The following is a 142,694-nucleotide window of genomic DNA, read 5'->3' as shown; positions in this document are numbered from 1 at the left end:
GCCGCGGTGCATTATTACTCACGGTACGAGTTGAGAGTGGCATAGCGCGTACCAAAAGTAATAATGCGCCGCGGGGCTGGCTGTGTGTTTGTCCCGCGGCGCTCCTCCAGAGACTCTGCTGCTGGCGAGAACACACACACACACAAAAAACACACCGCATGCGTCGAGCGCATGCGCACTCGCTCCTCGTTTACCTGCTTCGGTGTGACCGCCCGCTGCTGCTGCCGGGCTGGTCCGGGAGGGAGGTGGAGGAGGAGGAGGAGGAGGAAGAGGAAGGCTTTGACAGGAACGACCGTCTCCGGCGAGCCTGAAGCCGTCCCTGCACGCGCACCTGTAGCTGCCCGCCGCGTTCAGGCACACATGAGCACAGCGCGGCTCTACACACTCATCCACATCTGAGTAACACAAAACAACAGGGTTACACGGGTGTGTGTGTGTGTGTGTGTGTGTGTGTGTGTGTGTGTGTGTGTGTGTGTGTGTGTCACAGAGACTGATGTGATTGTGCAGGTAAATAAGTGAATGTATCATCCAAACTTTTACAGTAAAATACAGATTTGTGTGTGTGTATGTGTGTGTGTGTGTGTGTGTGTGTTTACCTATTTGGCATTGGGGGCCCTTCCAGCCCAGAGGACATGCACATTGGTCGGGTCTTGAGCAGGTTCCTCCGTTCACACAGGGATGTAAACACACAGCTGTAGGAGGACATTTAGAGGAAGGATTCACAAAGCAGCGCCACTAATACACACACCATACATCTCATTTGTTTAAGCGGAACAAAAAGTCAACAATCCACAAGTTGTGGGTTCTTTGGGGAGTGATGTGCTGCACCACTTCTTATACTTTATAAACTTTTCTTTTTCAGAGGTTTAAATATACTTTGTTTTTACCTTTAGAAAGAGCTCGGCTAGCCGTTTCCCACTGCTTCCAGTATTTATGCTAAGCTAGGCTAACTAGCTCCACATCAAAATAGCTTATTTAAGAAAAAAAAAACCTTGGTTGCAGCTGTAAGAGTGCAGTCTCCTCCAGCCCGGACAGCACTGGGAGTAGAGGTGTGAAGGGGGAGGAGCCTCTCTGCTCACCTGCCGGTACGCCACCGCGTACACGGTCCTGAGGAGACAAAACACAGACGGCCGCATGTTCAAAGTCAAAGTCATTTTTATTATCAATTTTGTGCAATGTGCAAACTTACAGAAGATCGAAAGTACGTTTAGTATGTTTAGGCGCTGACCAGTCATTCAGAACGCCGTCATCGCGCGGTGGAGCGCGGCGTCAGACTGAAGGAACGCCGATGAGGGAATGGAACACTAAAACCACTGACCGCTGACTCACGAGAGTCTCTCAGAGAAGAGGATGAGGAGGGAGGGAGCGATGGGCAGGCGAAGAGATGCAAAGTCTCAGCTCTGAGACTCTGGTATGTTTGGTTTGCATGAGAAACACGAGGTGATGGACGGCGGAGGATCAGACGACGTAATCACAGTAAACACGACGGGTTTAGAAGGCCTGTGATTCTCTGAAGCCTGCGTGCCACAGAATGAGCACAGAAACACTGACATGTAGTGGCGAGGAAAGAGTTAAAAAAAAAAGAGAGTGGCTCAAGAGCATCGGCGCGAGAGAGAGAGATTGAGAACGCACAAGTATGGAGGGAGATGCAGTCCAAGATAAACACGGCCTCACGGTCTCTGCGGGCCGGCGGTTCATTTCCCGTAGTTACACAAAAGCTCTCGATATTTAGATTCCACCCAGAACATGCGGCACCGCGTCTTTGTCTCCCTGTGTGTGTGAGAAAGTCTCCGTCTCCTTCTGACCCCTTCCCCTTCCTAAACATGTCGAGCATTGTTTACCTCCCCCCCCCTCCTCACATCCCTCTGAAATGACATAGAAGTAAATGTTGCGTTGCATGCTGGGAGAGAAAAAAGAAAGAAAGAAAGAGGCAGATTCAAGTTGTTATCTCTGCTGTCGGGGGAGTGAGTCTCACTTGTAGGTGCTGCAGAGGCGATGGCCCTGACACAGGGTGATGTAGGGCTTGTGCACCGGCTGGACGTACGACTCTGTTGCCATGGCAACGCTGTGACGGAGGTCCCGGCCGCACACCCTCCTCCTGCGGAAAGAGATCGGAAAAAAGATCGGACATTAGGACTTAAAATAGAGGCTCTGCTGGGGGGTTTTTTTTAGACGTGAGCCTTCAGTGCTCAGGAGTGATTTCCACGGAGGTATTTGGGCTCCAAGAAGCTCCACGTCTGATTTAAAAAGCATGAAAAACTTCCCCATAGGGAGTCTGGAGGTTGTGATTGGTCACCAGAAGTTGCCGTGAGGCTTCGTTGCTCCTGACTGACTCTGTGAAATCACTCTGGAACGCATCAGTCCGAGTTAAGAGTTGACCTTTCACCTCTTTAAGATTCAACGTTCAAGATTCAGGATGTTCAGGACCGTCACACGCACAGATAACGGACAGTTATTCTGTACAATGAAAAGCTCATTTTGCTCGGCCCTCCTATCACAGAATTACAATAAACTTAAATAAGGCATAAAATATAAAAGATAACAGTATTGCACAAATATATGATAATATATGATGAATATAATAGTATTGCTCATTGGCTCTTTATACACTGTGCGTTGCTACAACATTGCAATTTGTCGAAAGTTCACGTGTTGATGGTATTTTGGGAAAAGGTCGGCTCCACTTGACCTTTTCGTTTTTTGGGGGCTTTTGGTTTTATTTTGGTCTGTGTGCAAGTCAACTGAAAAATACGAGATGAGCCGGGAGGAGACCCACAATGCCGTGCGGTCCGACAGTCTGGGATCTAAGCGACGTATAGGTTCCCGAGAGAGAGAGAGAGAGAGAGAGAGAGAGAGAGAGAGAGAGAGAGAGAGAGAGAGAGAGAGGGCACTTTTAAACGTAGGTTTAAATGGCATTCGAGCGATTTGGAGACATTCATAGGCCTAAAACAAACAGCCTGAAGGACGGCTGGAGGGGATCTGACCCGACAGGAGGAGCATGAGGGGAGCTGTTACCCGGGGTGACTGAAGAACTGCTGAGTGCCCATCACGTGAAGGACGAAGGAGGAAAGGAGCAGCGTTTGGTACATCGTCTTCCTCGTTCCCACGTTCCCTCGCTCGCTCTCTCAGACGCTTCTCTCTGCCAGGAGAGGAGGATGAAGGGCAGGATGAAGAGGGGAGGAGGAGGATGGTGGGTAGAGGGGGCGGGGGGTCGTGGATCGTAGCCAAAGTCTCCTCACGCAGAGTGTGTACCTTTTCCTCCAGGACCACTCCAGCTACCTTACAGAGAGGAAAGATAAGCATGGACTATTAAAAAGGAAGCTCTTTTAGGTACTTCCTCAAGTCTAAAACACTTTCATGGTGATTTTTTCATACATGGTATGCTCCCTGCGGCACAGAAAGCCTCAAGAGAGACATGGATAACTTGTTGCCGGGCAGATGTCGAGATGCATCCTTGGGCAACTGGCACCAACACACACAGGTACCTCATACAAACACACTCTGAAACTCCAAAATAAAAAACAAAGAACACTCCCTTTACACAAATGTTCACTCATCCCATCACACCATTTTTGGATTATTACATACTGCACAGGATTAGAAGAAAGGTGAAGCAGGTCCAGAGCGAGTGCCGGTCAGCCAGGCACCTTTTTTATGATCAGACCAGACACTAAACCCATGGGAAAGTTCACTAAAGTCGTCCCCAGGGATGGGCACGTACAGCCTGCAGCAGATAGCGGTGCTCTGGGGTAAAAACACTGGTTTTATTAGCTGTGGGTATAGCAGATTGTATTATAGCGTTTTTATTATGAGGGGATTATTATTTTTTTTAAACACACCTTTCTGTTGGGATGCATGACATTGCCAATGTTTCTGCAGAAGAGAAGTACAAACAACTCTGCAAAGTATGAGATCGACTGAGATCACATTCAAATGACTGTGATCTCATTTTGGGTTTCTGAGCAGAAATCCATTTGTATAAAAGTGATGCTTTTGCCAGTTGCACGTCTGTGATCACGTGGTTGCATCTGCATCCTGTTATTGTCTTAATGTAATAAGTTTGAGTAACTCGAGCAGATGCGCTTCTGGCCTCCGCCAGCAGAGGGCGCTGTTTCTCACAGCGCTGCACACAGACCCCGAGATCCCTGTTGGAGGAGCCCAGAGCTCCATCCCCGTAATGCACGCACGCACACACACACACACACACACACACACACACACACACACACACACACACACACACGTAGAGTTACACGCTCACGCACGAAAACGATCGGCTGCACATTTTAAGAAATGAACTAAAAACCTTCCACTGAGAACAACAACAACACAAGCGGCGCGCTTCGGACGCACGCGCAACATAAACGAGGCAACACGTCAAGGTGTGCATGCATGGATACAAAATAAACCATCACAAACCGTGCAATAAATAATCAGCTTTTCCTAAAAAAAAAATTTAAAAAAATGAAGCAAACACAACTACGCGGTCCTCCGCGGCCGGAAGTGAAGACGAGTCCAGTTATATTCCGCTCGTGAAAACCAAAATCCCCGCGACTGAAACTCTGCTGCTGGTCGTGTTTCTCCTGCAGAGACTGTCAGGCAGCGCGGGGGGTAATGCTGAAGGACCTCCTCCCGCTCCTCCAGCCGGGTGTCCCGCACTGCCTGCACTGCGGGGGGACCCGTGCGTGACGTCACCGTGTACGGACTCATTCATAAAAATAAAAAAAAGCTGTTGACGGGTTCACGAGGAAGAGGGACCCGAGCTGCTGCCACTAAGAAGCTTCACCAGCTTTTAAAGTCTGTCTTAAACAATAGTCAGGTGTGAGCATGGGAACTGGTGTCTGTGGGTAAACCAGTAAGACCATTTAAACCATTAAGACCAGTAAGACCATTTAAACCATTAAGACCAGTAAGACCATTTAAACCATTAAGACCCGTAAGACCATTAAAACCATTAGGACCAGTAAGACCATTAAAACCATTAAGACCATTAAAACCAGTAAGACCATCAAGACCAGTAAGACCATCAAGACCAGTAAGAGATTTTATTCTAACATGTTTAAGAGTTTCAACAACTTTGTAAGATTTCCTTTTGATTCGACTAACTCTGAGTACATTTACAGTTCAAGGACTGGGTGTGAGTGTGTGTGTGTGTGTGTGTGTGTGTGTGTGTGTGTGTGCGTGTGCGTGTGCGTGTGCGTGTGTGTGTGCGTGTGTGTGTGTGTGTGTGCGTGTGCGTGTGTGTTTGTGTGCCCTCTCAATAGGTTTTCTCCTATTAATAAATAATAGTGATATTAAAACAACCCTAAATGATTTAAGGCATTACAAATTATTTGATTTTAATATCACATGTCTGTTAAATTGTAATTAGTGTTGATAGCAAAGCTTCTATTTCTGCACTAGAGCGTCAATCATTCAGGTAAATTACTCCAATATTTGAGCAGCCTATGATCATGACTAAAGACACAAAACTTAATATTATCCTGTTTATTCATGTCATGCTTTAACCACATGGCCATTAGTCCCTTTAATAAAGCATTAAGGGCCAAAGACCCAATAATCTGTTCTCAACTCACACTTTTTACAGGCATTAAAGTCCAGTTGCAGTGTCACACACACACACACACACACACACACACACACACACACACACACACACACGGTGCAATAGCATATTTAATCGCCACATATCGCTCCATGACTGTACTGTGCATCCACACTCATTACATGCACGTTAAACCAACGGTGTGCGCTGCAGTGCTGCCACAGCTACGTTTAGTCGCAATAATATAGAATATTACCAAATACGAGACACTTTGAAGCAAAACAAATCAATCATGAGTGATTAAGACAACTAGTCACCATGAACATGAACACATGAACTCATAAATCCGTCTCACCGTCGCAGTAGCGGGTCGTCGGGTGCGTGTGCGCGTGCAGGCTGCGCCGCGGCCGCGGCCGCGAGCCGCCGGACCGGTGGAGCAGCGGAGGCCTCTTCCATGCTGCCGGGCTTCTGTCCTCGCGGCCGGGCTCGGTGGCGTTCAGGTGATTAGAACAACAACAAACAAAAAAGGCCCTTTTCTTTCTCTTGCGCTTTCCTTTCGAGCTGCTCCCGGACAGTCGAGCTGCTGGCCCCAGAGTGAAATGCCTCCGGGCGTTTTTCACTTGCTTTTTATGCACGGCTTCCTGTGGAACGCAGGAATTGGACGGACAATCCCAAACCGGACTTCCTGAGAGTGTTTGCCGCTGATAAAAAACCTCCTCTCCTGCACAAACACGCTCCATCCTGCTCAAACCGCTTGGCGAATCTGATTTTGAGGCATTTTTCTGGCCCCTCCACGCCTCCACACCACCGCTCCACACCACCCCTCCATTGTCAGGCAGACATCTTGAAGTGGGCCTTTCGGCCTTTTCTCACCTCGTGGCCCCTCCGCTGCCTTTTCGCAGTCCAGAGACACACAGTCCAGAGAACTGGAGGGCCTGGTTGCAGTTCCTGAACCGCACACACACGCAGCTAATTATAACAGCACTTAAAACCGGTCTCCAAATATTTAAACCTCTGGCACACGGAGAGCTCATGCGAGCTCATGTGAGCTCATGTGGGCTCGTGTTTACAGCGGCCGAGGGCACCGTGAGATCAAATCTGTCAAATTGCAGCTCGTTGAAGTCTAAATCGTCGCACGATAAGAGACAAGTTTCTCTTTCCCTCCTCCTCCCCCTCCTGCTGCTGGGGAGCACTGGTTGGAGACCAGTGGGAGGACTGGTGCATCTGTAGCGGCTCTGCGTCGCCTCCATGCACACCGTGGTGACGTCAAAGTTTGCATGAAATGAGGTTTGTGTTGAGCCTGACGTGAGACAGATTTCATCTATTTCGTCCTTCAAACACATTTAAAACACTGAAGATCGTTCTATGAGATTCACAGGAGTATTTTCCTCTCATAGAAATATCTGGGCCCTATCCAGACTTTGCAGAGTTAAACATTTTCAAGCGCTCCTGTAGTAAAATAACCACATCAAAACCCAGGAGTTCATGATCTGACGCGCTCGTCCGTTCTGCTTTCCTTGAGTGTAAAGAACCGTCACATGACCTCCTGAGCGGACCTGTTTTTCTCTCGTGTGTTTGTCCCCCCCCCCCTTCCTCCGGTCCTGTCAGGGTTCTGGAGAGTATTCAGACGTGTGTGTGTGTGTGTGTGTGTGTGTGTGTGTGTGTGTGTGTGTGTGGGTCGTGCCCGGGTTGAGGTGTGGGTATCGAATGTGAGCCTTCAACAGAAAAAAGGCAGCTTTTCCGTGGCGACACCTTCGCTGACGTCTCGGCCTTGAAGCCTCAGAGCTCGATCAGTCTGACTAGCAGGACCCATTAGTCATTCTAAGCGTGTGCAGAGCACACACACACAGACAAACACACTCTTAACCGTGTGTGTGCGTGTGTGTGTGTGTGGTTTTGTGGATGGGTGCACACTTAATTCATGTGTGTTTTAGCCTGTTGAAGAGGATTCAGCGATGGGTTCCACTCTGATTTCTAAAAGTGTGATCTGACCCTCCCTGCGCACAAAGACGCCGTTTCTTTTTTCTTCTCGTCTCCACTATAACAATGAGGCTACGTGCTCTGGCGCCATGGGAACACTTTGGGGTCGCAGGTGAACACACACCAACACACACACACACACACACGCAGAGGCTGATGGCTCCGAGGGGGCGCGTTAGAATGTAAGGATGCAAAGTCAGTGGGAGGGTGTTTCTCCTTCTTTAAGGAACTCTTTTCATTCTTTGAAATCAGGACGTGGCCGACGCGAGCAAACGTTTCACGGTTCTGTGTTCCAGATTTGTCCCAGAGAAGAAGATGCAGGAGGTGGAGGGGGGTGGAGGGAGAGGAGGGAGAGGAGGGAGTGAAGCAAAGCAGCACTTCCTGTTTGAGAGGAAACAGGAAAAGGCTGGGGGAGCCAGATTCTGGAGGCTGCACCCTTGGAACAATAAAAATCTCACTTTGACAGGAAGCGGATCTGCGTCAGAGAGGGCCTGACAGGTTTTGCGAAAGGGCAGCGGCGGTGACCCCCGAAGGGGCACGGACACGAGGGCAGCTGTGCCCAACGCTGAGTCCTAAAGGAGAAGTCAAACAAAATGCATTTTTAAACCCACAGGTTTCCAGCAAATGAGGAGTAGATGTGTGTGTGGTGGCAATGCGTCTGAGTCAATGTAGCGTCCAAACTTTTACAGTAAAATACAGGTGTGTGTGTGTGTGTGTGTGTGTGTGTGTGTGTGTGTGTGTGTGTGTGTGTGTGTGTGTAAGCTGCCATCATACAGTTTTTGTGTGTTTTTGTATATATTGTAATGTGGCTATAAATTGAAAACCGTAATTATTAAAGAAAAGAAAGGAATTTACATAATAATTCCTCACTTTTTCCGAGTGGAATACACATCTAACAGCCTAAACTTTAAGTGTTGTTGTTTAAAAAAAAGGAAAATCGACTTTGTGTCACTTTGTGGGACGAACGTAGAAGTTCTTCAGTCACCGGCTTTCAAGTTTTAGCTTGAATTTGTATCTTATTTTGAAAAATGGAGGGAAAATATGCACAGTAGCCGTTCATCTTTCCTCCCAGGAGAAGCGAAGCTTTCAGTTCAGAGTTAAACATGTTGTTCTTTCCCTCCGTCTCCTCTTCAGTTGTTCATTCTGAGCTGCGTTGCCGGCGGCCAGATTGCGTCATCGGCGCTAACGGAGCAGACGAGTGAGCTTCTCAGAGACTCGATACTTTAATACGGTCACAGCGCCGCCGCCGCCTGGAGAAGTAGCTTAAACGTTGTGTGATTGTGGGTTTTTTACGGTGACGACATGGAAAACATTCCCCTCTGGATTTCCTCTCATTTCTTTAGAGGGGGGGGGGACATTCATCAATGGCACGAAAACTGCAGCGGCATCGTGTCCGATGTTCTCGAGTCTGCCGCATCGCGATCGAGAGGGGAAAAGGGATGACTGGAGGTGGAGGCGTGTGTGTCTCGGCCTCTGTGGGATTTTATGCCGAGTGGCCCGAAACGGGACGTCCTGTCGTCCAAGGCCGGCCGCCAAAAACCCTCCCTTCACCCTCACAATCGGCACCGGGCACACTCTCATTAAAAGAAGGAAAGAAATGGCGTCCTGGAACTTCCTGTGCCACAGGTATCGTTGCAGAAATACATAACTCCAAACCGATACTGTAGAAGTCCCCCAAACCCTGAACAGAAATATCCTTGACTAATTTAGTTCTTTTGTACTTTGTGTTTAATCTGCCGGTACATGGTGTAACGTCCCTTTTTCAAAATGGCCTCTCCTCCACGCGGTATTTCCGGTCCTGCTGCTCCCAAACATTTAGGAAGTTTATACATTCCACCAAAGTCTGAACCTGAAAAACAAAAAAGACCCACGGGCGAGTCCGATTGGTTTATTCGCCGTAATCAAATTCAGTGGCCGTCTCACAAGACTTGTTCTTAAAACGTGGACGCTAGTCCTGAAATATGTGTTCCTCCATGATTTAATGTTCCGATCCCCCCACGCAGATATGTTCGGCCTGGACGCTGAGGTGACGCAGCAGAGGAGCGTAACGTGATATCGATACGGCGATTCAACTCCTCGAGCTATTTCCTTTAACGACGACTTGTCAGCGCCGATGTTGTGTTGGCATTCCGGCTCTGAATGTGTGTCGTCTCCTCGGCGCTGCTCTGGATCAGCAGCCGGCTTTTTCGCGGGAGTAGAAGCGGGAAGCGATACCGGCGCGAGAACATCGCTCCCTCTCGAGAACGGTTAAGAAGACGAGCGCCAGACGCACGTTTCATAAACGTTGAATCTGTTCACGTTGAATCAAATGTGTTTGATATGAAAGTTCTGTGTTTTAGATTTTGTGTGTTGATGTGGAGGAATTTTTCTGGATAAGAAAACGCCTCGGGGTTCGTGAATGACGCGAAATGCGCAACGTTTATCACGTTAGCCATCTTAGATTATCTCGTCAACTATGAAGGTAGATTTCTGTCTATTTTACCCGAGCAAATTTTGTTGTTTGTAAGTAAATTATCTCCAAATCTTTCAATTCCAAAAATTTCTCCAAAAAAAAGGCTCTCAAAAAAAAATTGCTCTAAAAAAAAGGTCTTTAAAAAAAAAAGAATTATATATAAAAAAAAAAAGTTGCTCTCAAAAAAAAAAAGAAAAAACTCAACTTGTAACTTTTTAGATTTAGAGCGCAGGTTTTTTAAAGAGTGTTTTTTTTTTAGAGCGTTTTTTTTCAGAGCGTTTTTTTTTAGAGCGTTTTTTTTTTAGAGCGTTTTTTTTTAAGCGCTATTTTCTTTTGGAGAGCATTTATTTTTTCCAATTTTTTTTTTGAGAGCAATTTTCTTTTGGAGAATTATTATTTTTTTCTTCATCACCGGGTGTATCTGTCCGTGTTACTGCACAGTCTGCTTTGAATAACAGCCTCCGCATCGGTTCCTCCTCCTCCTGCAGCTGCAGCAGCTGAAGGAAAAGCCCGACCGGTCAATGTTATAGATCGTTGATGCATCCCGATATCCAGTGACATGCCGTCCACCGAGCAGAGTACAGAGAAGTGTAGTGCATCAAAAAAAAGGGGGGATGAGGGACATCGGGGGTGGAGAGGAGAGACCGCAAGGTTTCTTTTCATCCGGGGTCGGCCATCTGTTCCTGGAGACGTCCTCTGGGAGAGGACCGGTCCATTAGGACCGATAAGAAGACCACCGACACACTCACTGCACCCTCAAGAACCCGTCAATAAAACTGCTGTTAACATAAACATCATCAGTCTTCATTCACATGTATTAGCGCTTGAATAAGGGATACAGATAACGCTTGCTTTCCCCTGTAACATGTCCACAATTAGCTGGTTTTGTGTCCATCAAAAGGCACAACAAGAGAAAGCAAGCACATCCTCATTGACGGGATCGATGAATCATGCAAAAACAATTGCAAAGAAATACATAATCGAGGCGGCGACGTCTCATATGACAACGTGGTTGCATTTATATGGAAGTCATTTTGAAATGAGGGCATTTTTTCCCCACCCGACTCAGCTTTCACACTTTCCCCTGCCGTCTGTGGAGGAGAGAGAGCGGGAGAACGTTTGATGGAACGTTTAAAGGAACGTTTAAAGGAACGTTCAGGAGCGTATAAGTCAGGAGAGGAGGAGCAGCGGGCCTCCTGCTGATGAAGAGAGCTCATAGGAGACTTCTCGTTGACGCGGGGAATAGATTCCTCGTTTATTCTGTTGCTTTATCCTGGACTGGGCTTGTGTGGAAAGTGCATCTTGCAGTGCAGCTCAATAATGAAGTGTTTATTGTGATCGGAGGGCTCATCAGTGGACCAGAGAGAGAGAGAGAGAGAGAGAGAGAGAGAGAGAGAGAGAGAGGGAACACCGGCCCGTTGCTGCTGCGTTCCCCTCGTCTTGATGACGCCTTCATTAAAACAGTATCTAGCTCGCTAACTGAGCCCAGATGGCAGAGCAGCAGTTACACGCTCTATCAGACGGAGACTCTGGACGAGATTTACGCCAAACCGCAGCTGAACCCCGCGGGAACCTCGTGCGAGCAGGCTCGGCTTCACAGCTATTTGATCTCCCCTCTCTCTCTCTCTCTCTCTCTCTCTCTCTCTCTCTCTCTCCCTCCATCCGTTTAGTGTAAATGTAATTATTACAGCAAATCGAAGGCGGATCCAAAGTGACAGTTTGTTCAGTCCCGAGGGAGGGGCAACGCGAGGAGGGCATCGGATGCCGCGTCTCCCCGGACGGTCACGTCTCCTCAGCGGCTCTCTGAGAGAGCGTGAAAGTAGAAATGATGACCTCTCGACCTTTCCATGGGCGCGAACGGAGGCAGAGCAATTTAATAAACAAGGCGGACCAACGGGCCTCTCGGCCTCTATGTGATGCGGTTTACAGCGACTGCACGCCGCTGCTGCTGCTGCTGCACGCCGCACGCAGTCTAAAGTATTCCTGCAACACTTTAAGTCTGCAGAATAACTGTGTTGACAGACCAACACTTGTTGGCGTCAGCGACGTTGTTGTGGTTGTAGTTGTTGACTTAATCTCTAAGAATATCTACGTTTTTTGCCCTTAAATTAACAACTTTTTTTCTCTGAGATTTAAAGTTTCTTTGTGTGTGTCTCTCGCTGTGCGTGTGTGTGTGTTTCTATGTATGTGTGCCTCTGTGTTTGTGTGTGTGGGTAAAACACGTAGTTTTACATGCTGTAAAATTATTCTAAATTGTTCGATCTCTAACGTCTGAATCCATGAACACTTGGTCGTCTTCATAGAAACCGCGATGAGGCACCGCGAGCCTCCGTCTCCTCGTGTTACCGCGGTAACGGTAACGGGCCTTACGAGGGCGGCGAGGTGCGCACACGCGTCTGAGAGGCCGTCAGACTGGATTTGGAGCACGTTTACTTAATCCCACTTTCAAATCCCCTCCGCTGCTGGCTGCAGTTTCCTAGAGAGTCTTTGCTGGATTTCCGGACGTCTGAGCGAGGCGAACACGGGACGTCCCGGGAGAGACGAGCACGCTTACCGGCGAAGGTCCGAGGACACGATGCCGACGAGTGACCGGTATCGTGTCGGTGGACGTGAACGTCGGCAGTCCGGGAGGCCGTGGACGCACACTTGTAGACCCCATTTGTGAACTTTGTTAAGATAATTTCCATCACCGAAAAAACCCTTCGTCCGCATGAGTAAAGTCCTGTTTTCACTCAGCCTTAGGGCCATATTATCACTTTACACTTGTGTCTTATGACAACGGTTCCAGATTATCCAGAGAGCTCAGATTGTTCTGCAATTTTTCATGTAACACATAAGTGTGTATCTGATGTGCAAGTGGCTTAAAAAAGTGAATTTAAGAAATTATGTAAAATCGAGAAAATGACTTTAGTCCCCAGAGGGTTAACAAAGAGATCAATTACACATGGCTTTACACACACACACACACACACACACACACACACACACACACACACACACACACACACACGCACACAGTGTGCTGGGACTGCGGGGCCGAGACGCACCAGGACGGGCCCGCCACAGGATGTGAGCAGGGTGTGGTGCTCGGGGTTTTTTCCTCATTCTCCCACAGACCCTGGGCCATTTTTAGGACATGTACACAGTTGTTTGGAAGAACCAGCCAGCACACACGGGTTTCTACGCAGAGATCGCGCCGCGCATTCTGGCGCCGCGCCCGCCGCTGCAACGCGTTCATTCACAAACAACCCAGGGTTCCCTTTTTCCCACCTGGGACGAAGGTTTTTAACGAACTTGTTTTTGAATTCCTTCCACCTCTCGAACAGGAACGACATTCCAAGCCTTGAAAATAGCGACTGGAAACAAAGAGGGGAAGTGATGTGAGAGCACTTCCTCCCCCGACTCCCCTCTGGATTTATCTCACTCTCGCAGACCCGCTCATCCCCCCCCCGCCCCCCCAACCCTTAACCCTTTGCCTCCCCGCTCGGACCCGCCCTGACCGAGCGGGAAAATCAGGGGCAAGATTTGCCGCTTTCCAAGCAACATCTTCCAATCGTCGCCCCTTTTGATCCTCGTGGTTGCGAGCCTTTTCGCTCGGGCCTGGTTGCGATTACCTGCACCCGTTTGGCTCCAAACTTAAATCTCTCCCTCCGTCCCCCCTCGACGTAAATGTAGACGTATCGCTCGGTGAGAAGTGGAGGATACATCTGAAACATGTGTCGGGGTGTGTTTCTGCGCTTGATTCAATGCAAACCTTCTGTGACCTGCGACCCCTGCCGCGGGGACCCGTCGTGGGCAGCGGCAGCGAGGCAGGACGTCTCCTGGTGGAGCCGAAAGACGTTCTGTCTCACCTCCTCGAGTCTGTACATTCAGCGGAGGCTGCAGGCTGAAGACTTGCAGCGTTGACGTAATGGTTCTTTAGGCAACGTTTAGGGGGATAAGAGTCGGGAGACAGGAAGCGCCGTGTAGCTACTCGCTCAATCTCCAGAAGCAGAACGTCCGGTCGACGGGTGCTTCCCTTCGTTAACGCTGCAATAATACACCAGTGCGGGCCGATGGATGGCGGGGAGATGGACGGGAGGGAAGGGTGGACCGAGACGAGGGATAAAAAGCGGCGCAAACCCGACCCTGTGCAGCGGAGAGGGCGCTCTGTTTGCCTTTGCTGCTCTGCTAACACTGAAAAGGTGTCAAGTAGATACCTTGTGTTGTGATTTCTGCAAGCGGGAGAACTTTTTCCACGTTGGATTGTGTGTGAGAAGTGAAGGAAGAGGTGAAGTAACCTGTTCGCTACGTCTATATCTCACCACATGAGGCACATGGACACACGCTGGACGCTGTTTATTTTTGAGGATCACTCAAGAAAAACGAGTTAAATTCAAAACAAGACACGCCCCTAAGAGGTTAATTGGTCTGTCTCAAAGACATATCAAAAAGCTTTCAATGCAGTCTTAAAGATACAGCTCCATTCATGATAGACGGCTAGTTTGGTGTGAATCAGACCGAGTGTTTTAAGGGAAACCTGCAATAATGTGTTTTCTACTAAATCCAAAATGGCGGAAGGTTTTGGGAGGCGGACTTTATGGGTCTGAGAGGCTTTTTTGTAGAGCAGGTGGAGATGGACACGTGTGAATTTTTTCAAGTCAATGGGCGAGGGGCGTCGCCGGTCCAACTTCTCAGGGGAGAAACATTTTTTGGTATTTCTTTGTACGTCTATATCAGATGGCTATTTTTAGCGGGTCTGACAAGCATTCCAAATTCGGTGAGTTTTGGAGTATGACGAGTCCCCCAAAAAGCAGTCCAAAGTAGAAAAATCAAAATCAGAATAATAAGAATAAATGCATCAGTTTAAATTATTCCGGGTTGCATTCAAGGACACGAAACAAGTCGGACGACTGGGGTTTCCTGCTGCGCGGACGCAGATATTCCGTGTTTCTCGTCTCGCCTCTCACCTCCAAAATCATCCTCTTGGGGTCTCTGTCGCTGGCACCAGTTTGCACCATTTCCCAGAATGTAATGTATACACACGGAAAAAAACTCCAAGCAGCAGCAAAAAAAAAGAAAAAGAAAAGCGTAATGAAGTGCTGACATGAAAAAAAAAAAACCTCAGTTCAATCATGTGTGCACACGCGTTAATACGACTTCAGGTTTCTGCTCTCGGAAAAACGACTTGAAGGCCGCTAACGTGCGGGGCGATGACCTCCAGAGCGACCGCGCCCCCACCAGGTCCCCCACTTTAACAAGCCCACGCAGGCCCATCCGTCTTCCTGCAGAGCCTGTCAGTCCGCGCTCAGGGCTCCGGCAGCCTGACAAATGAACCGGCTCACATGGAAAGGCGCCATCGGAGGCGACCGGGCACAAAGCTGCTGCTCGCAGCGCGGGACTCAAGCGCTTCTTACTCCAGTGCTGCACTAATTACTTTAGTAATCAAGATTATGTTATTGCATCGCCTGTTCATGTCGTTTTTTTTGGGGGGGTGGTGGTGGAGTCTTGCATGAGGAGAAGCAGAAGAAAGAGTTTTTAATCGGTTTCATGTCAGAATATTGTGGGCAAATATGACAAAAAGTTATTCCAATTAAAAAACACCGACTGCAGCCTTCAATAAAGTACTTTTACTTTACTTGAGTATTCCCATTATCTTCTGCATTGTTTAATTCACTGGATTTAAGAGGGAAATCATTGAAGACATTTATTTGATGATTTTAGTTACTAGATGTTTAATAATAATAATAATATTAATAATGTATTTATATAGATTCTGACCCTGCAGCATATGAAGTAAGTAAAATAAACACCGCCCTAACCGGCTGCAACATAAAGTAATGCACACAATAATGTATTACTATATATTATCCAATAATACATTAAATATGGCTCTAAAATTGGCCAAATTCTGCATCATGATAACTTTATACTCAATATAGTATCATACTTTATACTCTAATACTCAATAAATACAACAAAACAGCAGAGCGTATTCATCTAGGAAATAAAAAAAGTGCAAAAAATGCAAAGTATATGCAGCGTAGTGTGTACAAGTGTGACGTAAGGTGACTAACTGAACATCAAAAGCAATGCAAGGGTTGTTGAACGTTGAATAAATTGAGCAGAGGTGATTAATTATAAAGTCTAACAGCGTGATGTCTTTATAGGGAACACGTCGTGCTTATTGTCTGAAGCCAACTTGTCTTTTGTGTTCCCACGTTTCATCCACGTTCCATTTGAGGAGGTTCAGTCTTAAATCCTCCGTTTTAGCTGCTCTGTCTTTGAGCTCGTCTCCTGGAAAGAGAAAGAATAAAAAGTCCATCCTGCTCTGATTGGTTCGCCGTGAAAAAAAATAAAAATACCGCGCACGTTTCGCAGAGATGGTTCTGGAGCCGTGGGAGGAGACGCTGGGATCCAGGGCGGATGTGTTTCCAATGAGACATCTGAATCACATGTTCTCGGGCTCGTCTTACTTCACAGGTCGAGGGGTCGGGGAGACGCTCCGGATGCACAAATGTACGAGCGAAAGCTGTGGAAAGAGCCGGTGCTTCACAAGCCCCCTTTAGATACACTGATGCTCACGCTTTGTACTTTTTATTAAGAAAACATGTCGAATTCTGCACTCTAGTGTTGAGTACTTCTTTCACAACGGCACACTATAGTGCATGAAAAGGTGTTTCTGTTGCATTCCATCCAAACTAATTTAGCATCTTAGCATGCTCGCAAGTCAAATAACACACGTGGGATTTGCATCAGACAAAAGTTTGAATGCAGAAGTTTGTGTTGGTGTGGACATGGTGTGTGTGTGTGTGTGTGTGTGTGTGTGTGTGTGTGTGTGTGTGTGTGTGTGTGTGTGTGTGTGTGAGAGAGAGAGAGAGAACATGGGGTCAAAGAGTGAGAGGGAGTGAGAAATGAAAAGGTTGCGAGGTACACAGGTTGCCCTCGCTCTCTCTCTCCATCTTTGTCAGGAAAAATGAAGGCAATTAACTTTTTATCTCACAGCGGAGTCATGTCTGTGTGTGTGTGTGTGTGTGTGTGTGTGTGTGTGTGTGTGCTGAAGATTACGACTAATCTGCCTGAGACAGTCCGTCCACCTAAGCAGACAGTATCGTACTGTAACACCTGCGTTCAGATGGAGCTGTTGGATTTTTTTCACCCGAGTTCATTAGTTTAAAAGCTTTGAACATAAATCCGATTATCAGAAATGATCCACATATTGGAATAATACCATACCTAACAGTACTCATAGTATGCATCAGCACCAACATTAACATGATGCTACCTGTTGCATTTTAAAGCACAAAACTCTGAGATGACACTTATGTACACGAGTCGTTCCAATACTGTTGTCCTCTTGCACGTGCACACGCATGTGTGTGTGTGTGTGTGTGTGTGTGAATCACATCTTGTGTCAATGCATCCAACCGTTGCTGAGATTTCTCTCACAGTGGAGTCAGAGGAAGGAATCCGTGGATCCGTCGACGTCCGTCTCCACGTCGCCTTTTCCCGAGACTTCCCCCTCGGCCTTTTTTTCGGATGAAGGATAAGCCGGCGGAGCAGGTGGCTGTAAACCAAGCCCTGTGTTTGTTTGTTTTCTCCCCTCCCCCACCTGCTGTTGCTTCCTCCTCTCATTCATGTCTTCCCCCCCCCTCACGTCGGCCCTCACATCTCGGTCTGCGGCAGGTTGTTCCCGAGCTGCGTCTCACCGCGGGGGGTCTCCACATGGCAGACAGTTCACTATCGTCCCGTCTTCATTCCATCGAAGCTGTTTATATTAGCCACACGCACACACACACACACTCACACACATACACACACACACACACACACACACACACACACACACACACACCGTTCACCTGGCTTCTTGAATTGTAACTTTATTCACGCTCATTTTGAAGTCTTTGTCTGCGCTCGAGTCCCGTTCAGTGCACCTGTTTCAAGAATCCGTGACCTGCAGGTCAGTGTGTGTTTGTTTAGCTTCTAGACCAGAAGGACACTCTCACACACACATGCGCACACACACACACGCACGCATGCACGCACACACACACACACACACACGCACACACAAGAAAACAAGACTGAAAAGGGCCTGTTACCTTCAAGGTCTCCACAGGTGTGTGTGTGTGTGTGTGTGTGTGTGTGTGTGGCCGTCCCTGTCCTTTCACTGCTCCCTTTGTTGATAATAACACAGAATAAATTAAATAAAACAGTTTTTCGTCCCAGCTGTCACTTTGAAACACACTTTTCAGTTTGTGTTTAGTTTGTGACTCACAGACTCGAGTCATTTAAAGAAATTAAACACATTAATAACCTCGTATACGTTCCTTTGTCACGTCGTCACGAAGCGCAGTTATCAATCAAGTCCTGCGTGTGTGTATTTTAAGTCACAGTTGTCATGTGTTCAGGCCTTTTTTAAAACAATAAATAACCGCTACTCAGCTTCAGCGCTGACATTGTGCCCCGAAAAGTCTGAGAAAGTACTGAGAAAAAGGGGACATTTAGCTTTTTGAGTATGTTCTAATAAAGCAGGATTCTTGTGTTCTGGCTCTCTACGGGCCGAGCACGTCGGTCCTCGTCCTCGCCTCCTCGTCCTCGCCTCCTCGTCCTCGCCTCCTCGTCGTCGCCTCCTCGTCCTCGCCTCCTCGTCCTCGCCTCCTCGTCCTCGCCTCCTCGTCGTCGCCTCCTCGTCGTCGCCTCCTCGCCTTCCTTTGGGTCCATCAGCTCAGCCTCACGCCTCCTCTTGTAATCAGTGCGGTCCACGGTGGATAACACCATGCTGCGTTCAAGGTTGACGTCGTAAAATGACTGTTAACGCCGAGAGACGTTTAGATTAATCATAATGTTGCATAAGACTGCAGATCGAGGCCATAACTCTCCGCTGGACCCTTTTCCCGTTCGCCTCATTGTTTTTTGATAAGAACATAATGAGTACAGCTGCTTTATATGAAGTAAAAGTGGAAAATTATGCACAGTCAGAAAGTGAAATCTAATATCGCTGCAATAACACGTGTTAGCACACATTTTCAGATTATAGGACAAAAAGAATAATCTGAAGGGAAGGAATTGTGGATAACAATATGACGATGAGGTGCCATTCAAACTCCTCTTTGCACCACCAGAGAGAGGAAGGCTGCGGCGGACCTTGGATATGACATCACTTCCTGCTGGGTCTGAATATAGTTATGATGAGGGGATGTTTACATGGCGGCTCCTCACACAATAGGGACAGCGTGTCTGTTGGATGACGGCAGGCACTGTATTGTGGCACAAAATGGATCCTCTCTCTCTCTCTGTTTCTGTCTTCAAGTCAAGCTCCACTCAACCCCCTTTGTTCCTCTGTATTGTCCTGTTGCATGCTGGGATATCTGCGATCCAAATTGTGTTGGATCTGAGAGCAGGTGTTCCAGGTTATCTGTGTCCAATGGACTCTTCCTTCCTCGCCGAGCCGCATCGGGCCGGTTTGAGGGACTCCTACGCTCTCCGGGGGGCCGCCGTCCATCGAGGGCAGAACACACACACACACACACACACACACACACACACACACACACACACACACACACACACACACACACTCACACACTTTGGGTTGACCTACGACATATTTCAGATGAGCTCATGGATCCAGGATCCGTCGACAACCGCCGTCCACTTCAGACGACAGATAAGAAGAATGTAACGGGACTTTTGTGACAATAATAACCTTTAAACTTTATTTATATGGCACCTTTCCTTTCAAAACACTGTTACAGAGGGCTTTACATTAAATACACGAGACATTTACACCGCATTACAATAATATAACAGGCTCATAGTGTATTCAGACAGCACACGTTGCAAACCTGCATGAACAGATGTTTTAATGTAATAACCACAGTGACTGTTCATACTTTTTATTGCATACAAATAATACATTCAATATCTTAGCATCCCTACATTTAACCGTTTAGAAGGTAAAAAAATATGTTTTAAAGATACATCGCCATCTCGTGGCTACATTGTAGCATAACATACCACAGGAAGCTTAACCGGGTTTAGATCAATTCAACACGTTTTTTTTAATTAGATACAGTGACTCAAAATGTCATTTTTCAATCTTGACTTGTGATTGAATGTTGTTGTTCATGTGACGTTCAAACAATAAAGCTGTACAATGTGATCCATTTGGAGATCTAACAGGTCAAACAGTTATGAATTGGGTGAAGCGAATGAGGAGTGCAAACACATGTTCGAACACTTTTGCAACAGTGTTGAAACAGAATGTTTTCTTTGGACTTTCACTACAAATGAAGTCACTGAACCAGTCCGAGGTGAATAGTTACAGCTCATGCAGCAACGATAAGAGAGATAAGCTGGTTTTTATTTTCCTTTTCTTGCATCCGCGAAAAGATGTTTTACTGAATGAGGGCGAACCGGAGCAGCTGGAGTCAACGCGCACGTATACCACAGGAGAGACAACACACAAAGGCCTCCTCGCCTCCTCGCCTCCTCGCCTCCTTGCCTTGTCACCTCCTCGCCTTGTCGCCTGCTTGCCTCTTTGCCTCCTCACCTTCTCACCTCCTCACCTCCTTGCCTCCTTGCCTCCCGCCTCGCCTCCTCACCTCCTTGCCTTCTGGGGATAACTTGTTATACCAATAACATGTTATAACAATAATATGTTATGAGAATAACATGTTATTGTTATCCCAATAACATGTTATAACATGCTATTCTTAGAAACAAACATGTTATTGTTATACCAATTACATGTGTTATTGTTATAACAATGTCATGTTATAACAATCACATGTGTGTCATGATGTTGCTCACGAGCAGCTTGAGTTTATTTCCTGTGTCTTTGGTCCTGACTTAAATATATTTCAACAACGACACGGCTGGATGCATCGCCAGGAATGATTTGTTTTGGTCAATGAGAACCACGAGAAGCTCAGCAGTGATCTGCTGCACCTCAAAGCCTCACACGCCACCGGGTTTGAGCAGAAAAGTAACCGAGGTGCTCTCAAAAAAATGTGTTTTCAGACCGCAGTCTCCTTTCTTTTAGAGGATGAAGTAAACAAGCAACCGCTGCACATGATGTAATAAGTCAATCTAACATTTTTTATCTTGTAATTTGCATACCCTCGGCGGTTATTCAGTTATTTGTGTGTTCTGCACTTTCCAAAAGACATGTTGCAATTCTCATGTGCAGGAGTCAGAAAAAAAACATAAAAAACACAAAGTGACTATAACAGGGGCCAAAACTTTACAAACAGTTTAAGAAAACACAATAAAATACAACAAAAAAAACAATATTAAATTGACAGTTCTCATCAAAATCTAAAATACATATTTTCCCTCTTACCTTCCAGTGCTGTTAATCTAAATTCTTGTGGGTTAATAGTTTGGGAGATTTCCGCCGTAGAGATGTTTGTTTTCTCTTAACTTGCTCAACAGGGAAAAAACACATTGAAAAAAAAAATGTCTTTTTTACATTAGTAAAATTATTGATAAATGGTACTACAGATTAGAGAACAAACACACATTTTCTTGATTTTGAGGTGAACTGTCCCTTTGTAAATGTTTCCCACAACATGGCCGCCCTCTTCTTCTTTAAAGATGTGCTATTTTGTCAATGCAAATTTTTTTTAAATTTATTGCACGATTAACTTCGACCCTGTTCCTGGTTACGCGGTGTCACCGTCCACATGCTATCCTCAAAGTGTGCCAAAGAAACCCAGCAGAGCCGGAGGCCGCGGAGAGGGTGAACCACTGGAGGAAACATTTGGTACCGATAAACCATCACGCTCTCTTCCAGACGAGCCCGATCCGGGGAGTGAAAACACAATTACTGAATGAAAAAAGGTTCCCAGGGAGGACGACCTCATGACTCAAAATCAAAAAAGAGTTCACCGCCTCCTATTGTCAAAATAATGTCTGCCATTTCAAATATATCAAGATTGCGATATTTATAACCTGATATTGCGGTTTTTAAAAGGAGTTCCTGACCTGGCTCCGGGTTTCTGAGAGGACAGACTCCCCCAAATACATGAACTGGGTCAAGAGTCACTGCTGGCCAGTAAGAACTACATCAGACGAGTCAAAGCTCAACACGTTCTTCTCTTTTGCTCCAGAGCGGATTTAAAAGCTTTTGTTCAGTGACAGTGACACGTTTACTTTCTCGTGAGCTCTTTTATCTTCAAATTGAACATGCCCCGTGCTCCACTGTGATGTCATGAGAAGGGCCTTCACCACCACCACCAACATCATCATCATCATCATCATCATCATCATCATCATCATCACAGACTCAAACTCAATGTAACTCAACCCGCTCAGTGTCAAGTGGCTTCATGCATTCTTCCTCCAAAGCTTTGCATCGCTTTCAGGTTGTGGTTCAGTCTCCTTGAGGCTCAAGAGAGGGAAGGGCTTTTATTCTTGCAGTTTTTTTTCTTCCTTCTGGGAACAGCTTCCTGTCGGTATGATCAAGCGTAACGTTGTCCCTCGTCAATGCTTGTTGACCGTATCCTGGTTGCGATTTAGATATTACTACGACGCACCGTGACATACTCGTGCAAAATGATCTGCGGCTTTAAATGACAGCGTCATCACAAAAGCAAGAGGAGACAAACTTGCCGTTACGCCACACAGCTTTCAATCCAAGTGAAAAGATATCTTGTTATTCATTTAGTTTATTTCAGTAAGGGACATTCCAAATATTATGGTTTGGAAAGGCCTCTGTTCTACTCTAATCCTTTCTATATCAACAATCTCACAGGAACAGGGAAACGTCAGAAACCTGGGTGGTCGTTCACCCCCCAAAAAATAAATAAATAATGAAACAAACCAAATATTTATACAACCAAACATGTTTAAAACATGTCATTTACATCAGTCTCAGATTCACTTATATGTGACTGATAAGAATTATTTTCAACCAAAAAAAGACAATCTAATCAGAGAAAAGCTCATTTTGCTCTTGTCTCAGTTATTTCAGTATTCCATTTTCAAGACGTTTTAATTTTGTCAAATGTGTAATATACTATATATATATATATATATATATATATATATATATATATATATATATATATATATATATATATAAATATATATATTATATTAGAATATGCAGCCAGCAGTGCTGGAATAACAAGTAGGCCTACATTTAATTGACAAGTATTATTATTGGTTGAGCTATGGGGTAAGTAATAATGGGCTATTCGGCCTTGTGAATATGTTTACTTTTGATACTTTAAGTATAATTTGAGCATGCATTTGGTTTCACATACAAAACCCTCTTTGTGGCGTGCAACTGCCCTCTGCTGGCAGGTGGGATTTTGATGTAGCACTTTTTAAAAAAACCTTTTAAAGATGCCGTTAATTAGTAATGTTACATATTCTCCATGTGATTTGTGCAGTACATTTTAATTAACAGGCACTGGGTAGATAGGGTGACTTAAACCTGCTGCAAGCCTGGCTGAGATTGTTGAATTGACCTGCTAGAAGCTCATGGGCAAAAATAGGTTGGTGGGTTTCTATTAACATATATATATATATATATATATATATATATATATATATATATATATATATATATACATATATATATACATATATATATATATATATATATATATATATATATATATATATATATATATATATATATATATATATATATATATATAATGAATACATCAATCTAGCAGATAAAGACTTTTAAGAACATGAAATCCACTGAAAGTATTTAATTAATCATATTCCACCTCACCGGCTTCTGCACTTTCTTTCTCCGATCAAGCTTATGTCTGGACTATTTCAATTCCTAATAATATTATAAATAACATTACTAATATGTGTCTGCACTATTTAAATTCCTATTATGACCGTACACACACATCTTGTTACTGTTATTTCACATATTGCTTTGTATGTGGCAGGGAAAAAAGTGTTTCAGTAAAATCTTTGACATTTCTTGATTTAAACAAACAAAAAAAGAAGGCAAAAATAATAAATAAAAAAAACAAGTGGGCCTCAATTTATTCTCAGGTGAACCTCACCTTTGGACTCTGACGTCACGTCGGCGCCGTGTGTGCATGGCAACCACAGCGCCTCCACTGCCAGCAGTATGTAACTGTGTTGTCTCAGTCCGATTTTTAGCAAACAATTTGACCCGCTGACTGGCACACTGCCTCTCTTTTCTTTTTTTTCTTCTTTTTGCCTCTGATGAACCGGTGAAATGAACCGGAGGAAGAGCAGCCTCCTGCTGCTGTGGATGCTCGTCTGCTCCGGCGGCGTAACGGAGGCGATCGAGCCCATTAGCACCAGCATCGCGGTGGGCATGGCCGCGGCGCTCACCGGCTTTTTGGCCAGCTACCAGAACATCTTCTACTATTTCCACGAGTGCTGTCGACCCGAGTGGATTTATTTGAACAAGACAGGTAACACGTCACCTCTTGCGATACCCTCACAGCTAGCTAACAGACGTTATAGATAGCTAGGTTAGCTAACTAGTTAGTTAACGGTTTAATGTCAGCGAATTGTTCGTCAGTGACACGTACGGTAGCGAGACAAGTACCTGCGTTGTGTAAATGTATATATGGACAGTTGTAATGCTTTTGTTGTGTCTATTTAACGCTAGTCCATTTAAACTTGCCCAACATTTCGTATGTTGAGCACAGCTCGTTCGTCGCGTGTGTGTGACGTAGGCGGAAGTCCAACGTTTGTAGAGAAGCTAGCTAGTTCAGCACAGATCGTCGCCCCTCCGCGACGGTATTATGGTCGTTTTTAACAAAAACGACAAACTACTCGGGGACTTTTAGCCGATTTCTACGATGAAGGCGACGCGCGTGTATTTGCTGCTGCATGTTCTCTTGTCGGTCGGCGTGCTCGTGCACACGTTTGAGCCGTTCACGACGACGCTGGTGCTCGGTGTCGGAGCGGCTCTGGGCCGGACGATCTACAATTACCTGCATGAGAGTTGCGATAAGAAATGGATCGCCTTCAACGCAACAGGTGACGACGTGCAGCACGTAGATTACTGCGTTTGTTTTAACGCGACACACACCTACCTTTAAGCTTAATAATGTACATTTAACGTGCGTTTCTCACATTTTTAAAAATCATCCTACACGGTTGATTACCATGTTTTGACATCAACCAAGTCGTTTCAGTTCAGGCTTTCGATCCGATTCGGGGTTGTAATTGCTCAGGTGTGCCGCCTCACCTGTCAAACTATCTCGTAGTCGCGTTAAGTTTCATGCCTTTGGATGAGTTGATTGTTTAGTTATAAATGTCAGGACATATGTGCAAATACCCACCATCTGATGCATTTTTCTCCTACCAGTAACGCACGTTGATACATGTGATAGACCACTTGAACTGTGTCCAGGCGGAGGTGCATAGAAAGGTGGTTCAGTCAGGTGTGTGTTTGCAGCCACTGATCCCGGGTGACCGTGTCTCTGTGCACCCCCTTCTCTCCATGCACCCTCTAGGTCTCCAGGTGGACCTGGAAGCCAAACTGTTCGGGCAGCACATCGCGTCGCGCATCATCCTGAAAGCCGTGACCGGGTTCATGAGCAACGACAACCCGAAGAAGCCCCTGGTGCTCTCTCTGCACGGCTGGACCGGCACCGGGAAGAACTTCGTCAGCCAGTTGATCGCCGACAACATTTACAAAGAGGGAATGGACAGCAGCTTCGTCCACATCTTCACATCTGAACTTCACTTCCCACATTTGAGTCAAATTGACACCTACAAGGTGTGATGAGCCCAGATCAGATAGAATCGACTGAAACGCGGTAACATTCTGGTGTTTGGTGGTTTTTTATGACCATGCGACTGTTTCTCCTCAGTCTCAGCTACAGCAGTGGATCAAAGGCAACGTCTCCAACTGTGCACACTCCATGTTCATCTTTGATGAGATGGACAAGATGCACCCGGGCTTGATTGACAGCATAAAGCCGTACCTGGAATACTACGAGAAGGTGGATGGAGTTTCTTATCGGAAAGCCATCTTCATCTTCCTCAGGTGAGAAGCTGGTCAAACGTTTTAACTTGAAACAAAGAAAGATATCGATCCAGGGAACACAAGCGTATCACTGTCTGTCTTATAGATGCATATTCATAGCAAGTACTTAAGAATCATGTTGCCTTAAAATGTACTAACTTCTGTAACACTGGGGGTCAATTTAAACCTGCAGCAACTTAAACCTGAAAACGATTAGAATTAAAATAGTTTTCCAAGTATGTGTCAGGTATTTTGTTTGTCATCATGTTCATTTATGTTTAGCCAATTTTCCCATTAAATTTGGAAAAGTCATGCAAACAAATAAAAACAATTGATATCAATCACATATTTAGAGACGTTGAACATTGAATGGGAAGGTTAAAGAAAAAACATAGGAAGTGTAGGTTTTTCTGTTGAAGATATGCGTCAACATCCTTAAAATGTGCAATATTTAATGTCATTTTAGCAGAATCTTGACTGTTTATTGCACAGATGTTTTGTTGACGTCTTCCAAATAATTTTTCAATGATGAAAACACCTGTGATACGTTCAATGTAGAAACATTTTGCACCTGAATGCAGCCTTTGAGATGTGTTCAGTCACAGTTTGGTGTGATGGAACTCAAAGCTAGTTTTCTCTCTCGAGAACAAAGACATGCAAACATTTCTTCTTGCAATCCGAGGCAAATTTCAACATGTTCCCTGTTTCTGATCTTTCCTCCCAGCAATGCCGGAGGGGAGAGCATCATACAGACGACTCTCGACTTCTGGAAAGCGGGACGAGATCGAGAAGAGCTTGAGCTGAAACATCTGGAAACGGAGCTCTCTGTATCGGTGTTCAACAACAAGAGAAGTGAGTCAAAAAATAAACGTCGGCCTCCTCGATTCACCGGGCGCTTTCTTCTGCTAACGTATCCGTTCATCTCTTCCCCCCCGTAGGCGGCTTGTGGCACACAAGTCTGATCGACAAGAACTTGGTGGACTTCTTCGTCCCGTTCCTGCCGCTGGAGTACCGGCACGTGACCCAGTGCGTCATGGCCGAGATGGAAGCCAAAGGGCTGCAGCCGGACCAGAACGTGGCGGTCCAGTTAGCCAGAGACGTCCTCTACTTCCCGAAGACGGAGCGAGTGTTCTCCGTCAAGGGCTGCAAGACGATAGCGAGCAAGCTGGACTTCTACACATAATGTCGACATCCGATGGACGCTGCGTTTCGATCACTATGTGCACTTTTTAACAAAAAAAAGAAGAAGAAAAACGCTCTCGGACAAATTATTAAATGGAGGAAGTCGCGCTGACTAAACTCTGAGGTTTCCTCTGCGTGGCCGCGTGGAGGATTTCATCGAGCCGGCTCCCGTTTTGCACATCGTTTACACTGAAATGTGGAGGCGGGTGGATGAGAACGGCGGCGGATGACAAATGAAGAAGACTGGAGCGCTTTCCTTCGCAGGGGGTCGAGGGGTCTGATCGCTACTTCACGTCTCAAAGTCTCTGTTCGGTTTCCTGAGCTTCTTACAGACTAACAGGGGGCCGTCAGTAGAACCACGGCATGCCGCTGTTGTGCTTTTTTCTTCCTTTTTTTATTGCCTACTCTATCTAGGGATTACTGGAAAAGCCTGCCTTAATTCTTTTTTTTTATTATTTCACAACTTTTTAGATCTCCCGAGTTATTTTACAAACATTCGACAACAGTCCTCGTTGCCCTTGATGTCACTCGTCAAGTGTTTATTTGTATCGTACTGAAGTTTTCTGAACAGTGCAGCCACACGCTTTTAATGTCCTTTGACTTATATGAGACATTACGAATATATTCTGTTGTATATGAGTAATGAACACTATAATTGATATTTATGTGTCCAGAGTGAAGTATTTCCGGATATGATTTTATTCACACACTGACTGGACTGTCGCTGCAGTTTGTATGAACTTTGGATGAAGACTTGATTTTTATCCTTCAAAAAAGAAAATGGCGGTAGTTAATACAACTTTCCAATTACTTTGATTGAAAATTCAGCTTAAAGTTTTTTTTTTCTTACAAAACACGATGGCCTGTTAGATTTACTTTTTAAAGAGGAAGTTGTGCGCGTGAAAGGAAAAGTTCTGTCTTGACAGTTTATTGTCCGGTTTTGGAACCACCAGCACAAAAAAGAAAGTGATGTTTTCTGTACAAAATGCTCATAGTTGACTGCAGGTGAAGGAGCTTTAGGGAGACTGTGAAAGGACTTTGTTCGTGTGGATAGAAAGCTAACTGCTGAGCATCTCCGCTGTAAACAAAATAAAAAACATGAACTCTTCTTGGTGTCTTTGTTTCTGAAAAAAATGAGGTTGCATCTTTGAAACCTTCTGAGCCACAGAACGGGAACAAAAAGTATTGCAAAAGAAAAACACAGCTGGAGGTCTTAAACAGTTCATCGCAGGCAAACGGCTCTATGTGCAAGAGCTTTATCCCAAATGAAGTGATATGTCATTCCAGCAGTCTTACATGCTCATTAAGGAGACCTCCTGCTTTCCACAAATTAAGATACTTTTGCTTATCCGTGACTGATGTTCTTCATTGTGAGTCCATCTCTAGGTAAAGACGTGAATTCATAAAAAAGTTTTAAAAAGAAAGAGCAGGGAACACCAGACGTCATTTTACTGTCTATAACAGTTCAGTTCATTCCACATGCTTCTCTCTCCTCTCTTGAACTCCAGTCATTGCTGATGTAATCAAAAGAGTTGTGTAATAATCGAGTCGCTTGCGAAACACTTCAGCTCAAAGGGCGACTCGGGGTCAAAATAAAGAGTTGTGACATCTTAAAGGGAGACGCCGTATGCAGGTCATGCAGCTGGAATGAGTCTAAGTTTGTAGTAAAATGAACTATGAGGTTAGTGAGGGTGAAGCGTCACAATATGCCCTCTGTATGTTTGAATTGAATTGAGTTGTGGGTGAGAGGGAAGCCTGGGTCGGTCTGCTGGGTGTGCTGCCACCGCAATGACCCCGGATAAGCGGCGGAAAATGGATGGATGTTTGAATTGTGGTTATTTTCATACAAGCCGTACTTTTACAATAGATATGTTTGCATAAGGATGGGTTGGCAATGCTGCTTGTTTTTTGCTGCTTTCCTTTACATATGAAGTTCAAGTGCAACGTACGACTGTCCAGGTATCACCTTAGGTAACGTCCACACTATCTTCACACACTGCTGTCTGAACTTTGAAGATTGTTAAACCTGCGATCTTCACAATAAGCCCTGTCTTCTTTAACACGTTGCTAAACCATCAGGATATCAACAAGGCTGTGGCAAATAAATCGCGCGACTCTTTTCTTTTTGCACTATGTTAACCTTCCAAGACAAATTTCTTGTCGGTGAAAACACAAGTGGCAATAAATGTTTCAGATTGTGTTATGGAGCATATCACGAGTAAAGAAAATGGACAAAAATAATGGGGTGTCATATCAAATTTATTTATTTCCATATTTAACACACAAAACAACACATTTTCTTCTTCCGTTACAAAAACTGTTGCGTTGCCAAGAGTGCAGCGTCGGCGATCTCGCGGCCGGCCGTGCGATGTAAAGCCACCGCTCGCCATCAACACTTAAGAGTTACCAGGCACGGTCTGTATGAAAGGTCAAGAGTCTTATACCAGCAGGACTGCGTTAATGCAGCCGTCGTTCTCTGGGTTATTTGTCACCTGGGCATATTTACCTGCAAAGTAAAAAATTAATATTTCAGTAACGGCATCATCACGTCACTGTAGTTGAACGTAAAACCCACCGAGCAACGTGTTCATGAGCTAACACAGACGGGTACTCACCCCAGACCACCTTTCCTCCTTGTGTCACCAAGCCCAACTCGCTGACGTTGACCTCTATGACCGTTCCTTTTGTGATGACTCCTAGAGAGGTGTAGAGGGGCGAGGATGGGTTCTTCTTCACTCCGAGGATGGGAAGGCAGAACGTGGCCTTTAGCTCTGGATGTGTGACGTGAGCTTTCTTAAAACGCAAACCCTGGGGTGGAGTAAAGAGTTAGGTACTTCATTTTAAAGTGAATTTCAACATTAGGCCTTAAACGCATGTGAATGATCAGTAATGCATAGAGCTGTTTAGTGTTTTTAACGTGACAAACGATACATTTCAAGTACAATTGTACGGAAATCTTACCATGGGTCTGATGAAACGCTCATATTTGGGAGGTTTACGGGTGAAGCCGTCGCCGACAAAGGTAACTTTGGTGACCATTCTCTTCCAGGCTTTCTTTTGTCTCTTCCCAGTTTTGATGACTTTAAGCACTTCTGTCTCTCCCTGCGCGCGCACCTTTGGCAGGGGAACCTCCCATTTGCCCTTCGGAAAACACGACAAAGTTGCGATTAGAAACCCGTTGTGATATTTCCACACATCTTTATTGTTAAAATATTGTTTTAAAAAAAGCATGATATCTTCACTGTGGCATGTGACAAACATCATAAAAGGGCCTGCTGAGAAGTCTTTATCATCAGGTACTTACAGCCTTCTCTTTCCTCTTCTGTTTGATCATGTTGGAAAGGACCTTAGCGCGGGACTGTCCCTCTCTGTCCAAAAGGTAGGCTGGCACTGCTCCCTCTGGGGTCTTGTCATCGTTCTTCTGCTTGGTCTTCCTCTGTTCGTGCATTTTGAGGCTGCAAAGATACAATTGAAAATTGTTTAGCTGTTTGTTTGGAGAGGTTTTAAAAAAGGCGTGCATGGATTTTCTGTATATATACACTCACGTCTTCTTCATCTGGATCTTCTCTGAATGCCTCTGCTTATGGTACAGTTTGGCCTTCAACCCAATGAGCTTCCTGGCTTTATGGGACCGCGCATGGGCCTCACGGCTCTCCTTCTTCCTCTTCCTCTCTTCGTGGTCCAGGCGGCAGCCATGGCGCTTGCGATGCAACTCAATGTGCTCGTTCTGGGGCTAAAAAAGGAAAAACGAAACAAAATATATTTAGTTTTCTTATGAACTGTATTAAATGCAAAGATGTGGAGCAGAAATCATGAGGAGTGTGAACTACTTCACTCAAAATTGATAATTGTAACATCTGGCATTGATTTTATGTAACAAACAGTACTTCTATAGTGGGCCTAAATGCTTCATGTATTTTAAGAAATGGTCCCTGAATCTATCCAGTACTCGTTTGAGGGTTTGGAACACACATGCAGACAACGTAAACAAAAGCAATTCAGCTACAAAAGCAAAAAAATTTAGATTTCATACGTAAATGCAAATCTCACGACCTATCATTCACCATCAATGAGATACACACTGGATAACACATCACATCATGCATATTCACACAAGTTTACATAATAACGTAACTTCAAGACATCAATGTACGAAACTCGGTTCAGACACACAGAAACTGAGAAGCAAAACATGTGATACGTAGCTAAACAAGTAAGCTGACTTTCACGTCCATACAACTATTATGTATACGGCATTTTTTGTCAGAGGAGGTAAACAGGTTTTAATATAAACACCGGAGATGAGCAGCACGTCAGCCTGCCACATGTGAACCAAAGCTATTGCTAGCACGACATGCTAACCTGTTACAATGCCTGATTTAAAGTTCTACGACGCAATTAAAAACTATTTTCTTCTTACCATTTTGAGTTTAAGTAGTTACGTGTTGCAGTGAATGCGTCGCAGGTGGTTATAGTCGGCAAAGACGCCGAGTATTTGGTGGTTTTCGCTTCGGGCTGGGGTCGTTTCGATGTTGTTATCCCCGTAGCCGAGATTTAGAGGAAGTACGTCACCCGGAAGCAACGGATTGTCCGTCAGGTTAATATGTTCGGCCTCGGTTTAACACACTTTTTTTTTTATCGTGACACCGAAACGTGTTAAAGACAAACTAGGTATTTTGTAAATTTACATTTAATTAATAATTGCTGTATAACTTCATACACGTATGTTAAGCCTTTTTTTTTACAACAATATTTTATATTGACGGAATCAACTAGCCAGCCGTGGTTGTTTCTCGGGATGTATTTTGGAGACGTACATTATGAAAGCGTGACATTTAATAGCAGAGATCATGTTGTTTTGTAGGACTCTTTAATTAACTCCTTAGTGTGATTTATTGTGATACATGAATGTATCTTCTGGTTGTAGCTATACGTGTATGTCATTATCTGACATTATCATGACTTTGACTGCAGTGTTGCTCCACAGTCGTTCGTCCAAAGCTCAGGCTGATTCCGAATAAAACGCTTGGAAGATACATTATTAGATATTTCATTAAAGATGCGTGTCAGAGCAGGTCGGGCATTAAGCAGGATGATTTGGGTAAGAAACTCTCTGCAAAGCTCAGTGCTGACTGTGATATATTCTCTTCATATCACGTTGACTTCATAACAAGGTCGTTTTCATTTACAGGGAAGGTCTTTATTAACCGCTGGACTGCAGTGCTGCAGATGTAGAGTGAGCTGTCATGTAAATAGACACTACGGCTTTCTTCCAGGTACGTTGTTTCCATCAGTAGATCCGTCATAATCAGAGGTGGGAAATAAGATATACTCAAGAAATACTCCACTATAAGTAGATTTGATTCTACTGATGCTAATAAAGACTATACATGTTGTATGATATAAAAGCTGTCAATTGCTGTTTGCAAAATGTGAATTTTGAAACGCAACATACTTTTCTGGGGGTGTAATTTTCAGACTTCACGTTGTTCTGTTGTCTCTGATGTGCATTAGTTTGTGTTCTTGAGATTGCATTGACTACACTATGAATCAGTTAGATAAGAGACAACATAGTGGGTAGTTTAAATGTATACATAGCATCAGGTCATCATTGTTGTACTTCCTGTTTACTGTCATAGATGATGTCAAATCGCTGAAGGCTGTGGTCAATCCTGATATATCCAAGTACGTAATTGAAATATACAGTCAGTTCTCTGAAATGCTGTTTTGATTCAGCTCTGGTCTCCGTGTTAACTCGGTTACTGTTCCTGCAGAATCCGAAACATTGGCATTATGGCGCACATCGATGCAGGGAAGACGACAACCACCGAAAGGATGCTGTATTACTCTGGCTACACAAGAGCACTGGGAGGTGAGTAGGATGGTAAAAAAGACACAGTGATTTCTTAATTACCCGTGGAAGATACATGTATAAATAAATAAATGTATTCCCTGTTTGTTTTGTCTCTTGTGCTACTTTGTTGCATCCAGATGTGGACGATGGGGATACAGTCACAGATTTCATGGCTCAAGAGAGGGAGCGTGGCATCACCATACAGTCGGCAGCAGTCACGTTTGATTGGAAAACTCATAGAATAAACCTCATAGACACCCCAGGTTTAAACCCCGTCCTTGTGATAATGTCCCATTCTAATAAAGGAGCAGCCCTTCAAGTGTGTGTGTGTGTGTGTGTGTGTGTCTGTGTGTGCGCTTCCAGGACATGTGGACTTCACTCTGGAGGTAGAGCGGGCCCTTCGTGTGCTCGATGGGGCTGTTGCAGTGTTTGACGCTTCTGCCGGGGTTGAGGTGAGCTCACTGCTTTCAAACGGCTTCTTCTGTTGTCGGACGCACTTTGAACAGAGCCGCTTGTGTTGCTTTAAAAACCCCAACAGGCTCAGACTCTGACTGTGTGGAGACAAGCGCAGAAGCACCTCGTCCCCTGTGTTTGTTTCCTGAATAAGATGGATAAGCCCGCGGCAAAGTGAGTGACCAAACTGTTCGGGCCAAACACAACCTTTTTTTTCTTTTTATCTCTCAAAATGAAACTTTATTTAACTAGAAACTGTCTTTTTTTTCCCAGCCTAAGTTTTTCCATCGAGAGCATAAGACACAAGTTAAAAGCCAATCCAGTCGTCCTTCAGGTAGGCAACATGGCGTTAAAGAGGGTGATTCATAACGACTGTGAATCATTTCATGAATTTTCAAGTAAAACTGTGATTACAAGCCGTGGTGGCAGAAGTACTTGGGTCTTTTACTTTAGTCTAATACCACAGTGTAGAAGTTCTCTCTAACAAGCAAAAAGTCATGCATTTAAAATGTTTCTTCAGTTAAAGTTAAAAAGTATTCATATTTTATATATTTTAACAATCTAAATCTGCAAAGTAACAAAAGTATGAGCATGTATTTGAAAGAAAAGTGCCTCAAAATTGTATTAAGTACAAGTAAATATACTTAAATACACTGCCCGGCTCATTATTAGTTCACTGTAAAGTGGTTTTCCACATGCAACAACTACATTAACAATAAGCCAAATAAGTCATCATTTATATTTCTTTATATAAAGAAAGAATACTTTGGGTTATGTCACCGTGTAACGTCCACGTCTCACGGAGAGCCGTTCTGTTTCACAGATTCCCGTCGGCAGTGGCAAAAACTTCTCCGGCGTGGTCGACTTGTTGACCGGCCGGAAGCTGACGTGGACGCTCCGATCCACGAGAGACGACGGACAAGTGTTCGAGAGCAAACCCCTCGACCAATCGGACGAGCCGGAGCTCCTGCACGAGGTCGCCGAGGCCCGGGCCGCTCTGATAGAGCAGGTACACGCGTCAAACAACGCTGTTGTCTAAATGTCATAAACGTTCCCGACTTCTTCCTCCGGTTCACTTTCCCGTTCTGGCCCCACAGGTTGCTGACCTGGACGATGAGTTTGCTGAACTGCTGCTGACCGATTTCGGTGACAATTTTGATGCCGTTTCCTCCGTCAAAGTAAGTGTCGCGTTGCGCGGCGACACGACGCAGGTCCCGGTGAGTCCAGCGTGAATAACGGTGCTCGTGTTTTTGTGTTTTTTGTCCCCCGCAGCTGCAGGCGGCCGTGCGGCGGGTGACTCTGGCCCGTAAAGGCGTCCCGGTGCTCTGCGGGAGCTCCTTGAGGAACAAAGGCGTTCAGCCTCTTTTAGACGCCGTCATCGCCTACCTGCCCGCCCCGAATGAACGGCACCACGACCTGGTGTGAGTGAACCGACCCCGACCTGAGCCGTCGTGACACTTAGTGACAGTAAAGGACGCTTTCAGCAGGATCGGGGTCCAGGCTCTGCATGTCAATACTGTCTTTTTTTTTTACAATTTGTTAACATATTTTGTATTGCCTTTGCAATGCTTTTTGCATTTTCAGTTTTCAAAACAAGTATGAAGACTTCCACAGCTAAGAAGATATTTTTTTTGTCACTTCAATTTGTATTCATTTATATATATATATATATATATATATATTTATATATATTTATATATATATATATATATATATATATATATATATATATATACAAAAATGAGGTTTGTCAGAAAAACTAAAGTGTACATTTGCAGACGCAGCCCTGCATTTATTTCTGCTTTTCCTGAACACACAAATCCCGCCCACGAGTACTTGACCCCTCCTCTCGTGTGTAATAAAAGCCATTAGATTTTCCCATGTCAGTTTGGCTTGAACTGTTCTTCAACCTGACAATCATCTTTTCAAACGCAGTCGTCATGAGTTTGATCAGTCTGTGATGTTTTTTTGGTTTTTAATCTCGATGAACACAAGTGAGCAAAGACTCAAATCATGCTGGAATTGTCCCTCAGTAAATATGCCCTGCTTTAGTGAATATTCCTTTCCGATGCAAACCGTAAGCTCTGTTCTTCCTCCTGCAGCCGCTGGTACCAGGATGACTTGTGCGCGTTGGCCTTCAAGGTTCTCCACGACAAGCAGCGAGGTCCTCTGGTGTTCCTCAGGATTTACTCTGGCACTCTGAAACCACAAACGGCGGTCCACAACATCAACAGAAACAGCGTGTACGTTGCTTCTATCGCAACACATCGTACGCTTTGACCAAAGTCGCTAACGATACGTCTGAACCTTTCTTTGCCTCGTGTCGTGTGCAGAGAGAGGGTGAGCCGGCTGCTGGTGCCGTTTGCTGATCAGCATGTAGAAATCCCGTCCATGACGGCAGGAAACATCGCTCTGACGGTTGGACTGAAGCAGGTAGAGCATCACACACACACACGCACACACACACACACACACACACACACACACACACATACATTTAAATAATGTCCGATCCAAAAGTGTTATGTATCAGGGTTCTTACGGTCATGAAAAACCTGGTTTGGACCTGTTTGCTCATGGAAATTTGCTTATAAGTCATGGAAATCTGGTTAAAAGACATTGAAATGTGGGTTAATGTCATGGAAACCCATTGGTCAGAATATGTATGAACCCTGGTTTATGTTTTACCACAACCAGACAGTCACGGGCGACACTATCGTCTCCTCGAAAGCTTCAGCGGCGGCTGCGGCGCGCCGAGCCCAAGAGGACGGCGTTGCTGGGGAGATGCGGGCGAAACGCGCCACCGTCATCCTCTCGGGGGTGGAGGTCCCGGAGCCCGTCTTCTTCTGCACAATAGAACCGCCCACCATGGCCAAGCAGGCCGGTCAGTGACTTCCTGCTAAGCTATTTTTGTTGTGAAAGTCAGCTTACTTGTTTACCAATCGTATTGTTTTGCTCCTCAGTTCTTTCTGTCTGAAGTTACGTGGATAAAACTAAGCATGGCTCGTGTTTAGAGATGTTGGATTACACGCTTGTGGTATCTCGTAAGCAGTAGTCATGCTACAAGTCCCCATGAGTGAACCTGTACTCATCAACGCACTGTGTTTTATTTCCTGTAAGACCTTGAGAATGCACTGAATTGCCTCCAGAGAGAAGACCCCAGTCTTAAAGTCCGAGTGGACCCAGACTCCGGCCAGGTGAGAGCATCATCGGATTAGCCAATTAGGGAGTGTGTTCAGCTTCCACGAGTCAACTTATTGTCTCCGCCCCCTCTCAGACTATTCTGTGCGGGATGGGAGAGCTGCACATTGAGATCATCCACGATCGAATCAGACGAGAGTACGGCATCGAGACTTACCTCGGGCCGCTCCAGGTGGCCTACAGGGAGTCCATCCTGCACAACGCCTCAACGACAGGTACAGGACGGTCTTTTATTCGGTCACGGGCGAATTTGTTTCTGCAGCATACTGTCAGGTCATGGAAAACCTGGTAAAGTCTTTTTAAAATGGTTAAAAAAAAAAGTTTGTCTAAGTTTGAAATAATGAATAAGCTTTGAAAAGAAAGAGGCCCAAATTATAAGCAGGCATACATACAGGCATCTATATAAATGTTTATTCTTTTAATCAAACTATTGTTAGTTTAAATACTACATTTTATCACTTTTTACTGTTCAGACACAGATTTCACTATATGTTTGCTTGTGGACATTTGGTGAAAAGTCATGAAATGAAGAATTTATAAAAATAAAGCTTCAATTTTCAGCTTTAAAGCCATATTATTCCTTTACACTCATTATATAGTGAGCTGAGATTGTTCTGCAATTGTTGATGTACTACATGGGGATGTAACTCTTATGCCTCAAGTCCCTTTAAAAGGTGAATTTCAGAAATTAGGTAAAATCAAGAAAAAGTCCTGAGACCCCAAAGGGTTAAAGTCAGAATGTGTATGAACCCTGACTGTTCTAGATACGCTGGACCGTGCTGTTGGGGAGAGGCGACACGTCGCGACGGTCGAGTTGGCCGTCACACCGCTCGACATCTCCGCTACGGGCGGCGCATGTGAAGTAGCCTTCGCGGAGACATTGGGGGCGCACCTATCACCAGAGATGAAGCAGGCCGTGGAGAACGGAGTACACAGCTCATATCATCACGGTATCATCGAAAGTTGCTTTTTGCCCTTTTTGTATTGCCAGATTGTGTTGTGTAAGAATGTATAGGGTCCACTGCAAATCATTGTAATGCTTGTTTGTACCCCTCAGGTCCGCTGCTAGGTTATCCTCTACTGGGTATCGCCACGCTGATCCAAAGTGTCCACATGGAGCCGGGAACCTCTTCTGCCATGGTGTCCGCTTGTGTGTCCCGCTGCATGCTGAAGGTAAAGCTTCATTCTGTCCCTTTTATCACATTGGTTCTCAAACTGTGGGGCGCGGCCCTCTAGTGGGGCGCAAAGGTATTGCCTACCTTTTTATATATATTCAAAAAAATATATTCCTTTAGTTATTATCCTAAAAGAGATTTTCGGTGCAAAACAGGTTAATTGAAGCCACAATAAACTTTTTTGGGGCCAAATATTAGTTTTCACACTGTTTTTAGCACATTTTATGTCTGATAGAGCAGTCCGGTTTACTTGAAAGTGATTGCAATTTTCTTCATTTCTATTATTTGAACAAAAAAAATGGATAGGAGTCGTCACAAGCATGAACCATTTTGTTAAAATTTACCGTAAAAGTCGGATTACAAGCCGCTTATACCTTCGGTGGGTGTCCCCACTAGCTCCCCGCTGTAGCCAGCTAGCGCTGCTGCTAGTTCTCCGCTAGCTCACCCCGACAGCCACCGAAGGTAGCGGGACCAGCCCCTGGATCAACGCCTGACTTGGGCAGTAGGGAGCTAGCTAGCAGCGGGAGATAGCAGCAGCGCTAGCTTGCTACAGCGGGGACACCCACCGAAGGTAGGAGCGGCTTGTAAACCAACTTTTACTGTAGTTAGGGCTGTGGTGGGGCGTGAACATTTTTCACAAGATCATCAATAGATCAGGCGACGTTGTGTCTCTCTGGACGCAGGCCCTGAGGCTGGCGGGCGGGCGTGTCCTGGAGCCGGTGATGTCCCTGGAGGTGACGGTCGGGGAGGAACGCCTCGGCTCCGTGTTGGGCGACTTGGCCCAGAGACGAGGGACCGTCCGAGACATCCAGAGTCGCCACGACAACAAGGTGCTGCTCGCAACGGTGCCCCTGGCTGAAATGATGGTGAGGTGACAGACAGTTCAGACATTTTGTGTGTCGCTTTTGGTTTAACCCGAGAACACCGACGTCGGGTGATTTTCACCCGAGCGAATGTGGTTTTGTCATTTTCATTGTGTTGCTTTTGTCTGAGTTGTGTGGGTCCTTGTGTAGCTTTCAGGCTGCTCACTGATGTTGTTGAAGGTAGGCGTGTCTTACTAAAGGTGGGCATGTCTTATTGAATGTGGGCGTGTCCTATTGAAGGTAAGTGTGTCTTATTAAAGATAGGAGTGTCTTATTGAAGGTAGACGTGTCTTATTGAAGTTAAGTGTCTTACTAAGCTAGGCGTGTCTTATTAAAGGTAGGCGTGTCTTATTGAATCTAGGCGTGTCTTAAGGTAGGCGTGTCTTATTGAATCTAGGCGTGTCTTAAGGTAGGCGTGTCTTATTAAGGTAGGCGTGTCTTAAGGTAGACGTCTCTTATGGAAGGTAGATGTGTCTTATTGAAGGTAGGCGTGTCTTAGTAAGGTAGTCGTCTTATTGAAGGTAGTCGTGTCTTATTGAAGGTAGGCGTGTCTTATTGAAGGCAAGGCGTGTCTTATTAAGGTAGGCGTGTCTTATGGACGGTAGATGTGTCTTATTGAAGGTAGGCGTGTCTTATTGAAGGTAGGCATGTCTTATTAAGGTGGGCGTGTCTTATGGAAGGTAGGTGTGTCTTATTGAAGGTAGGCGTTTCTTATTAAGGTAGGCATGTCTTATTAAGGTAGTCGTGTCTTATTGAAGGTAGTCTTTTTGAGCCTTTTCACAGTCTCTCCATAATACCCGTTTATTGTTTTATGAGAAGTTCTATAGTGTAAAATAACAGAAGAGTTATTCAACTTGCCTTGTATTGTTGTATTTTAATATATTTCAAAGTATATATTATCAGGTACATTATATCTGGTGAAATATACGTTAGTGATGGCGTTACTATTTTAACGTTAGTGTTCTAGGGTTAATCGGCTAGACCTCACAACGGTTTACTATTCGTACCGGTTTCTTTCAACAGGGCTACTCCACCATCCTGCGAACACTAACATCCGGCAATGCCACCTTCTCTCTGGAGCTGGACACCTACGAGGCCATGAACCAGCAGGACCAGAACATGCTCCTGAAAAGAGTCGCTGGTCTGCTGTGACCCCCCCGGTTCTGATCCATCAGTACTAGCTAAACAGAGTTTTACAGGACATGCAGACATAAAGTAATATAAACGCTGTTAAAAATATGAATACTACAGGAAAGAGCACAAAGCAAATTCTGTACAATGTTCTTAGCTTGATGCAAAATAAATTGATGCAAAAATATTTCAAGACCTTTTTTCCTTAAATATGAAATATATATTTAACTTGTTTACCATGCTACAGTGTGGCTTTAATTTTAAATGTTTCTAATACACTGTATGCTATGATGTAGTTTTTCTAAACATACTGTATTATTATTTTTAATGATCCTTTATACTATTTACATACATATTATTGTAATGCCATGAAAATGCTATTTATTAATTAGTTAGGATTGTATTAAACAGTTTTTAGACTATTGTCTGACAGTTTTCAACATATGTTATGACATTTTTATTTTAGATGATATAGGTTAGAATTAGACCATATGGGACATATGTACACATTTTAATATTACTTTTTATCTATAAATGATGGGTTAAAATCGTAATAAAACCTCATTCCCATACCGGGAGTCGAACCCGGGCCACCTGGGTGAAAACCAGGAATCCTAACCGCTAGACCTTTGTATGAATTTTGGAACATATATTTTGGAGACATTTAGGTAATTCACATCACATTTGTTTTCTTTAAAAGAGATTGATGAGGCTCATTTCCATACCTGTACCTGTACTCTCCTGTACCTGTACTCTCCTGTAACCTGTATCCTGTACCTGTACATTGTACCTGTACTCTCCTGTACCCTGTACTCTCCTGGAACTTTGATTAATTTCCTAAATATGAACTTCAACCAACAATGACCACATCAACAGCTAATGAAGTGAAGAAGAGTTCCAGACTAGTAGTTGTATAAGTATCTGTAACTGCTGATGAGACTCTGACAGCGTTAATCTACTGGAACATCCTGCTGGATGTCATGGAAACAGTCCGGAAATCAGACAACAAATTATTGTGAAATTCTTGTGACAGCTTCCAGTAAAGCTCCACCTCGTCCTGCTCAACTTAAAGAAATGCAGTTGACAAAAGTTTATTAGGAAGTGAAACACTCAAGAGAGACAGAGACGGGCAGAAAGTCTGAGAGAGACTGAGAGAGACTGATGGGCAGAGAGACAGTCTACCTGGAAGTCATGGATCACCTATTGATGCTGCTGCTGCTGTGGAGCTCAGGTAGGACTGATTCATCATCACAGAATTGTAATTTAATATCCCCCTTTATTTCTTTATGATTTTCCAAAAAAAACATGATTATAGTTTACTTCATGTTAAGAGATAATGTATTAACATCAACCCCAGATTTGATCATTTCTAGCTCTTTTTCAATAGCAAACAAAAGTTCCTTTAAACGTTTTCCTTTGAAAAATAGGTTTGTCTTGTCAGCAGAAATGACAAATGACAAATACACAACGTTTGATGGCTACAACTATTTTGTGCTCTTGGCAGATTACTATTTATAATGTTGCAGGTAACCGTATTATGAAAGAAATAAGGGACTCGAGGCAGTACAGTATATACAATAATATTGTTATTATTGACGATACAGTACTGCCCTTCATCCCTTATTGCTTGAATAAACATTACAAAAATGGTCATAGAAATTATAAAAAGTATAGACCAATGAGTGGTCCCTGTGGTACTCCACAGGTGACCTTCCTAAGTCCTGACTCCATGTAATTAACACACTGCATCTAGTTTGCAAGTAGTTTTTCAGCCAAGAGTGAACCGTCTTATCCATATACTCTCCAAACTTCTCCATACTTCTCAGCTCTCAGTTCTTCTTGCTCTTTGCAGACTTTTAGTCATATATGGCTTTAATATATATATATATATATATATATATATATATATATATATATATATATATATATATATATATATATAAATATATATAGCCTCAATTCTCTCAGGGGTTCTTATTCTTACCAATTTACAGGAATCACTTACATGAACTGAACAGTTAATCTTTAAATTACAGAGGATCACAAAAATAGGACAATTATCAAAATTACACATTTTCCTATATTGTGTCGTATCGTCAGAACAAATAGACGTCTGTAATCTTTTCTTCTGTGATTGGCTGAAACAGAACGATATACATAGTACATGTATGAACAAATATATGTGGATTTCCATTACATTTACTTAAAACAACCAATATTGCCTATGTCTATCACATTTACATAAAACAACTATTATTGTCTATCTCTTTTCTATTTACTTAAAACAACTAATATTGTCAATCTCTATTACATCTACTTAAAACTATTCATTGTCTATCTCTCCAGGACTCCAGGCTGAAGAAAACCACACATCAGGTAAATAGAGAAAGAAAAGATAATTAAAGATTCAATGAAGCAGAATCAGAAGTCAAGTTTTAGTTTGATGTTTTCTTCATGAAATTAATTTCTTCACTGACGACTCTCTGCTGTCTGTTCAGAACTTGTCAGGTTGGTGGGAGGAGCCAGTCGCTGTGCAGGAACAGTGGAGCTGTTACATCAAGGAGAGTGGAGACCAGTAGAGGACTCTGCCAGGATACTAGGAGGTTTCCATTTCTGGGACCTGAAGCGAGCGACTGATTTCTGTACAGATCTGGACTGTGGCTCTGCTGTTTCTGTGAGAGAGAGACAAGAGTCCTCAGATATATCTGTGTGGAGGATCGACTCTCACTGTGTTTTCTTTGGATCTGCTCCTAGAGATTGTTTATTACCACATTCCACTTCATTCATCATGGAACTCACCTGCTCAGGTGAGCTTATCAGTTCCCTCCTCTATGACAGCAATGTGTCCAGGTTACACATCACCAACTAGAACGGCAGCAGACTTGTCTGATGAGCTGCTACCTCAGTAAATCAGGTGCTGAGTGCACCAAGATATATTTATATGAGACCTCCATGTCTGCTGCTCCAGGAGTCCTCTGGTCCAACCAGCAACCAGCCAGAAAGAACTCCTCCTTCAGCTGAACAGCTTTCTCATTCACTGGTTTCCACCAGCATGTTCTTTGTTCCCAACCATAACAGGCACCAGTGACCTATACTGGCCACAATCAGAATCAAAACTGTTTATTTGCCAAGTATGTTATGTTTACACATACAAGGAATTTGTCCTGGCGGGAGGTGCATCACACAAAAAGAACATTTAACAATAAGAACATTTAACAACTTAGAGCAGCTCACCTATGAGCTGACCGAAAGAACGAGGTCGCGGATACAAGCGGCCGAAATGAGCTTCCTCGGTAGGGTGGCCGGGATCAGCCTGAGAGATAGGGAAAGGAGCTCGGACATTAGGAGGGAGCTTGGAGTTGAGCCGCTACTCCTCCATATCGAAAGGAGTCAGCTGAGGTGGTTCGGGCATCTAATCCGGATGCCTCCTGGACGCCTCCAATTAGAGGTTTTCCAGGCACGTCCAACTGGGAAGAGGCCCCGGGGAAGACCCAGGACACGCTGGAGGGATTAGATCTCCCGGCTGGCCTAGGAACGCCTCTGGGTCCCCCAGAATGAGTTGGAAAATGTTGCGGGTGAGAGGGAGGCCTGAGTCGGTCTGTGGGGTGTGCTGCTACCGCGACCCGACCCGGATAAGTGGTGGAAAATAGATGGATGGATGGAGCAGCTCAGCTCAGCCGGGGGCTCGTCAGTATCTCTGTAACCTGACACCCTCCTTAGAGAGTCCAGCTCTATCTCTCTAGACTTCAGAGGTCATTTCATAAACAGATTCATATTCTGTGTCACAGATCTTCTAAGAAACATAAGACAGAATGTTATTTATTGCCTGGTGTCTTTTATCTCTCTCTCCTATTCTATCCTCTCTCCAGACTCTGTCCGCCTGGTGGATGGGAACAGTCTGTGTTCAGGTCGACTGGAGGTGAGGTCTAACCAGTCTACCCAGTCTACCAAGTGGTGGTCCTCAGTATGTGAAGAGGACTTTGACCAGCAGGATGCAGAGGTGGTCTGTAGGGAGCTTGGCTGTGGCGCTCCTTTAGTCCTCCAGGCTCTATGGAGATGTGGAGGCTCCAATGTGGACCAAAGAGTTCCAGTGTGGAGGCCATGAGTCTGCTCTCCTGGACTGTAGAAGCTCAGGCTCAGAGAGAAACACCTGCTCACCTGGAAAAGCTGTTGGCCTCACCTGCTCAGGTAGAAGAGGAGCTGCAGCTTTGATCTGCTTCATCTCTGTTCTCCTGGAACTCACTTTGTTCTTTACTGAGGACTCTCTGCTTTCTGTTCAGAACCTGTCAGGTTGGTGGGAGGAGCCAGTCGCTGCGCAGGAACACTGGAGGCGAAACCTTACGGAGACTGGAGACCAGTAGATTACTTTTCCTGGACCCTGAAGAAAGCAGCTGATGTCTGTAGAGATCTGGACTGCGGTTCTGCTCTTTCTATGAGACATAGACAAGAGTCCTCAACGAGATCTAAGTGGTTGATCGCCATTGACTGTCTTGTCTCTGGATCTGCTCTGAGAGATTGTTCAACATCCCAGTTCTCTTCCTTTATTGTGGATCTCACCTGCTCACGTAAGCCTCTCAGTGCCCTCCTCTGTGTGCCAATGTAATCCCTTTGCTTTGGTCCAATCCTTCTCTTAGCTCCTGTCTCCTGGACATTACCCGGCATGCACAAGCCAGCCAGATCTCCTGGACCTTACCCAGCATGCACCAACAAACCAGACCTTTCCTGTGATGTATTATTAGTGGTTGTTGAAGTTGTTAAGGTGTTTGTAGGAGCCAACGTGTCAACGTGTTTCTGTGTCCAGGGATGAGTTTGATGATCTTCCTCCTCTTAGTGTTCGATGTGTTGTCACCTCGTGTTGAGTTGTATCAGGACACCTGTGTGGTTCCACTGTTGTAGAGCAGAGCATGCACAAAAGAACAAGAGATCCTTCACTTCATGATTCTATTCTTGGGACTAAGTGTCTCACAATCAGCTGGGAACCAGTCAGACGGACTGGTTGGGCACCACTGGTCTAGATCTGGTGTCTGACCCAGTTATGTTTGTGGGGGTCGACCCTTTAGTGGGGCACCAAGGTATTACAGGTGGGGCGTGGGGGGGATGCAGATTCATTAATTTAAAAAAAAAAATAAAAAATAAAAAAAAAAAAATATATATATATATATATATATATATATATATATATATATATATATATATATATATATATATATATATATATATATATATATATATATATAAAATCATTTATTAATCCCTCAGTGGGGAAATTATTCTGTGCATTTTCATTTTCCCATCCTTAGTAATTAAGGAGCAGTGTCTTGCTCAAGGACACTTCAACATGCAAACTATGAGGAGACCAGGGATGGAACCGGCTACCTTGTTGTTTTAGGGTGAACACTCTCCCCGTGAGTTTACATGCGAATTGTACGTTGTACAAAAAGTACAGAGTACACGGACATAAAACATTAATAATAAATACATGGCGAGTGCCTGTACTTACTGTTGCCATGGTGACCCATTCTGCCGATGTCATATGTTTTGAATCAGTATTTTGGTATGTGATGTCTTGTTATTCTGATTATTAAGATAATTATTATTGACTATCTGTATTTTTTATTTTGTCTTTGAATTGTTGTTTCTCTCCAGACTCTGTCAGGCTGCTGAATGGGACCAGTCTGTGTTCAGGTAGACTGGAGGTGAGGTCTCCCCAGACTAACCAGTCCACCCAGTCCACCCAGTTTGACCACTCTAACCAGTCTACACAGTGGTGGTCCTCAGTGTGTGAAGAGGACTTTGGCCAGCAGGATGCAGAGGTGGTCTGTCGGGAGCTTGGCTGCGGTGCTCCTTCAGTCCTCCAGGGGGCGCTCTATGGAGAAGGGGAGGCTCCAATGTGGACCAAAGAGTTCCAGTGTGGAGGCCATGAGTCTGCTCTCCTGGACTGTAGAAGCTCAGGCTCAGAGAGAAACACCTGCTCTCCTGGAAAAGCTGTTGGCCTCACCTGCTCAGGTAGAAGAGGAGCTGCAGCTTTGATCTGCTTCATCTCTGTTCTCCTGGAACTCACTTTGTTCTTTACTGACGACTCTCTGCTTTCTGTTCAGAACCTGTCAGGTTGGTGGGAGGAGCCAGTCGCTGTGCAGGAACAGTGGAGGTAAAACATCACGGAGAGTGGAGACCAGTATATTACTCTAACGGGAGCCCAAAAGCTTACTCTTATTGGACCCTAAAGGACGCAGCGGTTGTCTGTAGAGATCTGGACTGTGGCTCTGCTGTTTCTATAAGAGAGAGAACAGAGTCCTCAAAAAGATTTGTGTGGATGGTCGACTATTACTGTGTGCTCTCTGCTTTGAGAGATTGTGTAACATCAGAGTCCTCTTCCTCCATCCTGGATCTCACCTGCTCAGGTAAGCCCATCTCTGACATCATCTATGACAGCAGTGTTTCCAGCATGCTGCTTCCTCTCAGTGACAGTCAAGTTTCCATTGGACTGAACTGTAATCCAGGAGAAGACATCCTGAAGAGAGGTGAGCTGGTGTCTCAAAGTTTCAACCTCCATAGTCCTGAGACGCACCTGTCAGGACACACCTGTCTGTCTTCAGCCCTGTGGCCTCAGCTCCTTTTTCAGGCTCCATCTTGATCAATGGAGGGTAAATGAACTTCCATCATCTCTGTGTTTACAGACTTGCTGCTTCAGCCAATCATCTCTGTGTCTTCCTCCACGGACGGGGTCTCCGAGGCCAGGCAGCAGGGGCTTCAGGTGCCCAGGGGCTCCACCTTCACCATCTGTTGCTCCATCCAGCCACAGTACCCAGGAGGTTCCTTCCAGCTCACCTTCAACTCCTTTAACACGGCTCACGACTCCACCCAGCCAGCTGTCAATCACTCTGCCTACTTCCTGTTTCCTGCTGCAGAGCCCGCACACCAAGGAAGCTACAGCTGTGTTTATCACGTCTCTGTTTTCTCTCATAGCTTCTCCTCTGAGAGCCGTCTGCTCTCCCTCACTGTCCAAGGTAAGCTACCTGTCTACGTGATGATTGGTCCAAAGGGACTGAAGTCACGTTTTGAAGTCACATTTTGTTTTGTTTCCAATATCATGGTGTTCTCTGGTTGTATAGAAGTCTATACTTCAGGTATTGAAGCTGCATTCTCTCTCAAGACCACCAGGGGGCGACTCATCTGGTTGTATAGAAGTCTGTGATTCATGTGTTAAAGCTGCATTCTCTCTTCTGACCACCAGGAGCAATTCTTCTGGTTGTATAGAAGTCTATGTTTCATTTGAATCAAAGCTGCATTCTCTCTCCTGACCACCAGGGTGACTCCTCTGGTTGTAGAGAAGTCTGTGCTTTATGTGTTGAAGCTGCATGTCCGACCCAGTTATGTTAGGTTGTTACCATGCAGACACATTCTCCTGATGTCACATATACAGTATGTATTGAATCAGTATTATGGTATGTTATGTTACGATAATAAAGATTACTATTATTGACCATCTGTGTTTTTTATTTTATCTCTGATTTGTTGTTTTGTGACATCTTTTATTTACTGTCTTGTGTCTTTTATCTCTCTCTCATATTTTATCGTCTCTCCAGACTCTGTCCGCCTGGTGGATGGGAACAATCTGTGTTCAGGTAGACTGGAAGTGAGGTCTAACCAGTCCACCCAGTCCACCCTGTGGTGGTCCTCAGTGTGTGAAGAGGACTTTGACCAACAGGATGCAGAGGTGGTCTGTAGGGAGCTTGGCTGTGGCGCTCCTTCAGTTCTCCAGGGGGCGCTCTATGGAGATGTGGAGGCTCCAATGTGGACCAAAGAGTTCCAGTGTGGAGGCCATGAGTCTGCTCTCCTGGACTGTAGAAGCTCAGGCTCAGAGAGAAACACCTGCTCACCTGGAAAAGCTGTTGGCCTCACCTGCTCAGGTAGAAGAGGAGCTGCAGCTTTGATCTGTTTCATCTCTGTTCTCCTGGAACTCACTTTGTTCTTTACTGAGGACTCTCTGCTTTCTGTTCAGAACCTGTCAGGTTGGTGGGAGGAGCCAGTCGCTGTGCAGGAACACTGGAGGCAAAACCTCTCGGAGACTGGAGACCAAGAGATGACTTTTACTGGAGACCAGTAGGTGGTTCTGGCTGGACCCTGGAGGAAGCAGCTGTTGCTTGCAGAGATCTGGACTGTGGCTCGGCTGTTTATATGAGACGGAGAGTGGAGTCCTCAGAGAGATCTAAGTGGAGGATCGACCCTCTCTGTGTTCAGTCTGGATCTGCTTTGAGAGATTGTTTATCATCATGTTCCTCTTCCTCCATCCTGGATCTCACCTGCTCAGGTAATCCCATCAGTGACATCATCTATGACAGGGTGAGAGTTTCAGTGGCATTTCAGTGGTGTTTTCTTTGTAAATAAGATGTTGGGGTTGTAAATAATAGTACTAGTATACTTTCTGAGAGTTCTGCCACTGGCTGGCCCACCTAAACCCCCCACTTAAGGCCACTTGCCTGTCCCCACAAACACAAAGAAAGACAGTGGGAGAAGAACAGACAAAAGGCCATTCTGGGGAGGAATCAGTAGCTGCCTGTAAAAGCTGCCTGGATGTGTGATGGACACATGTAACAGTCTGGGACACACCTGTCAGTCTTCAGTCTGTCTGTCTTCAGCCCTTTGGCATCAGCTCCTTTTTCAGGCTCCATCCTGATCAATGGAGGGTAAATGAACTTCCATCATCTCTGTGTTTACAGACCTGCTGCTTCAGCCAAACATATCTGTGTCTTCCTCCACGGACGGGGTCTGCGAGGCCCAGCAGCAGGGGCTTCAGGTGCCTAGGGGCTCCACCTTCACCATCTGTTGCTCCATAAAGCCACAGTACCCAGGAGGCTCCTTTCAGCTCACCTTCAGCTCCTCCAACACGGCTCACAACTCCACCCAGCCAGCTGTCAATCACTCTGCCTACTTCCTGTTTCCTGCTGCAGAGCCCGCACACCAAGGAAGCTACAGCTGTGTTTATCACGTCTCTGTTTTCTCTCATAACTTCTTCTCTGAGAGCCATTTGCTATCCCTCACTGTCCAAGGTAAGCTACCTGTCTACGTGCTGATTGGTACAAAGGGACTGAACATGATCAGCTGACCACACAGTCCATGCTGATTGGTCCAAAGAGACAGAACATGACGAGCTGACCACAGATTAATAATAGATTGTCATTTTTAAACGAGTGTTTTGAATTTTCTGGTTCACACAGTGAACATGAAGTAGACATGGAGAGTAACACGTGACGTCGGCTTCAGGTTCAGTGGGAGCTGTTAAACTCATGTCATGTGATGTGATGATGTTATGTGCTCCATTAGATCCAACACCTCTCATCATCAGAGCTGTCGTTATGCCGCTGACTCTGCTGCTGGTGAACACTGCCCTCTACTACTACTGCAAGGTATAACACACTGTTTGCACCAGCAGCTGGAATGATGCTATCAGTCTGTGTTTGGTGAACTGAAGACAGCTGTCGTGTCTCTCCAGGCCACCAGGGGGCAGAAGCCGGACAGACGGGAGGACATCGCGCTGGATTATTATAACCTGGGTGTTCCTGCTGCAGAAGGAGCTCAGGGAGCAGAGGAGCGCCTCGGTCCGTGTACGTTTTGTTCGTTTGTTTTTCCGTTCATTCGAGAATACGGAAATACGGAAAAACGGCCGTTTCTTCGTTTTCCGTTTCAAACCAAAAACGGGAAAACGGAAAACTACTTCCGTTTTCTCGTTTTTGGCGTCTGAAACCAAAAACGAGAAAAGAGAGACGATTATTTTCATGTCAAAATAAAAGCCAGTAATATGTATTATTATTTACGGTCTTTTAATTCTCATTTACAGTCTTATATGATGCAAACACATCGCAGAGTAACGTTAGAAGAAGATTAATTATTAAATATGAATAAATACACCCGGTTAAGTTCGCAACAGTAGAGACTACAGGCAGTTTAATATGCATGTATATAAATATGTACACAGCAAGAATCAACTGTTCAATTAATCGCTGCATTTTTTTTTAATGCAACACAGTTCGTAATATAGTTTAATCAAGTAATTTGTGTGTGTAAAGTTGATCATATTATTTTTTTTATCGTATTGTGCTGTTTCTTGAGTGAACACAGAGCAGAGTCTGTATGAGACCTGAGTAAAGGTCTATCGTTCTACCAGTAGGTGGCGCTATTTCATGTATTTACTTGTTATATGCGATTTTCTCTGTCGCTACTTGATGAGAAAACTCAACTGAAAGTTGTTCTCTGAATACTACTGTTGTTGAGTCACACAATGTCATTTTAGGACTTTTTCAGGCGGAAAGTTAATTGTTTAAGCAGCAAATCTGTGGTCGGTTTGTCAAGAATCAGCCGATTTAACCTTTTTAATACGGAGCTTGTCGCCAGCGACATAAAGTCAAACGCAAACTGGACGCAAAGCTAATTTGACCGTAACTCCTTATTTACTTACGCCATCGACGTAAAGCCAACTGATTCTGAACGCTAAGAATGTCCATTACGGTAATGGTGAAAAAAAACAGCAGCAAACATGTCTGTGGGGGAGGGGTGGAAGTGAGCAGCTGTAGAGAATCAGAGGAGACACTTTGACTGGCGTTTCACTTCTTTGGAAATAATATGTTGGCATTGTAAATAATAGTATTATAGTTTATGAGAGTTCTACCACTTGCTGGCCCACCTAAACCCCTTAATAAAGGCCACTTTCATGTCCCCACAAACACACAGAAAGACAGTTGAAATGGACAGAAAGAAAGTCATTCTGGGAGGAAACAGTGCCTTTCTGGATGTGTGAGGAGTACAATAATGGGTCCTGTCTTCAGCTGGATGAAAACTGCTTCACGGAGATAAACAAATCTCAAAACGTTTGGACATGAACACATATGAAAGCCTATATAACATGGACACTCAATGCTTTGGGGAAACAAAACTGTTTGAGAAGATGTAAAATAGGTTAAATTTCATTCTGGTAATCTCAAAAGCTTCGCTCATGTTCATTTTCAATTGTTTAGAGGAGAAATATTTTGGAAAGTCAACTACGTTTATTCTTATTAAACACGCATATAATTTACCTACCTGGTTGATTAATTTATTACAAATAAAAATCCTGCATTGAATGGTACAGAAGAGGTCAAAGGGCCAAGGTGAGAAGATATATAGTGTTGGTCAAAGGCTGTGGTCCAAATGCCATTGAGATACAACAAGTTTGACAAAATCTTACAAGAGCACAAACCAAATGAATTGTCTCTCTGTACTTCTACCATGTTACCTGTCTTGTGACCCCTCAGAGTGACCTCTGGAGCTGTAGGGATGCAGACCATCATGCTGTTACTGTTACTGTCATCACCAACATATAACCTGATCTGTTTTGACTCTGCTGTCAGTGTCTCAGCACCTCTGACTAAATCACATCATCTTAACGTAGCACTTTGGTCTCCAGAAGGATTCAGCTCTGTGTTGTGTGTGAACACTGTTTGAAGAGTTGACTGTATGACTTATGTTCTCAAACTGAAACATGGAGAGCACAGCTACTCTCACATTTCTAAGATGTCTCACATAGTTTATAGTAGTCAAATGATTCTTAGACGTTGTTGCCTGTTTACAGCCGTATGTCTATATTTCTGCATGTACATTTAGATAAGTCATATTCATTGAATGTGTACACACCTACAGCTGATTCTGATTATAAAAATAATATAATATTAATTAAGGTAGTTTGTTGTTCCTGTGAAACTGAGCAACAAGGCCGTTGGGTTCCCCAGGTTACATGTCGGTTACTAAAACATTTACATCAGCCGGTCATATGACCTTGTTTAGCTCAGAGCAGCAGGTCATGACCGCAGAGCCACAGGTCATGACTTTGTTAAGCTGAGAACAGCAGGTCACAACCTCAGAGCAGGTCCTCACATTTTTATCTGAACCAATGACATCTGCACACTTCTAGATCAGCAAAGAAAGACAATCTTTGATATTTTTCTAATTCTGTATGTCAAACACAAGTTAAATACAGTACTCCCCTAAAAGCTCAGAAACCTTCAGAATTAGTGGTGGCTTTACGATTACATTCCTGTATTTGACTTGTATTGCTGTATCTCAATTCTTCTGATTCTTCTGTCCAGTGTTATTGGATGGGAAATTCATTTTTATGAGACAGTGCCATGCTGATTGGTCCAAAATGCAAAAGAGGAATGTTGCATTGGTTCCCAACCCAAGTCCAGTCTGACAGTCAGCATCCCTACAGCTGTCAGTTCCAACTGTCCTGTATATTTGTGGGGACATGAAAGTGGCCTTTATTAAGGGGTTTAGGTGGGCCAGCAAGTGGCAGAACTCTCATAAACTATAACACTATTATTTACAATGCCATCATATTATTTCCAAAGAAGTGAAATGCCAGTCAAAGTGTCTCCTCTGATTCTCTACAGCTGCTCACTTCCACCCCCACAGACAAGTTTGCTGCTGTTTTTTTTTCACCATTACCGTAATGGACATTCTTAGCGTTCAGAATCAGTTGGATTTACGTGGATGGCGTAAGTAAATAAGGAGTTACGGTCAAATTAGCTTTGCGTCCAGTTTGCGTTTGACTTTATGTCGCTGGCGACAAGCTCCGTATTAAAAAGGTTAAATCGGCTGATTCTTGACAAACCGAACACAGATTTGCTGCTTAAACAACTAACTTTCCGCCTGAAAAAGTCCTAAAATGACATTGTGTGACTCAACAACAGTAGTATTCAGAGAACAACTTTCAGTTGAGTTTTCTCATCAAGTAGCGACAGAGAAGATCGCATATAACAAGTAAATACATGAAATAGCGCCACCTACTGGTAGAACGATAGACCTTTACTCAGGTCTCATACAGGCTCTGCTCTGTGTTCACTCAAGAAACGGCACAATACGATAAAAAAAATAATATGATCAACTTTACACACAGAAATTACTTGATTAAACTATATTACGAACTGTGTTGCATTAAAAAAAATGCAGCGATTAATTGAACAGTTGATTCTTGCTGTGTACATATTTATACATGCATATTAAACTGCCTGTAGTCTCTACTGTTGCTAACTTAACCGGGTGTATTTATTCATATTTAATAATTAATCTTCTTCTAACGTTACTCTGCGATGTGTTTGCATCATATAAGACTGTAAATGAGAATTAAAAGACCGTAAATAATAATACATATTACTGGCTTTTATTTTGACATGAAAATAATCGTCTCTCTTTTCTCGTTTTTGGTTTCAGACGCCAAAAACGAGAAAACGGAAGTAGTTTTCCGTTTTCCCGTTTTTGGTTTGAAACGGAAAACGAAGAAACGGCCGTTTTTCCGTATTTCCGTATTCTCGAATGAACGGAAAAACAAACGAACAAAACGTACACGGACCCGCCTCCAATCAGATGGATTCACACCACTTGTAGATGTTTGAATATTTCGCTGTAAATCAGGATTTTACTTATCTTTTATAATCAAGAAGTTTACCTATTTCACAAGAATTGTTCTTATTTTTGTACTTAAATTTATATTTTGTAATTATTTTTGTCATATATATTGTGTCATGTATATGTTGTTAAGGATTTTTCTTATTTCATAAAAAAATGGACATTTATTTTACTTAATGATTTTGCATATTCCGCATTAAATAATTTTACATTTCATAAGCATTTTGCGTAATTTTTGTAATTCTACATTTTATTCGAACTGTGTACTTGTGCTTATTTCATAAGAATGTTAAAGATTTTGCTTGTTTTTTATAATTAAAGATTTCATTTATTTCTTAAGTGTTCAGGATTTTTGCCTGAATCATATGCATTTTGCCTCATTCTGTAATTAAGGAAATTACTTGTTTTATGATAATTTGTTATTATTGTACTTCACGAATGTATTTAAACGTATAATCAAGGAATGACAAAATATATAATAAAGGATTTTTCTTAAATAGCATTTCGCTTCTTTTTGTAATTTATTAACAAATATGCCCAAACTACCGGCATGTCCCCCTAAATCTCAAACTCATCCAGTCACTATAAAGTGACTGTTTAAGATACTTTTTTGACATGGGATGGACAAATGATGGTTTGATATAAAACAAGAGAGCCGCAACTAAAACGTCAATTTTATTTACAATCAAACACTCATTGAAAAAGAGAAAATGCATTCATAAAGTGGAGAGGTTCTATGACATTAGAAGCTATTCAGAGTTCTGTAGAGCAGATCTTAATTGCATGACGTGTCCAAGAGCATTCGTACAGCGACGTCGCCACAAAAAGGTAGTCTGCCGTTTGATTTCTTTGACATGCCGTTGATTATTTATGGGTTCTCTTCCCTTTTCCCTCCATCTTCTGTTCACATGGCCAGCTTTACAGTGGTTTTCAGATGCCTTTGTACTCATGGGGACAGTAGCTGGAAAACAGCGGCTGAGCTGGGATCCCACGCCTTAGGAAAGGGAAAACGTGTAGTAAATATCAGTTATGTGGCTGAACCAGTTAGAGCTCAAAGAGGCAACAAGGTCTTTTTAATGTATGGAAAGTGTAATTCATTCAACATCAGAACTCCTTCATGCACCTTGTTATCGTGCCTAGTATTTATTATTCCCCATCCTGCGTCAACATTGAGACCTACAGGTACCGATGTAGAGCGCACAAACGAAAAACTCTACTTACTCCACCATGCGACAGCGGTGCACAGACAGCCGGTTGTAGGCGTCGTTGACATCCGTCACGTCCTTGGCGCTCCACAGACGCTCTGCCACGGCGCTGGCACGAGGCCTGGGAATAACCAGAAGAACCCCCCCAGGAAAAGGAAAAATAATCAGTATGCAGTAAATAATTATTTTCACAAAAACAAAATCATTAGGAAACCACATACCAGAGTCTGGGCGTCAGGTTAGTGGCGTCCACATACTCCCCCCATAGACAGGCTTCGCCACCAATCACAAGCTTCTTTTGTGCTTCAGTTCCTGTTTTTGAAATATAATATTTAAATGAGACCAGGCAGCCTGCGCAACATCCAGGGAATCAAGCGCTCCACTGGACTGGAGAGTATAACTATAATTAAATTAGGTATTTTATTATAATCAGTAATTTTCTGAAAGCTAAATATTTGTAATCATTTCCCCTCATTCAACAGGCTTACACATATTAAAGCACAGGAGTGACAGACAACTTCAGGAAATTTCAGATATGTGTCAAGAGTGTCAAGAGTCAAACAATACGGGTGATAAAAAAATAAAAATAAAAAAAACAAATTAAAAAAAACAATCGGGGCCAGGAGCAATAAAACAACCATGTAAGGGAGGTAAAGTCCAAACACCCCGTAGTTAAGACGCTGGAGAAGTCGCATAAACAGCAAATTACCAGTCATAAAGGGCGGAAAAAAGGTCTGGGCAATTTAAAAATCAAATCATGCAGACACGAACCCTTGAAGTCCTGAGGGTCGGCCCTGTAATGGCCCTGCCAGTCCTGGCCGTAGGAGATACGGTTCAGGTACCAGGGAGTGGACAGCAGGGTCTGGAACCCCGACGCTGTAACGTTTGCCATCTCACTCTGGTATTGCTGCTCGTTTCCTTTCCAAACGTGGATAAGTGTGTTTGGCTTCAGCTACACAGCACACACACACACACAAGTGTCAGTATCAGCAAGACGAAGAAGAAGAACAAGTGAGTGGAGGGACGAAGAGAAAGACGGCTGAGCATTTGTATCATTTCAAGACATTTGCGTCCTTGGGATTTTACTTCGGCTGAAACTATTTGCAGATGATTATGTTGCGTCAGCAAGCGTCAGGAAATCAAACAATAAAAGGTTCAGGCCGCTCTCATCTTGTAACCTGATCCGTCTGTTGGATTTGAACCCCAGGAGACGAGCTGGGTGCCGTTTTTCTTTTTGACCGTTTATTTTACTGGGTCATTGTTGCTCCACCATGAAAAGAAACCATGTGTAAAACTACAGAAACCAGCAGCCCCATTAAGCCGCCATGTCGTCTCTGACTCTCTCTCCTCGTCACAACTGTGCAGTTTGAAAGCATAAACCTGTTGAACTTTTTTTATCGTGCCGCCACCAAATTAAAAAAAAAATCCCCAAAAAAAAATCCCCCCCAAAAAAAAATCACCTTTTCTAAAAAAACACACAAAAAAACAACTGACCGTTGAAGCTGAGCGGCTCAACCTTGTAGTACCTCTGCCAGTCCTGTCCGTAGCTAATGTAATCTAGGTACCACGGGGCGGAGAGGATGGTGGGGAACCCCGCTGCCGTGACCTTGCCCAGCTCATTGTTCGCCGCGTTGTTGATCCACACATTCACTACAGTGTCTGCCTTCAGCTGCAAATAGTTACAGACCAAGCTGCTGCATTTAAGATGGATGATACACGAGTTGTCATTTTGGGAAATGCATTTATTCGCGTTTCAGATTGACGTCTGAATGCTTAATCTGAAGCTGCCTTAAGAAGCTGGTTAGCTTCGCTTTAGGCAATACAACAAATGAAATTCAACTTTGTGTTCATAAATATTACCAAAGAACCAGATAATGATTCTATACAGCATATGAAGGCCTATTATAGAGTCAACAAGCCTATTTGGGATCTTATACGATGCATTTATACAAAACTGTTCATATATCAGTATTAAAATCGATTGATTTGTGTGCGACGTTATTAAATAACTCTTTAGTTACCTTGACGCCGTTGTCAAAGACCTCCTGCCAGATCATGTAGCCCTTCTGGGTCGTGGCGACGATATCCAAGAGTCTATGAGATAAAAAAGGAACAAATTAAATCATGAATCTTTACCTTTATAATGACAAACAGAACTTAGAGAATGTGACAGAATGTTACTGTTAAACAAGCAAAACTACTTCAGTGTAAAATGAGCAAAATACTTTTGGATGTAGAAGGATTCCAGTTTGCTGTAGTCTTGTCCGAAGCCTTGCTCAGCCATGAACTTCTGAATGTCCGGGTTGGACTTCCTGCAGGGCGATTAAGAAAAGAAAGAAAGAAAAAATAAAAACCGGCAGCAAAATATGAACTGCTGCCCAACTAGGAAATAAAAGGTTTTGTCTCACCAGCAGCTGAAGTCGACCTCGTCGCCTCCCAGGTGGACGTAGGCGTCGGGGAACACGGTGCTGATCTCTTTGAAGAACCAGGTCATGAACTCATACGTGGTGTTCAAGATGGGGTTCACGGGCCCGAATGAGCCAGAGGGTTTAGAGCCAGAGTAGCAGGGCGTGAGCAGATCTGGCTGGCCTGAGATGGGGAATAAATAAATAAATAAATAAATAAAATAAATAAAAAGTAGGGTAATTTTTTTTTTTACATTTTAAGAAAAAAAATCCCCAAAGTTCTATGCTCTGACCATAAGGTTTCTATTCTCCAAAATCAAGGGTTCTATGCGCCAACCGCAAGGGTTCCGTGTTCCGAAATCAAGGGTTCCGTGCTCCGAAATAAAGGGATCTATGCACCGACCGCAAGGGTTCTATGTTCCGCAATAAAGGGTTCTGTGCTCCGACCTCAACTACTTCCAAAAAGAAAACTGGCCCCAGAACCAGCATGTCAGCAAGTGAAGAAATATGGATCGAAAACATAATTGTGAAATAGTTTTCTGGAATTGAAATCTGGCTGCCTGTGATGCCACTTCCTCATATTACATCTACACAGGGAAGCCTGATGGAAGACACGGAAAAACAGTCTGAGCTCCACCGCAAATGGTGACTACACAGAACAGGTTTGTTACCCGACGTGACAAAGAAATGCCAGCACGTGGTACTCATGAGAACCCGACACACAGTAGGAAGGATATGTGGCCCCAGGAGCATCACACATCTTCATTAAAATTGATTTTCTTTTTCTATTAATGCTCACCTTTTCCCCAAGACTGTGTGTGTCCCGGAGTGTCAAACTCCGGGACGACGCGAATGCCTCGCAGACGACCGAACTCAATCACCATCTTCACGTCAGCGGGTGTGTACACGTGTGTGTATGGGTGGTAAGCTCCCTGTGAACATGTTTAATGGAGTGTTTAAACAAAATAGTTTAAATGGCGCTACTCTATACAACAACACGCCGCCTCCCAGACCTGCTGGCTCAGCTGCGGGAACGTCCGGCTCATGTACGGGAACGACTGATCGTCCACGATGTGCCAGTGGAACACGTTGAATTTGTTCATTGCCATCGTTTCCTGTATGGAAAAAAACAAGTAAAGAAAAGAGGTATTCAAGCAGTGAACACAAAATTAAAATAGGAAGAGGAAGCAAAATAAAACTATCTTTATTGTCGTACCAGATTAGCCAAGATGACTTTAATGGGCAGGAAATGGCGAGAGCTGTCCAGCAGGATGCCTCTGTGTGCAAACCTGGGGAAGTCACTGATTGTTGTGGAATTGATGCTTTTCTGAAAACATACAAAGTGTCTTTGTCATCTCAGCTCGAGTCTAAACCGGACTTGATGCAAAAAGAAATAATTTTAAAAAAGTAAAGCATTCACTTACAGCTCCATATTCATCTTCATACACCAACTGGCTGAATGTTTCCAGACCTAAAAGCAATGCCAAAAAGAAACAATATTGTTTGTAATAATGTCAAATTGTTGTAAGATTTTATGACGCTTTAATTGTAGTTCATGTCATCTGATGCCACACCTTTTTTTTAAAAATATATCCAGAGTGCCACAGTTACAAAAACAGTCATTTTATGCTGTAGGGAGCGACGGCATATTTTATTGCACTATTTGTTTTTATTATACGTTTTATTGTAAGTTTATGGTTTTATTCTACGTCTTATGCACCTTTCACCAAGTTAAATTCCTCGTATGTTTAACTTACTTTGCAATGAAATACAAATAAATGGCGAGATGCAATTTAAACAAACAGGTTTTATCTATAAATCAACTTAAAGCTATTTTTTTAAACACACATCCCAAAAAAATATGCAATAATGCAATAATAAGCAAAATAATCTAAATCCTACCATGTAAGGCTCCCCAGACCGTCGGCGCCTTCAAGACGGCGTACGGCTGATCCACCTTCAGCTCGTCTGTGTACACAAACAGTTGTGTATTTATTTTGCACATCAGTGTCAAAGCTTTGCAGGCAGTTCAACCAGGACATCTACAACTTCACTGATCAAGGCGTAAACTCAAATTGTTAAAGAATAGATGTGGCGTTATTATAGTATTCAAAGTATTGACTTTTAAGTAAAAAACCCAATACAACATGTAAAGAAAAACTTGTTTGGCAGACTTTTCATGTGAAATTAAAACGGCAATGATAAATGTAATAATTCATGAGGCCTGCAGGTAACAGTATGCAACTGTCCTTTCTGCAAAAAGCTGTGGTGCAGGAAATATTCAGATCAATTACGCAAAATAAAAATATTATAATAAAAATGACTCCATTACTCAAAGTAAAAAACTACTGCTTTGACAATATCAGTCATGTAAAAATATGTTAAATATCACAAGTGAAAGCACTCAAGATGGTCGCATACGACATGAATGAGGAAGAGAAGGGACTCACATGACTCGTCGGACTTGACACTGGGGTAACCGTCACATCCAGAGTCAGGTGACGTGATCAACACCTGCAGCTCCGACAGCCCCGCGGGGCCGCCCAGCCTCTGCCGGCCTTTGCCCGGCTCCTGCCTCTTAGCGCCGGCGAACAGGTAGTCATAATACCTGGTTGGAGGGAGAGACGTAGGCCGGGAAGGAAGCACGTAAGAAGAGCGTTTTAACCGTGCGGGTACGGGGTCCCTGAACGCAACGCGGCGCTTTACATTTACCCACAATAAAAACATAGAAAGATACGTTGAAGCGTAGCCGCTCACCTCCTGTACGCGTCCTGCAGGAGGCTGCAGCTCTGCCCGGCGGAGGACTGCTTGGCGTCGGTTATTTTGAAGCTGACACCGGCTAATTTAAACGAGACGCCTGAGATTTCCACTTTCTGCGGCAGAGGCCACAGAGACCCGAACTTTGAAGGTCCAGCCGAGAGCTCAATCTCGGCCTCTGCGTCCAGTTGGTCGACTTGGTCGAGGTAGTTGTGCTGCTTCCCCTGAGAGAAGCCCATGGCCAGCAGCACGAGCGCGAGCTGCAGCGTGGCGGTCATGTTGATGGCCAGACAGCAGAGTCACGGGACTGCCGTTCACAACACAGCTTTATGTGGAGGGAAGTGGGCGGGGCTTCAGGTGCGGAAGTACAAGTCCTGCACAGATTTAAAGGAGAACCACCACATGAAAACTTTAACACTTAATTCCTCACTCACTTTTAAACATGAGCCTTTACTGCTGTCCTAAACAGAATCACAAAGCTATAGCTATTTTATAATTTAATTTTTTTTCTCACAAATACACTACATGTATTGTATTTTTTTCTCTCCCTACTAGCTTATTTTCTCATTGCACAGCTGCTGTCTTCCTCTGTTGCTTTGCCTTCAGCTTCAGTGCAGCTGGTTTTAAGGATACTTTCATCCAATCACATTTTCACCTCCTGTCAGAAAAGCAGTTTAAGCAGGTCCTTGCAGATTAAAGTACACAGGGAGTGGACATTCTCCTTGATTGTCATGGATTTCAACAAATCAGATCTTTAGTTTAACAAGCTGAGGTGTATTCTTTGACGTGCAAGCGCCTGTGAAATGGCGTGAATGTATATGATTGGCCAGCGTGATCATTATCATGCGCTGTGATTGGTCAGTGGCGCAGCATACAAAAGAAGAAAGAAGAAGCAAGCTCAGGCTGAAGCCTGAGAAACAGACTTGCTGGTGGATTTACTGATGACGCCTTTTGCACAGAGGGTTACGGGCATCTGGTGAGTTAACTGCTGGTTGTGTTACTATTTTTACATCTGCAGTCGTATTTAATCATAAACAAGCCATGGCGCTGTTTGTTTTGTCATATAGTTTCGCAGGTCGATATTTTAATAACAGTTTAATTTTGATAAGAAACAAGAGTCGCTACTAAAATGTAACATTTTTATTCACAATCAAACATTCATTAATAAAAGACAAGTGGATTCATGAAGTCGAGCGGTTTTAAGACATTTGAAGCGATAAAGCGTTCGGTAGAGCAGATTTTAAATGAATGACGTGTCCAAGATCATTTGTACAGTGACGTCGCCACAAAAGGTAGTCAGGCGTTTGATTTCTTTGACATGCCGTTGATTATTTATGTTTTTTTTTTCCTTTTTCCTCCATCTTCTGTTCATATGGCCAGCTTTACAGTTGTTTTCAGATGCCTTTGTACTCATGGGGACAGTAGCTGTAAAACAGTGGCTGAGCTGGGATCCCACGCCTTAGGAGAGGAAAAGATGGTTCAGATTATCAATCCATTCATATTACACTAGAAGCCTCCAAATCTCTGTTGGATGAATAGGCACAGACCCTTTTGCTGTGGCTACAGGTTTTTTAATAAAAGCAATTTTCACATGGAATAATTTCTTCTTTATTTCAGGGACAAGGCATTAACAGTACGAGAACACCGCACGACAATGTTCTTGCATGAGGCCAAATGTGTATCTTTGTGGAGTCGGAATTCACTAACAAATACATCTCCGTAACCAGACGGGCTTGTGGGAGTCTAAATATAAAATATACGCATTCATCTCCTCCTATTAGTACCTGAAAAATCTCGAAACGACCGGAGTAAATTTTTTTCCCCCTCCGTCTCACGTTTCCTCATTCTCAAGGCTTCTTGTTGTGCTCACGTTCCTAAAACCTCGTCATATAGCAAGTGCGGAAGTAGACGAAAAATTCAAGTCCCATCATGCACCATTTATAAAGGCATAAAATAAGTAATTTTTCCATTTTTTTAAACGAACAACACAATTTTTTGACTGAAACTCTTGCGTAATAGGCCAAGGCTTTGTTTCATTTTGATTGTTGTTGCATATTCTGATTTATTAGGTCATAATTTTTCCAAAAATATCTTATTAGTTTGCGGGTTGTTGTTAAGGCCCTGAACCATACAGTTTGAAGAAGTCGGGGACCGCTCAAGGAGGCAATTTTGGTAAATCTGGCTCATATCATGGATGTTTATAGTTATAATCAAAGCATGCTATAAAGGTGATATTTTTTTTACTCTACTTACTCCACCATGCGACAGCGGTGCACAGACAGCCGGTTGTAGGCGTCGTTGACATCCGTCACGTCCTTGGCGCTCCACAGACGCTCTGCCACGGCGCTGGCACGAGGCCTGGGAATAACCAGAAGAACCCCCCCAAGAAAAGGAAAAATAATCAGTATGCAGTAAATATTTATTTTCACAAAAATATATTTAATTCGGAAACCACATACCAGAGTCTGGGCGTCAGGTTGGTGGCATCCACATACTCCCCCCATAGACAGGCTTCGCCACCAATCACGAGCTTCTTTTGTGCGTCAGTTCCTGTTAAATAAAATATAATATTTAATGGAGACCAGAACCTGACTTACATTCCCCGTCTGTTGGATTTGAACCCCAGGAGATGATCTGGGTGCCGTCTTTCCATGTCACATTGTTCACTTATTATTCACCACTACTCCCATTTGACCGTTTAGTTTATTGGGTCATTGTTGCTCCGTGGCAGCGAACTAGATCTCCCAATGAACGAAACAACAAAATTCACAATTCTTTTATTATTTGCCTCCACCAAATTGAATCACCCTTACGCCCCCCAAACAAATTAAAATAAACTGACCGTTGAAGCTGAGCGGCTCAACCTTGTAGTACTTTGTCCAGTCCTGTCGGTAGCTAATGTAATCTAGGTACCACGGGGCGGAGAGGATGGTGGTGAACCCCGCTGCCGTGACCTTGCTCATCTCTTTGTCCGCCCCGCTGCCGATCCACACATGCACGACCGTGTCTGCCTTCAGCTGCAAATAGTTACAGACCAAGCTGCTGTATTTAAGATGGATGATACACAAATTGTCGTTTATGGTCAAAAAAAAGTTATCTATGAATCAGTATAACAGTCACCGGGCGATTGATTTGTGTGTCTCTACTAGTCTAGAAAAGGCCGACATTATTATTATTATCTTATTATTAAATAACTCTTCAGTTACCTTGACGCCGTTGTCAAAGACCTCCTGCCAGATCATGTAGCCCTTCTTGGTCTTGGCAACAATATCCAAGAGTCTATGAGATAAAAAAAAGTACAATAAATAATAAATTATAAAGTCTTTGCCTTTTAATAAGCAACAAAACTTGGCAAATGTGACAGAATGTTACCATTAAACAATACTTCAGTGTAAAATGAGCAAAATACTTTTGGATGTAGAAGGATTCCAGTTTGCTGTAGTCTTGTCCGAAGCCTTGCTTAGCCATGAACTTCTGAATGTCCGGGTTGGACTTCCTGCACAGCGATTAATAAAAAAATTAAAAAAACGGCAGCAAAATATGAACTGCCTTTTATGGCGGGGAAAAAAAAGTTTTTTCTCACCAGCAGTTGAAGTTGACCTCGTCGCCTCCCAGGTGGACGTAGGCGTCGGGGAACACGGTGCTGATCTCTTTGAAGAACCGGCTCATGAACTCGTACGTGGTGTTCAAGATGGGGTTCACGGGCCCGAAGGAGCCAGAGGGTTTGGAGCCAGAGTAGCAGGGCGTGAGCAGATCTGGCTGGCCTGAGAGGGGGAAAAATTAAATTAATAAAAGTAGAGTTAATTGTTAATTGTAGCCGGTCCAAGAGACCCATGAACACTGGCTGAACAAAAATAATATGAACACAACACAAATGTTAAACATGTCTTTCCACCAACATTAACGAAACTCGCCTTTTCCCCAAGATTGCGTGTGTCCCGGAGTGTCAAACTCCGGGACGACGCGAATGCCTCGCAGGCGGCCGAACTCAATCACCATCTTCACGTCAGCGGGGGTGTACACGTGTGTGTATGGGTGGTAAGCTCCCTGTGAACATGTTTAATGGAGTGTGAAAACAATGTAGTTTAGATAACGCTACTTGATACAACAACACGCCGTCTCCCCGACCTGCTGGCTCAGCTGCGGGAACGTCCGGCTCATGTACGGGAAAGACGGATCGTCTACGATGTGCCAGTGGAACACGTTGAATTTGTTCATTGCCATCGTTTCCTGTATGAAAAAAAACAAGTAAAGGAAAGAGGTATTCAAGCAGTGAACACAAAATGAAAAAAAAGGAAGAGGAAGAGAAAGCAAAATAAAACGATCCTTATTGTCGTACCAGATTAGCCAAAATGACTTTAATGGGCAGGAAATGGCGAGAGCTGTCCAGCAGGATGCCTCTGTGTGCAAACCTGGGGAAGTCACTGATTGTTGTGGAATTGATGCTTTTCTGAAAAGATATAAAGGGTCTTTGTAATCTCAGCCCGAGTCTAAACCAAACTTTTATACAGTTGACCCTTGATAAAGAAAAAAAAATACTTACAGCTCCATATTCATCCTCATACACCAACTGGCTGAACGTTTCCAGACCTAAAAGCAATGTAGTTAAAATGTAGTTAATGTCATCTGATGCCACACCTTGTATATGTCAGAAAAGTTCCACAGTTAGAAAAACACATCGTAATTTGTAAAACCTACCATGTAAGGCTCCCCAGACCGTCGGCGCCTTCAAGACGGCATACGGCTGATCCACCGTCAGCTCGTCTGTGGACACAAATAGTCGTGTTATTAATTTGCCGAGTCATTACATTCGACCAAGAGGGCTAACAGTTGAAGCAGGGTAGATGTCCGGACAGACGGCAGTGAGACAACCAGGCGAGTTTCCTCGACACAAACTTAAAAAGGATCTTTTTAAAAAGGATCTTCAACTGTCGTTGAAGATCCGGACCCTTTAAACGAAAAGCTGATATATTAGATAGCCCTGTATGAAGGACTTATCTACCGGATCTAACATATGGCGCCCAACGTGGGGCTTGATAAGGATTTTCGAGCCAAAAAATAATCTCGGCGGCCGACTGAAGTCACCGTTCGTGTGGATCAACCCGGGTAGAGAGGTGGGTAGAGAGTGACTCTGACTATGACTCAGTGCAGTGATCGGCTAAGATTCAACATGACGGGAGCCTCAACCAGCTTCGGGCCGACCTTGCGACGAGGCCCACAAAGTCTGACGCCATTCCTACTCAACGTACGCAGAAAGGCATTGAGGTGTGTGTGTGTGGGGGGGTGGGGGGGGGAAGGGGGCAACTTGACGACAATGCTATCGGGAGCTGCAGAGGAGGAAAAAGAGGGGGGCAGCCAGAGAAGCTGGAGCTTGGCGTAAAGATTGGCACAAATCCAATACTGCATCAACTACTTCTTGCAAGAAGCAGGTTACTGTTGTCCAACTACTGACAGTGTTGGCAGGACTAACCCTAACCCTAGGACTATGGAAGTGGACCATGGGCCCAAACTCACTAATGGGTGTCCTTCACTACCACTAAGAACTTCAACCAGACTTGCCAAAGGAAGGAATGTTCTGGAGGGGACTACAATCTCACAACACAAATTTGGAAAATCAGCCACGGTAGAAGGACGCCAAGGGGCAGCTTGACAGATAGTAGTCCCGGCGCAGATATAGTTCTGACAACACCTACTGAGGAAACAGTGCTGAGTCCAATAGCCTAGTTACGGGCAGCTTGTGGACCAAGATTCAAAGCCACAAAGTCACGGTCATCGTCGGAATATGAGCAGAAAGTCAGCAAAAGACGGTATGGACTACAAACTCGCTCACCTAGCCGAGTGTTTTTGGAACGTATTTTTCACTTGTGAAGCCCAGAAGTACTTTGTCTTAACTCCAGCCACTAAAGTGGAGTATCCGGGCCGAATGCCCTCGACGAGGAATGGCTTAACAGAACTTTGTCCTGGATGTGGGTCACCCCATTAAAGCATTTTGTGGGAGACTTTTGTGAAGGGTGCAACAGAAATGTACGTTTCAGGCTGCCAAACCGGAAGAATTGATGGCAGTACCGGCAGCGGATTACCAGAAAATTGTTGAGTGTGTGACCAGCAAAATGTTTGATCCACTAAATGACTCAGATGTGCACTGTGGCAGGCGTGGCATGAGGCCTGGTGGGACATGGACAACCGATTGTACTGGCCTGAAGAGGAATTAAACAGTCAAGGGAAACCTACAAGTGTGGAAAGAAAGATACACAAGGGAGAGTAGCTCCACATGGTGGGGGCTCCAAAAGATTAAGGTCCTTGAATGGGTGGTACCATGCCTTACCCAAACAAGCAGTTACTGGGTGAAGTATCAATGTCTAGCCACAGATTGTATGTGATATGAATAAGGAAGAGAAGTGACTCACATGACTCATCAGATTTGACACTGGGGTAGCCGTCACATCCAGAGTCAGGTGATGTGATCCACACCTGCAGCTCCGATAACCCCGCGGGACCGGTCCGGCTGCCTTTGGCTGGCTCCTGCCTCTTAGCGCCGGTGAACAGGTAGTCATAATACCTGTGGAGGGAGACGTGGAACGGGAAGAGAGTGCGTTTTAACCATGCAGGTACGGGTTCAGGGACCCCATACCTGCACAGGGCTTTCTATTTACCCACAATAAAAACAGAGAAGGAGATACTTTGAAGCGTAGCCGCTCACCTCCTGTACGCGTCCTGCAGGAGGCTGCAGCTCTGCCCGGCGGAGGACTGCTTGGCATCGGTTATTTTGAAGCTGACGCCGGGCAACTTGAACGAGACGGCTGAGATTTCCACTTTCTGCGGCAGAGGCCACAGAGACCCGAACTTTGAAGGTCCAGCGACAAAGTCAATCTCGGCCTCTCCGTCCAGTTGGTCGTCTTGGTCGAGGTAGTTGTGCTGCTTCCCCTGAGAGAAGCCCATGGCCAGCAGCACGAGCGCGAGCTGCAGCGTGGCGGTCATGTTGATGGCCAGACGGCAGAGTCACGGGACTGCCTTTCACAACACAGCTTTATGTGGAGGGAAGTGGGCGGGGCTTCAGGTGCGGAATTACAGGTAGTGCATAGATCTAATCTCAGAGCCACCACCTGAAAACTTAAAAAAAAAAATCCTCACTCACTATTAAACACAAGGTTAATTCAAAGTGCATAGAAAGCAAGGTAACCGTGGAGTATACATCCTGAGTTTATATATATATATATATATATATATATATATATATATATATATATATATATATATATATATATATATATAATTAGTATATCTATGTGCGGGCAATTTAAAGTATTCAATCACAATGTCATTTAGAAATGTGTTCATCTTTATGTTACATGTTGGATGTATGTAAGTAAAGAAATACATGCTCCATTGCACCATTCACGAATGCAATGCAACACAAAGGTGTAAAAGCCCAATCACGTACAACTACAGGTCCATTTCTGCATCTGTGAGGAAAAAATCAATACCCAATAAGTAGTTATGAGAAACTTTCTCAAAATGATGAGATAGTATTTCATAACTATGACTTCCTACCTCATATCTATTTCTTACTTCCACACAAAGGGCTTTACATAAAAGCAAATTTAAAAATGGATACATATGTGGCAAAAAAAAACATTTAAGTACACAAAGAGGAAGCGATGTTGAACGTTTCATTTCTTTTTTCTTCGGTAGAATTATTTTGCTTGACCCGTTCCTCAGGTGAAAGGTATGTGGTTTCCAGTAAAAGCTCACGACAGGTTGAACCAGATAGAGAGAGATATAGTGTGGGAGATTTACTTGTTGCTTTGTGAGTAATAAAACCTACATTCAATAAAAAGTCATTATGATAAAAGGTTTGTGTGTTGTTTGGCCATTTTTGTATTGTCAATCTAACGAATACACCTTGTCAGGAAGATGCCCTTCAGGATCTGTTCACACCTTGACCGTCAACCTCACTCCCAGGAATATTTGTGTCCACTAGGTGTCGCTTGTGTCAAATCAATTGAGCATTTAATGTCAGGAAGATGTTTTTCTGCACACCACTAATATTAATCATTCATTATTCTGTCAAATTAATGTAAAATAAAAACTATTTACCATCCCAAAACCGAAATTAGTTCATTTGAATTTCTCGTATTATAAGTCTAAGTGTTTCTATTTCGAGGTCTAATTGACCCCATAACATACATGTCATCATATGTTCATGAACATTTTTTCATATTTATGAATATGAATGTTATTTTTATTTGTGTATATATCTTTCACCCTTGTTGTTTATATATGTTGTTTTTATATTTTATAATTTCCCCTTGGGTGTTAATAAAGTGCATATTCATTCATTATGTTCATTCATTATATTCATTCATTCAGTTCCAGCTTTCATCTTTGCCCCTCTTGGCCTCAGGAACATTTTGTCCACTAGATGTCGCTCTTGTCATCTAAACATATGCTGAAACGTTTGCTGCCATAATGAGTTTCCTCATCATAATTAAAATACACTTCTCTGCGGAACACTGTGCTGTAATATACTGAATATGAAGCCACAGTAATATCGTAAAATCTGTCTTCATAAAAACACATTTTATGGGAAGATAAATCAGACGTGTGTGTGTGTGTGTGTGTGTGTGTGTGTGTAAAGCTCAAACACATAAAAACAAACAAAACAGAAATGTCGTAGCGCCTCAAGGGGCCACTGAAAAGTTTAGTCACAGCCAGAAGTCTCGTCAACAAGGAGAAGTGACTCACACAAGATGTCCCGGGTTATAATTGGACTTCCTGTTCCCAGCCTCACAACCAGAACCCACAATGTCTTTATAATCCCGGGAGTGATATTGTGCGTGAGTGTGTGAGTGTGTGTGTGTGTGTGTGTGTGTGTGTGTGTGTGTGTAGCATTCAGTGGTGAGTTGGCTGTGACTTTCTTTTCTACATGCTATTGGTTTTAAATGTGTCCCTGTAGTTTAACAAATGTAAATCACAACGCAAACAACTCACTCAATTCACTTCACCGTAACAGTGAGATGTATTTATTTACTTTAAGGCAACAGGTCCCTCTCATGTTTGTCTCTCAAATCTACAAGATCATTTTAAAATGCATTTAAAAATATACAAATGCAGCTTGAATCTAAACTTTTAATCCAAAAAATATTTGTATAAAGCTTCACAAACACAAAAAAAAATAGTATTACTGTTAAAACATGATATTATGAACTGTTTTAACTTACACGTTACTATTTGTTACTAATTTGTATCCGATGAATGTTATGAACATCTTTTAGTACGACAAACAATTTTTTTGTGACAGTTATGTCAAAATGTGTTTTGGTTAAAATGTTAATATTTTAATTGGGATAAATTACCCGACAGTAACATATAACTCACGCAAACACTGGATCAGACCAGCTGGGTCATCTGCGACTGCAGATGTAAAAACACTGACAGTAACACAACCAGCAGTTAACTTACCACATGCCCGCCCCCCTCCATACCATCAGTTATTTCTGTGACATCATATATATATATATATATATATATATATATATATATATATATATATATATATATATATATATATATATATATATAAATATATATATATATATATATATATATAGGAATAGGAATATCAATACAGACTATACTACCTCCCTCTGAACTGTAGTGTAAGTATGGAGTAATCTAAGATGGAAATACAAACAAAAAATACCTCAGACTCTAAATCAGACAGTGATGTCTCTCTCTCTCTCTCTCTCTCTCTCTCTCTCTCTCTCTCTCTCTCTCTCTCTCTCTCTCTCTCTCTCTCTCTCGACCCTCCCTTCCCAGTGTAAACACACCCCTCGGTGTAAGTGGGTGAACTGGGAGCGCAGGAGGAGGCGCGCCTTCACACAGCCGGAGAGCCGAGCGGAGGAGCGCGCGCGAGACATCTCCTCCTTTAATCCCCGGAGCCCGTTCATTTCACGCGCGACTTTCTTTTTTTTTTCACACGTGCAACGTGTATGCTTTTCCTCAGATCGCCGGCCAACACAGTTGTAGTGTTTTAATCCTTCACCGACACCACCGGCATTTTCTTTCCGGAAATAAACCCCCCGAGGAGAGTTGTTCGGCTCCCCCGGGCTCCAGGCTGCATCGTGGCTCTCCCAGAAGCGGCATGTTGGAGGGACACCGCGGACACCGATGAACTCCTGCTTTCCCCCAAAGAGGTAAGCACACGTCTGATTATGACATCACATCTTCACACCGCCACACTGTAGCAGCGTCCACGTTCTGGTGGAAACGCGCACCAGAGGAGCAGGCTGGCGGACAAAAGCGTGTTGTTGACATCCCCTGGATTATGTCCATGCATGATGTGTGCTACAATGTGGCCAGCGCTGCTGATGGAGCTGCTCTAGCTCCTCATCCTCTCGGTCCTTTGTGCTCTCCTCCGCATACTCATGCATGAAGGTGATGGGCTCTCTTTCCTCAACACAGGTAGACTCTCTAAAAGGTCTTTGTACCTGTGAGGTGTAGATTGATGCAGATCAGTAGCTGCTGCTGTTGCATCCTTTTTTGTTTGTTTCGCAGATGTGCAGCACTGGCCTCATAATTATGTGATTGCTGTTTACTTCTTAAGTCTCTCTCCCTTCCTGAGGACACTCGGCAATGGTTCTTAAGCCCCGCTGCAGCCAGCCAGGCCTCAGACATGCTGTCTGTGTTGTTTGCTGCTGTGGGCTTTGTGCCTGTGGATGAGGAGGACACCTCTCAGACATCCATCCATCCGCTCGCTCTCACGCGCGGCCATGTGTGCTTCCTCTCAGGGCTCTTTGGTGTCGAAAGCACTGACTCTGTTGCTGCCTGCGAGACACAGTGCAGGGCTTAATAGCTTAGAGGTTATTAAAGATAGCAGTTAATGAATGCTATAGTTGGTTTTCAGGGTAGATGCTCGGTTTTATTAACCACAAATGCAGCGATTGCTTTTGATTGTTAAGAGGATCATTGTTTAAAGTCTACATTCCCATCTTCTTTGTTCTGTCTCACCAACAGCCTAAAACCTCAGTGCAGTCTTTCTGCTTGGGAAGCTGAGAGAATGTGGAGCTTTTTTTCTCAGACTGAACGAGCTGTTGAACTCCTCATTTTCTGTCGATTTAATGTTGCTTTATGTTGAAATAAGAGGCTTCAACTTTTGTTTTCCTATTTCTATTCCGTGGTGCCTGTAAGTTACACACTGGCCTTCACGGTGTGATAAACAGTCATGTGATAAACTATCAAGTGAATGTGTGACATTCCTCTGGCACGGTGACACACTTGTAGTGGTTTTCATGAAAAAGAAGACGAACAAAAAGCATTTTGTTTCCTCTTATTTGGAGCAGACATACCAACCTTTTCAAAGGTTTTCCTTGATGGTCTTCAAATATGATCCACATAATTATCAGCACACGGGCAACAACTAGCAATTATTCATTTTTCTGACTAATATAATTGTGTTTAATCACATTGTTTGGTCTACAAAATGGCAGAAAATATGTAAAAATATGTTTTTTTTAAGCAGCAAAGAGGCGAACAACAATCAATTATAGTTGCATGGAGCATGTTTTTAATGTTTCCCTCCGAATGGTTTCACAGTCGCTGGGACAATGTTGACTGTGAGCAACCAGATTAAGGTTAACTGGGAGCCAGTAATCTGCTTCCCAGTAAGCCGTGTTTACACGTGTTGTTCGTGTCCGTACAGGAATGTTGTGTAGTCTGCAGAAAGCATGTTTACATTAGCAGCCAACAGAGGAAATCAATGCTGGTGATCAAGGAGAAGTCATTGGAACTCTGAAACGTCCACGTTTCCTATTATGGTCTGTAGGTTACTTCGTACAGGAATAAAACATCCATATTTCCCATTTCCATTACACATAGACGGGACCTGCAGGTTTGATTACAAATGGCATAGGTGCTTAATGAATATTAGTGTGTTTGTTTATTCAATGACAACTTTATTTACACCTTTTAGACATTTACACATGCAGAATTTTGTTTTAAATAGTTTTGAACATTTTTATTTGCAAGATTCCTCGTGTTGTTCTGCCTTTCAGCAACTAAGTATTTACAAGCAACTTATTAGTACCTGCAAAATCTCTCACATGTAGTGTGTGTGTGTGTGCGTGTGCGTGCATGCGTGTGTGTGTGTGTGTGTGTGTGTGTGTGTGTGTGCATGTGTGCGTGTGTGCGCAGGTGAGAGAACTAGGATAGGCAAGAATATTCTTATTATAGCTGAGCCAGAGGCCACGAGGTGACGGGTTGCCAGTCGTGTCAGTCCTGGAATGCAATAAATCCTGTTGAACCGAGGCTGCGGTTTGTTTTGTGATTATTGAAGTTGTGATAAATGTTCTTCCTGTTAACAATTATAAGATTATAATTATTAAATATAAACGATTCATATGTATAATCTGCTTTATGAGACAGCTTATTCTTTTTGCTTCAATCAAGTCTGTCACACGTTTATATTATAGCTTCAGCATTAAGCCACAACCTTTGTCTTTTGTGAGACTTTGAGAACAGTTTATTGTTATTATTAATAATAATAATTATGATTATTATTATTATAATAGTGTCCAGTTATGTGAAGCAGCAGCTACATCGCTGCTAAAGCTAACATCAGCGTGCTAATGTGTTCAAAAATGACAACGCCGACAGTATTTGGTTACTAGGTGTTAAGTTTATGATCTTTAAAAAAAATGTAATTAGCACTAAAGCTAAAGTACAATAGAGGCTGACGGGAATATTGGTAATTGGTCATAAAACCAATTTACTGCACAAATTGATCAAAAAGATTGACAGTCCATCAAAAGGGGGAAACCGACAGTTGTTCAGAAAGGGCAGAGGGGACACCAAAAGCTATGAGGCGTCGTCCTCTATACACGCACCACATGCCATAATAATTCATCCAACAAGTGTTGCACATGGACACAGTTCCAGTCACACACACGCACCTCCACGTCAATGCAGCTCACATAGGTTTGCAGGAGGTCGTCTCATCTCCCGCCTCTGTCAGTTTGGGCTCCTGGTTTGAGGGCTTTGGTTAGGAATGCGTTGCATGTAGTTTAAATTCCTCATCGCTAACTACGGTTGTGTTTTCCTCTCCTGACAGCTGCACGTAAACACTGACCTGCGTGTCTGGACGGCAGCTGCTTTTTGGAGGTATTTTAACTGGAATGCAGTCATATCCCTTGAATAGTATATACACTGTTGAACAATACAGTTGTGTTGAAGCCAAAAAAGGTGTCCTTTTCTATATCCTTTTCATGCGGTGGGGTTCACACCAGATCGCCTGTTCACAAAACCTTCTGAAGGCTTTTTTGGAGCGTGTGATGCAACCTGAGGTAAACGGAAACTTTCCCCCTCCTGGTATCCGCAGGCGGGCTGCAGAGGAGCCGTTTATGACACCTGGGAACGTTCCAGCGCTTGAAGTGGTAGTTCACTTAAAATATCTTTTCCGCAGGATTGTAAAACACGTTCCCACTGACAGAGGAACAGCGGCCGTTGCGGTCAGCTGGACTTCAGCCGGTGGATTTCAAGTGTGACAAGACTTCTCGGTCCGTCTGCTCATTGTCGCTCCTCAAAAGTTTAAAGTCGGCTACTTCAACTTCAGTTTGATGGAAGTTTTCATGCTTTTTTTGTTGGTCTTGGCAACGTCATCGCCGTAATCCAGTTTAACTGAAGTCAGGCTGATCACAGCTGTCGCGGTTCGCTGTCAATCAAGACAACTGCAAACACGCTGCAACCGCCTCCGGCCTGTCGGGCTGTAATAAGGATAATTGTGTATAATTGGTCTTGAGGTTTTTGCTCTTAAGATAAAGCGATCCTCGCCATTCCTCAAATCATTGCGGAGAGAACTAGAAGAAGACTTCAAATGTCCGGAAGTCTGACAGCTGTTAGGATTTACTGGGTCAGGCAGGGACCCTGGAAACAGGGAGCGGGAGGCACTTGACATGTCTGGAAATTGGGTGGAATGAGTGTGAGCTCTGAGCGAGGACAAGGACGCTGATTATAGGAGCTGTGACTTCCTAGAGGGGAGCAAACTCTGCACGTTAAGCTGATACTCCGAGGTTTAAAAGAGTCCTGCTGCCTGCTTTCTTCCTCTTTTTTCTTCTATAAATGCTCTGCATAGGGACTCTTACATGTAAATCACAGTCTCTCTAAAACAAGGGGGATTAGAGATGCTTTGGTTTGAAATCAGAACATCCTTGTGTTCTCTGCGAGGAGGCGTGTGTTATCTACTTGACCTTCAGGATTCCCAGACGTGTGCTGTTTCACAACAATGTAATCAGCGCATCTCTTGCTTAATGTCTTTTTATCTCTTGGGAATGTTTTGCAATACTCACCACAAATGCACACCATTCATCTTATTATGAACAGTAGGGCTGAAACTATCACACTTTTATCTTCAATGAATTTAGATCCATTGAATAATAGTAGTAGATAGATGTAAGGATTGTCTTGGCAACAACAGACTTCCAAAAAATTACTGAAACTTATTATATTGATGCTAAACTCTCGAGTCTTCTGTCATATTGTGTGAGGACTTTTCTCTTGTTGTCTTATTTCTATCTGGATATTCAATTGTCAATCCACAACCTGTGATGTCCATTGTCTTTGCTAACCTTGTGTGATGCACCTCAAGTATGAAATGCATTAAGGAGAGATTTTCCTTGTCTTTTTCTTTTCCAGGATTCAATGAAAATGTCCGTGTGCGTCCATGAGAACAGAAAGTCCCGAGCCAGCACTGGCTCGATGAACATCTACCTGTTCCACAAGTCGTCCTACGCGGACAGCGTGCTCATGCACCTCAACTCCTTGCGGCAGCAGCGGCTCTTCACGGACGTCCTGCTGCACGCCGGCAGCCGCTCCTTCCCGTGCCACCGCGCCGTACTGGCGGCCTGCAGCCGCTACTTTGAGGCCATGTTCAGCGGCGGGCTGAGGGAGAGCCAGGCCAGCGAGGTCGACTTCCGCGACTCCATCCACCCGGAGGTGCTGGAGCTGCTGCTGGACTACGCGTACTCGTCTCGCGTGGTCATCAACGAGGAGAACGCCGAGTCGCTGCTGGAAGCCGGGGACATGCTGGAGTTTCAGGACATCCGGGACGCCTGCGCCGAATTCCTGGAGAGAAACCTTCACCCGTCCAATTGCCTTGGCATGCTCCTGCTGTCCGATGCCCACCAGTGCACCAAGCTGTCGGAGCTCTCCTGGGGTATGTGCCTCAGCAATTTCCCCGCTATTTGCAAGACAGAAGACTTCCTGCAACTGCCCAAAGACATGGTGGTGCAGCTTTTGTCACACGAGGAGCTAGAGACAGAAGACGAGAGACTGGTTTATGAAGCTGCCCTGAACTGGATCAACTACGACCTGGAGAGGAGGCACTGCCAGCTCCCAGAGCTCCTCAGAACTGTCCGCCTGGCCCTGTTGCCGGCCATCTTTCTCATGGAGAACGTTTCCACGGAAGAGCTCATCAATTCCCAGCCCAAGAGCAAGGAGCTGGTGGACGAAGCGATCCGTTGTAAGCTGAAGATCCTGCAGAATGATGGCGTGGTCAACAGCCCATGTGCTCGACCTAGAAAGACCAGCCATGCCCTCTTTCTTCTGGGAGGGCAGACCTTTATGTGCGACAAGTTGTACCTCGTAGACCAGAAAGCCAAAGAGATCATCCCCAAGGCGGACATCCCCAGTCCCAGGAAGGAGTTCAGTGCCTGTGCCATCGGCTGTAAGGTGTACATCACGGGCGGCAGAGGCTCAGAGAACGGCGTGTCCAAAGACGTGTGGGTCTACGACACCGTCCACGAGGAATGGTCGAAGGCGGCGCCCATGCTCATCGCCAGGTTCGGCCACGGCTCCGCGGAGCTGAAGCACTGCCTCTACGTGGTGGGGGGTCACACGGCAGCCACCGGCTGCCTCCCAGCTTCTCCGTCCGTGTCGCTCAAACAGGTGGAGCAGTTCGACCCGGTGGCCAACAAGTGGACCATGGTGGCTCCCCTGAGGGAGGGCGTGAGCAACGCGGCGGTGGTCAGCGTCAAGCTCAAGCTCTTCGCCTTCGGGGGGACCAGCGTTACCCACGACAAGCTGCCCAAGGTGCAGTGCTACGACCCGCAGGAGAACCGGTGGTCCGTGCCCGCGTCCTGCCCGCAGCCGTGGCGCTACACGGCCGCCGCCGTGCTGGGCAACCAGATCTTCGTTATGGGCGGGGACACGGAGTTCTCGGCGTGCTCGGCGTACAAGTTCAGCAGCGACAGCTACCAGTGGACTAAAGTGGGCGATGTGACGGCCAAGCGGATGAGCTGCCAGGCCGTGGCCTCGGGTAACAAACTGTACGTGGTGGGCGGGTACTTTGGCACGCAGCGGTGTAAAACCCTGGACTGTTACGACCCCACGCTGGACGCCTGGAACAGCATCACCACCGTGCCGTACTCGCTCATTCCCACTGCGTTCGTCAGCACCTGGAAACATCTGCCGGCATGAGCCCCGAACCCCTCTACCCTGCACTCTCTCCATGAGGTGAGTCTGACCCTGCAGGTGATACTGTTACATAATGAGTATTAAGTCCTATTCAGACGGGTCTGAAGACAACAAGTTTGACAATTTCAAAACTACAAAGTTAGCTTTCCAGCCCCCTGTAGCCCACTTATGATCTGTGCATGATGCTAGCAACTCACGGCTACCTGCCACTAGCATAAAAGTCAAAATGCCACACACCAACAGTTGGCGGTTGAGTTGCATTGTGGTTAATGTAGGCACATTAGGGTTTTGACATTGAAGGAGAATGGTCTCAAAACTCAAAATCTGCTGGATCAATGTTATGGGATGGTGAGGCTTAATCAATGGAGTTCTCTTTGTAGAGTTTATAAGTTGCATCGTCTTCTTTTCTTTTAACAATCTGTAAAACTTCTTAATTTTTTAGATAATTACTCATTTACTTTGTTTTGTTTCTGTCCAATAAATGTGGTGTTTTTGAGGCAGAAACCAATGTCAGTATTTCAGATACATATAAATATATATGAAATTGGCAGATATTCCATTTTCCACTTCATCGTTTTGGCAGTGATGCTTCCAGTCTGGCAAAGATACTGGGATAAATAGGTCAAGAACATACCTAAAAATGGACCTTAGACATGTACCGCGATTTGCATTAGCAAATCTGTTAAATGCTCATTCTGACAATCTGTCATTCCCGGTATTGATCGGGTTCTGATGTGCATTTCTTCCCCCGGTCTTTCCAAGCGTGAGACATTTTCCTGAACTGCTGCCAGGAATAAGTGGAGTCTCTTCTTGAAGGCGAGAGGACAGAGCGCTGCAGGAGGGAGGCCGAGGGGGCTTGTGTGCGTTAGTTAAGTGAGTTACGAGGCTGTGGGGATGGGCCGAAGGACAGAGAGGGTAATTGAAAGAGAATAGGATACTTTTATTGCTCCTGTGGGGGAAATCCCTCTAATAGGAAAAAAAGGGGGTTCTGCCAATTAGACAAGACACCCACCGGCAGAGGCTGCAAGCGCCCTGGCGAGGCTAATCCACTCTGGGCTGCCTTCCTTTGACAAGGTTATATGGTTCGTACGCCGGGCGAGAGGGGAGGCGGGTGGCGGCGGCGGCGGCCGGAAGCCATTCATTATCGGAGCTAGAAGCGGAGGCGACGGAGGGAAGTGGCTGGAGAGCAGTCAGACACACATCATCCTTAACCTGAGAACACTAACGTTACAACATGTCACACTATCACTAACGTTGGGTATATTTCACCCGATATAATGTTCTTGATCAAATATATTCATCGAAATATTTTAAAATACAACAATACAAGGCAAATTAAAGTACTCTTCTTTTATTTTACCCTCTAGAACTTCTCATAAAACAATAAACAGATGCTCAAAATAGGGTAAAAAATTAGGGAATCGTCAATAAAACATGATTAAAAATATAAATAATAATCTTGTTCCACATGTCCCCAGGATATTTGAGTCTTGTCCTGTGAAGGAAAAGTTTCTCTTCAATGTTAAACCCATCCAAAATGTCGGGTGAAAATCACCCGAACACTTGAAGGTTGAAGAAAAATTGGGTTGGAACAGTAAGACACGCCCACCTCCAATAAGACACGCCTGCCTTCAACAAGACACACCTACCTTCAATAAGACACAACTACCTTCAACAAGACACAACTACCTTCAATGAGACACGCCTACCTTCAATAAGACACACCTACCCTCAATGAGACACACCTACCTTTAATAAGACACACCTACTCTCAATAAGACACACCTACCTTTTAATAAGACATGCCTACCTTCAATAAGACACACCTACCTTCAATGAGGCACACCTACCTTCAATGAGGCACACCTACCTTCAATGAGACACGCCTACCTTCAATAAGACACACCTACCCTTAACAAGACACACCTACCTTCAATAAGACACCTTTAATAACATCAGTGAGCAGCATTAAGTTACACAAAGTCCCACGCAACTTAGACAAAAGCTACACAATGAAAATATCAAAACCACAATCGATCAGGTGAAAATCACCTGGCGTTAAAGGGTCTGGTTGACCTTCTCAGCTTCTCGTGACCCCCACCGGTGTCTTCTTCATATGCACGGCTCGCCATCACAATCACCACACACTGATGTGCCCGTGCACACCCATGCAGGCGGTCTTCTTCATTTCACTGTGTCTATTGAAGGGGGCCCTCATCTCCTGAGATGCAGAGGGACTCCCCAGCTGTCCGGCACTGCACAGTTTCCCTACTTGATGATGCCAGGAAGCGGCTCCATCGCTACGATGACGCGATGTTCTTCCTCGCCGCAGGATGAAATATTTGTTAAGACTTATTATTCCCTTTCTTTCTTTCCCTGGTGACTCATCTCTGAGGAGCAGACTGAAGGTTTTGACTATCTCTGAGCCGATGCAACACAGCGCTCAGTGAAGGGTATAATCCCGCCACTAATTTGATACAGGATTTGTTATTTATTTATATATTTCGGTGCGCCTGCCTGTCATGGCAACTGACAGTCGACTCGCTTCTGAACGCAGCAAAAAGACAGAAAAAAGAAGAAAAAAAAGTGCAGGAATGGAAAAGAAGGCTGAGTGTTTAGGAATGAAAGGGGAAGGAAGCATGTGAGACCTCACAGGAGGAGATCTAGCTGAGGGAGGAAGGAAGCAAGGAGTTCTCTCTCAGCTCTTCTTCTCAGGGGAGCGATACAAAGTTTAACGTTGAGATATTCTTTCGTCTGGAAAGAGTTCAGGAGGTGCTGAGAAATTCAAATAATGAGGATTTTTTTTTGTGTTGATACTGTAGCCATTTCAGAGTGACTGTTCAACAGTTACTTACACACACAAAGTTACTGGAACCGAAAGAATGCATTCATATTAAAATAACAGAACTGCAGAATAAATGACTGAAATGTCTAACGTAGCGTCGCTAACAAACGAGTCGGTCCAAAGAAACCTGATCGGCTTCATTGGCTTTACGACTCCCGCGGCAGTGCGCTGGTTTTAATGGCGCCCAGTTCAAAGACAGAAGCATATGGCGTGTGCTGCACAGCGCTACGAGAATCATTTAGGGAAATACAAATATTCACTTTTTTTTTTGCTGGGAAGATTCGATACGGCCGCTTTTTCTATCAATGCTAAATATGAAACTACAGCTCCATGAGAGGGGTATTAATTTATCGTCTCATCTTGTCAAAAGGGGCAGTTTTAATTTTTCGCTAGCTTTCCGCTAATTCCAGCCCCGGCTCAACACCGGACGCGAGCAACGGGGACGCGGGTAGCTAGCAGCAGCGGGTAGCTAGCAATTAGGGCCGGAGTCTAACGCTCACAAGGACAGGAAGTGAAGTCAAACGAGGAAACAACAGACAGGGAAACTCCAAATAAAACCGCAAACAAAAAAAAATACCAGATCTCTTTGCAAGAGGGAACAATGAGCACCTGCCCCCTAAATGTTTGACTATTCCTTGAAAAAAAAGACATCTTTCATTTTTATGAATGCATTTCGCCAAACGCTTACGTGAAACTGTAAACGAGTGCACGACGTTGCTCTCCTCCCCAACACTGCTGCTGGGTAGAAGGTTTACTCATTCAGTCCTCACATGCTCGTCCTCTGGCAGGCAGCGACAGGCTCAGGGAAAAGACCCCACATCCCAAAAGCGGAGATATCCGGTGTTATTACGTTCCCATTAGACGCGTATAGAGAGAGGCTGCCAAGTCTGGGGCCGTCTGCACCACGCAGATAAGTAGGACTACAAATCAAGTGGAAGCTTTAGAAAACGGAAAGGTCAAAGCGAAGAGGGAGGAAAAAGACACACACACACACACACACTCGGATGTGAAAAGCGTCGTCGGATGATGTGTGTAATTATCTGTTTTCACGCTCCCTTTAACCTTCTTAGGCCCAAGCTCTGTTTTTTTGCAAAAAAATAAAGAAATGTGTTTTTAAAAACGGGAACTTGATTATCTCCACAACCGCACGGTTGATTAACTTCATTTAAATTGCTGCAATACTGTAACCCATGTGAGGAGAGACATGTGGTTTAAAAAAATCACTAAACCCTTAATAAGTACCCCTTACGACGTTGGATGACACGAACAGATACATCCCCGTAACCGTACGGGCGTGAGGGAGTCTAACAAAGCAATAAAAACACCTTTCTAACATACCAATGCTTTGTTTTATTGTGATTTTCCACCATTCAGACATTCCGGCATAAAATTAGTGATATTTCCATTTTTTTTAACCAAGGACACTGTTTTGGATTGAAACTCTTTCCTAACATGCCAACACTTTGTTTTGTTGTGATTATTCTTGCAGATTTGGATTCTTTAGATCCTAATCTTTCCAAAAAAGTACATTATTAGGATGTGGGTTGTTGTTATAGCCCTAAACCATACAGTTTTAAATCACTTTGGAATCACTTTCTGGTTTCTTATTTGCTTATTTAACGAGCTCTTATTCTTTTGTCCCTCTCCTTCAGATTCCCCCCTCCACCTTTTTTTTTTGCTTTATCTACTGGACTCCAACTGTGAAGAAGCAGACGTCATCTTCCTCTCCAAAGAGACAGCGAGCAGCGATGTACAGAACTCCCCCCGACCCCCTCCAACCCCGCTAACATCTCCACGTTGCAAAGATGCCCGAAAACCGGACAAAAAAAAGCTCAAGGACACTTTACCGGAACGACATCGTCTCTCTCGTTTTTTCCTGAGACGGAAGCGGAGGCAGATCACGCAAAAAGAAAAAGAAAAGAAGAACCAAACTGCTGCTTTCGTACATAAGGCACAAACTCCAAACCTTGTGTACATCAGCGTGCTTTTCATGCTGCAATCATATCACACAACCTGCACCCTCCCCCCCCACCCCCCACCCCCCAATCCCCAATTAGTCATGGCAGGCTTGTGAGGATCTGTGTTGATGTTTTTCTCTAACATTAACGCAGATCCGATCGAGGCTGCAATGTATAGCATGATGGATGTTCTATTTAGATGGAGGAAGGGGAGAATGCAACGCACAGGACTGATTTATATATTTAAAAAAAGAAAAAAAGAGACCATGAAGGAGCGAATCTCCACCTTCACTTCTCTCAAGAAGCTTCTTTGTTTGAACCCCTCTGTCAGATATTTTTCTTCTTTTTAAGACGTGCTTTCACAGAAACAAACGGGCGAGCTCACGAAGGCGTTCGACAGTTTTTCTGTCGCGGCGAGGTGTTTGACGACCGGCACCAGCTGAGGTTGGAGGAGGACGGAGGGGATCTGTGTGCTGGCCTCGAGGAGGCTTGGGGGGGGGGGGTCACGACCTTTCTACGCGTTTATGCCGTCTCTCAGCTGTACGCGTTAAGCAACCCGCTGCACCCGTTCAGGGTCTGGATTATAAGCGCTTTAGAGAGAACTCTGTCTCATTCAGCTGTACACTCAACGCCCGGCTGCGCTTCAGTTGCTCTGACGAAAGCTCTGAGTCATCGTCGGACTCTTCCTCCAGCGGAGCATGGCATGAACGCTTTCTTCTCTGTGGTCGCAGAACTTCTTGTCATCTTAATCTGAACAAATCAGTTTCTTTCTCTTTTTTTTTTATTTTAAACTCGCTGCAATGTAGTCTTAATTTATATGACGACGCTTTTACTCCTGTGTTCAAATCCTATTTATTTCCTCTCTGCCTGCGTTCTCGCGTGAGTGTTTGTTCGTTTCGGGTTGTGTCGTGCATGGCCAAGATTGTTGTGCTTTATTGGATCTTAGTCGGGCTGCGTTTTGCACAATTCTGTCTTTCCCAGGAGGAACTTTAACTTCTTTTACAAGAGTATGCATGGGAGAGGGATCAACAGAGGGCCACGGGGTCGCTGCCCGATAAGAAGACCGCACGGGGGGGAAAGAATGTTTCATTTCTTCTTCTTAAATATACTCTATAAGCTCTAGCCTGCGTCCAAACCGGTCTTAAGTCCTCCCGGCGGGGCTCTAACTGTACCAACAAAACAAGAAGATTATGACCCACAACCCAGACCAGGCTGCTGCTGGTGGCCCAGTAACTCCCCCAGTAACTCACCCTGACACGGGGAAGAATGTGACAGTGTTTGCAGCTGTCCTCGGGCAGCTGGAGGACCGTCACATGTGCAAAGCGCCGGAGTCCTCACCGCCATTTCGGTTGAGAAAGAGTTGAATCCAGGAAAGCCGTGCGTCGATAAGGGCTTTTCACCCCAGTGTCCATGATGCACACACAAAACACACAAAAACAACAACACTGCAACATCCTCAAAACCAAAACGAGATATTGTCTTAAACAACTTGCATCATGAAATATTCGGAGAGTCAAATCAGTGTTTTTTTCTGTCTGCGCGACCTGAACGTTGAGAGTTTTACTATTGAATATGAAAGAAAACCATCAAAATTTCAATGTAATGTTTTGGTGCAATACGTGTTATGTATTTCTTTCCAATGTCTTTTTGTTGTGGGTGCATTAAAACCAATACAATATGTCGGGATGGATTGGCTCCTTAAGCTGACCCCAAAAAGTTCATCAGCTTTCTATTGGCAATTTCCAGGAGCTCTTGGAGGCCCTCGAGCTCCACAATGTTGACCGGTGACCTCAGAGCCTCCGGCCCCACCAATCAGATGGGAGCGTTACCCAAGTCTCCCCGGCAACAGCGAGTAATGAATGCCCCCTTCAACGTTGCACCTAATAGCCTGAGTGGAGTCCTTGCCCTTCGCTTATCCTCCGTTTCCTCCGGTGGATCCAGCTCGGCTCTCGACCTCTCACACGATGTCCACGTGCATCAGTTTTTCTTTTCTTCTTCTTTTGTCATGTAAGAGTCTAATTTCTATTTTTTATGGCATTATTTTGTACATGTGATTTTTTTCACAATGTGAAATTCATGGCTAAATAAACATAAGAGTTTTTTCCTCTTGACTGTAAACCGATCGCGTCTTTTTGTCTTCGAGATGACTTCCTGTTCCACTTGTTTAAGGTTTTTTTAGAGCTTTATTTTGGGGGGAGTGAACCCAGTAGCCATGGCGCGTCCTGAGGTATTAAAGGCGGTGTATCATGCATACAGCTTTTGTTCTGTGGAGGAGGGACTGAAATCATCTCATCTGTTGCCTCCGGCTTCTACGCTTTGCTGCAAAAAAAAAAGAAAAGAAGAAGAACAGGCGCAACGCAGCCAGATACTTTCCTTTTCTCTGTCAAGTCACCTTGGCAACGGCAACCTTTATCTGCAAACTGTGGGGGCTGGAGGAGAAAACCAAATCTTAAAAAACTCTCTCTCTCTGGTTCCAGCGTCTCGTTAGCGAGCGGCAGCAGAAAGCTCTCCGGCTGCATTCCTGCAGCTCGAGGAGTCTGTTCAGTGTTTACATTCCTCGTCCTTCACCGTTGGCTTGAGGTTGAGGAACACCAGTTCCTCTGGATCCAGACCCTCCATGCGTCCAGCAACCGAATGCAGCCGTCGCACCGGAGGAGAGATACACAACACATCCTCCTCCTTTCAGAGATGCACAACACATCATCCTCCTTTCAGAGATGCACAACACATCATCCTTTCAGAGATGCACAACACATCCTTTCACTGGCACAACATACGCTGACATGTTATGTGATGAATCTTATTGATATATATATCTATATCTATATAGATATGTACATACATAATATCCGGATAGATGGATGGAAATATGGAAAATTGAATGAATATAAATAAATAAATAGATGTATGGAAAGATATTTATATATAGCTATATATGTATGACGGAAAGATAGGTGGATAGATGATGGATGGAAAGATAGATAAGATAGATAAATATTTAGATGGATAGAAAAATAGATCGATAGAGAGATAGATGGACGGATAGATACTTTATTAATGCTCCAGCATTATCGATACAAATAAGCAATATAATATAAAAAATGTCCAAAAAATAGAATTGAATAATAAGAAAAGGCCACAATATATACAAAAATAATAGTAGTATTGAATTAAATCTGCATTATTTTAAGGTAATCTAGTCACAGGATGCGTGTTCTCACGCGTTCTCAAGGCTGAGAACCGACACAGCTGCATGTGCGGGAGTCCCCTCGGCGCCCCCTCGGTGCCCCTGTGTTTTCCGACAGGCCCCCCATTAATCAAGACAGGAAGTTGAATTTCCTGTCCGTCAGGAAGTCGGTCTTATCCGACCGCCCCCTCCTCCCAGGACTACGCGCTGGTGGCTCAACCCTTCAACGCCGAGTCTCCTCTGGGTGCTGTTAGCTTATGCAGAGCTTGGCTGAGCAGAGCGGCGTCTCGTACTCTGTGTGGGCCGTTTGCATGAGAGAGTGTGAGGAAAAACTATGTACCTACATGTCCCGTCGCCTGGCAACACCGGCATTAGACACACACACACACACACACACACACACACACACACACACACACACACGAACACATGCATACAGAGACGATGCATTTTAAATGAGTTGCAGATGTCGTTACGTTACATCGTCATTCAGAGATTCAGAAGAAATAATAATTATTCAATGAAATGTATGATATTGATAAAGGCAGTGTGAGCTTTATTCATTTATATTCAGCATATTTTTTTAATCTCTAAACATGGAGATTGACCCTTTCCAGAAGAACTCCCATGAAAAGACCAAACCTAGTGCCGTTATAACTTAATGACATCATTTATCAGCGCAGAGCTCATTGGCTCCTATTGAGGATGCAAAACAACATAAAGACCTTTTTTAATCCAAATATTTGACTTTATTCTTTTTTTTTGTCACCATAATACTCTATGATTGCACAATTTATACTAGTATACTCGATTGATACATATTAGACTCTATATATTATACTCTATACTTGCACGATTCACATTTGTTGACAATAAGAAAAATGTCAAATGTGACCACGAGTGTTTTTCAAGTCGGCACTACTCGGTGTCGAATGCGCAAAGTGAAAATATTGCAAAGTTTTTTTTAAATATTTTGTCATTCAATTTCATTTTAAATAAGATTTACATAGATCCGGGGGGGGGAAAGCCACATCCTGAAGGATTTCGTAGGGTTTCATCAGCCGGGTGGAGGTGCAGCTGAAGAAACCTGGTGAACTCCATATATGCAGGGTGGAGCTCCCTGAAGTCAACTGTTCCAGATCATGTCAGGGGCGCTTCAGAAACCCTAGTCCACCGAGCCGTGATCCTCTGAGTTGCATCATCAGCATTCAGGCGAGGAGGCCGAGGACCGATCCGCCTCCGGCGAGGAGGAGACTGTGTCAGGGGCGCCGTGAGCCACTGTCAGATGTCCTGAAATGTATTTTAAAGCAAAGATCTTTAGATTTCATCCCATTTGAAAAGTCCCGTCCAGTTTATTTTTTAATGCTGTACTGTCGTCTATCTGTTTCCTGCTTTGGAAATGCCTTCTTTTTTAAAGAAAGTTTACAGTGTCCTTTTTTAAAAGCCCTGGAGGCTGCTTATCTGGACCACAAGGCAGACAGGAGATAACACACAGTGAGGTAAAGATCGCATCTTTGCTAGACGGCTGAAGAAAAGAGCCACGCAAGGTCTTCAAAAGCTTCCTGTATCGGAGCTCCCAGAAATGTTTCCGAGGTTTGGAAGCTGTTGTTTGTTTCCAAAAGTGCAATATTCTGTTGCATCTCTTAGTTTTTAAATGTTTTTTTTTCTGCGTCGGCGACTTCATTAGCCCTCTGTTTATCCTCCCCAGCATGCACCCTTCCCCCTGCGTTATCCTGGAAATGGATGAGAGGTAATTAAGTCTAAGGAGGTCTGCTCCACCGCACAATGGCTCCTCTGTTCTTTTTCTTTTCAGTCTTTGCCCCCCCCCCCCCCCTCCCGCCCCCGCCTTTGTCTCTCACTCGTGTCATTACTCTCGCCTCCTCCCTGGATAAGCCCGCTGACCCCGTCCTCAAACTGTGTGGCCAACCCGGCGAAGATACACCCTGCGGATTGGGTCGCTTTGCAGCCACGAGCTAATTTACTGCTTGAACATCACCTGAAGTGATTTCCCATCAGAGGAGAACGTTTAGAAAAGCGCTGTAATTAATTGAACACAGGGGAGTGACAAATACGTGACCGACCTTGACCGTTTCGCTCTCCACTGCTTTGGGAAGAACTCCACAGACTTTTGAAGCCAACAAACTTAAACGTATGTGTCAGATATGTGCTGGTCGGCGTCTTTTTCTGCAGTTGGACATAAAAAAAGGCAAGGCTAACTGTTTCCCCTTATTTTTAGTCGTTGTGCTAAACTAAGGCGCTGATGCTTAGTTTGATCTTAGTTTAGCGTGGTAGCATGCCAGCGTTAGCTGACTACTTTTTTCCAGTGTTTGTGCCAAGCTAAACTAACTAAGCTGATGCTTAGCAGGTACATTGTTCACCATCTTTAGTTTAGCGTGGTAGCATGCTAGTGTTTACTAACTACTACTAAAGACAAAGTCCCGGCGATCAGAAGGTTGTTGTGTTTTTTTTTTTTGCTCAATAAGCACGTTGTAACCGCCTCATGGAAACATACTTTCAGTTTTTATTCTTCTGACAGCTGCAAATTTATGAGTCTGTGAATTAAAACAGCAGCTCACCCGTTGGATATCCTGCAGCTTTATCAGGCTTTAATGTTGATAAGACCTGTTTGGGCGTCATTAGTACATACTTATTAACCGCTTACGGGTGCTTTTAAGGCCACTTAGCTTACCTCAGCGATCGCGGGCTTATCTCATTGCAGAAAACCGCAGGAAGATGAAAGGCCGCGCGGCCTCACGAGGTAGATGTAATAACAGTTTGGGGGTGAGTCACTGCAGGCGGTGTGCTCATAACATTGTTTACGTTCTCTTTGAAAGGAGGTTGTCGGGTCTTTTAATCAGCGAAGCTCAAAGGCATTTTGCCCTGCAATTTCTGCCGTTATATGGATTTCCACTCGGGTGTGGTTTGAGGTCGGTGGATGGAAAGAGGGAGGGGGTTTCGGCAGTTTAGGTGGGACGACGGGGCTGAAGCGCAGCTCGGGAGCGAAGACACAGCGAACATTATTCACTCCCGACGGGATCGGGAAGCCAAAACAATCCATTAACTCCCCGCCTTGTAATTATCGAAGGGAGATTCACCGACGAGGAGGTGGACGCGAAGCGTCTTCAATTCATCGTCTGCCGGCCTCTTTTTCTTCTGTGCTTTTAGAAATCCTTCAAAAATGAACAGCGGTAATATTCAGGGATGATTCCGCTGCACACAGTTTCTTTTTCTGCGCCCGTTCAGTTGGTATTCTTTGTTTCTTTCTTTTGTTATTATCATTTCCGCTCGTCATTTGGAGGAACTGCGAATACCTCAAAGTCCTCTGAAACGTGACACTGCACAGGTCACAAGCACAAAATTGTTGGGAAACAATATGTTGTATTTATATTTTATTCACAAGGTTAAAATTGATCTGAAAAGCAACTGGTCACACGAAGCGGTAATACTCAAGAACAAGTACTTAGAAACAGTACTTGAACAAATGTAGTAAATTTTGTCCACCCTCAAACTTCCCTAATGAGCATAAAGACTGGAATGCATCAATCTCTCTGAGAGCCTGCAGATAAAGACAATGTTTCATGAGAGAGATGATCCCGACTCTTAATTACCCATCATCCCCTGAAACCACCCGTCAGATGAAGGTCTACCCGGCATTCCCCCTACGACAGGCATGTCTGTGCAAACAACTCCGGGCTCAGACCTTCATCTGCAACCAAAATATCATATATATATATATATATATATATATATATATATATATATATATATATATATATATATATATATATATATATATATATATATATATATATATATATATATATATATATATATATATTTAAACACAGCTGAAGGTGTGAAAAAAGCCCGTGCTCACAGCGAGGCTGAGGTGTGCAATCTTCTCAGGCATTTCTACGAGCACTTGAGGTCAGACTGTGCGGTTTGAAGTTGCATTTTCTCGCTCCCTTTCATCAATTAGGAGATCCTCCTTAAGTCAACGCCTGGCCTAAAGATGTGGCAGAGGTGAGGCTGGGACAAGGGGGGGGTGGGGGGGGTCAGGAAGCCCAGTGAGTTTGTAATTAGCAAAATAATGCAGGACGCCTGACAGCTGGTTAGGATTTTGACTGTTTTATCCTCTGCCTGGCTTCCCCCGTGGCAGGTTGTCATCTGCGCCATACACACAGATTTCATTGGGCTTTCCACACTGCCTTCCTCCCCTCCCCCCCTGCTGGGGGCCCCGGAGCTACATCTCAGACCCTCCGACAGCGGGGGACCCCTAAACTTTTTACTATCCTTCACACAAAGAGATTCCTTTGCCCCCGACTGCAGCATGTGGTCCTCGTCGGGGTCTCGGTGAAGCCTGAGCGCAGATGAAAGGCCGGCCTTCTCTTCCCCCGCCAGCGATGTGTTCGTCCACACGCCGACGAGCATTCGTCCTGCACCGGACCACACACACACACACTCAAACACTCTCACACACACACACACACAAACACAAACAAACACGCTCACACACACGCACTTACACACACACACACAAGCACACACACGCACGCCAACACAAACACACGGCGACCCACACGCACGCTCTCGCACATACTTCCAGTCAGGGAGCGGTCTCTCACACAGCCGAGTCCTCGGTGAACAGCAGCCGGAGCTCTGCGTCACACGATGAAGAGGCTCACACTTCAGAGGAGCTTCATCACGAGGGCTTTACCGATGGCTCGGCTGACCGCATCACGCTGCGGTTCTCCTCGCAGATGTTATTCCTGCTTCGTGAGGACGGAGTAGAGGCGATGGAGCCGCTCGTCTCAGAAAAGGATTCACATGAAAAAAAAATCCTCTTTCAGATGCACACTAACACATTGCAGGAATTTAAACTTTTCAAGTGATCCTGAGGAGATTGAATTCTGCGTTTTCAGACCTTTTTCAACCAGAGAATCTCCAAAAGATCCTGAAAAATAAAAAAAAATACACTACCGGTACTCCTGATGGATCACACTGGGAAAGCGGATGTGATCCACACACGGGATATGTTTGGGAGAAAACGACTGGCTGAGCTCTGTAAACTACTCTGTTGCAAACAACCTGCATCTGGAGGGACGACCGCAAGCCTGCAAACAGACCCACACGTGGGAAACAATGGGGAATGTGCAACTTCATCAGTTAAAGCTGTCCTTAAACATTTTTACTGAGGAAATAAAAAAAAAACAAAGACGAATCTCAGGATGGTTAATCCTCATCTGCAGAGGCAGAACAAACGCAGCGCTGCACCACGAGGCGTTAGCTAAATAACAGTTGGGAAGCAGAGCAGATCCAAACACAAGCCCTCCAGGTTTAGTCACAGTCCACTTTTTTTTATTAGGGCAGTAATTATAATTGGCCTATGCAGCTACTTCTCAATCCTCAGACCTTGTCGTCCTAATCTCGGCTAATCCCCCTTTGTGTTTGCAGAAATTAGTTTGTGAAGTGGGCTCAAAAATCTAGGTCAAGCCTTCGGGCACTTTGGAGTCTGATGGGTTGTGTGCATGTGTGTGTGTGTGTGTTTTTGAGTCCCCTGTGACAGATTTGATGGGAGGTTGCAGGGAGGGAGGACGGGGGCACTGAGTTGGGCAAACACCTATATTATCGCCGTTTTAATTGGAGATTAGCGGCAGGATTTAGCTGCAGAGCCCGCAGGGACGAGCTGCGCTCTGCGGCCGCAAACCTCTCTGCGCTCAACGTGGAGAAACAAAAACTAAGTCTATAATGTGGAGGGAAATGCTAAGAAAGGCCTTTTCCCTCAACGTGTTAGAAATGAAAATGACACACGATTCGGTGAGTTTGCCCTTCAACAAAAGTCTCGTAGTGAATTTCCCGAGGCGGCAACAGGAAACGGGTCTGGTCATGAGCAGGAAAAAAAATACGACAACTGCATGAAAAAATAACCATGCAGAAAGACGTGAGAAGCATTTGTGACAATGAAGCCGGAGCATCGAGCTATTGATCGATGACAGAGATAAAAGGAACCGTCCGATACACGTCCACCCGTAATCGCACAACCTGCCACTTTAACTCTTCTGTATGTATAAACATAAGTGATGCAACATGTTAACGAGTGAATTATAGTGCTGACAGTAGGTGGAATTTGCCGTTGGAGCCACACGAGCGGTTTACCCGTTTCCGAGAATTTGTTCGAAGCTAACCCGCTGCTAGCAAGATGTTATTTACAGTGAAAACAAGAGGTATTTCTAGTATTCATACAAGAATCCATCTCAAGAATTCTGCATGCGAAGTCAAAGGCTTGTAATTGATAAAACTGCACCGACATGCATTTCTCCGGTTTATATTCCAGCCAATAAACCAGAGATTAATATTAAAGAGTTGATAGTGCCGTCTATCTGCAGCTGACGCTGAGTAAGCGGTTCCCAGAGCAGCCGCTAATTGATAAGAGTTTTTTTTTTTCTCTTATCTCATAAACACAGCACCTCCGGGTGGTACCTTGCGACCACGCTGTCACATGGCTCCAAGGTGGACACTTGTTTAATGTTGCGTGTTTAAACTGCTGTAAAGTGCGCGGCCATGAATCCTGCGGCAGGGGGGTGAGGGTGGTTAGCATGATATATTTAGTAGCTTAGCAAGTTAATTAGCTTGAAAGAATGTCTTGTTATCTCGCTTATTTCGCTCTTTTCCCACAACTGTCTCCTCCCTCCTCCTCATGCGGCTCATTGCTTACTGTCCTCTTCAATGCTTTGTGTCTTCAACTCGGTTGCTTTCCTGATGTGAAGATTTTGTTGGAAGGTAATACAAATGAATGCTCCCTTCTGTTGCACATGTTTTAAACACTCCTCTGAATGTGTGTACAGAAAACATCTTAAAATAGAAAGAAAATATGTATTTTATATGTATTTTTTGGGGGGGGAGGAGGGTGAACTGTCCCTTTAAGTTACATGTATTCCCTCTGGCAATGAAGAGCATTGTCTTCACAGCCTCATGTGTAAATTGCAAAGGGAATTATGGGTAATGTAAGTATTCTATCGGCAGTGTGAATAATCCGCCGGTATAACACCTTCCCCTGCAGCTCTCTTCTTACCCCTCAAGCGTCACACACATTAGTCCAATGGTTAGAAACCAGAGCTTCCAGTACAGTAGACATCAACTGGTGAGCAGTTGGTTTAAAGGCACAAGACATCTCCTCAGAAGTTACTAAATGCGGTCGCTCAATTGTTAATATTCATATTATTTACATATAATTCTGCTGCACACATTCAGCATAACACGGGTAGAAAATAATAATAATAAGCAACATCCATTTTGACCTCTGACATCTCTCTTTCTTTCTGGATTCTTTCTTTCTTTCCGGATTCACCCTCTCTTTCTTTCTGGATTCACTCTCTCTTTCTTTCTGGATTCACTCTCTCTTTCTTTCTAGATTCATTCTTTCTTTCTTTCCGGATTCACTCTCTCTTTCTTTCTGGATTCACTCTCGTTTTCTCTCTGGATTCACTCTCTCTTTCTTTCCGGATTCACTCTCTCTTTCTTTCTAGATTCATTCTTTCTTTCTTTCCGGATTCACTCTCTTTCTTTCTGGATTCATTCTCTCTTTCTTTCTGGATTCACTCTCGTTTTCTCTCTGGATTCACTCTCTCTTTCTTTCTATATTCATTCTTTCTTTCTTTCTATATTCATTCTTTCTTCCTTTCTAGATTCATTCTCTCTTTCCTTCTAGATTCACTCTCTCTTTCTTTCTGGATTCACTCTCTTTTTCTCTCTGGATTCACTCTCTCTTTCCTTTTTGGATTTGTACATCCAGAGGAACTCTGACCCACTTCTCAACTTTCAACTCTCCTCGACTTCAGCGTGCGAGCAGCAAACATCCATCAGATTGCACACACTCCTCCCTCATGACTAATCGACTGGAACAGTCTTTCCTCCCAAAACGCTAGACATCCTCTCCCACGGACTCACAACAAGCCCATCGTCTGGAATCGACCCGTTGGACTGTCATCATCTCTTTTCTCTTTCCCACTCAGACAACACAGGCACAATAAAGAGACTATAGCAGCTCTGCTGCATCCATTACTTTGGATTTGCGTTCTTTTACAATCCTGGCGCCTGCATTACCCACAATGCAACTCGACCGAGAAGAGTTCAGTCTGAAATTTTAACATTTTAAGGCGGGATATCTTTGGGGTGAAAGTTGTTTCCATGTCAACCGAACGCGATGAAGGCCGTGAGATGCGACTGAAAGCTCCAGAAACCTTGAGACCTTGAGTTGTGGTTTTTGGATTGTGTGTGTCCGTGTGTGTGTGCGTGCGTGTGTGTGTGTGTGTGTGTGTGTGTTATTTTCCTTGTTAAACGCCATTGTTCTTTCCCGTTCAGATATTTATGAGATATCCATACCTCTAGAAGCATCTTTCGTTACGTGAGATTGTCCTCCTCCTCCCGCTCTCCATTAGCTCGGCCTGAGTAATGCCGACCCGCTGACGGAGGCGCTGCTCTGGCTCCGGTCCAGCTCACACGAGCCCACGTCGGCCCTCGGTCCGGCTTCCGGTCCGGTCTGGTCTGGCGTCGGTCCATCTGAGGTGCAGCGTGTCTACGACCTCCAAGGTCACTCAAGGTCACCGCTCAATGCTCACATTCATGTCTCTCTCTCTTTCTCAGGGACAGGCAAAAGAGTCACGTTGAAAGTAATGCATTACATATTTTAGAAGATAATTAGAAATATTAGCAATACTTTGAATCCAATCGTTTACTTTATGTATTTTGTTGCCAATATACTTCCATGAATATCAATACAGAACTATACTACCTCCCTCTGAAATGTAGTGTAAGTATGGAATAGTTTCAGATGGAAATACTAACAAAAATACCTCAGAATCTACATCAGACAGTGATGTATTTGTATGTGTGTGTGTGTGTGTGTGTGTGTGTGTGGTTGGGAATCTCTCTCTCTCTCTCTCTCTCTCTCTCTCTCTCTCTCTCTCTGACCATGAAGAGTATTTATTGTACTTCGAGGTGTTATACGTCCTGGAGCTAAAAAGCCTGAAGGCTGACACATTGTGTGTGTTTTATCCCCAGGTATAGTGAAGCCAGTTTGATACGCTGTGGTGGTGGTGTGTGTGTGTGTGTGTGTGTGTGTGCGTGTGTGTGTGTGTGTGTGTGTGTTGTGACCATCTGCTTTCCCAGAATGCCCCTGGGGCTCTCGGTTACTCTCTGTGAAATGACACTGGAATGTTAATTGACCTAGAAACCACTAGGTGTGTTTTCTCTGTTCGGCTCCTGAGACTCACAGAGACGCAGACGCACAGGACACACACACAAACACACACACACACACAGGACACAGAGGACACACAGAACACTACTTTATTATTCGTTAAATACTAAGTCTTGTCATATTCTGTGATTTTATTATCAACAATAAATCTCATGAAAGGACCAAAAAGGAAAAACGGCCAATTAATACACAGAAGATGTTTGTAGTGATAAAATATGAAGTCGTATGTATGTCATCGTGTATATAAGCTTGAAAACCACAATAATCTTATTTTGTCCACACACACTTACATGTTGGTGGCTTTTTTCATGCAGTTTTTATGGTATTTAATTGTATATTTAATATTTATATTTATTTTAAATGTTTCTATTTATTTTTTTTAATTCTTGAATTTCTTAATTTTTTTAAATTTTCAAATTGGCTTTTTAAATTAAACACATATTTTCGTAAAGTTATTTTTAATTTTTTTTTTAAATATTTTATTTTGTTTATTTAAAAATTACAAAAACAATCAACATTGAAATAAAAAATAAATAAAAAATATATATATTATGTATTGGGTATCCTTAACAAATTGTATGTTTTGTATTCTCAAAGAAGTGTGTATTTCAGATGGGATGTTTTGCTCTCGGTTCCTCTTCGTGCTTCAGCCTTCACTGGAGCAGATCATCCAGCGGACACTTCATGCAAACCTGAGAGAGTCACGGTGGACCAGCGGTTAGTGTTTAACCGGCTTGTTAAAGCCGTCAGCCGGTCACACACACACACACACACACACACACACACACCGCGTGCTACATTTCAACACCCCCAAAAAAATCCTAACAAGCCTATTGCGATTCAGAAGAAGGCGTTTAATTTGCCCTGGAACTACAACATCTCTTCTTTTCTCTTCTCCAGGATGTGTGAGTACTGTAATGAGATCTCCACTGCCAGAGAGAGAAAAAAACTGCTGCCAGAAATAAAACTTTACGGTGAATAACAATAAGCACTTTCTGGTTGTCTGTTGGTTTTTGCATCGTTCCAGTGAGCCGGAGGTCTGTGGCCTCGAGAGAGAGAGAGAGAGAGAGAGAGAGAGAGAGAGAGAGAGAGAGAGAGACTCAGTAACACATCGCCTTGTTTACTCATTACTGCTGAGGAGGAATAATGGAGCAACATGACTCACGCTGCAGCAGCACTGTGGGCAGCTCCTCTTTGTTGTTTATTGGACTCTTTTTTGTTGAGAAACTGTATTGCTAATTTATGCTCGCAGTTAAAAGAGGGGACGTAAAAGAAATGGAACAAATCCATCGTGAGTCATCAGAGACAAACTCGACTGAAACAGCAGAGGACCAACAAGTGTGGAAAGTGTGCAAATATAATAAAGAATACGTGTGCAGATTTAATATAAAGTGGGATATAAGTATGTTTATATAGTTTTCTAACATAATTGTCACAGCAGGACCAGAATAATGTGATTTGCACAACAGTTATTCTCCATTTCTTATGATTGTACTGAGTTTAAAGATAATAAAAGTGATCATGAAAGTGTTTATAAAGCGTCAATATTCACATTGCATGACAGCAAACACGTGTGTGAAAGACATTCGATTTTTCGGTTAACAGAGAAAATTCAAAGCGGGTTTATTGATAAATATGATGTGTACGTCGTATTGTAGTGAGCTACTTTCTGTGCTGATTAAAAAGATGCTGAATAAAGCTGCAAGATGACAAGATGGCTGACTTCAAAGTAAAGAACGCCAGTGCTCGAGCGGGATCGCGGCTGCACGCGGTGATGTCACTGTTAAAAGCACGGCTCGCCGTCTCCTGCGTGCACGCCCAGATGTACGAGAGCGTAGAGCAGAGGAGAAGGAGTCTGTAGGAGTCACTCACACTGAGACGCCAGCTCAGGAACATGGAGTCACCTCTCTGAACCCTGACGTCACACAGCCCCCCGGTCCAGGGCCCCTCTGATCAAACCACTCACATATGTAGTAGGACAGGGCCTGAGGAGGACGGGAGGGGCCTCTAAAAGCCCCCCCCCCCCCATCCTGATCAACATACCGAGTGATGCTCAACACACACTCGGCCATTATACGCTCCTGATTGGCCGAGACAGGAGAAACAGACCCGCCCCCAAACCTATGGCTCGTTTGTAAAGTATTAGCGTGTGAGAAAACGCACCGTAACTGCGTGTGTGTGTGTGTGTGTGTTTGTGTGTGTGTGTGTGTGTGTGTGTGTGTGTGTGTGTGTGTGTGTGTGTGTGTGTGTGCTTGTGTGTATACAAAGGTGTTAAAGTGTAGCCCTTTAAAGCTTAAACCCTAACCCATAATTGTATGTATCGTTTAAGTTGTGTTTAGAAGTTGCACATGGAAATTTTATATTGTTTTAGCCCTGATTTTTCAGGGCTACGATTCGTTCATAATCTGTTTGGTGGTCTGACCACTCGAGTATGGAGGACAACGTTATAAATATCGAGAGAACCGATGGTCAAAACCAGTGAAACCAGTGACCATCTGGAAGGAAGACACAGTGCTGTATTTCAGCCCTTCTGCTGTCTGCCTTGATGGATCCCAGAGTGGAAGTGGGACGACGGCTCCGATTACCTCACCTGCCTATCCACCACTGTGTGTGTGTCTGTCTATGTGTGTGTGTGTGTGTCAATGACTCACCCCACCGTGTGTGTCAGAGTTCTGTTGTGCAAAAGGCGGAGTCGTGGGCGTTCATGTTTGATGTCCTGCTCTCTCCTCTGAGCTGCTACAAAGCTGATGGATGACCCCCGACGCGTGTGTGTGTATGTGTGTGTGTGTGTGTGTTATTGATCAGATGAATGTGTGTGAGAGAGAGAGAGAGAGAGAGAGAGAGAGAGAGAGAGAGAGAGAGAGAAAGAGAGAGAGAGAGAGAGAGAGAGAGAGAGAGAGAGAGAGAAACAAACTAGTTCTTCTTGCATTTCCTTTTACTTCAGCGGTCCGACAAAGTGATGAATTGTTAACGCGTCTATCCTTCCCCGGGAAGCCGCGGATAAGTTATTGTGAACTTTTGCCTTCCACCTGTTGGGCTTCACCTGCCGCTCAGGCCGAGCTAAATGGAAAGAACGAGAAACAAAAACAGAAAACAATACACAAGTATTTAACTGTAATGTCACCGTGCTGAAACAGGGTTCAGGATCCGGGTTGTTTGGGCCCTGAGTTTTGTCTGCACGGTGCATCCACTGGGTCGCATGACCCTCCTGATGCGTTGTGTGACCGAGGCCGGCCCCTCGGGTCCATTAACCCAGTTCAGCTTTCCTCCCACTGTGTGTTCAACATGTTGGGAAACAAACTGGTCTCTGGCATTTGGGAGTAACAGATTTTCACAAGAACTGTGTGCAAGAAAGGGGAGGGAGGAGAAAAAACATTTCCCTAAATCCTGGCGAAAAAAAAAAATCATAATTTCCACAGCGCCATTAAAATTCCGCCGTGTGAAACGTTGTGAAAACAGTTTTTTGTCACGTCACCTCCACACAGACGCTCTCACACATCAGCTTGTGATCACACTGTCCAGTATCGACACCAGAGACACACACACACACACACACACACACACACACACACACACACACACAGACACAAAGTCGCTAGCAGCTGCAAGAACACACCTTTTTCATTAAGCTCAGGGCAGGAGGCTGACAAGTATTCATTCAGAGATTCTTCTTTCTTTCTCTGAATGGCCTCGTTTCAGACGCTGGGCTCTAAGACTCTAACTCATCCAGGGAGCGTTTGGCACGAGGTCACACAGACTTCTTCCGAGTGAGAGCGCTGCGAGTCGAAAGTTATGAGGAAGAGGAAAATAAATGCGGTTACGTGAAACGGCCGAGACGTCTGCCTCCCGCTCAGAGGAATGATGGTCTGTGATGTTTCTTGCAAAAAAGAAAATCTTCCCAGTCGGAGCCCAAAACAATCCTCCATCCCCCCCGACCGGCTAACACACCCTCATCACCCAGGCAGGCCCCCCCGTCCCGTGTTGCAGCTCCATGCTGCCCGGCTGTGGGCCTGTGTGTGTGTGTGTGTGTGTGTGTGTGAGTGTGTGTGTGTGTGTGTGTGTGTGTGTGTGTGTGTGTGTGCGTCATAGTTCACAGACCAAACTTCTCCAGTGAAGTCAGGATTTGTCTCATCCTGAAATGAACGCTATGCACCAGGTGTATGTGTGTGTGTGTGTGTGTGTGTGTGTGTGTGTGTGTGTGTGTGTGTATGACAATGGTGCCTCATTATATAGAGAGCTGAGATTGTTTTGCAATTGTTGATGTAACACACGAGGATGTAACTCGTATGCAAGTGCCTTTTAAAAGGTGAATTTAAGAAATTATGTAAAATTGAGAAAAAAAGAGGGCCTAAGACCTTGAAGGGCGAAACCTGCTAGAGGAAAGTAAAATGACAGTTTTATCAATATGCACAAAGGCCCGCAGGAACTTTGAGCTTATTTGTGTGGTTGTGGATTATACGGATTAAAGCCTCGGAGGCTATTAAACAAAACAAAAAGAGCTACTTAAGAGAAACAAAGCAGCACCTGTACGATTCATCTTTTGCATCCTCGCTGCCGACAACCAGCCGGCCGGCCGAGAGGAGTGAACCGGAAAAAAAAGGATGAAGAGAAAGAAAGTTTGCTCGTCAATGAGCCTGTTTCGCTGAAGAGAGGAACAAACACAGAGCTGCGGCGTCTCTCCGGCTCTCCATTAACTTTTAATTTGTGTTTGTTCTCGTTCGGTAAAGCCCGGCTGAGATAACGCGTTCTAATTAAGCGCCGCTAATTCATCAGCGGAGCCACAAGTCTTCCAAGATGAGGAGTGGGAGTTGCTGCCTGAAGCCATTTGTTACCAGTTGTTGTTGTTGTTGTTGTTGTTGTTGTTGTTGTTGTCAGAAGTCGATCACATTGCGTCTGGCCTTTGTCCGCAAGAGAGCAGAAATTGATTCTACACGGGCAGTGACTATAACTATGAATATATAAATATATACTATTTAGTTAGTATATGAAAACACATTGCTGTAAATGCTAACAGTATAAGAAAATATTTAAAATAAAGCACAAAAATATGACAACAGTATTGCACAATCAGTTTAACTGAGTTTATAAAGTGCATTATGCATCGCTATGAAAAGCCCCTCCCTCTGGTATATAAGCTCCACCTTCACTCACATGCAACGCCAGATCGTTCTTCACACTGCCATAGCCGTATATGTATATATATATATACATACATACATACATACATACATACATACATACATACATACATACACACATACATACACACATACACACATACATACATACATACATACATACACACATACATACATACATACATACATACATACATACATACATACATACATACATACATACACACATACACACATACATACATACATACATACATACACACACACATACATACATACATACATACATACATACACACATACATACATACATACCCACACACACAAACAGGAGTCAATAAGCTGCTTGGCATTGGCAATGAAGATTTGGCACATTTTTCATGGGCTCAGCCCACATACTCAGCTGTGCTGCTCGTCCTACAAGTACATGTTCCTCACTAATGGGGTGCCGTTTAAAAGGTAAATAAACAGGCTTTCCAACGGTATACAATGTATTGCCAAGAAGTACTGTTACAACAGAGAATTAATCTACCAAACACACATTTCCAAACTTTCAGTTTGATGTTTATACAGCTGTATAGCTGGACACACTGAGAGCATCCTTCTGCAAGTGTCTACAGAAGACCTGAGGCTTTTCCCTCATTACGTTTCCACTGCTGCAACAAGTTGATCTATGTGCACATGCATGCTTAAGGCCTTTATTTATTTATTTATTTTTGGTGAACCCACTGGTATATTTCACTGTGCAGGAGGAAACAGAGACCGGGTGTGCAGCCGCCTCCACTCTTGAGGTGATTTAGGGCTCGGCGGCGCTCGGGGGCTTTAGGGATCTGATCGTCGGAGCTGAGACTCTGACACTTCATACATCAGCCACGTCGGTTGAGACTTTTCCTCCAGATGAAGCTTAAAGGGCGATCAACATCTTATGACGCCGCACAAGCGCTCTCCAGAGTGCGAAGACTCCCCCATCGAGCGCCAGCAACTCCATTTAGATCTTGCTTCATCCTCGTCCAAGCACGTGTCAGACATATTTATCTCGACTGTAAACATCAATAAAGAACATCGATGCTGCAAATGCGACAAGACTTTTACGAGTCGCTCATAACACTGAGATGTGAATAACTCTCAACGGGTCTCTCTGGTGCAGCTCTCACGTAGACGTCATCCGTCAGAAAGGAGGTATGAAGAAGGTGTCACGTCTCAGTGTAAACACATGACAAGATCCAGAATGAAGAGAAGATGGAGGAAGAACATGTGATTTTCAAACCGCACTGGGACGCATCACTGCCTCTCTCTTTCTCACTCTGTGTGTGTGTGTGTGTGTGTGCACATGAATTAAACACATCCAGCAACCTGACGTATCCAGAGAAAGAACATCCCCAAACAAACACGGCTCTACATTATGCATCTGGATTGCACAGACGGAGCTCAAATACCTGCGAGTGACATTAAGATGTTGGCGTTGAAGGTCAAATTAGGAGTTAACAAGTAAAATGTGACTCTGGTTCTCTGTGATAAACCAACGTTGGAGAGAAAGTGCCTTCCTTGCAGCTCGGGGGTTTCCAGGTGAACTCGTGGACGCCATTCGGAGCAGATGGCGGTTCAGAGAGAGCGACTCTCTCTCTTCTTGGTGTGCAGATTGTATGTAAATCAGGCTCCTGGCTCCCATCCCCTAGCATCACTGAATCAACACTGAAACAACTAATCGAAAGATCTTTCTTAAAAAAACACAAAATGATGCGGAAATATCACAAAAAAATGAGATGTGACAGTAAGTGCACGCTCCAAAAGAGTTTTTATATTCATTCTTTTAAGCTTCGGGAGACAACTTTTTATCTAACTAAACTAATCACACTGAGTGAGAAGCAGATGAACGCATCGCTTGTAAAAGTCGGGTTACAAGCCGCTACTACCTTCGGTAGGTGTGCCCGCTGTAGCAAGCTAGCACTGCTGCTAGCTCCCCGCTGCTGCTGCTGCCCGTGTCGCCGCTGTCTGAGGCGGGTGTCAAGCCAGGCGTCGGGCGTTGAGCAAGCTGGCTACAGTGGGGAGCTAGCAGTCAACTAGCAGCAGCGCAAGCTAGCTACAGTGGGGATCTAGCGGAAAACTAGCAGCAGCGCTATCTAGCTACAGCGGAGTGCTAGCGGGGACACCCATCGAAAGGTAGTAGTGGCTTGTAACCCGACTTTTACGGTACACTGCATGTTTATTGTCCTCATTTCACTCGTCGTGCGTCTTTCTTGGAATTTATATTTCACCCATATGGAGACTTTTCCACACAAGAGATACTGCCCTCTCATTCTGAACTTTAACTGTAAAAGTAGAGGAGCCTATTTGGTTTTATACGTGACGTCCGGAGACCCTCCTCCTCTCTTCCAATTACCTCAGTGAAGTCGACATTTGGACCCTTTGGGCCAAAAGAAAGAATATATGTTTGTGTATTCTTACCACGCTGTCAATGTTCCCTCTGCTGAAGCCCTGTGAGAGTTCAGGAATGGATGACTGGATTACATGAGCTGAATTAAAGCGAGAGGGACAGAGGGAGTAGACAAGGTGAGATTGGAGGGATGGTGTGACGGAGAGAGGAGAGAAGGAAATCTTGGGCGAGAGAGAGGCAGAAAGTGAACCTCCGTAATCCCTCAGCCCGGGCGTCGCCGAGTTGAATTCTCCTCTTGGCTCGAGCGGTGGCATCCGAGAAGGATCGCGCCATAAAAATGATACAGAGTGGGGACTGGCCATGGCCGGGGGAATGTACATTAAACATGGCCGCCGTGCTTTCATTAAGCCTCAGCCGGCACACTGCACACTGTCCTCTCCTCATTTACTTCCTGTTTTATGGCCTCCATCTCTCACCCGGAGAATTCATTAGAAATTGACCGCGTGACGGAGCTTAAACCTGCTTAATGGATGCAGGAGATAATAGACGTGTGTGTGTGTGTGTGTTTATGTGTGGGTGGGTGTGGGTGTGTGTGGGTGTGAGGCTGTTAGGAGTGTCCGTACATTTGTGGAACACTGCTTATGTTAGTTTGTCTGACTTTTTTTTTTATCAACGCACACACGTGCGCACACACACACTCTCACACACACACACACACACACGCATGCACGCACACACACACACACACACACACAGAGCTGCCTGTAATGAAATTGAACTTTTTCTCCCACACTCACAAAAACAGACTTCTTATCACGAGGCTGCCAGGCAACAGCAGTGTGTGTGTGTGCGTGTGCGTGTGTGTGTGTGTACCTGTCACATCGAATGCACGACACTGTCCTCATTAGGTTTGCCGCTGTGGAAACACGGGTCTCTGGTTTCAGATTGCACGCTTTGTTCGCTCTGCACTTCCTGGTTCGGATGGAAACGCCGCTCTCCGCCGTTAAAGGGGCGGCGGCCTTGGACACACGATGATAAGAAACACTGTGAAAGGTTCCCACTGGATGCTTTTCTGGAGATAGATTGTCTCCGTGGATTTGACATATTTTCTTTACGTAGCTGTTGTACTCACGAGGATCTGTGGAGCAGGAGACGTGACGACCTGATCGCTGAACGACGTCACGACGCCTTGAGATAAAGTGTGAGGCGGTTTTCAAATGATTCGATATCGCTGGAAGAAGTCAAGGCAAGATAGAAGGTTTAAATACTGCAATCTGATTTCTACATAAGCTGCATTTACAAGATTGTGCTGGAGAAGGGAAAAAGTTTTTTTTCTTCACTTTTTTATCTTTTATATACAAGAACGTCAAAGCAGTTTATTCATTGTGTAAGAAAGCAGTTTTGATGGAAAAAGAAAATCCTCTTTTCTTTCCTAATTCACATTCCTAAAACACACAAGTTAAGTCAGATATTTGCTCTTTGGCTGAGATGAAGACAAACGACAAAGCACCAACTGACCTTTTTGTTATTTGGTTCACGCTTCTATTAGTTCAACACAGACAAACTAACCAGATGAAGACCTTTTGCACGAGAGCCACTTCATCTTTACTGTTTCAACTATTAGTGTGCGTGCAAAACTCTACAGGAGTGTGTGTCGGGCCAGGGAGGAGACGGAGAGGACGAGCGCCGTGAGAACAACGAGCCATCTGGAAGGTGAGATCACTCTTTAAAGACGGGGTGGAGCCTGCATCTAGATTTAACCCAGACTGACACCGGCATAACAATTTTGACACACTCTGGGAAGCCTTAACACACACACACACACACGCACGCACAAGGCTTAGCCAATCGTACTTGATTTGAGCGGGGGCCTCTTTTAGAGATACTTATCTGTGTAAACTCCACACAGTTCAGTTAAACCTCTTCCTCCCTGTCGGGCTCTCTCTTGTTCGAGCAGCAGACAGGAAGTGAGACACGGTTGTGTTTTCACAGGAGGGGTCGCTCCAGCGTGACCTCTGTTGGCACGCAGCCAGGGTGGAGACGCGATGAAAGCGGTCGCGTTTGCCCCGGTCTCACCGGACCGCAACACACACAGGGCGGCTCCAAAACGGAACCAAAAACAAGCGTGAAAACAGTGACGTCAGCCTCCGTGAATCACCGGGTCGCTGGCTCTCATTGCACGGGACGGGACGGGGGCGTGGGGAGGGCTTGACCTACAAAGCGACCACCAGAAAACACAGATTGAGTCACTGTCTCTCATCCTCCATACAGCTACAGATATGAGCCACTGCAGAGCCTTCACATCTGGAAGTCACACATGCGCTCAGAGGTCAGGAGGGTTAATTACAACATCCTCGGATCAGATTTCAAGACGCATTTTGAGACAGTTGTATTAAACCTTTGGGAGAGGAGAAACAGAGGGCCCACAATGGGCCGCTTACGCAGCCTCTTAGACAGCCGCTTACGTAGCTGCTTAGACAGTTGCTTAGACAGCCGCTTACCTAGCTGCTTACGTAGCCGCTAACTTAGCCGCTTACTTAGCCATTTCAACAGCCGCTTACCTCGCCGCTTAAACAGACACTTATACGTAGCTGCTTACGTAGCCGTTTAAACAGCTTACGTAGACACCACACAAAGGTTTTTTTACTTAAGATAAAATCTGCGATGATAGACGTTGAGACTTTCATCACGGTCAATAATATAAGAGGTTGTTTTTTTATTTTGTTTTAATTCCTCAGCCGCACGCTAAAAATGTATTTAACATCAACAAACAAGCCTCTCGTGTGTTTGTGATGTATCATCCAGCATGAATGCAGGTGTCCTGTGATCACACACCAAACCTCCATTCCCATTCTGCCACACCACCATCACCAGTACACACAAACACACAACCAAAGCTCTCACACAGCCGTGATGTGATGGACGAGGCTCTGCAGGCGATGCGCTGAGCTCTTATCTGCCTCTGCTGTTGACGACTCGTATTGTTTAGTAGACGCCTGTAAACCACCTGTCACGCCCACAGTGAGAGAGAGAGAAAGAGAGGAACACAACGAAAACACCCTTTTATTGATGGGAAGTCTTCTCGTAGTGAATACTGAGTTGCAAAAAGAAATAGCATAGTAGTTTTTTAGAAGGAAATAAGATACGAAAGGTTATCATAAATAAATAAAACTGCCTCATTTGTACTGGGTAATCTTTAAAAGGTTGTTTTGTGTCTTCAAAGACCTGTCAAATGTGATTCAAACCAATAAGCTCCAACATAATCCTCTCAATCTGGGCGAGGCGCCGGCTGAATACTGAAGCACAGAGGAAGCCGAGCGGAGACGCCATCATATGCCCTGAAGCACGCTGCCGTCAGTTGTTTGAGACAACAACAAAAAAGCAACTAAGAGAGCGTGAATACCGGATGTTATGGCCAGAAATAAAAACCCCAAAAGAAGGACATGTTCCCCTGTAACTGCTGGGTGTGGACATTAGCCAACAAGCTCGACACATCGAGGAAAAAGGTGAAGCTACGTCAAATATTTAGTTTACAAAGCGAGCCGTGACCCCTTCATAGTGTTCAGATGGAGTTGAAAAATGATCCACACGAGTGTTTTCTCATCAGCGTCAAGTTACAGTTGGTAAAAGACAAGATGCCAACAGGTTATTTTCCACACACTTTTCATATTTGGGCTATTTTAAATGCTAAGGCTGGTTTTGACCTTTGACCTCTGTCATTTGTCCATGTAAAGTACATTACTAGCGTTAAGCTAGGAAACGTTCAACATACAGTTTTTGTAAAATGTTGCACTGCCTCCATATGTTCCTGCATGTCAGACATGAGATTACACATCGCTTCAGCCTGGATGTACTTTCATTATATTTTGTGTTTGAACTGTGAGGCCGGTTGTGCATCCGCTCTCTCTGTGTTTACCCAGAAAGAGAGGAGCGATACGGTCAACCATCTGGAGACTGTCTGCAGCCACGAACCCTGCAAAAGGGCCTCGGATAGCAGATCATCCGGCGCTCCATCTGAGGGACGAAGAGGAGCGACTCACAGGAATTTAGACGACTCTAATTAGAGGAAAGTTGTGGAATGTGGATGAGCTAACCAAGAGCGCTGCTATGTACGCTGTTGAGAGGGGGAGAGTCGAGGAGAGGCAGGAAGTGAAGGAGGGAAGAGGCTTGACGAAGATGAATGTGGGAAGCCTCCGTTTATCTTTGATGCCTTCACTTACACGTCCACAGAGATAGACGGGGAGAAAGAGGAGGCTAGAGTGAGGAAACATAAACTACACACCACATTTAAAGCATTTTTAGATATCAAGAGATCAATAACATATTTGATGACAACTCGTGTGTATTCGTGCGTTTAATAAGGACAGGAAATGAGCTCACACACGTTACTAATAGCATTCCCACACCACGCTCTTTAGGCTGCAGTCCCCTCAAGGAATCCATCACTGTCAACGCGTTGTTGTCCTTTTTTGAACTGCAGTTGCAATCACTCTCCTTGTCGGTGTGTTCAAGGACACGCCGGCACAGAAAAGCACGTCATTCATGAGTTGCGTTGTGGAAACCCCAGAAGACAAACCAGGACGCTGTGAAGAAGATGAGGAGCGGAAAAATGTCTTAAAGTAGAAGGGAATTCATGACAAAGAAAAAAAGCGATGATTTGCATGGTTAAAAAGAGGAAATATGTCCTGTTCTTTTTCTCTTTCCTGTGTTCGGTCATCAACCGATAAACTAGTAACACATATACTGCTATATTATCCTCTTAACTAGTCTCAAGTGTTTTCTGTATAGTATACATTTTTTTATTATTCAAATAGCCATTGTGGTTGAGGAGATATTTCATATTTCGTTGGATATTCTGTATTTAGAGCAAACTGGCGTGTAAAAATGAAAAGAAAGAAAACAATGCACAATAGCGGTTTATATTTCCTCACAAAAAAGATGATTCAAATTGCAGGTTAACCTTAAAGGTATGATTACATCAAATAAATAATATATAATATAACTAAAATAGTCAGCCGTTCAGCTTTAACCTTTTAACCCAGCATGCCCCATTCAGACAATCTTTCGGCATAAAATACATCATTTTTCAATTTTTGAACCAAAAGACACAGTTTTTTGACTTAAACTCCTTCCTGACATGCTGACGCTTTGTTTTATAGTGATTTTTGTTGCAGATTCCGATTCTTTAGGTCCTAATCTTTCCAAAAAGGTGTCTTATTGACGCTCCAGGAGGCATTTTTTGTGGAATCTGGCTCATATCATGCTGGATGTTCATAGTCATGATCAAAATATATTTTTTTGCAGACTCAAACAAAGGGAAAAAGAGGTCTAGAGACAAAATTGCTTGCACAGTTTTCAACGGGTTAACATGCCGCACGGCGTCAAAGCGTGGCTTTGTTATCTTCAGTGAGCAGAGCAGCTTCTCCCGGTGACGGCGCTGCAGAAGCGACTCCGAGCTGAAACCTCAACAGCGTCTCGATCTCGGGGGATAATTCTGCAGGGCCCTTACATTACCATTTAAGCTGATGGGACACATTATTCAGAATTAAGCACATTTCTTACACCGCGGCTTAAAGAAGGCAGCACGCCGCTTTTTCTTCTGAGAGCAGGACTCGCCCCGCCAATCGGCTCAGAGGCCTGGAACGCCGCCGCCGCCGCCGCGTGAGGGGTTTAACCGGCCTTTAATGTCTGCATACCGCCGGTGACTCACGCTCACGTGACGCAGCTATGCTCGGGAATTTAGCTCTGGCTTGTGTTTGTGTTTAGGGCCCTTTCTTCTCCTCGGCTGCACCTGATTCTCAGCGTGAGTGGCTGAAGGAAAAGGGCCTCGGCGTTCGGGAGAGAGAACCCCCCCCCCTGCGGGCGTTTTTTTCCATCACTTGTGCCAAAAAAACCAATATTTTACACTTAGCGGTACAGATTTCTCCTGACTCACGTGAACCAGCTCCACGTGGTTCTAGCAGACTCACACCTCGGAGATTGGTGTGAGAACAGTTATTAAAGGGTTGCTATCTGTGCAGAGGGAATAAAAGAGGGATCGGCAGCGAGGGGTCTGGATTATCTAATGCACTGCAGATTGTTATTCTTTTTTGTTGCTGTCAAATAATATACATTTTTGACAGCTTAAATAGAGACGGACAACTTTTAAAACTACACTTCCTGCAATAACACAAATATTTGGGTCAACATTCTGCTCTGCACCGACTGACATGAGACGTCTGCATGTACACCTCATTAAGTCACTGTCCAGCATGTATGCGTGTGTGTCTGTGTGTGTGTGTGTGTGTGTGTGTCTGTGTCTGTGTGTGTCCTCAGAGCGAGGAGAGGTGATCCTTCTGCAACGAGAGAGCCGATGAAATAAACATGAAGGACTCCCACAGGAGACGCGAGGCAGTCTGAGGCAACGGCATCTGTTCTGCAAGCAAACACACACACGCACACACACACACACACACACAGACACACACGCATGCACACCAACTTCTGCTCCTCACAATACTTCCCACGATTCTCAGACTCTAATATTGACGGATTTCAGAAGCTGTCACTGTGAATATCGCCCTCCAACCTCCTTCCCTGTATAATAAGACGAGTTGCAGGCAGGAGGGATGAGTGACACTGTTCACTACGACACTTATTCTCCCCCCCCAAAAAAACACAGCAAACTAATGCTGTATATATTTCGCCGCGTTGAGGTTTTTTGTTGTGTCTCTTCTATCGGGCCCCGCGGGGGAACTTGAGAGACTCTCCTGTATCACCTTACTGTTGTCACTCACTGGAGCACAGCTTCAGTCAGACGGCAACAAAAGGTGTGCAGACAGACGCGTCCTGCACGTGTTTAAATATTCATTTACACACATACACAGACGCTCGGGGGGAAATCACACAACAGCCCCCGTGATGAAGGACACTGAGGTAAGCAAACCGAAGGCTGGAGGTCTAGCTGGAGGTCACGCTGGAGCGTCTCAGCCATGAGTGGACGAGTTTGTCAGTCAGCAATTTGATACGTAGAAGAGGCCGTGTGATTAGAATGGCACTCTTTCACTATTTAGACAACTTCTGACTGACACCAAAAAGTCCGAAAACAACAAAACCGGTCCCGAACCATGATTTTCTGATTGATCACTTGTTGACGATCCATGTGAAATAATAAATATGAGCATCTTTTGACCCTTATACCCTCACAGCAGCGCCCTCGTCACTAAACAACCATTGCTGCTGTTTTTCCTCTTGAAACCTGCGAAAGCGGAATCACTGGCAACCAGTGAAGTTGCATGTTTACGTCCACATAACGCCCCAAATGTCATAGCTTTATCATTTCTTGAATGCATGTAACCAGCCCTTTTATGTGATTATAGTAACCCCGGTGATATTGTTATGTAGATGTGTGTGTCGTCTGCATAATTATGACAACACAATTTGTTGTTTTTCCATAGTCTGAGCCAGTGGAAGCATGTGGATGTGGAACAGAAGAGGCCCCAGTATTGAACCTTGGGGAACACCACGTCATCCCAGTCAGCTCTGATGTGTAATTAGCTACTGACACAAGTTTTGTTGATCCTTTAAGTCGGATTCAAACCAGTTCAGTGCCGCGCCAGAGATTCCTATCTTACATTTGTGGAAAAGCTTCAGTTCCAGAAGGACAGAGAACATAACACTTCCCTTTTGTCTTTTTGCGCAGTTTGTTCAGTCGAGTTTTCTTCATGAACTGTTCACTCTATTTTGTCCATCTTTAATGAAGCCGGGCCTTCTTCTCTCACGTTAATCCACCTTCCGTCTTTGCTTATAGAGCAGCCATTGTACATGCCGGGCCGAGTGTAATCTACACAGCAGGACGCCCTTCAGGGCTGACGTGACCGGACCGTCTCGGCTCCCTCGAGCGGGGCCGCTCGGCTGGAATGGGTTTCGTTCACATGAGGCTGCAAGTTCAAACAAGCACATTTCATCAAACAGTCGAGCGTTAAAGTGTTTCGGAGTGAAGGGCCGCACTGAAGATGGCGTTCAGCCACACATGCACGAACCGCCTCCGCAGACACACGACCCTTGCGGTTGGTCAAGGATGAAGAGTAAACGGTGCAGAGCGTGCACGCTTGCAGGCCGAGCGACGCTGTCAATCTCTGCAGTTACTTTGTGTGTCGAGGGGGCGTCGGGCTGCCGTGCAGGCGGATCAGAGTGTTTGAACATCACTCACCTCGGGAGAGAACTGCAACCAAGTGGATTAGCTTAATGGGAATCTGTCCATCACCATATCTCAACCTGCTGTACATTCAATTACCGCTCTGCCTCCCGGCCGCCTGCAATTATTTACTGATCTGGCCGACGGAGCCTTCAAGTTCAAGTGTGTCTGTGTGTGTGTGTGTGTGTAAGAGGCGGGGGGTGTAAGTATATGGGTGGAGGTGGAGGTGGATGAAGGGGGCATCCCTGGAGCTCATTACAAGGGAGGACGGTCATGTGCCATTGGAGTCCACGGTGCAGCAGCGACTCCCGCCGCTCTAACAGCGAGAGGAACCGCAGTGATTGAAAGTCAGGCGGCGTGCCCGCAAATTGGTTTGCCACGAAGAGACTCGTCGCCTTTGTCGGAGGGGGGAGAGGAAACACGGCGATGAATTAATTCCTCTTTGTTTTTGTTTTTTTACCAACACCAACACATCTGTCTCGGGGGGGAAAAAAAAGCCACAGTCGCGTTGTTCGCGGGGCGATTAGATTGTAGATCCAAGAGGCCTGAACGGACTCGCGTGTTGCCCACACAGTCGGGCTGTCCGCATCAATCAGTGCGCAACGTACAGCTTCTAATCTGGAGGCCGCTGACGTCCTGCTGGCGGGCGGCCAGGTGAACCCCCCCTCCCTTCCCTCCTCCCCGCTCCGTCTCTCATTTCAGCCTTATCGCAACTATTAATCTCACACAAGTACTTCACTCAGCAGGTCTTATTGTGAGAGCCACCTGTCCAGAAGTGTGTGTGTGTGTGTGTGTGTGTGTGTGTGTGTGTGTGTGTGTGTGTGTGTGTGTGTGTGTGTGTGTGTGTGTGTGTGTGTGTGTGTGTAATGAATACAACATACTCCTTCCACATCAGCAGCCACCGCTGTCACAGTGTCTTTACTTTATTTGCTTTATCTTGCATTTCTGGATAATTGCCACCCTTTTTGACCCATTGACCCCAAAGGACACGGAGCAGTTGCGGGGGAGGCGGGGAGGGAGGGTGTGTTTCAATTAGAAGTCACATGACGGTGTGTTGGAGTCCGGACAGCTGACGTAACTCCACGATGTTTACACTCCGCCGGCCAGACAGCTGGGAGGGAGAGAGGCGAGACGCCTGCAGTCATCAAGCACATATGTCCAAGACCCGCCTTCACATGTCTGATGTCTGACAGCACTCTTTTTAATCTAAACTATCGGCGACGCCTTCATTCTATGTCAAAGAGCTTGGAGTAGCACCCATCATCAGCAGTGAGAGCTCTTCATCGTTCAAACTTTTCAGGAGTGAGAGGGGAAAGCTGTTTTAAGCTGCTTGACCACCGAGCATCTTTTTTTCATTTCATTCAACCAGAGGGATCTTTCAAAGGGTTTCAAAGAGACCGTATATGTGGTCGAGGTTTTCTCGAGGCCCCGGAGGAGCGTGTAATACTTCGATTGAAGTGAAAAACGTGAAGAAAAAAAATAATAAATCACCAGAATTGGAGTCACATTTTCCCCAGCGCGCTCCATGTCTCCATCTGCAAAAGAGAATAGCTTTTTATGAATGCTCGCTGGTGCCTGAACGCCCCTCTGCAGACCCACTAATGCATCCTGTGTGTGTGTGTGTGTGTGCTGCAGGGACAATCAGTGGGAAAGTGCTGGTGTACGGACCGATCCCAGACTAAGGAATGCAAAAGTGAGCGCGCACGAGCGCGTAGGCGTGCACGCGGCCTGCACTCTGCACTCTCCGGGGGTGAAGCTTCTCGGGCCTGAAGAAGAAGAAGAAGAAGAAGAAGAAGAAGAAGAAGAAGAAGCTTCTCGGGCCGCTCTTTGTTGCACTTTACGGAGACGACGCGGAGGCCGGAGGTGCGTTCAAGCTCACCGTGGAATGTTTTGGTCGCGTTGCGTCAGATGGAATCCAGCTAGCACACCATCTTCTCCCCCCCGTCAGAGAGGTATGAGCAAGCATGTTCCCCCCTGAATATGCTCATGGTTTCCCGCCTACGAGAGGGTTTCACACACTGATTGCACACAGCCTTTTGGGAGCACTTTGGGTTTAAGCGCTTAAGGAGCCAGAAACGAACCACCGGTCGTCTGATTGAGGGACGACGACCCGCTCACTCGACCTCCCAAGCCTCGGTCGCCCGCCTGCGAGACGGCATCCAGACCCCCGCATGTCCCGCTCACTTCCTGTGACGCGAGCACCTCGGGCTCCGTAAACGTCAAGCAACACTTTTGCTAATTTTCAGCCTCTCAGTGACGTCATAGTTCCACGTGAGTCTGTTTGCATGCACAGGAACACTATTTTGTTTGGGTGAGGGGGAAAGAAACTTGTCTATTAGCCTGACCTTCAAAATAAGATTTCTTTGGGGAATGATATCGAAAATCCTTCTTTTGTGTGTGTGTGTGTGAATTTTTCAATATTTTCAGCACCATGTTTTGATTACACCCCTCGTCTCTGACATTTGCTCTTGGAATGCCATCCGCCGACGACCTGCAGGGCGGAATGCAAACAAGGTTTTAATGCTTTATTGGAAAGTTTACTGCAGTGAGAGCAACCGCCCTTTTTAGCCGAGGCGCTGTATTTCCCCCGGGGCGGGGCGAAGAAAAATTGCAACTTCATCTGAAACTTCAATTTGACATTTTTCCCCTGGAAAAGTATTGCCACCGCCGCGTGCACACACTTGTCTGCGTGTCTGCGCCCTCATTCCCTGAGCTGTGTGCGTTTCTGTTCATGTGACTTGAATCCGGCGACAGACATTTAAATCCGATGTCTGAACGCACTCCATGACCTCGCCGCCCGCCGCTGGAACAAAGAGACGGTTGTTTTGTTTTTACGAGAGGCTAGTAGATGTGTAATTACCACAATCTACTCTGCAGGGAGCTCCATAAACACACAACTATACACCTACGCACCTGCACCTGAGATTTACACCGACTGCTGGAACAGAGCAATCCTCCACACCCGCGGACATAAACAAGAGTGACGGCAAACACGAAGCAAACAATCTTCGTCTCTACTTCTGCTGCACGGCAGTAAAAAAGAATGAAATTAGATCTTAGTCGGGGAAAAAAAGGACAGTGACATGAACATGTTGTGCTTCGTTAACGCTGAGCGATATGAGAAGATGTGTTCTCATCAAAAGAATGATCATCTCTTTGCAGCTGGCTGCAGGACGCTCCGCTTGCACGCTCGCTATGCGTTAGCGTCACGTGAGATTCACAAACATCTGCCTCGTCAGGCTGCAGGTCGTGCGTTGTCGATGGGCCGGTGGGCCAATGCTCGGACCAATCGGCATCCTGTGAGCCGGTACCGACCGGTAGGGGCGTGTGTCAGATGATACTCAGAGGTCCAGGGGGCTGCGATCACATCGGTTTTATCAGAACTAGAAAGAACTGCAAGCTTTTCTTCTAATTCTAATTATCTTGAGGAATACATAAGCATTATGGTTCTGCCATTCAGTCATTGTTTGTATCAGATTGTATCCTCCTGGGAACTCAGGGAAAATAGTGTCTTCCAATTTTTTTATTTAAAAAAAACATCTTGCAATTTAGACTTTTTGAAAATGATTTGTGTTTTTTATTTTACAGCATGTCCACTGAAGTGGACCACAGGACCATTTTTGTGTGAAAAGAGCCAAATATAGAAGATAAAAATGGCTGTAGAGTGATATAAAACCAAAAAAACATTCAACTTGATTATAAAACAAAATAATGCTGCTAAATCTTCGAATAATTTGTTGTCAATGTACTTTAAAAAAAAAGTACTGAATTGATTCTGGTGCCCAAATAACATCAGTTTTATCAGAACTAAAAGCTTTTATTCGTATCTAATTATTTTGAGGAATATATAATCATTATGCTTCTGCCACTCAGTCATTGTGTCTACTGGATTGTGCACATTGACTCATTGTATTGTGTGTGACGGCTGAATGAAACACACTCTCCTCCTGACTGGCTTCTCATGTCAATCAAGATTGACAGAAGGTTCATTAAATCACCTGCCGAGCATTCTTCGAGCGGACCTGCCCTTTTCGCAGACGGTTCCCAGGCACAAACCATCCCTGCGCCGTCAGCTGGTATTTGCCTCGAGATTTGCATATTGTGCACGGCATGAAAATGCGTGACCTTTTCCTGTTGACCCTCGGGGTGAAGGCTTACGTTCCAGCCTCTCAGGTGAGAGGGAGAGAGCGAGCGGGAGGTTGAAGAGTGTGTGTGTGGCGGGGTCGTACGCAGTTAAACCGTATAAATCACTGTCGTCCGGAAAAATGTACACGCAATTATGATGATTTTTTTTTGCCTCTTCACATTGTTGCAGAGAGGTTCACGCGATTAAGGTGCCGGAATGAGAAGGAGCGAGCCAGAAGATGTGAAGCCGCTTTGAACAAAAGCTGGATCAACTAGTTGGTGCTGGCACCGCATTAATCATCACACTGTCCTACAAACAGAACAAAACAATAACCATAGTCACACACACACACACACACACACACACACACACACACACAACCATCCTAATAATTTGAAAGCATTCAAAGATAAAAACATGGAGGAAACGCGCTTCCACACGCGTAAAAGAGACATGACCTCCGGGGAGGATTTGCATTTTAAGAGAGATCAAGGTCTCAAGACACGACCCGACACACCGGCATTGTCTTGACTCGCCCTTCTCTAATAATTTAATCCACACTCAGCTATGTGTCTGTGTGGGCAGGTGCACATTTAAATTATGAAAATATGATAAATTACTTTTACCTGCGCAAAAAAAAAGACCTGGAGGAAGGACGAGTATGTTCGAGCGTCCACATTTATCGGATAATTGAGCAACTGAGTATTCAGGAGCAGTGTAACCGTGTTTAATTGCTAATTGCAGGCTGATCCACATATTTCAGATATTATGTTCCAGATTAATGTCTGCGGGCGTGCTGGCGGCCCTGAGAGGCTTCACAACAGCCCCGCGGCGCTTTGAGCTCGGCCGTTGTGTTGCAGGAATGTTGACTGTGTTCAAAGCCTGAGTGTTTCAACCAGCTAACGCTTCACCGCTTAGAGCTCAACACAAAGTTCGGGAAGGTCCGGTATGACGGCAAAGGATTGGACCTATTGACCCAGTGGGAAAAAAAGGGTTTTAAACTATCCTCTGTCAGCACACCCCGTAGCCTTGGAGTGCACGTGCACATCATTGTAGTCGCAGTGCTAGTTTTCAAGAAATTAAAAAATAAAAACCTTTCCTGCAATTGTCACTGACATGCTTCATCTCTGTTGTAAAGGGTATTTGTTATGTGTATAAGTAAAGTACAACCTATTGGCACCCGAAAAAGGATTTAGTTCTTTTAAAGTTTACAATTAACTTGCAATACATGTTGTTTTTCTTTTTGTCACGGATTGTATTCACAGAACGGCCCATTACGTGCATTGAAAGCAGCATCGGAGTAGCTCCAACTTGTCCAAAGCAACACTTCTGTGATGAAATACATGCAGCTTTTAATGCAACAAGAAGAGAAGCCTCTTAATGTGAAGCTTTGGTCGGCATTGCTGTTTTTTATTTTTTTTTTCCATTGGTGAAATCCAGCTTAATATCCGCTGAGACGTTTCCCTGTGAACATTCCTGTGACACGTTCTATAATGAGACGTTCACAAATGAAAAGGGAAAAGATGAAAGATCAACTGGTGCATGAAAGGAAATACGTTTGGCATCGCGTGTTTAATTAGATGCAGGAGAAAGCACCTCGAATTCACCGCGATGATCTTGCCATTAAGAGCGTCGTGTATATGAAACGCTGTGCGTTCATCAGAGGCTTCACCAGAGATTAATTGATCAGCCGCACTAATTGAAAAAAAACAAAAAACATTTTGAGTGTGACTCATTTCTTCCTATTTATGCCTGTTTCCATTTCCTTTTCCTCTCGCGTCTGTCTTTGTTCTCTATTCATTGGAACCACTGCTTCTTTATTCCACCCGCGACCTTTGACCTCTGTGATCCGTCACGTTGCAAGCGGAGTGTGACGGATCCTTCAGGCAGACCTTAACGGCGAGCTTTAGCCACCTGCATTAGCCTTCTGTGTTTGTGCTCCTTGATGTTAGCCTCTGCGCTAGCAATCCACGACATTTGACTCTGCTTTTGCGTTCCTCTGCAATAGCCTCTATGTTAGCCTCTGTATTAGCGCAACTTGACGTTTGACTCTGCGCTAGCGCTCCTCTATGTTAGCGTTCCCCAACGTTTGACTCTGCTTTAGCATTCTTCTGCGCTAGCATTCCTCGACCTTTGACTCTGCGCTAGCGTTCCTCCGCGTTAACATTCTTCAACGTTTGACTTTTCTTTAATGTTCCTCTGCGTTAGTCTCTGCGTTAGCGTTCCTCGGCGTTAGTCTCTGCATTAGCCTTTCCTGGGCATTAGCGTTCCTCTGCGTTAGCGTTCCTTGGCGTTAGCGTTCCTCTGCATTAGTGTTCCTTGGCGTTAGTCTCAAGCTTCAAGTTCAACCACGTCCACGATGCTTTTTTTCACTCACTAGATCATTTTTTCCCTCATAAGAAACACACACACAGGCTGCATTCCTAAATACGAGGTGAGAATATGACACCCACTCGACACCTCACTGCATCAACAGTATGCGCAGCTAAATGATAGCAGCTTCTTCACTTATTTTAAAGTCGCATAGGTTGCTTTTGTTTTTTTTTGCTGAGAATGATATTCTCGTTTCTGCTGCTCAGAGGTGATGAATCATGACTCATGTCTGTGGATGTGGGAGTGCGCCAAGATGTTTACTACGCAGCAAAAGTTCTCAGGTTCAGAACCTGCCAGCCGTCTCGCGGAAAGCAGAGACGTCTGGGAAACGTAAACAAAAGGGAGAGGTGCAAATGTGCGACAAGATAAACAGACCGGTCCTTCGGGGGAAGGAGAGAGCGAGGTGGTTAACACAAGTGCTGACATCCAGGGGAGGCGGACGCCGCACAGGGCCCCCGGTGTTGGGGGGCCGGCAGGGGGGAGAGGGAGCAGCTGTCCCCCCCCTCCTGGCTGTCAGGGCCTGGAGAAATGAGCGATTCACATGCAGGACATTGGGACAGTGTTCAGAGGGCCGATGGGACATCGGAAACCAGCCACACACAGGAAGAGGCGTGTTCTTTTGACAACATGCACACACACAAACACGCACACACACACTAACACACACAAACATACACAGAGGAACATTTAGGACAAAATGTCCACACGCGCCCGGAAAAAATGTGCAGACTCTGAGGTCATTTTCTCGATTTTAGATAATTTCTTAAATTCACCTTTTAAAGGCACTTGCATATGAGATACATGTCCATATTTTACATAAGAAATTGCAGAACAATCTCAGCTCTCTATATAATGAGGCGCCACTGTCGTAAGGCAAACGTGTAAAGAGAAAATATGACTCTACAGCTGAAAAAATCTTTATATCTCTTGTGAAAACAAAACTTTAATCAGGGGGTCGATTGGTTTTGGTGATGGAAATCGATTCCACAAAGGTCTGAGGTTCACCAAAGCAGTGAAATCCACCTCTGTGGTCATTCCTGCAACAGGAAGTGAATCCAGGAACACAGTTTGCATGAGGCTGGTAAATGTGAAGGTATTACAGTCTTCTTTGTTTCACTCCCCCGGGAGTCAAGTGGCTCTAGAGGAATGTTTTCAGAAAAGATGTGCAGGCAAAGCTGGTTATCGACTAGGAATATAAAGTTATTTAAGAGCTAATCTTGTCTGGAATAACGCAGGAGTGAAGTAAAAGAGTAAAAACTGCATGAAACATGCAGCGTAACGTATTGTTTCCTTACTAAAAAAGACTCTCCATAGTCGCGTCCCTCTTCGGTTCATCACCGCGCCATTTGTTGTGTTTTATTTCAATTAAAGTGACACATTACTTTCATCTTTAGCTATTATCGGTCATACGAGGACGGCTTGGCAATTCTTCAGCCTCCACTTCACAATAATATCACCGGCGTTCACGCTTCTCCCACGCAACAGCAGATATGAAGATTAATGACCTCATGATGATTGTGTAATGATTTTTCTTCCTTCGCTTTTTCTACTGTGAACAATATGACTCTGGTCTGATCACCTGAATGGAAAAGCCTCGGGGCGACCACGAGAACAATAATGCAACGTTGATTCCAGTAATAAATTAGATTCCACGTATCGTTAATGCACGGGGGTGCATATGGATGCATTGAAAAGACATAACGTTGGTGTTTTGGCTCTTGCTTTTTACAGAATCACTTCGCTTAGTTTGGATTTTACTGGCGAGCCATGAGAGCCGACCAAGAATGAGGAGCTATCTGATTGTACTCTCTCCGTTTAACGGGTTTGAAACATGCATTTTCCTCCTTGTGAATGCTCTAAAAGATCTACATCAACCACATTTGTTCTGCAAGGATATAATAGCGATTCTACTTGTTGTATATTCAACAGTTCTCATTGATGCCTCCGGCTCTGTATTGTAGCTCCTGCAGAGCTGACGCTGCTGCGTTATTGACTCACAGCTGTTCGCTGCAGCATTTTACAGCACTACTTATAAAAGTGCACTCACTGCTTTTCAAACACTAAACGTTCAGCGGTCAAGTCAGAGGTCGCGCAAGTGAATGTTTGCAACTTATTCTCGCAAAACCAGCGTGTTTCAAACACCTGTTTGTGTGTTAAAACGGCATGTTCGCTGACGGACTCGTTTCTGAAAAGGTTTTAAAAGCTTTTAAGAATCTTTACTCCTCGTGGCGAGACATGTCAGCGCGCTCTGTGAAGGTTTTTAGAAACGGAAAAGTTGCCCAAAAACTTTTGTCTCTGGAGCTCTTTGGAGTTCTGGATTTGACTCGCCGGTGAATAACGCTCACCTGGAAGAGCTCGGCCCGACTGCCTGAGGCTGACTTCCAGCATCAGGAGGGCTCGGCTTGCAGGGGGAGAGGAAAGGGGGGTTAAATCAGAGCAGAGCGCCGGTTCTGCTTCAGCGCCGCCGTGCTGCTGATTCTGCTCTGTGATCGTGATAAAACGCTTCCAGCCACCAAGCCTCGTAAAGCCTCAACGATGTGAGGAAGTTTGCCCCTCCACCATCTGTCCATCAACCTCACTGCAGCGCTCAGCACCGCGCCGGATAAATACTGCAGACCTTTGCTTTCTGGTGACGGTGACAACACGCAGGACAGGAAGTGCACCGAGCGAGAGCCATGTTTAGGGCTTCACAAGAGTCCTGCCAGGGTCCGATCATCGAGGAAATGGCAAGACATCAGGATGTATCGCACGTGTTGTAGTCTGGGGTCGCTGCTGTAATGAAATATGTTCAGCATTATGTTTCGTATCCCTGTAATCTCCGAGTTGCAGGCAATTTTGCAAATTATTAAGGAAAAACTGCCGAACGGCAAAACTGTATTCTGCAGAAGATTTTTTCAATATCACACTAAATATCAATATTGCACTATCATGTCACCATCTGAAGATTCAAGATGTCTTTACTGTCATACGCACAGATAACTGACAGTTATTCTGTACAATGAAAAGCACACAGACACGCAGAAAATGCATACAAATTGTATTGCACAAAATTATAATGATAGTAGATGCAGAAGTAGCAGAAGTTATTCTGATGAACGGAGGTCAGCTGACTTTACGTTCTTTTAAGACCTAAATCGAAATTGCTGTTGGTTCTTCCACTTTGACGCCTTTAAAACTAAGAATGAAAATTCAGTGAATATAAATGACACCTTGTGTGAGTGTGTGTCTGTGTGTGTGTGTGTGTGTGTGTGTGTGTGTTGCACATCTGACGCCCTCTTCACAGCTCTTTGGAAGCCACCGCCCTCATTAACAGTTTGCACACGGCTGTGTCTGCAACACAACGCAGGGTTCAGAGTCAGAAAGAGCTGCTCGCAAAATGTGGTATTTATCATTTATTCATATACTTATGTATATATGTATTCATCAAACGACTCGCTACTGCAATAATACAAGTAATTAAGTGAACACACGTTGGAGTTGGTGTGTATATGATGACGTACACAACAATAAGTATAATATATAATCCACAGAGATGATGAAGTTAAAACAAGTGGTCATTACAGAGCTGCATTACTATCTAAAGCTCCTAAAATATGAGAATCAGCCTCAATAATGGCACACATGAAGATTCACAAATGCGCGCATAAAGAGGTAAACAAACGACGGAATCTTTGCCTGATAACACATGAAAGAGAAAGGGTGTGTGTGTGTGTGTGTGTGTGTGCGTGTGTGTGTGTGAGCTCATACCTACTTATCTCCCATCAGAGGATTCCCGGCGAGCGCTCGTCCCTTTGAAATCCTCCCGCCGTTGTTTGTTGAAGTCGAGCGCTCGCGTGTGTTTTCGGGGGATTTACATCTTTTTCTTTTTCCTCTTTCTGAATTCCCCTCCTTGTTCACCTCAAAAGAATTCAACGGCGAGACCCCTCCACATGCTGACACACACACAAACACACACACACGTGTTTAAATGCACACTTCTACCCCACGGCGAGGATTAGGAAAGGTTACGAGGAAAATGTCACACAAAACACTGAATGTAGTTTGGCCGTCGGGACGATTCATTGAATTAGAATAAGACGTGAACGTTGCCGTCCAGCAGGATGACATGTCCGCACCTCCTTCTATACCTTCCTCCCGTTTGCCCGAACGCACACCGTTTAATATCTGTTGCACCGCGGGTTTCCTCCATCGTCCTGCGGGCTAATTAGGTCTTCAGAGGATACTGGTGTCAGACCAGTCAGAGGCGCCACTAAAGAGGCTCCCACAGAGACCATTAGGGCCTCCGTTGATGTCCACGAGACAATTCCTGCAAGGGTTGTTCATTCTAGACTAAAGGAGCCCCAGCAGACGGACAGACGGACGCTTCGTTCCATATTCATTATTGGTATGGAAGTTCCCTCACGGCCGAGCGACCCCGTGTCCGGGGTCTCTGCAATTTATCTGGAATGAAATGCAACGCAGATGTGAAAGCATCTTCAAACGTTCTTACAGTGTCCGTGCGGTATGAGCCTTCTTAAGATATTTTCAACAGTTCCCTGTCAGCTTGTTTAATTGGTTTTCATGCGTCGTCTCCTTGCAACTAAAAGTCTGATATTCTCCTCCGCCGTGCGAGCCGTCCCGGGAGGCTTTAGGGGCTTTGAGGTGAATGCCAACGAGGGGAAGCTGATGCTCAGCGTCTTCGTTTAGCTTGTTGCTAAACTCAAGACTTTAGCACGCCAGTAATCACACAGCACAGGGCAGCCGACGCTGATGGAGATCTAAAGATTCAAGCCAATACTTTTGGGTCATTTTTCCTTCCGGACCTCTTCCTCCCCGTGTTCAAGCAGCCAGCGTTCAGCAGGATCGATCCTCTGAGTTGTGAATATGTGAACCAAACTGTACAGCAATCCATTAAACAGTTGAGTTGATAGTCCACTTAAAACCTCACACGTCAACCTCTTGGTGGCCCTTCAGGAAAGGTCAGAGGACCAATCAAAGTCATTACCCTTCATCGTCTGGAAACCATAATTATCTATGCAAATATTACTATCAATCCATTCCATAGTTAGATATTTCAGTATGGACCCCATCGTACCAACCAACTGACACTGCCATCAAGTCTTGATTAAATATTAAAACGCTGAAACTTGGAAGCTTTGACAGGACACATTGTCTTATATGATACAATATAATTTGACCAAAACTAGACCTTGATCACACAAGGGACGCAGGACATGAACTCTCGGCCCCTGGAGTCCACGTCCTGTCCGTTGTTTGAGCAGACATCCACCCGATCCTCCATCCAAGGACCGAGGAAACAAGATGTTACACTTTCTGGAATTAAACCAGTGAACATAATCCATGCAGCAAATATGTTTCCTCCAAAATGTATTTGTCAAATCAAATTAGCAGGATACAACCACATGTTGTAGGAGATAGGCTTTCTGAAGACATGGACAGAAATATATATAGATAGATTACATGAATATTGCAGCTTCGTCTCGCCAGTGAATAATAACTATTTTCTGATTGGATTTTTACATAATGTAGTAATTTAAGAAAAGTCTCCACAGGTCAGACCAGCTGCCCACAGGTTTTAGGTTCACTGGGCTGGGAAAGCCGTGGCTTTGGGAAGCTCGTCCGGGCAGCAGTTCAATCAATGAGGACCGGTAATGCAAACACACAGGAACGCCGACAATAACACAGCCAATGATTGTGAAACGAGAAATTAATTTCACGTCTAAACTGAGAGCCTTATGCTGCAGTTTGCCAATTGATCTGGGAAGTGATCAACATTTGGGAACAACTTTGATCACAGGAGGAAATCTCTTCCCTTGCCTGTCGTTACCGGGGCTATGAATATGCATGATGAATATATTACAGCCAACATAAAAGACACAAAGCGAGCCGACCTTTCAAGGTGGCGTGTTTTGTATTTCCCGGGGGTCCGACAGTTTAAATCACCATGTAAACACGCACACTATCAGCTAAGTAACTGTCTGATGTAACAGAAATATAGCAAACACCTTCCCTCACAATGAGTCTATCAATTATTTGACATGCAAACCAGTGGCGAGAAGAAAAGTGTTGGCTTTGTAAACCCATGAGATTCATAAAATGTCGAAGTATAATTTGGTTAGGTTCAGGCAACAAAACTACTTGTTTAAGGTTAGAAAAATGTGATAAAATGATACCGGCACGACGCAACATCACAGCATAATATCACAACATAACAATGTAGCATCACAGCGTAACATCACAACATAACAATGTAACATCACAACATAACAATGTAACATCACGACGACGTATCACAACAACGTATGGCCACAACGTATCCTCACATCGTGTCATAATGGCACTTCTGAAAATAAACAACAATGGTTCTTAGCTAACGTTATTACAAAAATGTATGTGACAAACGTAACGCAACCGGCGCAAATTCAACGTTTATGTTGGTTTCACACGGGACACAAACAGAGCTCTCCTGGGTGAAGTCCTGTGTTGGTTCGACCAATAAACCGCCCCTAGTGGACTGCCTTACTTGATTACTCGTTATTATACAACGTAACTTTTCATACCTGCCGCTCCATAGACCTTGTTGTAACTGGCTCTGACCTAGTAAAAAAAAAACACATCAACAACATTCAATGTACCTATGATTTGCAAACATGTCCGATGCCAACATGTTTCCCAGGTGACTGGGCTGTTTACATGATGACCGCATCTAAAAAAAATCCCCTTATGTCATGAGGCAATACTCACGGATGTGTCAAGTCTCAACATGAGGGTGTTGAGCTGTGAGAGCGCTCTTACCAAAGGCATGTGGAAGATGCAGTCTGGGTAATATCACAGTTCAGCCCGGGGTTGAGCCCACGTGGAAGCAGTCAGATATAACCGACGCAATAACCAATGAGCAGCTCTGCTAATGACTCACTGTGAGTCATGCTAGCATGAGGCCAGAGACGTGATGTTTGGGAGGTCTGAATTCCCCACCATACTGTAAAATAATGTCTCTGTTCTGTCCCTCTCCTCCTGTTACACTGTGGATAACAACCTCCTCTGTCCAGGGTGATGAAGGCTTTAAGAAGAAGCAATTGAATGGTTCGACGCTTGGAAAACAAACTTTCCTTCTGACCCTCCGTGCCGCTGAAGTTGAGAGCGAGCACCTTAGTGCGCTTCTCGCTTCTTGTCTCTCTGCAGCGAGCAGACTAAACAATCACTTCATGGCTTTGTGGTTTCAGTGATGACAACACACTCTTATTCCTAAAGCATGATTACAGTCACAGGCCAGACACAAATACACAAATTGAGAGAGAAAAAATACTCTATCTGTACCGAAGGTCTACGATAGCACTATTTGTCATTGTGTAGATATATCGGCGTCATCTTTATAACGTCACAACACCAAACAACGTAACATCACAACGCAGCGTTACGTATCGCCACATTGTATCGCCACAACGTTGAAATGATGTCACACCAAAATCTGTTTATTTTGTACTCTGTATCGCGGTGGTGAGGCAGCCGGTGTGTGGCTCGAACTTCCACAGGAATCCATACGGAGGTAAAGAGCTTTCGCCTGTGACTGATGTGAAAATAAATACAGTTAATCCCGCGGTCAAACTGGCAGTAGAAGGAGAGGAATGCATCGGGTCTGCTTTACTTTGACTCCTTCATATGCACTGAGATCACCGTTCCCTGTCCAGCTGCTGGCTGCGGCTAACAGATATGCTATCTAACTCTCCACCTGCAAACCTTTTCTTTCAGTATACACGCGGCCGCGTGCCACTTCACGTCAAATCATCCCACTCGCATCTAATTTGAAGACACTTTTCCGACTCAGGATATACAAATTTGCGAAAAGTTTTAAATGCACACACATTCGCATAATTTGCTTTCCGCCAAAGCAATCAAAAGTAAATATTTAATTTCTTTTTTCTCTCGACATTATGAGCTGCAGTGCTTCCAGCGTATTCCTCTGCCTTTTCCCCCTCCCTCCTTTCCTTTAATTCAGCAGAATTAGATGTTGAGGCTTCTGTAATGGCCCCCCGGAGGCACAGAATTATGAGTCAGAGAGAGCAAGGTAATTACCATCAAGACTTTGGGCCTCAACCAAAAGCACATTACCCACTTCAAACGCTGAGAGAGAAATGCATACACAGGAGGAAGATAACTGCTCGGCTGTATAGCCGAACCCTCTGACCACCCATTTCCATCGTGCAGATAGAGAGAGGGGGGGGGGCAATGTTTATGGAAAACATTGCAATGAGTGTGATGGAATTTTGTGTTGAGAGACACATTCAGGTTAAATGTACAGTCTCAACACATTGCAAGTGATTTAATCCCCACCATATGAATGTAACGCGCAGAATAGAGGTTTTACTACTAGCCGGGCAGTGTGCCCGCGTGCGGTGTAAGGTGCTACGAGCTACGAGCTAATCCCAGCCAGGTGACGTGGAGACATCGTAGCAGCAGAGAATAGTTTAAAACCTTCTTCACTCTGTCTGTACCTCTTTTCCACGCGTTCGAATAGTCGTATGAACCTCAAATGAGTTCTAATACTAGTGTTATTTTATATCTTTTTTTTTTCTTTCTTTTTTTTAATAACATATTTTATAACATCTAGCATAATAATCAGCAAAAATCCCTCCTCAAGCAGTCCCTAAGTTTCTCCAACTCCATGGTTCAGGGCCTTAACAACATCCGACATACTAATAACACACTTTCTGGAAAGGTTAGGACCTGAGGAATCCAAATTCGGTTCAAAAATAGAAAAGTCACTTGTTCTATGGGAACACATTGTTGGATTTTGCTGACCGTCATGATGTATTGCTGGTGCTCTACAACCCGGATGAAGTCCGCCGGCAAAAAAAAAGAAGACGCTGTGGCCGTTTTGTGACTTTACAGGTACTAATATGGGGTTTAACTGTTACTTTATTTTTGTATTTATTTAAACATATGTATATACTCACAAGGGTTACAGTGTTGTAGTACATTAAATTAAGTTAATAAACGTTGTGGTTGCAGGGATAATGAAGTTGTTTTAAAAAAAGAGACTTTGAAAATCAGTCGAGGTGACTCAGGGCCCAAAAGGTTAAAAGCATCACATGCAACCAGGTTCTTTGTGCTTTGCATGCTATTTCCATCCAACAATGTGCTTTAAGGCGGGGTTGCACATTGTGGCAACAGAAGGCAAACATGGCGCCTCTTTTTTTTGAATTTGCAAACCCACTTTTTTCTTTGCTTGTGCAAACACAGCAAATTAGATTTTTTATTTTATTTTTTGGTTTTACTGTATTTGAAGCATACACTTCCAGCGCTGGGAATGAAAGACCACTAATAGCGTACTCCATCTGCTTTCCGAGTGACTGTTTAATGGTTTATGTTTTATTAGTTTTTCTTAAACTATCTCAGTGCCTCATTTGTACAGTTCAGAGTCAGCATTGATCCGGCAATGCGACCGTTATGCTGCCGACGATCAATAGTTCTCAAAAAGGCATTTGCTGGATGCCGCATACGGAAAATAGAATCTATACACAATACAAACATGCCTACGAGGGATTATGCGGAGACTACTCAATCCTGACCCCAGAGGTAACCATTAAAAATGAAATAGCGCTTTGCTACTCTTAGTAAAGAACTGTGTTCACGGAGCAGGAATCGTTGCAGTAAATAAAATAGTGAGACTACTGGCGGCTCATAATTTGGTTTCCCAGGAGCACTTTCCCTCCAGCTGCACGCCTCCGCGTGCACCGAGGAGCTCATTACTATCCCGAGCAGCTCCTGCATTTTAATACATGTAAATGTGGGACCGCGAAGCCTGGAAATGGTCAAAAGTGAAGCGAAGCTGTTCAGCCAATTGACGGGGAAAATCTGCATTTCAAGCACTAAACAGACTCTAAAAATTAGGAACAAGTGTATAAAAAATGCACATAAATGTCGTGCCGTGTGTTGTTAATTATGAATAATGAACCAGCCGTGCCCACGAGCGGCTCCTTATTTCACACTAAATGGTATTTTGCTGAGACACAGCAAAAGCAGCTTTTATTGCAGCTGGGAGCAGCGCCTCTCCTCCGTCTCAGCTCGTCTCTCGGGGCGGCGAGGAGCCGTTCCGCTCGGGAGATTTCATTTTCACTCGCATGAAATTGGACCTGCGCCCACTCGTACTTGCAGCCGTGAAGGTCTTGACCTGCGGGTTTAGCTGCCCGCATCCAGCAGCAACACACATTGGAACCAGGGTCACCAGAAAAACAACAAGTGGGCCTAAAGCGGCCTGCCAAGTGAACCCAGTGAGCCCAGTAAGCCCAGGGGCCTTTCTTATATACTTTACCATAAGATGGACCACTCGAAATAATTTACTAAATAAACATCATGCTGTGTTGAAGAAGACTTGAAACTAGAGCTTGAGACATAAACTCATGTTTACAATGTTTACTGAGACAATACATCAAGTAGAGTCATTTATAAAGACTTCTATACAACCAGAGGAGTCGCCCCCTGGTGGTCAGGAGAGAGAATGCAGCTTTAGCACATGAAGCATAGACTTCTATGCAACCGGAGTCGTCGCCCCCTGGTGGTCAGGAGAGAGAATGCAGCTTTAACACATGAAGCAAAGACTTCTATACAATCAGAGGAGTCGCCCCCTGGTGGTCAGGAGAGAGAATAGAAATATGGTCAGCAAATTTCGTATCATTGTCAAAATAGTCGATATATATCCTGCCGCGATAAAACTAGCCTTATCTGCACAGATTAATTCAACAGGATTTACATCACAAACTTGGCTTCTTATGGTCCTTAATTGTCGAGACCACGCTGATTTAATGTTTCGTTTCTTTAAACTAAACCTTTCGGCCTTCAGTGAGCTCGGCCCGTGGTATAATCTGTAGAGATCTCCACACAAACGCATTATCACAAAAGAAGGCTCTAAACCTGTTTCCTGCATGATGGGCTTTTATTTGCACGACGCACTCATCCTAAATTACTATCACGCTCAACACCAAATAAATTGCCTTCGCTGAACGCAGCGATTAAACGCTTTGAAACTCCTCGCAAGTCCTGAAAGTAATTGGCCCGCGGGAGCTCTTTGTTTTAATAAAAGTATGCTCCTAAATAACGTTTTGCTTCTGAACATTATTAAACGCCCGGCTACATTGCTGCCGGACATTTCAATTTTTTTTTTAGTCTGCAACACCGGGAGGGAGGTGTGTTTTTTTTTCTCTCGCTCCAATCTCTAAAAGCCATTCCTATACTTTCCCTTTAATAAACTACACTGCAGTTGTTTCAATCCCCTTTCAACAGCAGTGAATCCAGATGTGGGAGGACGAGGCGTGCCGAGAGAAAAACACATCCAGAGAAGTAGTGGGACATGTGAGCGGTGAGATAATGTGTTTGTCCTTCGTCCCGTCACAGTTACAGAAACATGAAAGCAGGAAGCGACGGGACCTCCACTCATTTCCATGCTGCTTAAAGGGAGATTATGAGCAGAGACGGACAGATTTTCAGTTGGGGGGGGGGGCGTGGTTCCTAAAAGTAATAAGAAAAGTGTCAATCAACGATGAAACGGCAGCTAATGGAGACACGCTGGCCGCTCTCTAAAGGTCCTCAGAGTCCCACGCGGGGTAGTTTCCGGTATTTAATTAACGGTGTCTGGACGCCGTGGGGGTGAAGACCGAGCCCGTGTTTGTACACCGGTTCCACGTGTTGCATGTTTACGTCGAGGGGGTATTCTCATGACAGTGTTCTCACGTCAATAAACAGTTGCTGGAGGTGACCTTCACTGCTCGGGGAGGTCAGAGAGGGAGCCTTTGATCCCATTTGTTGTCTTTTCCACTCGGAGTTCCCACCCAGCGAAGAGACAACAGACTCCCACGCGTGCTTCATCATATTGCAGCCGACATGGTGGGGGAACGTGGAACGATTACACAGCAACCCACATGAGACTTTTATTTCTTCTTTCACTAAGTTCCCTTTTCTTAATGCATCGGAGGTACTAATACCTAGTTTACGCATATTCTCTCTTGTGTTAGCTTTCTGTTACCATCTCTTGTGTTAACGGGTCGGTTTTGATACAAAATTCAGAACTTCAACCAGAGCCTTTTTTATTTTTTTTTTTATTTTATTGAAATAGAGGTTTCCTGACAAAGTCAAACAGCCTTGATGCAAAAAACACATTTTATGTGGTTCTTTTATGCATTTAAAACATTAGAGGAAGGTTAAGCTGTGATTTATACATTTACAGCCATTGTAAAATAAGCATCTCCTCTTAATTTAGCATTTGCAATGACAGCACATTAGAAATAAATTCAGGCAATTGGGGGTTAAGATTTAATGTAACTTGTATTTGTTTGACAGGATTATCTGCCGTTCCGTTCACTCGACGCCAGATGATTGACAGTAAAACATATTGGCGCTGCAGTGAAAGGAACACAGTTCAGGTGCAATACAAACAAGATATAGAAAAAGCAAATTAAGGCTTTGTGGCTTTTTTTCATGAAGGATTAAGTGTCTCTGTGCATGCTGATGTTCAGTGTACAGCAGCAACTATAAGCCGTGTTCAGACCCGTGCACATTTGAAATAAGCTTCTGCCCACACTTCAGATGGACTTCCTATAGTTCAACATCCCCACGAAAATATCAACAGACAAACAGTCAATTGTCTTTCAGCAAACAGCAGCACCGTAGCAGCGGGATTGAATCCGACTAAACCACCGCATGCTAAATTAAAAGCCGCAGTCTTCGGCCTCACACTCTCTCTCTCTGGGATCGCTCGTTTATTAACACAACTGCAAACACAACGTAGATGTCACCTCGCGTCTCTCAGTTTGTGTTTTCCAACTCCAACACCTCCACAGGCGTTAAATAACACGCTGATTGAGGGTCATAAAATCATAAAAGGCGTCCCGCGAAGCTTTCGGCTAATGGTAACTCCCGGGCCGGCCGAGCCCCTCGATCGATCGGCGGTGTCACGGTCTGACAGCGCCGACGTAAAGATATGATAGACGATTGGCTTTTTTTATGTCGTAGGGATAAATATATATGACGTCGTCGGTGGAGATTGGTAATCGTAAGTCAGTGTTTTTGAGAAGCGAGACGGATCCAGCCGTCGGGTCAATTTACAACACAAAAAAGATTTTTTTCTCGTGGTTGGAAAACGCCGGCATCCTGGGGCACGAAGGTCAAAATGGAAACAATGAAGGCGTGTTTTAAAAATATTCATAAAGACACGGGTCTAGCCTTCATCACAAACCTTTCTACAGAGATGCTAACAATTGGAAAACAGAAGTACGTCCCTTGACTTCCTTATTGCGGCCACTCGTCTAATTTACTGTCCCATCCACCTTCAAGCTAATTCTCTCCTCCGAGCGAAAGGGTACAAGATAGATGGAGGCTTTCCTTCTGCATATTGAGTCGTAAAACGTAGTTTGTCATTTGCAAATTAAACACAACGACGCCCCTCACCCTACATTTTTATTTCTAAATCGATATTTCCCTGTCGCCTGCATTTATGCTGACAAAGTCAAATACGCGCTGAATAAGATGCTCGACAGTGTCGACTGACGGTAAATACAACAGATTAATATCCGTTACGTGTGTGTGTGTGTGTGTGTGTGCAGATTAGTGAATCTGATGAGCATTAGCATGAGTGTGTAGCTTTCGTTTTGACTTTGAGCACAAAGTCAAGCCCCTCTCTTCTTGCAACAGCTTGAACATCAACCATGATGAGAGGTTTTGTTTTTTTTTTCATCCGCCACCAGAGACACTCCCATGTTGTTGACATCAGGAGAATGTCACACAACACGTCTTGAGCAATGACAGAGGAGCCTGAACCACGGAGAGCGGCGCGTCACAGAGCGTTAAACGGGACATGAAAATACTTTTTATGGGTTTCCCGGCACAAAGGAGAACATGGCCGAGTAGTCGGGCCCTGACCACGTCTCGAGTTAGTCACGGAAGATGACACAATCTGTGTGTGTGTGTGTGTGTGTGTGCGTGTGTGTGTGTGTGTGTCTGCAATCGAAGCAAAAAGAAGAGGTCACCCATTGATGTGGGATCTGCAGCCGCCATTTTGTTCGTACCACAGAATGCTGAAGATACTTGTAGGTGGCACAAAATGTGAGTTAATTTAGCATGAATTGAAAACATACTTTGACACGGTTGGAAGTTCGGAGATAAAAACAGCTGTGCTAACGACCTGTCAATCACGAGGTAGCCCCGCCTCTTATGCTTATTCCCTGCATTATGGTCTGTTTTAATCTAAGCGGGGCCAAAAATTCCGAAGTGACCATCATGATGTATTGAATAAGATTTGAAAACTAGCAACTCATGTTAACAATGTTTACTGAGGTAAAACAAAACAAAAATGCTCATATAGGTCAATGAAACTTATTCCTAATGGCCCCTTGCTGGCCATTAGGAAGAATGCACGTTTGTCACACATTCCTGAGGGCCGAAGTGTGAGACTGCGTGTATGTGTGTGTGTGTGTGTGTGTGTGTGTGTGTGTGTGTGTGTGTGTGTGTGTATCTGATTAGCATTAGCATGAGTGTGTAGCTTTCGTTGTGTTTATTTAAATGTTTTACACATGTTCTCACAAGTGTCTGTGACTGTTTGTGTGAATAAAATCTCTTTTAGTTTACGCCCGTGTTGTGGCATCCTGGAGTGTGTGTGTGTGTGTGTGTGTGTGTGTGAGCGACAGAGGTGTCGAGCCACCCGGGGTTAAGCAGAGACACACGCTGTGGCCATCAGACACCTCTCAAGAATCCACAGGTCGGATAAGGAGGGAGGGACGCAGGAAGGAGGAGAGCGTTACCAAAACGCAGCCGGAGAGACGTTCCCGCTCGGCCTCCCGGGTGCTTTGTGTTCGCTTCCCTTTGAGTCGCTCCGCACGTCTGCGGGTGTTGAGATGCTCTGATCATTATCGTGTGCCTCCAACTCGTTTCAAGATGGAGTGAAAGGAATTTAGAGGCAGGGTGTGTTATTTATCCCGGCGGTGTGAAAACAGCACAAAGCAAGAGGGGAGCCTTTGATGGAGCGGGCTTGGTGGTCCGTCTGAAAATGTAAACATGTCCTAAGTGCACGGACACAGCTGGCCAAGGTTACGAAATACATGCCGGCTAACGCACGTTGTCGTGGTTTAATTTGCACAAATACAGAAATGCAAAGTGTATCTGGAACCACAGGTTGACGTCACGCAAATGAGACGCAACACGCTAAAGCTCTTCTTTGCTCTTCTTCGCCTTCTCTTTTCCACGCAAATAATTTAAAGATCTGATGGTTTGGGTGACAGTTCAACTGCAGCAGCACACAAGACAACGCAAGTAGTGCACGTGCACGGCTGTCTTTTCCAGATGTGCTTGTGTGCGCGTGGTGCCGAGAGATTGATGGAAGCAATCAGGAGGCAAACACCGTAATGACATCACGCTAACGGATGTTCACCAAATTCACATCTTCAGGGGGAAACGCAGCCGGAGGCACATCGGTGTGATCCACGATGGATCGGTGCGTGTGATTGGAAGAGTGTGCACGTAAACAAGAGAAGGTTTTTCTCACCCCGCTTCGTATGAAGAGGCTGAGAGCATCATGAAAGTGCTCAGACAATGAACTGGATGGGAGGTCTCTGAAGAAGAAGAAGAAGAAGAAGAAGAAGAAGAAGAAGAAGAAGAAGAAGAAGAAGAAGAAGAAGAAGAAGAAGAAAAGAAGAAGAAGAAGAAATGACGGATCAGCAGAAGCTTAAAATGTGGAATAAAAAGCCTCGTGAGTCGTCTTTGTGTTAGGAAACACTTCTTTTAATGCAGGAAGGATATCAGCGCCTTCTTGCCAGCTCTCGTTTTTCATTTGTTTTGTTTTATTTTCCAATCACATAACTGATTGATATAAAAACAATTACCGCCGGCCGGGCGGCCCCCGGGCCGCGGGCGCCGCTAATGAATGTAATTTAAGTGTTGTAAAGGAAGCACTCTCATATCGGTGATGGATGAAGTTGTTTGGAGGCGTATTCCTCATTATTAAAAGACAACTTAAACGCTTTCCCTGAACACCCATGTGATTTAGACTCCGGTGCGTGATGCGGAGGGACCTGCTGCTGCCGCCGCTGGCATTCGCTATGAAGCCGCTACGCAACGCACCGCAAGAGACAGCGAGGTCACGAGGCCGGTTACGGGCACGCAAGTGTGCACGTTCACATGCAAAGATGCATGGCGACCCTGTGACACGACAGTACGGTACACGGTGAGAGCTAAAGATTGATGTTTTGGGATTTTTTTTGCAGATTTTGGCCATGGATGAGTTTTCATTATAGTATATGCTAAATGTATTGCTTCAACTTCACTACGTTTACCATCAACACTCCCACGTAAAAAAAAGGCGCTGAATTTTACCTTTTAGTTTGTGCAATCTATACAAAAAAAGTGTAAACGTTTAGTTGCAACCAACTAAAATACCCAGCCAAAATACATGAAGACACTGCATCCAACAAAGAAAAGAAAATCAATAAAATGTTTAATTGACATTTTTTCACAAAATCTATAGCATGCTAATTTGTGAGCTTTGGACGTGCCGGTAGACAGAGCCGGACTAGCTTTGTGCTAAAATAAACTAAACTAAGCTAAACTAAACTAAGCTAAAGCTAAGTTAAGCTAAGCTATAGTTAAGTTAAACTAAGCTATAGCTAAGATAAACTAAGCTAAACTTAGCTATAGCTAAGCTAAAATGAGCTAAACTACGCTATAGCTAAGCTAAGTGTCTGCTGGCTACATGAGCCTTCTCATCTGACGCGCAGATTGTTGTTGTTTTCATGTGTTGTGCTTATATTCGACACGAGGATTACAGAGACACACACAAAGACTTCATACTCTGCAGCTCACACATGGCACACATACAGTAATCTCACACTGTGTTGTATACACACACACACACACACAAACACACACACAGGCAGCTCTCTTAATGAGAAGATAGTGGAGTCTTGAAAGTACGTGCAGAATGTCACTTTATGAGCTCGTTTTAATGCACAAAGACACGAGCAGCGAACCCAAAACATCAGTAGAGGCGGTTTGATTTGAAGCAAATCGACAGACGCATCAGCGACTTCACCCGCGCTTTAGCGGGAAGACGGTGGAAATAAAGTAATTACCTGGACTTGAAAGGCAGCAGTGCTCTTTAGCACTGTGAGTTTTGGTTTGAAAACCCACTGCGGCATCCTCTCCAGCGTGTATCTGTCATTTCTACTTTTACACAAACAGAGAAAAAGATAAAAAGGAGATAAGTGTTTTCTACTTTTGTAATTTAATGAAGGCAAAGAAAACAACTTTGCTTGGGTTTAACAATGAGACTAAAGGGTTAAAGGTTATAAGGATGAATCAGTGAAATACTTAGCAGTGTATTTTAAGTCACGTTGTGTTCATGTGCTCTAGTGCCGTCCACGTTCTGACCTTCTGGAGTGCAGCCGACAGCCCATTTGCCCTTTTCCCATTCAGGAACGTTTCCAGGAACCCACTGAAATATAGCAGCGACGTGCAGAAAGGATTATGAGCTCCTGATTTCAGTGCACGGGGAATCCTGACAACTTGAGACTGTTCGTTGAGGAACCATCCCAGGCGGCTTTAAGTCGCCATGAAGATGGACGACACATGGTAGACACTTCTCAAGGGGAAATATTGCACAACAACGTCACACAAAACATAATTTAAAGCCTATGGAAAAAAAAATATTCTTCATTAAACTGCAAAAAATGCAACAAGAAAGGGTTCATACACATTCTGAACAATGGATTTCCATGACTTTTAAACAAATTTCCATAAGCAAACCTGTAGTGAAATATGTGTGTAAACAGTAAAAAGTGATAAACTTTAGTATTTAAACTAACAATGAGGATCTACCCTAAATGACACAAATGAATGAGAGACGATAGTTAAATTAAAAGAATAAACATGTGTATAGATGCCTGTTTGTATGCCTTTCTTTTAAAAGCATATTCATTATTTTAAACTCAGTGTAAATGAACGTCATGAACACATGAATATAACACATTTACAGGACATTTACTACACTTCTGGGACTTTTCAAGGCCTGGAAATACACATTTAAAATGTCATGACTTTTCCAGGTTTTCCATGACCGTAAGAACCATGCAAGACATAACAAACAAATGCTTTATAAAGCGCATCTGTTCTCTTATGTACTGATTGTATATAAACAGTGAGGCCACCGCTCTCCATCCGTCAGCCCCAATAAGCCGCTGACAGGAACAGGAAGTACATTTTTGCAGGATGGAACCAGCAGCGAGACGAGAGATGAACAGCTGTTGCACGAACACAACCACTTTTCTCGGTGACCCCTGAAGGTCATGAGGGCGAGACCCCAATCACCACGTACCGTCACGCGGCGGCTTCCTCTTTTTACACGGGAGGAAATGGATACCGAAGGCTGATCGAAATGGAAAAGGAAAATAAATCAGAACCCATGTGGCGTAGGCGATTGTTACCCGTTTGTTCACGTCGAAATAAAAGCTGTAATTACATCCTGAAACCTCTAAAAACTGATATTCAAACTGATCCTTCACCAACAGATTCTGCATCGCCGTGTAGAATCTGGATCACATGAGAGGAACACAACATCGTTATTGTAAAATTCATTAAAAAATATATATTAAAATTACTTATGTGGCATGAACAAAGCTGTTTCCTTGAGTCTGAAGCAATAATATGTAATATGTGACCCATATTTCATTTAAAATGTTTCGTATCAACAAACATTGAGCCTCCTGCAGCAGGAAATTAAAAAACTAAATGAAAATGTTTTCTTCAAGGTGGATATTTTGCAATATTGACAATGCACAGAATATTTTTTTTAAAACCATAACACAACCAACTCTGCAATCAACAAGGGTTGCTCAGAATTAGATGACTGGTGGTATGAATGTTGTGTTCACAGGCTGCAGGAATCCTAAACTTTCCTCCAAAGAGTTCCACTGTTGTGAGACGTCATTTATTAATTGTTTAATACATCAACAATGACAAAAAACACAAAGAATGCTTACAAAGCTTTTATAAAAGAGTGATACCTTTATTTTGAACCAAACTGCTGATAAACACGTGACTTTTTTTATTTATTTTTTGCATTAGTGATTGGAAACGCTTTTGTACCACACTGATAAATGATTTTCCTGCTTATTATTGTGCAATCAGATTATAAGATACTCCACAGGGCGTCGACACACAGCGTCTGGATTTGATGACGTGAGCTCTTGTGAGTGATAAACATGTCAATCTTCCCTTCTGCGTTCTGATTTCCCAAAAGAAAATGTGTCTCAATCATTGAAATTTGATAGAGTTCCCAACGGGGGAAAAACTTCAAGAGGAAAAATTGATTTTCAGAAACCATTTTCTGGCACCTCGGTCAGCAGGATGCTGGGTTTTCTCCGGCGCTTGAGTGGAGAGGGGTTTCCCTCCGGCTCATGCATTTATTCATTTTGCCCGTCAAACAGAAGAAAGGTGGACAGACGCGCTCTGCTACGACTGAACCGGCCGAGACGACGAAGCATCAGGACGACTCCTACCTCCTCCGGACGGCGGCTTGGACAGAAAGGTCATTCTCCCTTCCTTATCTTCTCCCTTCCTCTCGCCTTTTTGAGTGACAACCCAGCGGCCTCCTCTCTGTGTTCTTATTATAAGCAGCTCAACCTCTGACCCCCCCAGCTGGATTTCACAAGTTCCCCCAGACACCGAAGGCCCCGTTGGACCGTCGATGTGGAACAACGCTGTCATCCCTCCTCGTATATATCTTCAGGACGGTTTCAGAGAAGTGTGAAATGAGCTTCGGGTTGTGATTCCACCGACGCTGACTGCGGCGAGTCAGACGGTGACATCACGAGCCCGACCCGTCACTTCAAAACTCGCCGGCAGCCGGTGCCAACCATGAAAACTGTAGAACCAATTTTGTGTGTAGACCTCTTTTTCCCTGCGTTTGAGTCGTCGTAGGAACCCCAAATTTATTCCAATACTTATTTATAATATGTTTATTGTATGTATTTGTTCAGAAAAGTCTTGGGGAAAAAAATTATATCTGCAAAAAAAAAACACTTTAAAAAGATATTTTGATCGTAACTATGAACATCCAGCATGATATGAGCTAGATTCACCCAAAATGCCTCCTGGAGCGGTCAATAAGGCTCCTTTTTGGAAAGATTAGGACTTAAAGAATCTGAATCTGCAACAGAAATCACAATAAAACGAAGCCTTGGCCTGTTAGGAAGGAGTTTCTACCTAAAAACTATGTCGTTCGGTTCAAAAATGAAAAAATTACATGTTTTATGCCAAAGGATTGTCTGAATGGGGCATGCTGGGACTTAAAATGGGCGCAGGAGGATTTTCACACGCGGTTTCCAAAAGTTGGATAATTTAAATGAAATACAAAACGAAGAACACATTGCATCACTGCGCTTAAACCACTGAGTCCTGATAATGAGGTTGTGGGTTAGATCATCTTTAGAGAGCGTAGAGAAACACAACATGACGTCATGAATGAAAGGGCTCGCGTTGCACATTGTGTACATGGTCCTGATGAAAGCACACACGTCGGCAGCAACACCAACTTGTTTTATGTGAAACTGAATTTCTAATTAGGACTCGGAGGATGAAACCCGGATTGTTTCGAAGCGTTTCTTGAAGCTGTAAACGCGGCGGTCGGAAGAATTTATATACGTTATTTCAGCTTCGCTTAAACCGGGCAGTTTCACTGCGCTCATTTTGAAATATATTCCTGCACGCAAGCTGTTTTTTATTAGCGAAAAAAAAACAAAAAAAAACACACACCTTCGTGACAAGCGTGATAAATAAAAAGAAGCCACGGAGCAACGTGAGACAACCTTCAGAGGAGAAGGGGAGGATCATTCCTCGTGGCTTTTCGGAGACCTCTGGCCAGATGGCTGGAATGGAGTTGTCAGGAAGCTAATACAAAAGGAGAATTAAACAGATAAATCTCTCCTCTCCGCCGTTACCGAGAGGTCCGAGCTGCTCCGAGCTGCTCGGAGGTCGATAATAGCTTGAACCGCCGCGGTGATCTGTAGCTGCTGGGTTCTCTTTGAGCGCATCGTCCTGTCCGTTTCCACCACGAAGCCGCTCGCCACGCAGCACAACACGCCCTCCTTTGCTTTCTTTCTCAGGTACAATGAAACAAAGCAAACAAACTGCAGCTCCGGCAGACGTGTGTGGGCGCTTCATTGTTGTTTGATGGAGCTAATTTAAATGTGCGGCTGCTGTTTTGTGCCTTTTTGGATTTATTCTCCAAACAATCACGGCGGGCATTTGTTTCTTTCTGGATGACATTGAGCAATTACACTGGCAGGCGACTGTTTTCATTCTTTCTTTTCTTTTTTGTTGGTGTCACGGCAGATAATGCACAATAACAAAACCTTTTTCTGCTGAATGCTCGCTAATTACCTCCTCTACCTTCCTTTTTTGTAATTCACAGAGAGGCTGCGGGGCGTATTGTGCTTATTGTGGTGCCCAGATTTAGTACATTTATAGTAATTATATGGTATGCAATGATCATACGCATGTGTTAAACCTTAGTAAAAAATAAATAAAAGTCTGATAAATTGCCTGATGTCATTTGAGTCAGCGTACAGGCCTGCCGCCGACGCACGTTGTTCGCGCATTCGGCGGTTACGTTACCCGCCTATAGCAGCTCGACCTACAGGTGTGGACGACCGAAGCTGCAGGGGACACGTGAAAGTCGATGATGGCGGCGGATCGGATAGAGGACTCCGCCTGCACTCACGGTACCGGGGGTTACACTTTCGTAACCTCCCCTCGGGCGCATTCCTGCTCGGGGCAGAGAGAGATCCGGCCCAACGGGTTTGACTTTTCCTTTCAGTGTTTCCTGACATGGAAAGCCTTGCAGACGCTGGTAGAGTGAACTAGTCCGGCTTCTGGGAAGAAGCCTTTTATGTTTCATTCAACAGTCGTGCATTGTTACGCAACATGAAGAAGAAAAGAGAGCATTAAAGTAAATCACTGGGAGCTGTTTTTGCTATTTGATAGAGACTCTCTGCTGGGTTTTTGCATGATCCGGTGAGCTCATCTCGATTGTGTCGCACCGACCGCATCGGCTTCCTGTGCATTGAGTACTGACCTCAGACGTGCACGATGGCTACATGTGTGTAGCTGCATTTGTAAAGATCACACACGGGTTTGATGCCATCATTGTTCACGTGCTGCATGCAAAAACAAAAGGCAGGTAAAGCCTAACCCAGGTATATTGTGGGAGCTTGTATATGTGTGAGTGTGTGTGTGTGTCTGTGCCAGTATCGATGTCAGTGAGTGTGTGTCTGTGGTTTTTGCACATAAGTATGCAGCTGCAGTCACACGCCCGGGCTTTGAAAAGCCTAAATGAGCCTTTGAGAAACACGGCGGCGGCGTGCGATTTAATTGACCTTTGACCCACAGCAGCGAGGTAATTAATGTGCGACACTTCGTCGGCACTTTGAGGGGAGACGGCGAAGAGGCGTGCGGGTCAGAATGAGCGCTATCTTGAAGACATCAAAGCTTCATATTCCTCCAGAGGGAACATTAACGTATAAGAGATAAAAACACACTCACACTCACACACACACACACACACACACACAGAGTGAAGGTTAGCCAAGGACTGGAGATGCTGTGATACTGTGCTGTGAGTTCTCTAACCTCCTCGCTGATTTACAGCACGAACACGCCGTAAACTTATGACCGCGTCTCGGCGCGTTGCCGGCGCTCAGCAAACCAAATGGATTTATCTCGAAATCGCCGACCTCTACTTTTAATGCGACGTTCGTCGTATCGGGCCGAGGAAAAGTATCTCCATCTCATCGCCTCCAGAAAGGCAGCGCCGCGAGTGAAAAGGTCAACAACTCGGACACAATGTGTGTCTTTCGGTTGAAACTTTTTTAAAGAGGAAGAGGAGTTTGACTGGGGGGGGGAAGTATTTATTGCTCTCGTGTTGAGTGAGAAGATTGACGTCACTCTCTCTGCTGGAGCTTCATGGAGCAAAGCGTGGCTCGTAAATACATATTTTTTCCTACTACATTACTAATTTACCACTTCCTGTTTTGATGCCGGTAGATGAGGTTGGAACGGATCGACTCTAAGATCCTTCGTGACGATGAACTACATTGTTTTACAAGTTCATTTGAAAGTAAAATTTTTAAAAAAGCTAAAAAAATAAATATTATACCTACCAGCACCTCTAATGCTCACTGATTAATACGCTATTTAAACAAATTAGCTTTAACGATGGCTGAGAGAGATTTGTGGGCATGTTTTGTACAGATTGTCCAGCGTGTCTTCATTCTTATTTCAGTCATTATTCTCATTTCTTTTTGCTCAGCTAATCGACTCTTGGCTGCCGTAGTCAAACGTGTGACAAACAAACAACAATATGCATATTCCTAGAATGAGGGATTGTTTATTCAGGGCTGATTAAAATGGGCGCTAGAACAGCACACAAACAAAGCATTACCGTACGAGGGATACAATTTAACTCATCAGACAAAATCTGTGTTTCATATTGAAAAAAAACAAACACTATGTGGCAGACAGCCAAGCGATACCGTAACTGTGAAAAGTGTTCGACCTTTCCCTTTATTGAGTTGCCCTTCAGAAGTTCCAGCAGAATAACACAAACAAAAAGAACTTCTCTGGAAACAATGAATTCCAAAATGTGAAACCATTCGTCTCTGTCCACAGTGATCGGGCCAGAGATTCGTTTTCATCTTCATAAATCCATAATATAAACTGCTTTTCTTCCCCCAACAATGTAACTTTTTTATGCAGCAAGACAAGGAAAAAAAGAATATATATATATATCTATATATGCTCCACGTTTTTAGTGCAGCAGGTTTATTCTGTAGTGAGGAATCTGAATGGCCTCTAATGCTGCGTTCACAAGAAAACAGTTGCGCCTTTTCGCAACGCTTGTTCGCCTGCCTTTACTCGGTCGACTTTATGTGGTTGATTTGCTTTTTCGTGACCATTCGCGATGAAAAACGTTACCTCAAGTCACCGGCACGTAGCTTCACTAGCTAACCCAAACTGACGCGGTCACGTTCCTGTGAAACAGTTTTCACTTCCGCTATCGACCGTGGAACATTAACGACTATTTCTGCGTTATACTTGTTGTGGAAACACCACAAACGTCGTAACATCAAACGCCCTCGTGTTTGGGTTCATGACATCACCCGTAGCCGCCCGCAGCGTCTGGAATTTCAGGCGGAAAAGATGAAAAAAGATGAAAATGAAAAAAAGCGAACATTTCCAACGCTTTTCCGCAACACTTTTTCGCGACCTTTTCGCTACAGCAGATAGAGGATGGTGATAGGGTCAGAGAGAAGAAGAAGAAGAAGAAGAAGAAGAAGAGAGGTCTTCTGTGCCGGCATGTGTGACAGCCCCCCCCCCCCTCCCTCCCATTGCTGGAGGGGCAGCTCTGCCTCTGCAGGACTAAATTGGCTGTCAAAGCTGCCACAAGATGACCCTTCAAACAAGCAGCACTCTCATATTTCTCCTGTAATATGAACTGGTGGGGGGGGGGGAGGGAGAAGAAAATGCAATTACCGCTCCCCCTTTCTTTCTTTCGTGTGTCGTCTCTGTCATGTACGGAGGTAAAAACACAGAGCGGCTCTTGTAATAACGACTGCCTCGAAACTCATCTCGCACAGGTGTGTGGGATCCTATTACCTCGGCCACGCTTGTCAAAACTGTTCTACATTACATGCCATTACTCTTCACTCTTCACCCCGTGCCTCCATTTTGAAACATACATATCTTTATGAAACCACAGAATTGCTTTACATCCTCCGGTCCATAAGTCTCAAGGCTTTTTTTAAAAAAAATTTAATTTTTACCTCAATATGAATGTTGATTGTCACTGTTGTCCACACTAAAACAGTTAAACCCACTTTGCAAAGACAGAAGCTGAGTCTGTGGACACACATTGACCATCAAGGGTCTAAAATGAACATAATGTGAGCTGTTGCAGTAAAACTGTGACGCCTGTATGCAGCTCGGTAGAAAACCTTTGTGATGCTCGAGGATCAACAAAGTCAATAAAAAAGTCAAAAAGTGAAGCAGGGAGTTGATCAACAAATGATTTAATAACACTTGCACGCACACACACACGCTTTGTCTCATGAACACACACACACACCCTCTCTCTCACACACATTCACACACTCTCATGCACAAATACACACACTCTCTCATGCAAACACACACACTCTCTCTCTCTCTCTCTCTCATGCACATACACACACACACACACACACACACACAAACTTTCTCACGCACACACACACACACACACACACACACCCTCTCTCTCTCTTTCTCTCTATCCATCTGCGTCTCAACCCCCCCATCGGTGTTCAGGAATAGTTCCCGTTCTCCTCCTCCTCTCTACTGTATACGAGTGTTGTGTTCTCCATGAATAAATGTGTGTGTGTGTGTGTTTCATTGCGCCGTTGCGCTGCACGCTGGGTCCCAGCTACAAGACAACAAAAAAAACACAACAACCCCGGCATAAATTGGGCCGCAGGAACGCAGGGCGCTCGCTCAGGAAATGCTTCTCCGTGCTGGCAAACAACCGTCTGTTTGCTGAGTTTCTAAACAAACCCAAACAGCAGGAATATGTAATGCATGCCAGGTGTGTATGTGCTTATACTGTACTCTCTCTCACACACACACACACACACACACACACACACACACACACACGTAAACACCCTGAGAGGCACAACTGCTATCAGATTCCCATACCTTCTCTCTGCATAATGAACTGCAGATGCTCCTTTGTGCTCCAGACAGCTCAGCTGGTCGGCATAGCAACACTCCAGTTTGGGACTTCTATACAACCGGAGGAGTCGCCCCCTGGTGGTCAGGAGAGAGAATGCAGCTTCAACACAAGAAGCATAGACTTCTATACAACCAGAGGAGTCGCCGTCTAGTGGTCAGGAGGCAGAATTCACCTTTAACACATGACGCAAAGACTTCATCACAATTATAATTTATTTTATATTTTTCCCCAGTAGTTTTGTTTTTTGTGTAGCTGCAAGTCACCCATGACTAAGCGTGTGTCCATTGGTTGTAACGACTCAGAATTCTTATGCAAGAAAACTTTTTAATAGCCCGCAACTTTTGTACATAAAAGGGTCTTTTATGGTATTTTAAGGGGATCCAGTGAGTGTTAAACACTTTCCCCTCATTAAATGTTAAATGTCATCAACAGAGCATGAGTCACGCTGGGAGGGTTCTCATCACGTGGCAGCGAGAGCAGTTCAACAAATCTATCTACAGTCTTACCTCATTGCCGTTAAACAGATACTAGTCGAGAGAGAAAGACGTGTTTTTTTTTCACCTTATCACACATTTTTTTAAACAGTGGGATAAATTATCGCCGTGACCTTTGTCGCGCGTCTCTTGTTAGCAAAAGAAAAGGCCGAGCAGGAGATTCTTCCCGCCGCTAATTGGGTCCCCTGAAACCGCCGCCGGGTGGGTAATTGTGTCATTGTATCTCAATTTGCACTCCACTGCGTTACCATCCTGTGATTAAAATGCACATTTGAGGCCCGGGGGGGGGGGGCATGTGTGTGTGTGGGGGGGGTCTCTGTGTACAACAGACTCATTTCCCATCACCAGTAGACTAGTATGTTTTTCTGTAGTTTTCTGTTGTTTTGCATAAAGCAGGGTTGGTAAACGAAAACTGTGTTTCTGGGGTTTCTTAATTATTAGTTTTTTACTTATTCATCTCTCTGTCAAACTAGAGTTTTGGAACAGTGGAAAGACTGAACAAGACGCAGAGTCGCTGAATGCTGGAACACGAGAGAGTTTTATTTAGAATAAAGTTAAAAATATGGAAGCTCATTTCCGCCATTTTCCCATTTTTTAGCTTCACCTTTTTTTCTATCTCTTGAGTCTGACTTTCTTTCTGTCTCAAAATGATGACTTTCTATCTCACATTTATGACTTGGGGAGTCACTTTCGAGTTCTCTCGAGTCATATTTATGGTTGATTTGTGTTATGAACATGTAAAATAGACTTATATGCTCTTATAATGCCAGGGTGTGCAGGTTTCTTTTGCTACGTCACATCAGTGGCTCTGTTATTGATTCATGGGAGAAGACCTCCCGATGAAGAAATTTGACACCTCTCTTTCTCTCTCTCTCTC

General features: G+C 44.5%; 8 protein-coding genes across 14 annotated transcripts in view; 4 read left to right on the top strand and 4 right to left on the bottom strand.

The window, feature by feature from the left end:
* egfl7 (EGF-like-domain, multiple 7) overlaps nt 1-6,125 on the bottom strand; it is a 9,010-nt gene extending 2,885 nt beyond the window's left edge. The window contains exons 1-7 of one of the 3 annotated variants that reach the window (XM_068574053.1): nt 5,901-6,125; nt 3,253-3,279; nt 3,016-3,139; nt 1,976-2,098; nt 992-1,107; nt 597-692; nt 195-395 (exon numbers count right to left, since the gene is read on the bottom strand). In XM_068574053.1, the coding sequence (XP_068430154.1) occupies nt 195-395; nt 597-692; nt 992-1,107; nt 1,976-2,098; nt 3,016-3,089 (610 nt within the window). In that variant the 5' untranslated portion in view covers nt 3,090-3,139; nt 3,253-3,279; nt 5,901-6,125. Of the gene's footprint in view, nt 1-194; nt 396-596; nt 693-991; nt 1,108-1,975; nt 2,099-3,015; nt 3,280-5,900 lie in introns of all 3 variants that reach the window. The other 2 variants (XM_068574054.1, XM_068574052.1) reach the window with 2 other exon arrangements.
* A 17,929-nt stretch (nt 6,126-24,054) lies between these two features.
* On the top strand, nt 24,055-28,243 carry LOC137783756 (torsin-1A-like). Of its 2 annotated transcripts, none has more exons than XM_068574050.1 (5): nt 24,055-24,385; nt 25,439-25,704; nt 25,799-25,974; nt 26,678-26,805; nt 26,892-28,243. In XM_068574050.1, the coding sequence occupies exons 1-5, from the start codon at nt 24,184-24,186 to the stop codon at nt 27,134-27,136; spliced, it is 1,017 nt and encodes a 338-aa protein (XP_068430151.1). In that variant the 5' UTR covers nt 24,055-24,183; the 3' UTR covers nt 27,137-28,243. The 2 variants fall into 2 exon arrangements, with proteins under 2 accessions (XP_068430151.1, XP_068430152.1); XM_068574051.1 differs by lacking the exon at nt 24,055-24,385 and adding an exon at nt 24,678-24,959.
* Nucleotides 28,244-29,373: 1,130 nt separating this feature from the next.
* Nucleotides 29,374-31,697, bottom strand: LOC137783785 (ribosome biogenesis protein NSA2 homolog). Its single transcript, XM_068574099.1, has 6 exons — nt 31,556-31,697; nt 30,681-30,868; nt 30,440-30,590; nt 30,097-30,276; nt 29,751-29,943; nt 29,374-29,641 (listed from the first exon to the last, which is right to left on the bottom strand). The coding sequence occupies exons 1-6, from the start codon at nt 31,556-31,558 to the stop codon at nt 29,574-29,576; spliced, it is 783 nt and encodes a 260-aa protein (XP_068430200.1). The 5' UTR covers nt 31,559-31,697; the 3' UTR covers nt 29,374-29,573.
* Nucleotides 31,698-31,768: 71 nt separating this feature from the next.
* Nucleotides 31,769-39,981, top strand: gfm2 (GTP dependent ribosome recycling factor mitochondrial 2). The gene is made up of 21 exons (XM_068573929.1): nt 31,769-31,806; nt 32,123-32,236; nt 32,327-32,411; nt 32,775-32,820; nt 32,910-33,007; nt 33,127-33,252; nt 33,353-33,441; nt 33,528-33,616; nt 33,716-33,776; nt 34,266-34,451; nt 34,540-34,620; nt 34,715-34,863; nt 35,545-35,685; nt 35,776-35,875; nt 36,140-36,326; nt 36,563-36,639; nt 36,720-36,858; nt 37,408-37,593; nt 37,701-37,816; nt 38,502-38,684; nt 39,705-39,981. The coding sequence occupies exons 2-21, from the start codon at nt 32,195-32,197 to the stop codon at nt 39,831-39,833; spliced, it is 2,310 nt and encodes a 769-aa protein (XP_068430030.1). The 5' UTR covers nt 31,769-31,806; nt 32,123-32,194; the 3' UTR covers nt 39,834-39,981.
* A 948-nt stretch (nt 39,982-40,929) lies between these two features.
* Nucleotides 40,930-49,690, top strand: LOC137783656 (scavenger receptor cysteine-rich type 1 protein M130-like). The gene is given in 14 exon segments (XM_068573838.1): nt 40,930-41,043; nt 42,159-42,188; nt 42,311-42,619; nt 43,682-43,856; nt 43,858-44,000; nt 44,093-44,377; nt 45,459-45,818; nt 45,911-46,333; nt 46,490-46,819; nt 47,399-47,722; nt 47,815-48,123; nt 48,533-48,862; nt 49,137-49,219; nt 49,306-49,690. Coding segments are annotated over 14 exon segments (3,420 nt in total). The 5' UTR covers nt 40,930-40,973; the 3' UTR covers nt 49,555-49,690.
* Nucleotides 49,691-53,904: 4,214 nt separating this feature from the next.
* Nucleotides 53,905-59,915, bottom strand: LOC137783657 (beta-hexosaminidase subunit beta-like). 4 transcript variants are annotated; one of them, XM_068573840.1, is made up of 14 exons: nt 59,617-59,915; nt 59,310-59,467; nt 58,762-58,827; nt 58,284-58,330; nt 58,076-58,186; nt 57,873-57,974; nt 57,659-57,791; nt 56,863-57,043; nt 56,680-56,766; nt 56,476-56,548; nt 55,949-56,123; nt 54,676-54,766; nt 54,471-54,575; nt 53,905-54,243 (listed from the first exon to the last, which is right to left on the bottom strand). In XM_068573840.1, the coding sequence occupies exons 1-14, from the start codon at nt 59,892-59,894 to the stop codon at nt 54,180-54,182; spliced, it is 1,671 nt and encodes a 556-aa protein (XP_068429941.1). In that variant the 5' UTR covers nt 59,895-59,915; the 3' UTR covers nt 53,905-54,179. The 4 variants fall into 4 exon arrangements, 3 of the variants coding, with proteins under 3 accessions (XP_068429941.1, XP_068429940.1, XP_068429942.1); XM_068573839.1 differs by lacking the exon at nt 55,949-56,123 and adding an exon at nt 55,226-55,406; XR_011077355.1 differs by lacking the exons at nt 53,905-54,243; nt 54,471-54,575 and adding an exon at nt 55,226-55,406 and having other exon boundaries at nt 54,679-54,766.
* An 882-nt stretch (nt 59,916-60,797) lies between these two features.
* Nucleotides 60,798-66,598, bottom strand: hexb (hexosaminidase B (beta polypeptide)). The gene is made up of 14 exons (XM_068574037.1): nt 66,317-66,598; nt 66,024-66,175; nt 64,315-64,380; nt 64,160-64,206; nt 63,956-64,066; nt 63,745-63,846; nt 63,531-63,663; nt 63,200-63,380; nt 63,026-63,112; nt 62,823-62,895; nt 62,459-62,633; nt 62,076-62,166; nt 61,870-61,974; nt 60,798-61,074 (listed from the first exon to the last, which is right to left on the bottom strand). The coding sequence occupies exons 1-14, from the start codon at nt 66,592-66,594 to the stop codon at nt 61,011-61,013; spliced, it is 1,665 nt and encodes a 554-aa protein (XP_068430138.1). The 5' UTR covers nt 66,595-66,598; the 3' UTR covers nt 60,798-61,010.
* Nucleotides 66,599-69,513: 2,915 nt separating this feature from the next.
* On the top strand, nt 69,514-82,961 carry enc1 (ectodermal-neural cortex 1). The gene is made up of 3 exons (XM_068574682.1): nt 69,514-69,812; nt 74,305-76,122; nt 80,581-82,961. The coding sequence occupies exon 2, from the start codon at nt 74,311-74,313 to the stop codon at nt 76,084-76,086; it is 1,776 nt and encodes a 591-aa protein (XP_068430783.1). The 5' UTR covers nt 69,514-69,812; nt 74,305-74,310; the 3' UTR covers nt 76,087-76,122; nt 80,581-82,961.
* Nucleotides 82,962-142,694: the final 59,733 nt, after the last annotated feature.

This window comes from Clinocottus analis, unplaced genomic scaffold (assembly GCF_023055335.1).
Source record: "Clinocottus analis isolate CAN_PGR_092001 unplaced genomic scaffold, fCliAna1.0.p SCAF_13, whole genome shotgun sequence".
Taxonomy (NCBI): Eukaryota; Metazoa; Chordata; class Actinopteri; order Perciformes; family Cottidae; genus Clinocottus; species Clinocottus analis.
The sequence above is the reverse complement of the archived record's forward strand: the minus strand, read 5'-3'. Positions and strand labels throughout refer to the sequence as shown.

Excerpts from the sequence above, each read along its gene's own strand:
- hexb (XM_068574037.1), bottom strand. The coding sequence starts at position 66,594 with ATGACCGCCACGCTGCAGCTCGCGCTCGTGCTGCTGGCCATGGGCTTC. Across the intron at positions 63,847-63,955 it reads AAGTCATTTTGGCTAATCTG|GAAACGATGGCAATGAACAA; the intron begins GTACGACAATAA and ends TTTTTCATACAG. Across the intron at positions 62,167-62,458 it reads TGAGCCGCTCAGCTTCAACG|GAACTGACGCACAAAAGAAG; the intron begins GTCAGTTTATTT and ends TTTATTTAACAG.
- enc1 (XM_068574682.1), top strand. The coding sequence starts at position 74,311 with ATGAAAATGTCCGTGTGCGTCCATGAGAACAGAAAGTCCCGAGCCAGC.
- LOC137783756 (XM_068574050.1), top strand. The coding sequence starts at position 24,184 with ATGAACCGGAGGAAGAGCAGCCTCCTGCTGCTGTGGATGCTCGTCTGC. Across the intron at positions 25,705-25,798 it reads GTCAAATTGACACCTACAAG|TCTCAGCTACAGCAGTGGAT; the intron begins GTGTGATGAGCC and ends GTTTCTCCTCAG. Across the intron at positions 26,806-26,891 it reads GGTGTTCAACAACAAGAGAA|GCGGCTTGTGGCACACAAGT; the intron begins GTGAGTCAAAAA and ends TCCCCCCCGTAG.
- LOC137783785 (XM_068574099.1), bottom strand. Across the intron at positions 30,591-30,680 it reads AAGATCCAGATGAAGAAGAC|CCTCAAAATGCACGAACAGA; the intron begins GTGAGTGTATAT and ends GTATCTTTGCAG. Across the intron at positions 29,642-29,750 it reads AGGAGGAAAGGTGGTCTGGG|GTAAATATGCCCAGGTGACA; the intron begins GTGAGTACCCGT and ends TTTACTTTGCAG.
- gfm2 (XM_068573929.1), top strand. The coding sequence starts at position 32,195 with ATGCGTGTCAGAGCAGGTCGGGCATTAAGCAGGATGATTTGG. Across the intron at positions 33,617-33,715 it reads ATGGATAAGCCCGCGGCAAA|CCTAAGTTTTTCCATCGAGA; the intron begins GTGAGTGACCAA and ends TTTTTTTCCCAG. Across the intron at positions 37,594-37,700 it reads ACACAGCTCATATCATCACG|GTCCGCTGCTAGGTTATCCT; the intron begins GTATCATCGAAA and ends TGTACCCCTCAG.
- LOC137783657 (XM_068573839.1), bottom strand. The coding sequence starts at position 59,894 with ATGACCGCCACGCTGCAGCTCGCGCTCGTGCTGCTGGCCATGGGCTTC. Across the intron at positions 58,828-59,309 it reads TGTCAAGTCCGACGAGTCAT|ACGAGCTGAAGGTGGATCAG; the intron begins GTGAGTCCCTTC and ends TTGTGTACACAG. Across the intron at positions 56,767-56,862 it reads GAGGTCGACTTCAGCTGCTG|GAAGTCCAACCCGGACATTC; the intron begins GTGAGACAAAAC and ends ATCGCCCTGCAG.